At 39.6% G+C, this 144179-nt stretch overlaps 2 protein-coding genes across 2 annotated transcripts in view; both read left to right on the forward strand.

Moving 5' to 3' along the window:
* Positions 1–26276: 26276 nt before the first annotated feature.
* Positions 26277–91398, forward strand: LOC121925322 (protein eyes shut homolog). The gene is made up of 7 exons (XM_042457329.1): positions 26277–26282; positions 27151–27272; positions 76036–76295; positions 87747–87843; positions 88377–88484; positions 90680–90825; positions 91331–91398. The coding sequence occupies exons 1-7, from the start codon at positions 26277–26279 to the stop codon at positions 91396–91398; spliced, it is 807 nt and encodes a 268-aa protein (XP_042313263.1).
* A 32466-nt stretch (positions 91399–123864) lies between these two features.
* The window catches only part of LOC121925326 (protein eyes shut homolog), a 361923-nt gene continuing 341608 nt past the window's right edge, over positions 123865–144179 (forward strand). The window contains exons 1-4 of the mRNA XM_042457345.1: positions 123865–123988; positions 125667–125838; positions 126397–126475; positions 132803–133002. Coding sequence (XP_042313279.1) covers positions 123865–123988; positions 125667–125838; positions 126397–126475; positions 132803–133002 — 575 coding nt within the window. The remainder of the gene's footprint in view (positions 123989–125666; positions 125839–126396; positions 126476–132802; positions 133003–144179) is intronic.

Below are 144179 nucleotides of genomic sequence, written 5' to 3' on the forward strand. Positions count from 1 at the left end.
GCAAGCTTTTGAAGTCACACTGGCTTCTTGTTCAGGCAAACAGGAGGAAGAAATTGTGGGCCTATGGCTAACATCTTCAATTTCTTTCTCCTGTTTGCCTGATGAAGAAGCCACTGTGACTTTGAAAGCTTGCAACATATAATTGTGCATTTTGGTTGCCTAAATAAAGGTATTATTGTTTGAATGTTACTGGATTTAGTGTATGGCCAACATGGCTATCCCTAAATCTTTACTGAAAGAATAGAGATAACTTCCTACACCACAAAAAAGAAGAGCACTTCAACATGTTCCAAGCAGATTTTTAGTCAAAATTAACAATATGCACATGTGAAATAAACCAACAATCTAGATCAGGTAAGCCTAGTGTAAGTAAACAAAAACATTTTGAACCTTTTCGTAACAGTTGAAGAGTTCCTTCAAATGCATCAAGGGACCTTTTTCTTTCTTTCACTAGTTTCTAGTTTTCTTGTGATTTCCATTTCAGGGACTAACCTTATCGATGCCTTTTTAAAGTGTTGGTGGTAGCTGGCAAGGCAGGCTTCTTTTTTCTTTACCCTCTTCTCTCTGCTTTAATGCTCGCACAATCTAAGTAAGGGATTCTGGAGGCAGCTTCTGTGTATCTTGGCTGTTGTAGGAAAGTATATTCAGCTATAATAGAATTGGCTAGAGAAGATTCCCACTCCTCAGATTAAGCTTTATTGCACTGTCATTGCAGAATGCTGTGGCAACCTAACACCTGAAGTATGTGTTTCTGCAGCCTTCTATTCTGCAGTGTCATGACACTGCCTATTCTACAAACTAACCAGAAATTAGCTCTCTAATTTTAAATGTTTTAAGTCACATTGATATATGGATTTGATGTTTAAGTTTGATAGTCTGCTTTGTATTCTCCACTTTTATTGAAAACTGCTCTGATATGTTTCAGGATATGGCAATCAGTGTATACATTGATTAAATAAGCAGCTGCATAGGATTCAAGTCCTATGAAAAGGAAATAACAGTGGGGCTCTGTGTGCATATGTTTTGGTGAAAGAACAATTATCTTTGAATTCTTGAAATAAGAGGTATTTATTACACTCTGCAGAGGTGGGTTATTCTTAAATGAAGAATCCTTGTGAACATAAGACATCTGGCAGATCTAGGAGGGAGTTATTTTCAGCTTTTATGAGGCAGTAGTTTGTCAGTGCTCCTTTCATGCCAATCCTGCAGGTGTTCCAGTTAACACAATGTGGACTAATTTAGCTTGTATTTAAGCGCGGACATATGTTTTGCTGTTAAATGAATTTGTTACCCAGGAAGACTCTAACGCTTGACAAACATCTCACGTTATAGTGATTTCCTTTCACAGTCAGGAAACCTCTTTGTTTGGATTTTAAAGAAAAAGAATTTTAAAAAGCAGATCTATTTGTAAAGGAATCATTTTGTACTTATGTTTGCAAGATCCAAAAAACATGGAAGCAGTTTTGAGTCTTTTGAGTTTTTGAGTTTCCAGACTTTTACATGCAGAAGAATATTGTGAGGTTGGTTAAGCTAACAGATAGTAACAAGAACCAACTTTTAGCCACAAAGCTTTCTGTATATTCACAGCCAACCTCCTACGGAACCAGGGGGCTCACTTGTCTCCATTCCATGAGTGGTGATACTTATAGGCAGTCATATCCACCATCCTGGCCATTTTAGTATTCCAGAGATCATCCAGGGTGTTGACAGAATCACATGCCAAAGCAACAGAAAACTCCCAGAGAGCCATCCTGAATCCATATCCATAAACCTCCCGGCCCCTACAGAGGGTTCAGGTCCCAGTGAATCTAAACCCCTTCAGAAAGTGATCTGTCCATGACAATGAAGAATGGGACATTCCTCCACACCTGGATCACTATCATCCCACCCATCACAGAAAACTAAATCCTGAGCATGAGTGGCTTCAGATTTTACTTGGGATAGATCCATGGTTGTCATGGTGGACATGAAGTCCTGAGCTGCTTCAGACATGGTGGGCTCAGCATGGATATCAAAGTCCTCCAGCACAACAGATCAGGGATATTCCATCACCACCGCTGAGTCTAACTCATCCACCTCAGGAACGGAGACTGTTGAGAAGAGGGATGGGACAGAAAGTGACCTGTGTTTGTTCTGTCCCAAACACTCACCTTCACATACATAAAGTCAAGCCCTGTGGGATGGGGCAGCTAGTGAGGGAGATCCTAATATATCTCTGAAACTCTGCCTCCCCACACCCTAGGCTTCACTTGCTGCTCCACATAGAACCCAGGACGGAGAATGTAGGGAGAGTTTAACTCCTGCAGCTTATCCAACCATATCTCTGTAATGCAAGCAACGTTGGCATGTTTCTCCAGAATCAGGTCCTGGATCAAGATCTTGGTTTTCCTATTAACTGATCTGGCTTTAAGCAGCAGCCTTTTCAACCCAGGGGGCTTATTGCCAAGGCTATCCCTATTATTTAAAGTGTGGGATGGCCTGACTGACTTTCCTCTTTTTCACTGCTTCCCTACTCCATATCTTCATCTACCCATTATAGTTGGAATGGCTACCCCATCAGCTGCTTCCTCTCCCATGCTCTCCATATAACCCATCTTTTATCTTTATAGCAATAAAAGCCCTTTGGAGGTGGGGGAAAGGTTAGGGCCAACCTCCTTGTGTAGGAGGGGTGATAAAGTGGTTTTATTTATAATTTGTAATAAGCAACTAGTATTCTCTTTCAGAGTTGGGAATAGATGGTGGCTATGTTAAATTAGGGGCTAGTTGAGATCTGAGGATCTGAGGCTTGCTTCTGAAGGTTATAGGCATTGTTATAGGCATTCAGACAGACAGCCATTAGGCAAAGAGTGGCAGATGATACCAGTAACCAAATATAACCTCTCTTACCTTAGGTGGGATGGTCCTTCTTCCCTAGTGCTGCTTCCCCAAAATGTTGACTGTGCCTAAAATATTACCTCCTTCATTAAAATTTGCAACGTCAAAGAGAGAAAAAATGTCAGTTGTTGAGATGCAATAGTGTGTGACTAAAGGGAGGATGATTATTACTTGTGTATGTGTGTCTGTTTAGGACTACAAGATAAACGTGAATGTCTAGCCACAAAAAAACTTGCATACCTTGCCCTTAATGGTGTTCCTTGGGTTTTGTCATGGTTTTACCTTTGTCCCCATTCTTCTTTGAATGGTAAGTTGGTTGCTAGCTAAATATCACATTCTATAATGATATGCATTTGTTTTTAAGGGGGGTGGGAACCCTATCTTTTATAACTGCTTTAAAAGAAAGTGGGAAGAAAAAGCAAGAATGTGACAATGCAATCATATTTGTGCCCAGAGAAAATGGCAAGTTTAACGCTTGGATCATTAAGGAGTAGTTTATTGGTAGATGACCTGTCTTGTCAATTTTCAGCTGATGTTTCTGACATTTATTGGTGTCATTATGGTAGTTTAGAAGATGCATGGAACATCGGAACGATGTAGGGTATGTGCATGTGATTTTAAATGCCCTGATATGAGAAAAGAAACCTTAGCCATATCTCAGCAACCATGAGTATTATAGAAATAAATCAAAGTTGTTTGTGTATATGCCTGAAGCCAGCTTAAATATGGTGAAGTAGCTAGATATTTTCCATTTACCAGCCTCTTATAACCCCCCTCCAAAAAAAAAAAAAACATAACTGCAAGATTAAGCGGCTAGTACTTGAAAGGTTAAAAAGAGACCCTGTAAATTAGATAAATTGTTTGGAAGAGCACTATTCATTTTTCCACCTATTATTGAGAAAAACTTAAGTACTGTAATTTAAACATTTTGAATTACCAGCTTTTTTCCTTGGGGAACACTGAGGAAAGAATTTAAGCAATAATTTTGCATGAGTTACGGAAGAAAAAGTAAACAAATGTGCCTAACAAAAGTCCTGAAAGTATGAAGTACACCCCAATGAATAGAGGAAGGAGTGTAAAAATGTGTCTGTCTGTCTGTTCTCAAAGGCACAGGCCTACTGTAAAGAGAAAAGGCAGTAAAGGAAAGTGTCTAAGAAGTGCAAAAACTAATTTGGACTGTAGTTTGCAGGTGCTGCATTAGATGAACAGAAGTTATGAAAAGCCACTCCTCTGTTTCCAATCTATAAAGCTTTGTGGATTCTGTGTACATGTGTGCATTTGTGTGTGTGTGTGTGTGTGTGTGTGTGAGAGAGAGAGAGAGAGAGAGAGAGAGCTTTATCACATTGGCTCCTTCCGTTCCGTTCTGAGCACGGAACGGAAGGAGCAGGGACGATTGCAGAACGAGTGGGGGACGGATTTTACCGTCCCTCATTTGTTCCGTCCCCTCTCTCTTCTGTTCTTAATCCATTCCAGAGGGGGAAATTTTTGAGAACTGTTCTGAACAGTTCTCAAAAAGCGTTCCCTCTGGAACGGAATGGGCAGGGAAGAGAGGGGGAACGGAATGAGTGAGGGACGGGTGTGTGCAGTATAATCCATCCCCCACTCATTTCCATTTCCTGCCGGGCCGGGCCGAGAACCCGGTGTGATAAAGTTCAGAGTGTCTTATGAACCAAATGGTTTTCATAATGAAAAAGCAATCTGCAAATGTAGGTTTGGAGTGTGAAAACTCCAAAAGAGAGAGGGAAGATGGAAAGAGCAAATGGAAGGCACACACACAACAACAACAACAACTTTCACTAGATAATTATAAGAAGATAAGATTGGCATGCTTCTCACCAGTATCACCAAATATTGATATTTTTGAGATGTGGTTATCATTCTTAAGATGTAAGGCTGGCTGGCTGGCTGGCTGGCTATGGGCATTTAGGAAAGGAGTCCCACTTCCAGAAAGGAATCGTTAGTTCCAGTCTGCCTTTATGATAGATACTGAGCTAATTATGTATGGCCAGTAATACAGAATTTTCCATGATATATGCAATGAATTCAAACAATAAAAACACTGAATAGTAATAAAACCAGCAGGAACATTTTTTTAAAAAACCCACTTCAGTATCACATGAAACTAGGGTTGCCATAATTCTCTACTAAAAACCAGGACAAAATGTAGGGCAAAATTTAGACCAAAATAGAGGACAATTGTAGGTTAAATTTAGCCCAAAATGGACGACATTTAAGAAAAATGGAGGACCTTAAATGTCCTACATTTTGGGCTACATTTTATCTGAAAAATGTCCTACATTTTGTCCTACATTTTGTCCCAGTTTTTAGTAGAGAATTATGGCAACCCTACATGATGAAACTAGCAGCAAAGCTGAAGGCTTCTAAGATGTAAATGCACTTTAGGTTTTTAAAAATAAAACAGTCTGCACTTGATGTCCAAAAGATAACAGTGTAGGTGCTAGGTAAGGCTCTCTGGTGAAGGCATACCATCGATACTAAAATATCACCTGTGTATCTTTCCATTTTAAACTGTATTGTTATCATTATTAAAAACCTCAGTATAAATTTTGTTAATATAAAAATTATATACAATAGGCTGAAATTAGATCAAGATCCTGTAAATCTGCATTATTCTGTATCAAAAGCTGAAAAAAAGCTTATTTCCCTTATTTGGGGATAGGTATGTAAATCCAGAGTAACAAATGCATACACTTCATTTAAACATCTCTGTGGGGGAGGGGGGCATATCTTTGGGATCAAAATATTCTATACTTCAGAATGTTAATGGCATAACTATTTTCCTAAATTAGTAGAAGCTTAACATTCAATCATAGATCTCTGAAGATGCCAGCCACAGATGCTGGCGAAACGTCAGGAAGAAACTCTTATAGAACATGGCCACCTAACCCGAAAAACCCACAAATACTGCAAAAATGTTTGGAATTTATCACTGGTTTAAGCTTGTAATTGAAATAAGAACGTTAAGAAGGCAGACATCAGGGTTGGAGTGTAACTTGCCCACAATTTTGGTGTAATCTGCATTATTTGTGCAGTGCAGATTAAATTTTTATTACAGATAAAGGCAGCAGAAGATCAAGGTCATACTTCATATCACTCATTTTGCCTGAGAAGTTGGGCTGGCTGTCCATTCTGTATTTGATTTCTTTTATTTGATTTCTATATGTGAATGGTCAGATGATCAGCCCATACAAGATTCAGATACCTAAAATAATCTGAACCCTTCAATACCCAGCTTTTCTGAGAATATCCACTAGGGTTGCTAAAACTGACAGCCAAGTAATTGTGGATTGCCATACTGGTGAAGGGTTGGACTACATGCGCTTTGGCAATTTATTCCAACTCTGTGATTCTATGGCCTTGTCTGCACTGGTCAGGGTCAGCCTGGAATATCCTGACCCCACAGCTGCCTCTACCTGCCTCTGTTACCTTGCTTCTATTTACATCCAGTGGTGGCATGCAGAATCAGAAGGCTCCAGATCTTCGCAGCTGATCCAGCGCTACAGTTATTTTAATTTGTGTTAATCTTGTTATGCTCCAGTTCTGGTGCAGGACATACCCAACATCATCCGGACTGCCTGCACCAGAACTGGGGGCTGAGCAGAATGATGCCAGAATGGGGGGAACAGGACTTTTTTGCCTGTGAAGACAAGGCCTATATCTTGTAAATGATACATGTAAATGTGATATGCAGAATATCTTATTAATTTGTTCGCTGTTCTTTCTGGTGTCCTCTTCAATATCCAATGGTATCTCTTCCACATTTAAAAACACTAAAAAGAAAAAAAAAAAGAAAAAAATTAAACACAAATAGAATATGTCATTAAGTAAAATGCTCTTCTGCAACATCATGTTTTCTCATAAACACTGCCATTTCCCAGGTATTTGGTATCTGTCTGAAAATTCTGGATCTCCTTGTACAGAGAAATGAATTCTTCTTCTTCTGCTTATTTGTATTGCTTATGACCTTTCACTATTCACTGAGCAATCGAGGTAAATGTCATATCAGATACACTGATCAAAACCTCGATATTCTAAAGGTCTTTCAAAATCCAGATTGGTTATCTGGTTTATTTGAGCAAACAGCTTCAGGTTATTGTTTTTATTTGCTTTCTTTTGCTATGCAGGACCTGCCACCTTCAAGCCAACCTCTTTGACATTGTTCCTTTGCCCATCATTTCATGGGCAAAGGAGTAACAAATTCTGAAATTCAAAAACTTCAAGAGATCAATATGTCAGCTACAATCTGTAAGATTAGGCAAACTGACAAAAGAGCTATATTTATTTAATTATTTAAAAAAGAGAACTCTCCTGCTATCTTAAACATTTAATCTCAGAACTCTTGGGAGGAGGGACATATAGGGACAGAGATCACAAGTTCCCAGCCTACTTGTAGATCTCAAGAAGTTTCTTTCAAAAGAAACTGTGTTCCTAAACAGCAAGCTTTAACAGTTCCATCTCAATAGTTATTTTTTACGATTATCCCTAATTGTTTCCTGTGGTGTTTTTTTAATGCTTATATTTGTCATGAGCCTAAAATGTTTATTGCTGCAAACTTATTATCCGTTCAGAATGCCCTTACTACCAGCTACTTTTTTATTTTAATTACTGTTTTATTCATCTTACATACAGAATGAAACCTAGCATATTTTTCCTCAGTAGAAATGAAAACTATAAATCTCTCCTTAAAGTTTTCTGTAAACTGATGTGCTTAAGTTTTCTTTTAAATTAAAAATACATAATTCTTTTCTCCAAATGAACTGGAGTTTAACATGGCTCCTCCACCTGGAAAACAAGGAAAATACAACAGAAGAAAGGAATATAATTGTTTCAGATTTTCCCAGTCTGGGAATCAATGGGGCTTACAAACATTGCTTAAAAACACACCAAATAAAAATATTAAAACTACATGTTGAGTCTCCCTTATGTGAAAAGCTCAGGACCAGAAGTTTTTAAAAATTATTTGGGAATACCTGTCCCTACTAATGAGATATCTTGGACATGGGACCCAAACATAAACATGAAATTGATTTTTGTTTTGTATACACCTTGTACACATAGCCTGAACATAATTTTTATACATAATATTTTTACTAATTTTGTTCATGGAACAAAGGGCCAGAACAGATGGACAGGAAAAAACAGCTCAATCCTGCTATTTCCAAAAGTGGGTCAAAACCCCACTGGCTGCACAGCCCGCTTCCAAGAATAACTATGGCTCACCCACCGCACCACTGGGTAATTTTTTTGTTTCCTCCCCACCATACATGCACGCTGCCAACAAACACACCACCTGCAACCTCCAAGTACCTTCCACATCGCCCCTTTGATCGGCTGCACAATCGCATGTGTGATGCTCCATTAATACAGGGCATTGGAGCATTAGTGTGTGAATGATACACTGGCAAAGCACAAACATGGAGGCCCCCTTACCCTGCTTCACACCATGACTCCCTGTTGGACTGTATAGTTTGTGTATGTTGTAATTACATCCACTATAGCTGTTGCACTTTCATTTCTTTGCTTTGCCGCAGTCCCACACTCACATCAGAGTGTTTATGTGCAGGCGCAAAGATGCACATTTTCTGCCTTGAGTTGAAGCATCCTGGCTTCTTTCTGCTCTAGCTTTTAGCCCCATAGGGTGGCTTCAGTGCAGTTTCCAGCTACTTTTGAGGCTTGCATCATCTAAACACCCCATCTTCAAAGTGCCTGGAAACCATTTTATTTTGCCCATCTGTTTCATCCCAAAGTTTGTGTACACTGAACCATCAGAAAGCAAAAGTGTCACTATCTCAGCCACCCATGGAACATGCTTAGTTTTTGGAATATTTAAGATTTTGGAATTCCAGATTAGGGAGACTCAACCTGTATCATTAAATAAATTAAAACGAGTTAAAATATTAAAAGCAACAAATAAACAAAACACAAATAAACAAAATCAGTACTACACAGTTCTACAAGTCCCAGTACCTTTAAGCAGTCAGTCTTCCAAGGCCTGCTAAACTTTTTTTAAAAAATGACTTAAAAGACTTCTGTGAACCACCCCTACCTCCTCTATCAGGGTGGGCTGCACCCTGATGCCCACCTAACTGGGTGTCAGCAAAAAGTGTCCCCTCTATACAACTACCATGACAACATACAGGAATAGTGCTGTGTTCTCATAGATAAAAAGATGAATTTAGAAACTGTTGTTTGTTTCTCCAGTGTCAACATGCTTTATCAGTTCTATTTGTTACATAAAGGTCCTGTGAGTGGGCCACAGGTGTTTTCTCTGGGCAGAAGAGATTGCCATAGCAATGTTGACCAGATATGACAATAAATGAAAGGAATGGAAGAAATTCCATTTAATGGCACAATGGCAAAACAAAGATGCAGCAGTTGAATGGCAAGCCCATCAGCAGGCATTCTTACTTAAAATTTAACAATCTAGACAAGGTAAGAATTTGCATCCATCCATAATGATATTCAGGTTTTGATAACAACTTCCCAGAATTCATAAAAGTCTCCAAAAATGCAATGGAAAGACTTTGAGATTTTAAAAATATTAGCATGCAGGGAAAAACAAAACTATCCAGGCAATTGAAAGATTGAAAGAAATGGAGATTTCTTTTGGAAAATATGTGCAGAAATTTTTTTTTAAAATTACTAGCTTCTGTCAGAGACCAAAGTATGGAAATATTTCCCAAATATGGAAAAGTTACATTTTGGCATTATGACCATATTGGTGGGGGGATTCTGGGAATCGCAGTCAAAAAAAGTAAATTTTCCAGGCTCTATATTGACCCTAACAGTTCATTTCATCTACTCACTCAAAAAAAAAAAAGGGGGGGGGGAAGTTGCCACTAAACTTAATGAATTTGTCTCCTTAGTAAATCAGTGATTCACAGAGAAAATCTACAGTCACAAAGGAGCCATAATTATGAAATGCATACAACCCAGCAATTTAGTTGTTTTTCTGCTCTCTGACAAAATCCTAATGTTGCTATAACCTTGATAAAAGGAAATGTCAAGGTCACAATAACCCAAAACTATAGTCAGAAGGTTTCTTGTCAGCTCTTAAGGGAGAAGCTTGGAGTTTTTGCTAAGAAACTCATGGGTGTCAGTTATGTGCCTTTTGGTATTATTCATTCCAGCTCTCAACCAACAAGTATATATTCTATATCTATGGCATGTATACTTAATCTGATGTTGTGGTGGGATGAAATTCTTTGCTTATTACATTTTCACATAGCAGTTTTTGCAAATTTTCCAGTGATTTTACACATTTCAGAACGTTTAACAGAAAATGTCACAACTTTTTTTTTTTTTGCAAGAAGATTTGGGTTTTGCACACATTACTGTTTTTCTGCAACATTTGTGCACAAGAAACAAATATGTTTTGTGCTATTTCAAAACAAAAGATACTATGTTTATTGCTCTCATATGGTTGACAAACTTTTGTTTAGATTTCTGAAGGATAATATTCTTATAATATTGTTTACATCCCTAGCCTGATTTTGTCTGCTTGTAGTTTCTTACTCTACTCCAACACTGTTTCCATGGTATTATTTCTTATACTGTTTTGTCCAAGCTTTTTGTGTTTGCATTGCTGATCCTTATGCATTCATCTAAGTTGTACTTTGTGCCAGGATTTCCCTTTATAAAAATAAACTGCTATGGCAATATCTGTTGTTACAGAAAGTCCCACAAGAAATACATGCTGTCTTGCCACTGTGTTATTTTCACATCTAGACTGAAAATATGACTCCTGCAAAATAACTTTACATAATGTTTTTCCTCTATAAACTATAAACTCTGTAAACAATATGGTGACATGAACAGTGTAGATGATCTGATATACTATACTTATATACTCTGTATACAGCATAATCAGCCAACTATAGCAATGGTCCTCAAATTTTATATCTCCATGATCCCTTTTACATCTACATACAAATACAGTGTCCTCCCCACTCAATAAAGTATATGAATAAAGAATAAAACATGGAAACATCATTTCCAATTGTGTCTGTGTTACTAAAGAGTTATAAAATAATAATGTGGCTTTTCTCCGGGGACAAAAACAACCAACTTGTCCAGATTAGCTGTGGGAGGTAGGCCCCCACCATTCTTTCCCTCCCTGGTGACTCACCATTAGCACATGCCAGGCCCCAGGCTGGCAGGGTCACTAAGAGAAGGAACAGGGGAAGGGAGGCCTGGCCAAGGTAGAGCTGATGGCCGGAGGAGGAGGGCAGTAGCATCCCCTTTGTGGCCTCCTCTGGGGTTGGGTCCCACCACCTCCTCCTCTTCACCTTCATGGCCAAGGCATCAGTGGCCATTTCCTCTGCCAAGCAACAGGCCTTTCCTTCCTTCTAGCTAAGGGCAAGTATGGAATGTGTCCTGACTACGCAACAGTGGCATGGCAAGGATGTAACACAGTGATGTCAGGCTGCATGGAGTGAGACAGGATGCTCTCGCACATCCAGCACCACTCTGAATGCAAGTCCAAAATTTTTTGATGCCACTCTGAATGAGGATCTGAAAAATTGCTTGTGTCCCCCTCTTTGGGCAACTAATATTTTCTCCCATGGGACATACCCCATAGTTTGTTGACCACTGGGCAAGAGGATAGCCTTAGACCACTGCTTCTATCATATATTGCAGTAAGCATTTTTACAACATGATATCTTAGAAGCTAGAAGAGAATATTATACTATCCAGTCATGTGAATTATTCAGTTCTGTTAGTCAGTCCTGTATGAATCGCCGTGCCTCACTGACATTAGGCTTTCTGCAAAGAAACACTCATCAGTGTACAATTCTATAGTATTTGGCAGCAAACTGATTACACGTGAAATCCAATGTATTTGGATGTTTGGTGGTATAAATGTGTAATTTCAGCCAAATAAAAGCATTGATCTGTCCATGCTCTCATTTATATTTAAGTGAATAGATTTTACCCCTATAATTTCTGAATGCCCAGGAGACTGATATACCAAATAAGTATCTAGCATTTGGTGTGTCAGTGGCTGTTTCAGTGCCATTTCCCATAACATGACTTCATTCAGACATTATAGGGTTGCACACATAGGCGGGTTACAGACCGCCGAAAAGCAGCGGCCTGCACCCGCCCATTTCCCTGCCGGATCGGGGCCTCAGCAGGTAGACCGGCAGCCGCTGAGGCCCCGATCCGCCGGTGGGCGAGGCAGACATGGCCGGCTGCATCCTGGGTCTCTAGCTTAGGAAACTGACTCCTCGTGAATAACAAACTTGCTCAGGTGAGGGTGCTTGCAACAGAAACTTTAATAATGCCCAGTCAACACAACTAGCAACTTAGTCCCAACCTCTTCTCACAAACATAAACTTTCAACCACATCTGGTCTGGCCCCTGGGGAGTCTCCACTCACAGCCCCTCTTGCCCCTTCAGCTGGATCCTTGTGGCTTGCTGCCGACCTTTGGCGTTCCCTTCGGTACTTCTCCACCGGCTCCCTCTCGGCCTTCTCTGTTTCCTTCGGGTTTGGGACTTGTTCCCAACACTCACCCTTCGGGTCCCAACACTCGCCTTCCAAACTACCTCTTTCCTGGCGCCTCCAGTCTCCTTCCAGTCTGGGGTATTTTAGTTGGACCTCCTCATGCCGCCCCAGTTGTTGCACCCCGTGTCTCCCTTGAAGGGAAACAGGTATAGCCTCTCGCCGAGGGCTGTGGGCTACCTGGGCTGTCCCTTCCCCGACCGCCACTCCACAACCCCCTCTTCCGCATCTCCCTCCTCTCACATGCCTCTCCTCCTTATGACTTATAACCCCCTGGGGCCTCTTCTTCTGGCTCCTCCCCCGACTCCTCCTCCTTCTCCTGTGCCACCTGCTTTACTACACCGCCGCTTTCCAGGCCGCAGGGAAGCGGCAAAATGCCACTTCCCTGCCACCTGGAAAGGGGTGTCCTTGGGGCTCCAAGCCCCAAGGACACCCCACAACGGCAGGGAGGAGGAGAAAGGGGCCGCTCCTCTGCGTTGCTGGGCGCAGCCGTCTGAAGGCTGCGCCCAGCGACGCAAAACCAGGAAGGAGCTCTGAAATGGAGATCCTTCTGGGGCCTTGGAAAGGGCGCACTAGGCACCCTGGGGCAGCCCCAATACATCACAACCGCGTCACCTCGTTTGGAGGTGATGCAGTCGTGACTTAGTGATGGCAGTAGCTGTGTGGAATGGCCGCCACCATTTTGTACGCGCAGAGCGCGTACTAGGGTTAGGGGCATCCGGAAAGGATGCCCCTTTCTAACCCTAGTACGCGCTTGTCGCGTACTTTAAGGCCCGTTTGTAACGGGCCATATTCCTCAAATAAAGGCACTATAGAAGCTGGTTTGTTCTGGGCCACTTTTCTTCCCATTCCCTGCTGTTTTATGATTGTGGCACCCTTTTCCTCTAGATTGACCATTAGCTCTGCTCAGTTAGCTTGTATGTAAGCCAAAACCGAAATGAAAGAGCTTAGATTCATGGATCAGTCATCTCAGATAATGCATACCATTATGAGAAGAGGAAAGTGAATTGAATGGAACACTGGATGAGACTTCATATTTTCTTCTGGATCAGAAGTGGTGAACAACATTCATATTTCTCATAGGAGCATACAGTGAAAGAAATTTCTGGTTCAATTAAATGAAATGGAAGATTCAAGACACTCCGATTGCTTCTTGACTTTCTTTAATGCACAGGTTGCCCGAGTGGAATATTACTGTGGCAGTGAAAGCCAGCTGGACAAAATGATAAGAATTTTACTTTTTTCATTTGTTACAGTGTGTGGACCAGGGAAGAGAACTTCAAGAGTTTGAAGGGTCACATTCATCCCAGGAGCTGAGATGATCAAATCCCAACCACAGCCTCTGGGGAGTTAGATGGGGAATTTTGCCATAATTTGGGGGACTTTGCTCTTTTCTAGGCTTAAGGGGGCATTTTTCAAAGCTGGGAGTGACTAAACAGGTAGTAGTAAGGGGCCTGGCAGCCTATATCAAACCCTGTGCGGCATAGTTTGCAACCTGATTTAGATTCTGAATGTTAACATTCCTGGTTCCTTAGTCATTCCTGGTTCCTTCGTCAACTACCACCCCCACAAAACTAATCCAGGTAGGCCTCTCAACTAACTTGACAACTTCCTCTGTCAAAAGACACTTTTGAAATATGATAGCAATTTATGCCCTCATAGTTAGAATGTTTGTGACCATTCCGTGTTGTCACATCAGCTGAGCCAATAGATGTACAAGAATTCACTGTCCCAAGGAGACCAACAGCACTACAATATTCAGTGGTCCCTCCCCATTTGTTGGGATTAGGGGTGCAGAACCCCTCTGAAAGTGGAAAAACCACAAATAAAAAAAAACTTTAAATTTGAGAGAACACCTCTCTAGGAATGTCTAGGTCCTCCAGCACAACTGTGTGGTTGATATCCAGCAGAAGTTGACCACAGAATAATGCTGGATGACTTACAAATGCCTAGATACAATAAGTGTTTTCTCTAGGAATCTGTAGGTCCTCTAGTGTGACTCTGTAATCAACGTCTGGCAGATTTCCACAGAGGGTTCAGAGATTCCTAGAGAAAACATATTCATTACATTCGCAAATGATCATATCTACAAAAATCAGTTTCACAAATGTGGAGGGCCAACTGTAGATTAAGTTGTAAGATTGCACTTCTCCTTGGCAGATATCACCAACTTTGCACTGAGCTTTTCAAAATGTTGCAAAACAAACCTTTCAAGATACCTGGGAAACATTTTAAAGTGACTCCAAAACTGACCTCATAGATAGGAAGTTTTTAGCCTTCCAGATGGTATTGGAGTACAAATCTATCAGTCCTTCACAACATAGCAGATAGTGAGGAATGCTGGGAGCTGCAGCCAAAACACAATTGAAGAACCATTTATTTCTCATCCCTGACAGATTCCCATTTTGCACCATTTCTTCCTAGTTATGTGCGGGCTAGAAAAAGAATAATAGTTAAATACTTTACTACTAAAATATGGTGCCTTATACATTATTATACATAGCTCTTTTTAGAGCAAGTGAACATGAAGCTGAAAGCTGCTTCACGTGACAATTTTGAAGTGGGGATGATGAGGCCTCCTGATACTTTTAACAGTTTTTAAATGTATTGATCTCTGTGTCAGCTGTCTCAAGTGATGAAAATAATGGGGTCTGAATGTGACCTTTTCAATCATTTTATTGAGCTCCTTGTTTTGAATAGTGGGTAAAAGAAATAACCATTTTTGGCACATCCATCCAATGGTGTCACACAAAAAGCAGGCAATGTTGCAAACTATGAGACTGAGTAATTAATGTGATATATAACCAGGACCCAAAGAGACTCGTGTACATATAAAAGCATTTATTTGTACATATCCAATACTGATTGTCTTTCCTGCATATCACCATTGTGTTTCACTGAATATTATCAAAAGCAGAACTGGGAAAAGTGCAGTCTGTGGGTCCTTTATTGAAAGCCCCCTCCAAACCCATTAATGTAAAGGAGGTTGCAGAGAGGGAGAAGCTTTGCATTTGCCAGAGAATGGGCAGGAAACTCTTCCATGACTCTTCTTGTCTATTTATTCCCCCAATCCATGTTACATTCAAAATAATTATTTTCAAAAAGACCTTTAAAAATTAAAAAAAAAACAGAGAGTGAGGGTGCAGCATGGGAGGGATAGCCTTCTACATGAGCCTCCCGCAGCTCTTCACAGTTGTCCGTCCCTACTCTAAAGCATCTTCCCGTTGTTGAGAATGGCTTCTTATGTCTAACCTGAACTGCAGAAATAAAGCAGTTTGACATCACTTTATCTGCCATCGTTCAATGCTATTCTTTTCTGGGATTTGTAGTTGTTGTTGTTGGTTTGTTTGCATATAATATTTATTGATTTTACAAATATTAAAAAAAAGCATATAAACATATAAACCTTCATTTGTCATAACAAAATTCAAAATATTACGTCCTTTGTTTATCCCTCTTTGTAGTTTCGTGAGATATTTAGGCTTCTCTATCAGAGAGCTCTGGTGCCACAACAGACTACAGTTCCAGCATTCCATAGCATTGGGTCATGGCAGTTAAAGCAGTGTCAAACTGGATTATTTCTGCAGTGCTGATTAGACCCTACAGGTGTTAATGCACATGCTCAACCACATAGCCACATGCACATGTTCTCAGTCAATACATAGATTTGGGATACTGGGCAAAAATTTGTTGTGTGCAGTTTATACTTGCAGTAGGGAGGAGTGAATCAAATTTTAGACTTAAAGAACGATTTTTCTTACAACATAGAGAGAGGTTAATGACTATGTCAGTCCAAACAGGTATACGGATGGACTACAGCTTGGACCAGCAGGTTATTTGATTCTATCCATAATGAAGAAGAAATGGTGAGGAGAGAATAAGGTGGCAACAGGAGATCTATTGATGCCAAATAAGGATGTAAGAAGGTGCTGGAGAGCTGGCAATCCTCAAAGGAGACATAATCACAATGAGATAAAACTGAAGAGATTCGCAACATGAAAGCAAAACAGAGTTTTTATGATGTGATCAGGAGCATTAGCTATTCCAGAGAAGAGATTCTTTCTTAGACTATCTTTCTTTTCTCTTCACTCAGTACCTACTGAATATTATTTATAGTTATCTGATCCTATCTAGTTTGGGATTCATACTGTGCTTAAAAGCTAGAATATATATGTGTTGTTCATCATCTTGATAGTCCTGGTGGTCTGAGAGTTAAGTACTGTATAAATAGATAGACAGATAAATAAATAAATAAATAAATAACATTTCTTCAATCTTACAGTGATTTGAGAGTTCATTGGGCACAGATATCAGGACTGTAGGCTTATAATTTGTAGCATATAAGTGCTTTTGAATGGGGCATGCTGGACTTGTTTTGTCTTTATGTTTTAAACTTATTTTAATGTGTTTTAAAACTGATTATAATAGCATGGCCTATTTAATCTTTTTAAGAAAACCTTTTGTATTATATGTGGCATGCACTGCATTTTATTTTAACCTACATTTTAAACCACCTTGAGTCTCTTGTTAGGGAAAAGGGCAGGATATAAATAAATTTAAATTAAATTAACAAATAATAAAATACATAGGATTTTCTGCAGTTAAGAATGGGTAACTTTGAGTTTAGGCGTGTGCACCTAAACTGTTTCTTTTAAATATAATTTAAAAATCACACACATTTGAAACAGCTAGAACAGACACCCTAGGTTTTCTGAATCAAAGGCCTTGAGAAACAAGACAGAATCTTAGCTGCCCACTGGGAACTGAAATAGGATGGAGCCAGCTTGACTTCCCTTGAGAGGGAATTTCACAGTCGGGATGCTTCTGCAATATATTCCCTGTCAGGTGTCTCTTGCATAGGTGGGGCATACAATGGGACCTTTGCTAAAGATTTCACCTTTGGGGCAGGCTCATGAGGGAGGTGGTAGTCCTTCAGCTATCCTTGTTCCTGTTGTTGTGTGCCTTCAAGTCATTTCTGATTCATGGTCATCCTAAGGCTGTGTTGACAAACCTATGGCACATGTGCCCTCTCTCGTACATGAAGCCGTCATTGAGGGCACATGGTGGCCACAGGAAGGCTGGGGAGGCATGCTTGCCGTGGCCCAGTTCTTCCGTGGAAAACTGTGCCTCCAAGTCATTGCTGGCAAGCCTAAGGTGACCCTATCATGGGGTTTTCTTTGCAAGCTTCCTCAGAGGGGGATTTCCATTGCCTTCTCTGTGGCTGAGACAGTGTGACTTGCCCAAGGACTCCCAGTGGGTTTCATGGCCAAGTGAGTTTTTTCAGAGGAGGTTTGCCATTGCCTTCTCCTGCAGCTGAGAGAGTGGGACTTGCACAAGGCCTCCCAATGGGTTTCATGCCTGAGTTGGGATTCAAGCCCCGATCTCCAGTCACACACTCAAACTACTGGCTCTTTGTTCTTGTTCTTGTGTTGTGCTTTCTGTGCATTATTATGCCTGTTGTTGTTGTTGTTGTTGTATGCCTCCACATAACAGTTTCCAATTCATGTCAACTTTAAGGTAAGCTTACCATGGGGTTTTTATTGGCAAGATTTCTTCAGAGGAGGTTTGCCATTGTCTACCCCTAAGGCTGAGAGAGTGCAGCTTGCCCAAGGTCTCCCAGTGGGTTTCATGGCCAAGTGAGTTTCTTCAGAGGAGGTTGCCATTGCCTTCCTCTGAGGCTGAGAGAGTGCGACTTGCCCAAGGTCTCCCAGTGGGCTTTATGGCTGAGTTGTGATTCAAGCCCCAGTCTCCAGAGTCATACTCTCAAACCACTGTCTCCCTTTGTTCTTGTTCTTGTGTTGTGCTTTCTGTGCTTTATTATGTTTGTTGTTGTTGTTGTGTGCCTCCACACAACCATTTCTTATGGTGACCTTAAGGCAAGTTTATCATGGGTTTTTCTTGGCAAGATTTCTTCAGAGGAGGTTTGCCATTGCTCATTGCCTTGAGACTTGAGAGTATGTGACTTGCCCAAGCTCACCCAGTGAATTTATATGGCCAAGCTGGGAATTAAACTCCAGAGTTGCAGGCCAACACTCAAACCACTACTCCACTCTTTCTCTCCTTACTATCAGCTATACTTACACCAAGCCATTTAGGGTTGTGCAGGTCAAAACCAATGCCTTTTATTTGATCTAATGTACAGTAGGTATAGATGTTACACTATGGTTACCTAGGTTATTAAACTGGGCTCCAGAGGCTTGGTGGACTGGTAGGCCTCATGTAGGCCATGGACCATATTTTGCCCACTCCTATTATAAGCAATAAAACTGATCAAAGCTCAAAAAGCAGTGAGGCTCAGTAACAGGCTGGGATGGGACAGAGAAGCAAAAAGCAGCTGTAGGATTGGCAAGCCCAGGAAATATTTTTATGTGCCCATATCCCTTTAGATTTTAAATCACTGTATGCAGTTGATCCATCTGGAATTTTCTTTTGCCCTTCAGGTCTATTTAATGCAATATGCATAATAAAGAGCTATGATGTTGGTACTACAAATACATGCATGCCACTTCCAGGGAGTTGGAGATTTTAAAAAGTGAAACTTGTTTGCTTGTGATAAACCAACTGTCCATTATTTTGCTTGTTGGCTAGATGTTCCACTGTTCCCAACAACATAAGATTGTCTGATGCTACATATTTGATGACTCCATCCTTCAGTGTGTTCGAGAAAGATGCAATTGTTTAGAAGGAAGGAAATTGTCTTAAATGCTGGAGCACTTAATTAGATGAATGTACACAGGTGCGCCTATGCGATGCTCTTTGTGTGTTCATGTGCACTTCTTCAATTGCTCTCAGTTTGACCCTTTCAGCTGTAGATTAACACTTTTTTCCAGTACGATGTAAAAACTGCTGTGTCTATAATTGCAAAATTACTGTACTGAGCATATTGCTTGGTAAAGGCTATCTACTTGGCAAAATAACTTGGTTTTATTTTTTTTCCCCACCTGCTGCTAACAGCAATTATCTTGTTCCTTTAAGAATATTAAAAATGCTGATTTGTTGGACCACATATAGTTATAAGTGTATTGAAGTTTGCCATGGGTAGTAGGGTTATTATTATGGTTTTTTTTGTTGTTTTTGTTTTTTTGCTTATTTCCACAAAGTTACAAATAAGTAAGCAGTTTAATCATACTCTATGCCTGGCCTGGATCCGAAGAAATTTCCTTATGACTAACATGACTTCTGAGGGACTTCCTCTTCCATATTCTCTTGCACCAGTTCATTATCTGTAGATTTGAGCCTAAGGCTCGGTACATACCTCCTCGAAAGTCCAGGCTCTAGGCTTCCAGTTTTCCTCCGGAGGGACACTGCAGCAGCCAAAGTGTGCGGTGTCCCTCTGGACCAAAATGAACTCAGAAAAAATAAGTTCTTGGTGCGCGCGGATGCCGTCATGTGATGCATCCATGATGGAAGCGTGGTGCCTGGAGGTGCAGACGCGGAGCTGAGCTTGTGTCATGCACTCCCCCCCATATGGACGGCGCTGGATAAAAATGGTGCCGTCCATACGTGCTAGGGTTCCAGAGCGTGCGGATGCTGCATGCTCCGGAACCCTAGAATTGGCCCCAGGCCGCCGCAAACCATCAGTCTGTACTGGGCCTAAGCTTGTTCAAACAAACCCACACACATAGGAAACTGGATCCTATTGGATAGCCTCGACATCTGGAAAGCTGTTGAATTGCATTGATTCAGCATGTCTTCTCTTGCAACTACAATAGGATTCAGTGCAAAGGATCAGTTTGCCCTGTCCTGGAATTCTATAGGTCCAACAGTCTCTGACATGTCCATCATTGTTCTAGGGAGATCTAGGTGTGCTCCCACGGACATGATTTTCCACTTTGTGGAATATTGGGGAGGAAAGGTTGGAGGAGATTTGAGGAGCCAGACTGCAGGCCTTGGGGACTATTTGAGGTCCACGGGGTGCACTTACCCTCTCTACTCATATAGATAGGGGGGATTCTATTACTACCATCTTTGTCTAGCTGATGCTTCCTCCTGCTGACTAGGTTGCAGCTATCTTGGTTCAGATGCTCTAGATAGTCAGAACTTCTAGGCCTCCTCCTGCTGTTTAGTGCAATGCTCCCATTTGCTTTAGGCCCCTCTGTCAGCCTGGCAAGAGTGTGGCATACTTAGCTTCCAGCCAACTACATTTCTTTCCCTCTCTCTACCTTCAACATTGTCCAGCACCATCTGCTTCTTTGCCTCTCCAGTTGGAGATGGAGCCAGGACAATTGCTTCTCTGCACACCTTACTGAAAACTTGGTGCAGACACCCTGCTATCCTGAGTAGCTAGCTCAGCCTTTGCCTTCCACTTGCCATCAGGGAGAATGGGCCCACCTGGTGAGGTTGATAGCTGTGTAGTGCTGCACATTCCCCTGTTATTCTCATTTCTGCCCTGCTTTCATGTTTCCCTTGCCTGGCGTCTGGCTCAAATAAAATACAGTAACTTGGGCAGCTTGTGGCCTCTTACACCACCATTTTGTGGAAGTAATCGTTGCTCAGTTCATGAGCTTCCTTGACCAAGCAGATTATGCTATTGCCATCACCATTTTGCCAGAAATACCCTATTATTCCATAAGTGACCACTAGTAATAGCAACTTCTTGAAGTATACAAAATTCACAATAGTTTTTGTGTTTTTCCTGAATATTTTTTTTTAAAAGGCAGGGGAGTACTTGCTATTAATGCTCATTTTTCAATTGTGGAACTGCAGCTAGAGCTTGGACAATAGGCAAGATAGTGGATACAGATGGGGTAGGGGCAAGGATGGAATTGTGGAGTGGTCATTCATCAAAATGCTATCATGCTTTACTGTTTAATAGCCATAAATAATGTCTCTAGTGTTCAAGAATTATTACAACCTAGCCCCTATCTTTCTGAAATATTGTAACTTTCTTTTCTGGGAACATCCCTATAATATGTGTCATGTTGTTTTTGTTAGCTGCCTTTGAGTTGACTTTGGCTTATGGTGACACCCCCAAAGGAGACATATCCAAGACACCCTATCCTCAACCACTCTGCTCAGGCTCAAGGCGATGGCCTCCTTGATTTGTTCTAGGACCTATTTGTGGCTGTCCATGGTATCCCCAGCACACTTCTCCAGCACATCTTTAACGAGTTGATTTTCTATAAGCTTTCTTCACATTCCAGTTCTCACATCTGTACATGGTGATGGGGAATACTATGGTTTGAATGATCCTAACTTTAGTGTTCAGTTTTATATCTTTGCACTTAAAGATCTTGTCTAGTTCTTTCATAGCTGCCCTTCTCAGTCCTTCTCTTCTTCTGACTTCTTGACTGCAGTTGCCATTCTGATAAACGATTGTTCCAAAGTATGGGAAATTTTAACTATTTCAGTTTAACTATTTTGAATGAATTTGTGTAATTTTCCCCTGGTCATTATTTTTGTTTTCTCCATGTTCAACAGTAAGCCTTTGCGCTTTCTTCTTTGATTTTCCTTAGTAATTGTTTCAAGTTTTTGCTGTTTTCTGCTAGCATTATGGTGCGCACTGTCTGCATATCTTAGAAAACAGCAAAAACAATTACTTAGGAGGACTGAAGATCATCCCTCTGATCTTCAGTCCTCCTTCCCCAAATATATATGTGTCATATTCATACACATTGTCCAAAATAGCAGGAGGAAAGAACATGCAAATCATGTCAAGGAAAAAAAGCAACATGGGATATACAGTAAGTGAAATAAAACAATGTATGTGAGAGTCAGGGTGACTCAGCAGAAGCCAATTGGGAACCACACAGGTGTAATAGATAATGGAATTAACAAGTCCTGAATGCCAAGGACAGAAATGTAAAGTGGATAATTGGACACACCTGACAATTGTTAAGTGGTCAAGGCTGAGATAATGAAATCATTAATTGTAGCATGAACCAAGAGAACCAATGAGAATGATGTACACGCCTACTGGGTGGAAACAGACAACAGTGGGTGGTACCATGCATTGACTATAATAATGACTATAGATCCCAATGTATTTTGTGGGTAGTAGTAGTGGATAGAGTGGATTGTAGAGTGGATAGTGAGGAGTAGTGTATTGTTGTGTTGGATAGTTTGGAGCTGTATATAGTAGAATAAAGTAGATCTTTTTATATAAGACTACTGAGTTGTCTGGTGTCTTGGGTGAAGCTACAAGAACCAGCTGGATCCTGAAGAAGGGTGAAGACTTCTGTGGAAGCAAGAGTGAGAAGAGTTGGAGAGTTTGTCAGGGTCTTCAGCCTGTTTTCTGTAACTCTGCTAAGCTATAACCACTGGCCAAAACTGGTCAGCGCGGTGCACAACCAGGTGGTGAGTTCAAGCCAGAGGTGAAGAGCTACAACTCCCATCATCCCTGACAAATCATCCCCCTCTCCTCATCTCTCCCACAAAGAAACTAAATACACTAAATATATTCTTCTGAAATCTTTCTTTCCACCTGCTTAGGGCCACCTCTGTGTTACCACTTTCAGGACAATAGCCTATAAAGTAAACTAGAAGAAAAGCAAGTCCTTTCCCCCTCCTTTTCCTTTTAATTTTATGTGTTTGTTTGTTTTTGATAATCTCTCAAAGGGAAGACTGCTTGCTCATAAATCTCTGCATCTATTCAGCTGAAACATAGTACACTAATTCCCTCACAAGACACAGCTATGCTGGCACATTATATCCAGTTCTATCAAGGAATTAACAGATGAGGCAGTTCAAGTTTTAAAAGAGTGAACAATAAATGCATGTATAAAACAAACTCTTGCACCTATTTATCTGAAGTTTGGCAGGCATGCTTCCCTCTTAAGGGCCTACTATGTCTGTGCTTTATCTCATTCTGACAAAGAGAAGGGGAAAGATTCAGTCATTGTTGGATTTCCAATGATATCAATGAGAAGTATGATTATCAGTGGGAACCATGATATTTCAGAATCCTAGTTGATGTAAACTGACCTGAATTAAGCCATTTTCCAAATAATCAGGAAGGTCTAGATCAAATTTTGTGGTTAATGTACATCCTTAACTCACACCAATGACAACATTACTTATTTCCTGTGCTGTATTTTAGAGAGCTGAAATCTGTGAAAAATATATGCTACTGCTTTGCAAAGACCTTCACAGTTCTTAATAAAGGATAAGCACAACATCTCTAAAATCAATCTCTTTAGTCTGAATGTCCCATCTTTATTTCTGAGTTTTACAGCAGTTGCCTCTGTTTGATTAACTGGTCCATACCATTTAACAATCTCATACAGAGCTGGAGGTCTTTCCTCTGTAATCAGGACTTGAACATTTTGTTCTTTTCCATTTAAAAGGGCTGTTCAGCATGACATATACAAAGCATGATAGATTATTGCTACATAAAAGTAGTTTTTTTTTATTTTAAGAGGTTTAGAGAAAGTTCACATCTAGCACACAGCATCTATTTTGAAAATTATAATTTAGATCTTTTAAACCAAAATTCAAAATTAGCAAGGAGTTTAAAGCGTAATTATTCACTTATATTTTCTTTTCCCCACCTCCTCTCAGTTGCTGGTGGTCCTTCATGTGCATTAGAACTAACTGCTTTATCACACTAGGGGGCAAACAGGATTTAAACGAGAGTTAAACAGGAAATGCCTGAAAAGAAAGGCATGGTCAAATGGCCACTAGCTGAAGCACTGAAGCTCCATCTCTTTGGATGCATAGTAGACTTTCTCTCTTGCTCTAAATACTACCACTTTCCACAAATATGGTCTGTACAAAGGTTCATAGTTGGCTGGAGAGTCTTCATACAGCCATAGCTCTCTTGGGATTTTGATGTTAAATAAAATTTCCAGCAGGTAAGGTTGTATTTGCATTGCAAAAATAATGCAGTTTGACACCATTTTAAGTGCCATGGGTCAATGCTATGGAATCCTGGGATATGTAGTTTGTTGTAGCACCAGAATTCTCTCTCAGAGAAGTCTAGGTGGCTCATGAAAACAGAAATCCAAGAATTGTATATCATTGAGCCATGGCAGTTAAAGCGGTGTCAAATGGCATTATTTCTGAGTGCAGATGTAGCCCAAGTCATCAGAATCTTTTTTTATCCTGAATATCATTCAGAGAAAGGCTGTGAAAATGGTCATAGTGAGAATGAAATGACCCACCTTTATCACTGGAAGATACATAGTCACCCTACAAATCTGTAATGGTCATTTTCTTGATAACATGTTTCTTGAGAACCACTTTTGGGCAAGCTTCTCAGTGTGTAGAGGCAATGCATCCTGGGGCAGTGAAATGGCACCTGATCACCTGAAAGGTATACCTGTATCATCACCTCATCATGAAATATTTAATGTAACATTTGCATGGGACTTCATTGCCTAAAGCCAGTCCTCCACTGACACAAATCACATAGTGATTTACTAGTTTACATATGGGTTAATGTTTGCACCGTTTTAGCTTTTTAAACATGTGGATCCCTAGGTAGATGTCTTTACGATACAATTATAACCACCTTTCTCCCAAAATGGGATTCAAGATGGCTTATAATAACTATTTAAAAGGTCCAGCTAACACATTGATTTACAATGGGCAAAAATAAATTAAATACGAACATTAGTAAAAGCATGATTAAAAACAGCTAAAATGCTAAAAACACTTTAACATACTTAAAACACAGTTTCAATAAAAAAAAAAGATTGGCCCAGCATGGTGTAATGGTTTGAACATTAGATTGGACACTGGGAAATCAAGGTTCACATCCCAGCTCAGTCACGGAAACCCACTGGGTGACCTTGGGAAAGTCATACTGTCTCAGCCTCAGAGGAAGGCAAAGGCTACTCTTTAGTCAAGCTTATAAGATAGCTGTGCTCCCCTGCTAGAACCTCCCAAAATTCCAAAGAGTTGTATGTTGTGCAATATCATTGTTATTTTTTTTCCTGGTTGAATATATTTTTAATGGATTTTTTGTTCTAGACCAAATATTCAAAGGAATTATACAATCCACAAATGTGATGAACATATTTGGAAGGAAGAAGCTTTGGGTGTAAGAGAGTGAAATGTTTCTTATCAACATGATTATGGCAACTACGATGCAAGCTGTTCCAGGAGGCATGTGCCTTGGCAGTTCAACAAATACACTATTTTCTATATGCCAAGTATAAATTAAAATGGACTATTTTTTTAATCTCATAAAAGTAACTTCTACACAAATATTCTCAGATTTGCAGAGACACAGACCAACAACAAATTTGAATTGTAGTTGATGACAGTCCAGCCATGATAGAATCATTTGAACTGATTGTAAATGTGCCCTAGAAATTAGTTTAATATAGTAGCCCATTTAATCAATTGCTAGGCCTTAATCCTGTTTTAATGATGTCTTTTGGTATTATTGCCTATATTCTGGAAATGTTGAGTCCAGTAATTTCTGATCTGGGACAAATCAGACATTATTTCTTGGCAATAGTCAGTAAACTGATTTTGCTCATTATATTTACTATGCTTATATTATGCTCTCTTTTTTTTAAGTTTACACAAGGTTCACAGTTCTCTCATGCAAGCACTGAACAGATCCAACTTCTACCATTTTAGATAATAATAATCATAATAATAGTAGTAAATTTTATTTATATTTCCCGCCTCTCCCTGTGGATCGAGGCGGGATTACAGCAAAGAATAAAAACCACAATACAATACAAAATACAATATTATCTAAAAATACGGTCAGTAAAACAGCAACAATATTACTATCAATCACTAAAAAGGCCAAATCGTCGTCAATTTTCCATGCTATCAAGTCAGAGTGGGAATGTTCAGCTATAAAAGGTCATGTGGATAAGCCCGCCAGAAGAGATCCGGATCTCTTCCAGTAAATTATTCCATAATTTAGGGGCTTAGGTGGTCTCTGATCATCCATACTATTATATATTTTCAAAGCATGAGGGTAATTTCAATTGTGTCAATTTTGGGTTAAAAATTGGTCCCTAGACTTACAGCGCATGTTATGTACCATTGGGCTACCACCTACTGCCACCATGCTGATGAAAGTCAGCACTAACTGACACAGTTTGGCAAAGCACACTGCCAGATTTTGCTCCCGATCATGCTGATGTGCTATTAGTCCTTAGGTGCGATAAGTTCCTTCCACAACAGTTCTGAGACTGGGTGGTGTCAGTCTCCCTTGCCCTATTTCCAAACAGGGTAGTTTTGTTTTGTTTTGTTTTGTTTCACATTTGTGTCACTAAATCACTAGCTCACATTGCCGTAATTGCTAAGTTGCATTACAAATAAAAATTAAAAATGAAAGGCATGCTGGGTAGAGCATAGGGCACCAGGGCGTCAATAAGAGGGAGTGTGGAAGAAAATGTGAAAAACCCTTGATGACAGAAACAGCCTCCATCATACTATTGAAGGGATGTACAGTAAGGAAACAGTATCTGTTTCCTAGTATCCTAATATGATGGCAGTATCCTATTATGATGGCTCTGAGAAGAAGGCTTGTGTGATAAAGCTGGGTGATAAAAAAAATAGTTGACTCAGTAGAACTTACCTAATGTTTGAGTTTGGAAGTCCCATTAATTGAATAGCTGTTCTCCAACTGGGACTTGCAATTAAGTTTTAGCCCACAATCTTTTTCAGTATCATACTATGCCAAACTGATATTGAAGTTTAAAATAAGTATCTTGTTCTTTAAAATGCCTACTCAGCTGAAATAGAAAATAACCCCAGATGATTTTGCAATTGCATTAGAAATCCATCAGTGTTCAATATAACACTGAAAAAGTTCATTTTTTTCATTTCATTCATTTTAGGGTTACCATTGTATCTGCCTAGCAGGCTGGGAAGGGCCATTTTGTGAATCAGAATCTGATGAGTGTGATTCTATGCCTTGTGAGAACAATGGGACTTGCATTGATATCTTCAATGGCTTCCGGTAAGAATCATTCTTTCCATTTCCAAATGAACTGGGGTATTTGAATTATGATTTATAATTTCTGCCTCTTCTTTTTCTTTCTCCATTTGCTGAAATTCAGCACTGCTATATTACAATAAACAGGCAGTGACATTTTGAAGATGGTGTTTGGGCAGACCCATGGTTCTCCAAAGTAGTCTGCTCAGAGAAAGAGAGCAGCCACAGAAAGAGTGAAAATCAACATGCAAAGACAGGCAGCATACTACTGTCATTTTCTCTCTACTCTTCCCATGCAGACAGTGACAATGTGAAAAAGAAATCCTCCACTATACATGGAAGCTCTCCACACTGTTAGAAACTATGAAAAATCCAGAATGACAGTAGGAGACTTCCCATCAGTTGAGAAACTTGCATTGTGATTTTTCATGCTGTGTGGGTGGTAAAATGAGCAGTGAGAAGTGGAGTGGGAGACAGAGCTAGCATAATCCCTTTCTTATGTGTCAGTGTGATCAACTTTTGTGAATGTCTGAATTCTTGATTGTCAGGTGAGTGTGACCAGATGTTTATCCTCTTTAGTACTTATATAGACAGGATTTCTCCCTTTCAAATGTCTATATTTCATATCTCATTGTTCATGCTCACTTTGTGGTACAGTTTCTGCTTTCTTAACCAAGATGGTCGTTGACATGAAAGGTGCTTTCTGTTCTGCAGAGATGCCAAAGAGAGGAGTCAAAATCCCAGTGCTTGAATCAAAAGGAGGAAACATGGTCAGACCCTTTAGATCTTGTTGCCACCCATTTAGCTGCTCTTTTTAGAAATCGTTAGGGGGAAATAGATGATTTGATTATAACTGAAGGAAAGGGAGGGATGTATCTCTTTGGATCATCTGTTAAATTGGAGTGGCAAGTTTGCATTTCAAAAATAATAACCTGTAGATCACCCATTGTCATTACCAACCATTTTTTCTTTAGTTACTATTATCGTATGAGCCACCATATTGCAACAATTCAAGAAAGATTTAAGTGTACATTGTCCCATTAATTTAGTAGGCTGAAAGCACACGGAACTGTTTTTGTGATTTGTGATCACACTATCTAGCAGTTTTACCAACTGAATAGGAAACAGCAACATAATTGTGATATCTGTGCACATTGTGTTAGTGATGTAGAATTGCACTATAGTGGGACGCATCCCCCACTGTAGTTGCTGTATGTGATAGGAGGAAACATGAGGCATTTCTCTCTACACTTATATCTCATACATTGTTATTTTGTTCCTAAAATGTCTGTTGAGGAAGAACTATGAGGCCATTCTTTGTTGTATCTCTGAATAATTTATATTATTAATCAAGACCAGATGAGCCGTTATGGTATCCCTGCTCTTTCAATTGCCTTTCATTTGCTTTATTTTCTAAAATGAGTAAAAAACCTGAGTCTTCTATTCATCCAGGGGTCTAAAAGCATTGCCACAGTTCCATTTTGTGGTGTTGTTAAGGATTGCGTCAGCCCACAGCCCTGAAAGCGTCTATATTTGTTTACATCTCTTTGATAATCAGTTGTAGGTCTTATTGTGCCAAGCTTTTCATTGTCAGAATGAAAGGATTCAAAAGTATTCCAAGAGTGTATCTTTCATTCCTCTCCCTCTGTCAGTGCTGACAATAAATTATCCTGCTGGCAGGGAAAGGTCATTGTGAACTACTTGACTGCACATTCTGAGTAAGTCTGAAAGCAAAAGCTTTGTAAGATTTAATACGCCAACTTGAATTGTCTTATTTATTTAATTGCCCATCTATCACCAGTTTGGTTTGCTGGTGAAACGTTTTCCTCATTTCCTGTTTGTATATACAACTAGCTTTAAATTCACTGCATTTATTCTCATTCCCTTTGTGATATGGCAGTATTTGATATTAAGTCAGTCTTATCATGAATCCAAAGGTGAGGCCAGTGCCAGTCACTGACGTCTCCTTCTAAAAATGTCAAGGGATTTTATAACACTAACAGTATAATTCTGTACACATTTTCTCTGAAGTAAGTTCACTGAGTTCAACAGGACTTACTTGGAGGTACCTGTGTGAAGGTTTGCAGCTTTAATCATCATGAAGCTATATCATCACCTGTAGAAACATAAAGCATTTTCTTGTTCTCACCAAGTTTACAGAATCTCTTGCTGTGTGAGAGAGATGGGAAAGAATTGATTGCCTTCTCCTCCATGCAATATTTTAAATACTCCATGAGTATTTTATCAGGGTAAAGAGATATGAAGAGTCTTCTCAGTAGTTTAAATTGGTTAGGATTCCAACACTTTTAATACACATGTTGGAATTTTAATACACACTTCACAGGATGAAAAGGAGAACAAGACCACTTAACCCTGTAGAAATTGAAAGGAAAAAATTAATTCATGAACAGTAGACTAATTTGTTTTAAGTAATCTTGTTAACCCCCTAATGGAGCAACACTCCTGAAATGAGAGACCTCCTTAGCATTTATGAGTAGAAACTGGACACTGGTACAGTACTGAATGAGAGCAAGACGTACTTGAGCGAAGACTGCAACGTGGTAATACAACCAAATATAAGAGCTGGACAGAGCAAACTGCTGAGAGTGTCGAAGGGTATACCAGCAGTGGTGAAACCCCAATGTTTTCTTGAAAACTATTCCATTTTTTATGCGGAAGGGCACTCCACAGAGACCACCAGTATATTGTGGAAGAATGTAAAAATCTCTCAGTCTCAATTTTGCTGCATTTCACCAACATTTGCGCAAATTTCTTAATTTTCCTCTAGTGTGCATATTTAGGCATTCATTTTACCTCACTTATGCATTCCCTCATTGAGTTAAGTGTTAATGCATTTTTAAATTGTGCACATTTAACTGGTTAAAATTACAAATCTGCACATTTTATGTGCACACTTCCTCCAAAATGCTTTTTTTAATGTAGTGACTTTATTGCTTATGCACTTTATGTTGTATTTAGTGATAACAGACTTCACAACAAACATACTTAAAACAACTATGCATAAAATAGATTTCTATGCCAAAGAATCAGAACAATATTAGTCAAACACAAAAAGTATTTAAAGACCAATTTTGTGATAACTTGGGTGTGTGTGACAGGAGTACAAGGAGGAGAAACTACAATTTCCTAAGTTCTGTCAGGCTGTTACCAACCAGAGTGCAAGGCAAGCCTTTCCTCACCTTTCTTTACCCTTTCTCCCAGGTGGATGCTTCCCATCTTCCAGGTTTGTATAATTTCCCTCTAGTTCTGGAACACATCCAGGGAATGAGGGGTCAGTGAATAGTCTGGATCCAAAGCGACCCAAGAATGCTACCTTTTTGTCTGGCATTATTGGTGTAGCTATAGTGCTGGACTTTCTGCCAAAATGCTTTATAAGTCTTGGAAATGTGCAAATTCTTGAGGTGAAATGCATTTCTCCTTGCATTGATGCTGAACATGTATAAAGTGGGTGTTTTCATTAAGAGTATTAATGATAGGGGACACCTGGCTTAAGGAGACTACATGTGAAGGGGATCTAGGAGTCCAAGTAGATCACAAGTTGAACATGAGTCAACAGTGCGATGCGGCAGCTAAAAAGGCCAATGCAATTTTAGGCTGCATCAATAAAAGTATAGTGTCTAGATCAAGGGAAATAATAATGCCACTGTATTCTGCTTTGGTCATGCCCTACCTGGAATATTGTGTCCAGTTCTGGGTGCCACAATTCAAAAAGGACATTGAGAAATTGGAGCGTGTCCAAAGGAGGGCGACTAAAATGGTGAAGGGCCTATTTATGCCAGTTCTAACCACACACACACCAAAACAAAAAACAAAAACCCCACACTACCTTTCAGTTCTGAATAAATGATGTTTTTATTTAGAAAGGTGCAAGGGAGCACTCAAACCTGCAAGAACTCATTCAGCAATAAGATTCATACAAGTCTACAGAAAGAGAAGGCTGAGAATTTGGATAGTGGAAGATTTTAGGGTTAAGAGGGGGTATATTTGCCTGTCTTGAAGAGAGAGGACCACAGGAGACTCGGACAGCATCTGAGGGTACACCTGGAAAAAATGAACAAGAATGATTAGGGGCAAAGTGTTTTATACCTAAAAACTTGCCATCAGGGTATGTGTTGTGTACCCAAAAGCTTTGATGATTTTTTACCAAGGAGTGAATAAACTGGTCTGGAAAACCAAGAATTGGGTTGCAACCACTAGTCCTGGATGGGATCACACTCTCCTCCAGTGACTGTGTTCGCAGTCTGGGGGTGCTCCTTGACTCGTCGCTCCTGATGCCAAATCAGGTGAATGCGACGGTCAGGAGCGCCTGTTATCAGCTTTGGCTGATACGCCAGCTGCGCCCTTTTCCGGAAGTAAGGGATCTCGAGACTGTTGTGCACGCGCTGGTAACCTCACGCCTTGACTTCTGTAATGCGCTCTACATGGGACTACCCTTGTGCCTAGTTCGGAAACTACACTTGTTTCAAAACATGGCAGCCAGGCTTGTGTCAGGAACTTCTAGAAGGAACCATATCACTCTGGTTCTGAGGTCCCTCCACTGGCTGCCTATTGGTTTCCGGGCCCAGTACAAGGTGTTGGTTATTACCTTTAAAGCCCTAAATCCCATCAAAATTGCATGCAGAGGAAATAATGTATCCAAGAACTGAAAAGCATTTTACATGCTGGAAAGTGCTATTGAGATTGCTGAAGGAGTAAAATAATATAAATAAATCTAGATATAGTTGACAGAGAGTGAAATACACAGTTTAGAGAAAGAGAGAGAATGAAGATATCACATATGCATCTGCCATTCTCTTGCATTCTTCCTTTGGCTATATTCTATTTTTTCCCCTCTTTATGGTAATATTGCTTAGCTGATGGTGCTGGATACATTATTTGCACCTCTCCTTTTGTTCTTCAGAATACTGAGTTCTCAGCTACCTGCCCATACAGATAACACCTGGGAGGTAGTTATACAAATATTTAAGCAGGCCTTTACAATTTTAGCAGCAAGCATATTAAACCTATTTTCACCAAGAACCATTTCCTTCTTTTTCCACCCAAAGGAGAATAAAAATAGGCCATATTTTAAATATTATCCTTTCCTCATGCAAGATAGCTGGGGCATCCATTTTGCTTTATGTGCAGGTATAAACAGAAACATTGGCTTGAAAAATGTTTACCACATTTTGATAGCAGGTTGTTTTAAATTTTTACGTTTGAGGGTTTTTATGTAAAAACGGCACTGTTCTGAGAAACCACTGACAAATAAACAAAATATGTGCCCTTTGGGCAGGAAGCAATGCAGAAGTTGTTTAATAAGTCTTACTGAATCTGGATGGGGAAGTCACTGCTAAAGGCAGCCAGAACCAGAGAAGTGTGGAATGCTACAGTGAAGTACACAAAATTTTATATGCAGTTTTTGGAGTGGAGGTGCACTTGTAAGAGAATATAGTCATAGCAAATTAGAAATGAAAGGTATTGGATACATTGGACTTTTATTTCATCAAAAGGGAATGAAATATCTGAATTTATTCTATGATCTATAGAGGTAGGAACTAAAGAAGCTTTACCCAGTTACCCAACAAAGGCTATATGAAAGGAGGAAACAGTAGTTCACTCGTCGACCAAGTCAGACTAGTCCTTTGTTTTTGTTTTTGTTTCTTTTACAACAAAGTGGTAACTCATTTGCTCCTCTTCTAAAGAGGAAGGAAAAAGGGGGTAATCATACAGTGCAGTTTTTGAGCCAATCTCTGGAGAGATTCATTGTCAATTGCAGGTGGCCTCCATATCCTAATCTGAGGCAAAGAAACAATAGTGCAGCATAGTCATTGGACTGAACTGCGGGACAAGTATCAGCCTTGGTGCTTTGAAAGAAGACTCCTTCAGTTTGGAGCCTCACATAAAAACCACCCTAAGGTTCAGATCTGAAGTTCATTTTTTGGGAAGATTTAGATGTCTTCTCAATGACAAAGATGGAGCGGTCAACAAATAGCTCCATACCGTACTGTGCCAAGATTGTATGAAATTGGCAGAGATAAGCTGGAACCCATTTGGTGCTTTATGCTGGGGTAAGTAGAGCTAGCACCAATATAAGTACCTTTTTGGCATTGCAGAATATATTTTTCTTAGCTGCAGAATGGCAACAGATGGTGCCAGGGCACACTTCTGTGGCTAATCAGTGGTTAGAAGCAGAACTGTTCCCTGGCACCATCTTCCTACAGTTGCAATGCCAGAGAAAAAGAGTGACTAACAGATCTGGGAGAGTGAAGATTGCTTTTTCTCCTCTTCTTCTGCATGGGAGGGGGTTGGACTGGGCAGCTCTTCTGGTCTCTTCTAACTCTATGCTTCTATAATTCTATGCCTCTCCAACACCATTTAGATAGCATTGAAGTACATCTCCCCTCTTCTTGCTCACAGGATTGCTCTGGGTCAGAAGAAGAAAAGACTTTGCCTTCCCCTGAATTTACACTTTTTTGAACTTCAGATTCTTTTTAGTACTGAATATGAAGAAATTTGTGAATTAGTTAAAAGCCTTCACAAACAAACTGCAATGATATTGTCCATTGTTTGCATGAGCCAAACTCAACCAATGTATGTGTTCTCAACATGGAAATGACTGTATTGATCCTGCCTGCTATATAAGTATAAGAAATGAGAAGCTGCTGAAGAAAAGGTAGTAGCAACCATAATGCAGCACAACCATGGTTTAGTACTGAGGGATTCAAATCCAGTTTTTTAAAACTTAAGCTCTCAAAGCCCAGAGTCTAGACTGATCCGAGAGTAAACTATTACTGTTCATGATCATCCTCTAAAACGTTTATATATAGGTAGAGCTCTATGTCTAAATTTGGTAAGGCAATGATCCTCCAGTCATATCAAGTTAGTGCTGCAAAGAAGTCTCATTGTTTTTTGTGTCATGCTAAGAGATCTAATTGTGGGAGTATATCAACCAGACTCAAGATGGAAGTATCTGCAATTTTATTTTTCCCCACACTTATGTTTTTCCCCTCAACCCCCCCCCCCCAGTCCCTGGGCCCAGACTAAGCAATCTGTAAGTTTGGGTTTCTTTGTATGGTTCATTCATACAAAGCAAACAAATATGCCCTGCCCCCCCCCCCCCCAAAAAAAAACCCTTCAGGTTTCATTAACACAGGTATGAAGAAATATTAATTTGGGTAAATATCTATCAAAAGGGAACTTTTAAAAAAATTCTCATTACCACAAATTCTTGAAAGAGAAATGGAAGACACTGAAACATGTGCTGCCACATCTCTCCACAAAACACATTGTTTGGAAAGTCCTGATAGTCTCTTCCTCATTTCAAGCTGCAGGTCAGAAAGCTATCTTCTCTTCTTCTGCCTCTTGGCTTCTATGTATGTGAAGAAAAGCTGGTGGGGAAGTTTAAAAAGGGCTTACATAAATACTGCCTTCCAAACAGGTCTTGGATAAGCCTGCTTCAGATTGGACTAGTTCAGATCAGAATCACTTCAGTTAAAAGGGATTGTGAATCAGGCCCGTAGCTAGGCCTTTAGGGGCCGTGGGGCAGAAAGTACATTTGGGTGCCCTATATTTTTTTATATCCTGAGTCCTACCACGGGCCACAGGCGCCATCTTGGCACACCGCTATTTAAATGGGGTGCGTGTCGATGACATGGCTCATGCGCCATGTCTAAATGGTGCAGCGCACGAGGGACGTCACAGCGCCTCTCCAGAGTGCTTATGCTGCCTCTGTTGCAGTGGATAAAGGAGCCGCATGTCATGGCTCGGTTGTCATAATTTTCTACCACCAAACTGGGACAAAATGTAGAAAAAATGTAGTATAAAATTTACCCCAAAATGTAGGACAAGATTTACCCCAAAATATAGGACATTTAAGAAAAATGGAGGACATAACCAACTAAAATCCAAAAACATTATTAATTTTTTTAAAAAAGGTAATATAAGTGCTTATATTGTGGAAATCTTGTTGCACCTCTGAGACTAAATGCATCTGAAGAAGCAGACTTTAGGAAAGCTCATACTGCCAACTTCTTTCGTTCAGTTAATAATAATAATAATAATATAAGAATTCAAAGACATAGAGATTTTGGAGCACCTCTGAGACTAAATGCATCTGAGGAAGTGTAGCAGGAGGCAGCGGTGGAGGAGAACCAAGGTTCGATCCCTTCTTTGGGCATAAAAAATTCACTGGGCTTGTCACACTCTCTCAGCCTTAAGGGAAAGTGAAGAGAAATTCCCTCTGAACAAATCTTCCAAGAAAACCTTGGGGCAACTCACACTCTCTCAGCCTCAGAGGATGGGCAAAGTCAAACCCTCTCTGAACAAACCTCCCAAGAAAACCTCTTGAAGGTGCACACTCACACACACCCAAGTCACCAAAGGCAAACTCTCTGAACAAAGCAAGAAAACCCACTAGGCAGGTAAGTCACACACTCTCAGCCTCAAGGAAAGACTGGCAAAGGCAAACTCTGAACAAACCAGGATGTTTTGAAATTCCTCCTGGGCGGAAATGTAGGACGTGTCCTGGATAAAGGATGCCATCTGGTCATCCTGCTAAAATGGAGGACATTTTGACATTGCTCCTGGGCAGGGCTGAAATGTAGGCTGTGTCCTGGATAAAGGAGGACATGTGGTCATCCTACCAAAAATGGAAGACATTTTGACATTCCTCCTGGCCTGAAAGTTGAAACATAGGACACGTCCTGGAAAAGGAGGACATTTGGTCATCTTACAAAAAATAGGATGTTTTGAAATTCCTTCTGGGCAGAAGTGTGAAATATAGGACGTGTCCTATAAAAGGAGGTCAAAAAGAGTTAAGCTTTGAACTCTGGGTCCCACAACATATGTTAACTCTCAGAATTCCATAGCCTTGAGCCAGAAAAACACTTAAGCCTTGATATCTGGGCCCCACAGCATGCTCCAACTCCCAGAGTTCCATAGCTGTGAGCCAGAAAAAGAGTTAAAGCACTGCCAAAAACCCGGTTATTTCTCCAGTGTGTATGCAGCCTGATGCAGCCTCTCATCCGTCTGTCCCTCCCTCTTCTCCAGAGCTCCATTTTGCCAGCCTGGCACCTCCCCCTCAGGCCCCACTTGGCCACGACTCCAGTCTTCCTGACTTCCCTGTTGTTGGGAGGGAGAGGCTGGGCAGGCCATGCAGGGAAGACAGAGAGAGATTGGCGAGGCGGTGCGGGGCGGTGCGAGGCCCCCTTTGAGTGGGGGCCCCAGGGCCTTGCCCCGCCTGCCCTCCCCTAGCTACGGCCCTGTTGTGAATATCTTTGAAATGGGCCATTTTGTCTAGGAGTTTTGACTTCAGTTGTACTTGTGGCCTATAAAGCGATGGATTATAAAATTGCTATATTTTATTAAATCAAGGAAATTCCTCTCCTTCCCCCCACACCACAGTTTCTTATAGCAGTAATGATTTGTTTGCTCAATATATTCCTGTTTAACTAACATATTAACACTATCAGTGTCAAGATACTGAAGGTTTAGCAGCAGGCACAGATGAGATAACCAATAGGGTAACCACAGGTAGAAAACAATATGGGAAACTATGTCCATTCATGACTCACACCCTCTTGTGCATTTGGGTTGCAACAGTTGATCACACTTGCCTCTCTAGCCCTTGGTGTTCTCCTTAATTTGAGATTGTATAATGAAGTTGCAGGCATTGTATGGGAGTCTGCTCTTTCTTCTGACTTCCTTGCCTCCATCCCCTTGCCTACCTCCCCATTTCCACTGTGGGCATAACTAAAGGCCAGCCAGAAGTTTTTATTTTTACAGCCAAACTATAAAAGGATCTGAGACACAGCTCTGCACAAAACCAGAAGAAGAACTGTCCATGAAGCACAGATGGATGTGCCAGGAAAACAGCCAGATGCTGCTAGCAAGAAGTGTTCCAGAGCCTGGCATCTGGGACCAGTAAGCACTATACAGATTCTCCATCTGTGGCTGAAGCTGTTCATTGATGCTGGAGAAGGTGCAGTTGAAAGCACGAAGGCAATGGCAGTTTAAAGCAGTGCCAGTAGCAGCAGAAGGCAGGCTGAACTCAGCATCAAAATTAACATTTATTTTCCAGTTTACTTTCCAGCTATGTAATAATGCAGAAAATCCATTCATTTATGGGAAGGATGTTTTAGGCACATTGATTTGCAAGGGAGATGGCCAATATAAGTCATTCCTTACAAAAAGCTGCAGCAATGTTTCACTTGTACTTTCCAAATCAGCTCTACATAACTATAACATTTGTTTTGGTGTTTAGTACTGACAGCCGAAGTGACAAAGGAGAGGGGGGAACATTAAAATGTAAAAGGCTGTATTAAATCACCAAAAGAAAAGCAGTGTATAATTGTAGGACATAGTCCTCAAAGCATACAGAATGTGATCCAGTGTACTCAGGCCCTACATGAAAAGAGCTTCCATTTTTGGAAAGAGTGTTATGCTCATGGAAGAGAATCTTCTGTGAACGAGACTCTTTTATTTGATGGAACAGCTACTTTGGCTGACCAGTGACATTCATGCTCAGAAAAAGGGGATTAAAATTTATTAAGGAAACACTCATAGTATCATCAAATCTTAGAACTGGAATGGGCCACAGGGGCCTTCTAATCCACCCCTTGCTATGTAAGCTAGCTGGCTATGTAAGCTAGCTGGCATATGCTATTAGAAAAGTCTGAATAATATTAAATACTCTACCTGGCAATCAGGGTTAATCTGCCTGCTTAAACAATTTTTAAACCCATTGGTTGAAGCCAGCTTTTTTAGCATCTGCCTGAAATTTGTTTCAGCCTTCGTGCACCAAGATGGAACTTTTAAGTCACCAGAGTCACCTCTCACTACCAAATCCATACACAACTCAGTTTACAATAAAGGCATTCTGGAGCACTTCTACCTGAACAGTTTCACATGTCAGCCACTTACTGTGCAAATGCATTGGGAGGATGATGGTGATTTTTGCTTTAACAAGCAAGAATAGTCAGGACAAAACAAATCTCCCAATAAATTTATATTTTTCTGTCAGGGTACTCTTTTTTGTGACAGACAATATTATATTATATATTGAAATAAAGAAATGCTCTACTTAATTTTTTAAATTATTTTAGTAATCTTTGATGTGTAATGTATCTGGATGTCAATAGGCTCGTCTCCCATGGGTGGGAATTCTTATGAGTATCAGGAAACGAAAGAAGTGTACATTATATACATTATATAGAATTTGCACAGGGGTCAGAAAATATCTCCCAATTTGCTCAATACAAGTGCCTTTTAAAAAGAAAATGTTGTTGCATGAGGATTAAACAAGGATCCTTGGTCATAACACTAAACTTGGTGGTTTTAAAAAATTAAACTAAACACTGTCCAAGTCCTCCTCTAAGTTGTGTGTGGCAGGGGGATGTATGAGCCTGACACTTTGCTCAGTTTCCTTCAGGATAATATAAGTCATGCTAAACCATGGTTTACAGCATTGTACAAACCAATTCTCTTTGTAATAGAAAAACATGAAAAAGATTAGTAATCAGATTTGCTTTCTTGTGTAGTAGAAACAGCCAAAAGGGAAAAAGTCCTTAGTAATGAAATAAATTTCATGTCATATTTTATTATGATAACATGTTTTTCCATTGTGTCTCTCATTTGGTGGCAGAACATTATGGAACAGTGATAGATTTAGTAGATTGGTATATTGTTCTATAGACTAACATTAGCCTTTAATTTATTTCTAATTCTTTTTTCTCTTATGATTACTATGGGAACTCCCACACCCACATCTGATTTCAGGGTAGCCAAAACACTTTTCCTTTGTTATCTGCATCTACTACATGCATCTTTGTTGAAAAATTTGGTAAATATCTTCATCTTTAACCAGTATTAGTAGTACTGAGTTGTGCTAAGTGGAAATTGGTATTAGTAGTACTGAGTTGTGCTAAGTGGAAATTGGAAACTTGCGAACCAAAACTTTTGAAAGAGTCATCTTTTAATAGTGTTACATGTGAACTGAATTACTTGAAAGAGCTGCAGGTTCCTATAGCAATAGCATTAGATTTCCCAAATGTGTGTGGTCCCAGAATTTAGCTAAAATGATACAGATTGACACAGTTGTCCCCAAACAAATTCAGAAAATGACTTTCTAATTAGATCATGTTAGATGCTACTCAGTTGTTTTCAAAATATGTTATCTGAATATATGCAGAACTAAATCATTCATATAGCCTACAGTAGAGATTGACAAGCTGGTGTCAAGAACAGAATGGAGGTAACAGAAGAGTTATATAGACAACTCTAGTTCTGGATAAGAGACAACTGAAATGAGTAGCATTGTGAAAGTTACTATTTGGATATTGGTCTAAACTCACAAGAACAATTTTAGTAAGAAGGTGCATTGATTTTGCTTTATTGAAGTTGACACATGTACCACTTAAACATCCCCTGTGTTTTTTATCTTAATGTTATAATGGTGCTACTTTTTGACAGACATGTACCATTAAAATGTATATCTTTTGGTGCTGGTCCCAGGCACGTGAGATAAAATCTGGCTTCAAAATTAAATGTGAATGAGGTAAGTTCCTAAAGTGGACTTAAAATCTGATAGCTTTTGTGATTCATAATTATCTATATTTATGGTAATTAATTACCAAATGCAAACCTAAAAATGCATCTCTTAAGCCAAGCAGGTCCCCAACCAAAACGAGTCTGAGATGCTGCAGATTAAGTCACTGGGAAATGATAACTGCACCACTCTCCCATTTATGGGGTATGCTGACACATGCAGCTATGGCAAAAACCCAAGGTATATCTGCAGCTGCAATGTGCCCCAAGACAGGGAGAGCACTGCAATAATCATTTCCAGTGCTTCGATCTGCAGAATCTTAGAAACCTTTTGGTCAGAGCATTGCTTGGTTTAAGAGGTAGAGGGGGATTTTTTTGGAAGGGAGGAATCATAGCTGTCTGCTGGCACAGGATGTCAGCCACTGTGTCAAACTACATTGACAACTCGGGGGGGGGGGAATTTGTCAGTGAAAATTGAACGCCCATCACCACATTTGCCATTTGCCCCAATATAAAAGATGTCCATGTGCTTCATTCTGGTAATGTGTGGAAAACACATTAGAAGACTGTTGCTATGATCAGAAGCATACTACTTTCAACAGTGTGAGATATTCAGATTGGAGGGTCACTGGGGTGGGAAATATTTGTGTAGAGCATCCAAAAACATGTTTTCTTCTTTCAGACGTTATAGGAATGGCAAATAATCCACATACAAAGGACTGGTAATCACCCAAATCCAGTAATGCATGAATTGGGCCTAAGATTTGCTACATTGTGTCCAACAAATTGGTTGTGTGAATCCACAATTAATGCCAGCTGGAGACTTATTTTTGTGAAAAAAGGTTGAAATTGGAGAACGTATAAAGAGAGTAAAAACAGGCAAGGAAAAGTGCACAGAAAGAAACTTAGTGACCTCATTATTTCTAATCTAAACCCTTTGTTATGCATGTCTACTGCAGATGAGTCATAGCAAAATCAATTTTGTTTGTTCTTTTGCCCTTCATTCAGTGGTTTGCTGAAAGCACAGCAACATCTTTAAAGAAATCCTAGTAAAATATGAAGTTTAAACAAACAAATATAAAATGGTGCAGGCACTTTACAATGCCTCATTAGAAATGAAAGGAAAACCCATCCATCAGTGTTTGGTATAGATGAGATATTTCATGCATGGCCAATGCCTATGACATACACAAAGAAGGAAAATTTTGAGAGTATTACAGGAATTGCCACTGGCATTAAATCCCATTGAACCATGGAGAATGAGTTATAAGCAATTTCATGTAAATATAAAATATCACTGTAAATTCTTAGATATTAAAAAAAGATATTATTTTTGGGGGGGGGGGAGTAGAATGTTTTTCTGGAAACTTGTTATTGCTCAGGAAGATTTGGACACTATAATATTGCTATGGAACTGGTCCAATTAATTTTACAGTTGGCATGTATTGGAGCCACATTTATTATATTATTCACAAGAGATCTGCAAGATGGCTCTCAATGAGTATAGACTTATACTAAAGCCAGGGTTAGTCTGGATCACATCCTCACAGTGCTGTAAGTGATTCAATCATTCCCATTAGGTGCCATAGCTGATGGCTGGCCATTGTCCAACAAGCGATTGTTAAGGCAGGCCTACCCTGCCCACATACCCTTACAAAATTCAGTCAGTGGTGCCATAGGCCAAGTCCATCTCTTCCTCACCTGGACTCTGCAACTTGAAGTAGAGTTCCAGAGAACTCTCTTCCATCCCAAAGTTGTCTATAGGATGTTTACTGGAGATTGGTTATTTGTTCCTCCTGTACTAAACTGTCATCTTTTGAAATAGCACCAATGAATCTACATTCCCTTAATCCCTCCCAACTCGGTGCGAAAACACTCCTCAAGTAGATGACTGACCTGAAGGGCAAAATCTTCACAACGTTCAGTCACTGACAAGTGGCTACTTGGGTGGAGAAGCAAATGAAAGAGAAAAAATGGAGGATGATGATGACTTTTATAGCCAGTGCATCCTACACTCATGCTTCTGAAAGTCACAATGCCAGGCCTCTAGCCTGCTTGTTGGGAGTATAGGAAGTTCCTATTGGCAGTCTTCCATATCACACAATGTCAGCAATTATTCTGCATGAGACACTTTGCTTCATCTGAGTAGTGTGGTAATGCTTTCTTTTCTGAGAATGCATAGCAGTGGCCACAGATTCTGGAAATCACGGGGATTACATTTGCCATTGCTCCAGCCATCTCTAAGCATTGTTGCATCTGATCTAGGGATGGAAATAATATTTTAGAAATACTTGAAAAAAATATTATTTTTTTAAAATCAACATCAAAGTATTTTATGTGCAGGAATTAATATTTCTGTGCTGAAATTTTTTCTCATGCAGAAAATGCTATTTTCAGCACAAAACAACCAAGTGTGAATTTTGTGCAGCACAAGTCCTAAACTGTGAATAGTATTTGAAAAACTATTTCTCAAAGTGAAAAGACAATTGTTGAAATTGTAGAAAATTTCATTGCTACCTTTGAGAAGTAACGTAGTAAGAATTGCATGCCTTAGTCTGATCAGAGCAGCATTCATGGCCTAATTGGAAATCTAAGGATGCAATTCTTCACTAAGATTCTTCTTGAAGATAGCATTGAATAATTTCAGCAATTTTCTTCCTGTTGTAAGAACATCCTTTTAAAAAACCACACTGTTCCCAAAGGCTATGTACAATTCAAGATTTATTCTGTGCAAGATTCGCATGTAGAAAACATTTTCTGCCCCATAAACAGCATTTTCTATGTGAAAACTGATATTCCAATGCAAAACTTTTCTTCTTGTTGTTTTCTGCACGGAAAAAAAAGCTGTAAATGGTGATTTGTTCTGCATTCACACTTGGTTGATTCACATAGATAACAGCATTTTCTATGCAGAGAACAGTATTTTCTGTATCTGAATGAAATGTTTTGCGCAAAAAACACTGTTTTCTCCATAGAAAATGATGTTTTCTGTGCAAATAAATTGTGTGTGAATTTTATGGAGAATAAATCCCTAATTATATTTTTTTTCTTGTGCAGAAAACAACATTGCCCATGCAGGAATTAATATTTCTGCAATAAAATACTATTTTTTCACAGAGAAAATGTGGTTTCCTGCTCAGTATATGCCCTTTTCTGTGCAAAGCAACCACGTGCAGATTTTGCCCAGGATAAATCTCAAACTGTGAAGTTTCTCATCAAATCAGGATTCTTCTCATCAAGGTTTTTTGACACTCAAAAAGCATGTTTTTCGATCATTTTTTTTAATATTTTCCCCTTCCCTTTCCTTCCCTTCCCAATCTTACCATGACAAGTAAAGTAAGTCTGAACCCACTTTGACCAGTTAGGGCAAATTCTCCTGCAACAGTAGACACAATGGAAAGAGATTTCACTGATGATATGGTAAAGGCTGGTCAGTTCTGGGCAGAAACAAAAGATGGACATAGAATGAAATAACCTGAATTTTCTGAACTAATTCTAAAGATTGTTCACAGCACTGATCTATTCCAAGGAAAGGCAGGGAAATAAATAAATAAACCCATTAAGATGATCCACTGTGCACCTCATGTTGCTGGAATCCACCGTGCAACGCTCAAGCAAAAAGCTGGTAATAAATTCAGTTGAAATCAATGATGCTTCAGCAGTCTGTGCTATTCTTTTAACTTCCCTAACACCACACAGGCCAAGCCAGCTGTTGCAAAATTGTTTCTAATGACTCGGTTTGTTCAGCCTCCATAATCAGAATGTGAGATATATAGTTACAAAGCATTTGTATTTTGTGTCCAGGAGTTTAATGTAGTCTGCACTTTTACTTTCACTAGAAAATCATTTTGCAGAAAAGGAAAAAATGCATTTAGGAAAGATACACATAGGAATTGCACATATTACTTTGCTTTAGAAATTGCCTTTTTGGAGAATATATTACTAATGTGACATTCTTTCGATGTAAGTGAATTTTAGAAAAATCAACATCCTCCCCCCCCCCCACTTACCCTTAAAGTTTTAGAGATAATTGAATTTTATTTTATAGCCAACTTGTTTCTGGGTGCAATTTAAATTGTTCTATTATATTAGATCAATAGGTATTATAGAAAATGACTACTGAAAACAATGTACCACTGATCTGCTATGAAAAAATGGCTTTCCTTTTACTAGTACAAAGGCAGGCACATTCAGAATGTGTAATTATCACATTGGCCTCCATTAAATGCCTCTTTGGCTGTGTAAAGAAGGCAATAAAAGTTTTTAAAAGGAGGACTTTATCTCTGAAGTTCATGAAGCAAAGAAAAAAAAATCTATGCAAAAAAGAGCCATTTCCCCTCCTTGCACCCCCTCTTTTCTCTCATCTCTGAAAGGGGCAGCAATAAAATATTGAAAGGGTCACTCTTGAGAAACTGCTGATAAAGACAAGCTGAGTTAAAATTGTGGTATTTCTGTTGTGACAGGTATCAAAGACAGGTTAAACTAAAATGTCATATATATATATATATATATATATATATATATATATATATATATATGAATTAGTCTTTAAGGTAGCATGGGACTTTATTGTTTTACATAAAATGATAACAGCTCTTTTGTGGAGAATAAATTGAAATAGCTATAAATAGTTTTCTTCAGTCTTTTTTCCCTTCCAACAAGGACAATTGCCCCTAACTAGGGGGTGGAAAGAATGTTTGAAAATATCCTCCAAAGATGGTAGAAAAATATGCTTCTTGGGTGTTTTTCTACTTAGGTAGAAAAAAATGAAATGCATAGATATAGGATGGGGGACATCTGGCTTAAGGAGACTACATGTGAAAGGGATCTAGGAGTCCCAGTAGACCCTAAGTTGAACAATGTGATGCAGCAGCTAGAAAGGCCAATGCGATTTTGGGCTGCATCAATAGAGGTATAGTGTCTAGATCAAGGGAAGTAATAGTGCCACTCTATTCTGCCTTGGTCAATCCTCCCCTGGAATACTGTGTCCAGATCTGGGCACCGCAATTCAAAAAGGATGTTGAGAAACTGGAGTGTGTCCAAAGGAGGGCCACCAAAATGGTCAAGGGCCTGGAAATCATGTCTTAAGAGGAAAGACTTAGGGAGCTGGGTATGTTTAGCCTAGAAAAAAGATGGTTAAGAGGTGATATGATAGCCCTGTTTAAGTATTTGAAGAAGTGTCATGTTGAGGATGGAACAAGCTTGTTTTCTGCTGCTCCAGAAACTAGAACACAGAACAATGGATGCAAGCTCCAGGAAAAGAAATTCCACCTTAACATTAGGAGGAACTTCCTGACAGTAAGAGCTGTTCAGCAGTGAAACTTTTGTGTCTCCTTTTTTGAGAAAGGGAGTGTATATTGATCATTTCCAATCTGTTGGCCATCATCTGTTTTCCATATCTGTTGACATATGTTGGTTAGCACTAGGGTTGATTCTGTTATTGTGGACTGAAGCAGTTCAGTTGGAATATAATCTGTCCCTGGTGATTTATTTTTTTCCCATTTCTGTAATTGCAGCTTCTACCTCTCTTTTGAGAATTTGGGTTTCATCTTCTTATGGCTCTTCAGTCCATGTGTCCTTCATTTTGTTATCCCTTTAAAATAACTCTTCTGTGTATTGCATCCAAAATCATGCCCTGTAGTGGTCATTGTAAATGTCTTCCTGGACTCCTTTATAAAATTCCTTACTGTTTTGCCTCTGTGGTTGGTGCATATACTTGACTTATGGTAATATAGGTTTAACATGGAGCCTTATTGAGATGATTTAGTCTGATTTGGCATTGTATCCCTTGATTGCTTTTGCCACATCTCTCCTTAGTATAAGTATCACACTGTTTCTTCGTGTATTTTCATTCCTGAAGTAGAACACTGTGTAGTTGTCTGAGTCAAAGTGGCCCATTATTGTCCATTATAACTTGCTTACTCCCAGTGCTGCTATGTTCTCACATTCCACATTCCTGTTATATGTGTGGTGCTGCTCCAGATAGCATTTGCATCTACTACTTGTGTCACCAGTGGTAATTGTAGCATTAAGTAATTTTCAGCTGTCTGAGAAAGGTTTGGATTCAGGATTGTCTCATATAGTCCCTGACTATCCTGGTGAGCTAGGACTAAACTCTCTTGCCCTAATCTGAGCTTTCTCATAAGTAGTACCCAATTTAACAAAATATACTCATAAAAGGTGGGGTTATTGGAAAAATAAATATTCTCTCTATCTTTAATAATCTTTGGATTGCAACATTTCTTAATACTGCTAAACATATCCTTGCACATTGCAGAACACTAATGTGATTTTTTTCTTTTATAAGTGCTCATATTTATATCTTTTACCTTCTGTTTATATAGCAGTGTAGCTTCTCTTTTCAAACACTTCAGTTTGCTGCTTGAATGACAAACTTGCTATTAAAATTTTAAGTGTCTACTCAGGGACTAAAAGCTCAGTTAATTATGAAGTTTTGCAAATCTTGTTAACAGTTCGGCTTAATCTTTCCTGCACAGTGAGAAAAAACATGTATTTTAAATTAGGTTATGTTTTTTTTCTTACAGTTTGAATCTTTTAAGTGATATCTGCAAGAATGTTTCATCCAATCATGTGATAAATAATTATAGTTGCACGGTTATGATCCTTTTGGCAAATTTTATAATTTTATCTTACAATCCAAACTCTATTCAGCCATATAACTTCTTTTTGCATTTAAATTAATGTTTATGATAGAATTACCCATTTCCATGGTTGTGTGGCATTGCAAAATATGATCGTTTGCTAAACTTGTGGAAATACAGAAGTCTTTGAGGAGAGAGGGAAAAGTTGCTACTCTCTTAGAAACATAGGCGGGTTACAGACCGCCCATTTGGGGTGGTCTGTACCCGCCCCTTTCCCCGGTGTATTGGGGCCTCAGCTGCCTTAACGGCAGCCGCTGAGGCCCCGATCCGCCGCTTTTCAGGCTGCAGGGAAGCGGCAAAACACCGCTCCCCCGAAGCCTGAAAAGGGGTGTCCTTGGGGCTTCAAGACCCAAGGACACCCTGCGGCGGTGGGGAGAAGGAGAAAGGGCCTGCTTGGCCCCTTTCTCCCTTGCTTCGCTGGGCGCAGCCTGTTAAGGAAAAAGCAACATGGGATATACAGTGAAAGAAATAAAACTTGTATGTGAGAGTCAGGGTGACTCAGCAGAAGCAATTAGGAGCCACACAGGTGTAAAAGGTAATGCAGTTAACAAGTCCTAAATGCCAAGGACAGAAATGCAAAGTGGATAATTGAACACACCTGAGAATTGTTAAAGTGGACAAGGTGAGATGATGAAATCATTAATTATGGGATGAACCAAGAGAACCAATGAAAGTGGATGTACACGCTCACTGGGTGGAAACTGACAAGAGTGGGTGGTATTTTCCAATGACTATAATAATGGCTATGAATCCCAATGTATTTTGTGGGTAGTAGTAGTGGGTAGTTGTGGAGGAGTATTGGAGTAGTGTGGAGTTTTGTTGGATAGTTTTGGAGCTGTATATAGTAGAATAAAGTAGATCTTTTATATAAGACTACTGAGTTGTCTGGTGTCTTGGGTGAAGATACAAGAGCCAGCTGGATCCTGAAGAAGTGTGAAGACTTCTGTGGAAGCAATAGTGAGAAGGCTTGGAGAGTTTGTCAGGGTCTTCAGCCTATTCTCTGTAACTCTGCTGCTTTAGAGCAAAGCTTTAACCACTGACCAAAACTGGTCAGCGCCAGTGCGTAACAAGGTGGTGAGTTCGAGCCAGAGGTGAAGAGCTACAACTCCCATCATCCCTGACACAGCCGTCTGAAGGCTGCACCCAGCGACGCAAAGTGGTGCCACAAACCAGGAAGGAGCTCCGAAACAGAGCTCCTTCCTGGTCTGCGCAAAGGGCGCACTAGGTGCCCTGGCACGGAGCGAGGACGTCACGTCCATACCGCCCCGTATAGAGGCGCTGCAGCCGTGACGTCCTCATGGCGGCGGCCATCTGAAACGGCCGCCGTCATTTTTTACGTGCAGAGCGCGTATTAGGGTTAGGGAGGTGCGGAAGCACCGCACCTCCCTAACCCTAGTACGCGCTCCACGTGTACTTTAACGGCGGTGTGTAACCCGCCATAAAATTATTAGTGATCAACTACCCTGTGCAATCACTGAATGGATAGATGATGAAGTATAATAATAATAATAATAATTTATTTATTTATTTATATCATGCCTCTCCAGTTGGATCGAGGCAGCTTACAATAAGAATAAAATACATTACATAATATAATAAAATACCCAAATAAAACCCATTATCCTTCCCTACAACACAACACTTAAAATACCCAATTAGGAGGCTGAGACGGGGCAGATCTGGGGCTGCCTGTATCAGCAGTCCTAGAGCCGGCTCAGGAAGCTGCACAGGGTGAAACAGACTCTATGGACTCTAGGCTGCAGGTACTAGGACCTGTAGAGAGAAGCCAGGTCAAGGAGTCTTTGAGGCATTCTTCCAGGCTAGAAGACAAGAGGAAAGCTAATAGGTTTCAGCTGAGAGAAGCAGAGGCCTTTTAAAAGACCTCTATCTACAGAGCTTTCTTTGCAGCTGATAACCAGCCTTGCAGTTCCTGTGTTCTTGATTCATGACTCTGGTTATCTGACCCCTGGGCTTGCCTTGTGACTATGCTCTTGCCTCTGCCCTTTGCTGTGATTGACTGACTGGTATTGTGTGACCTTTGGACTGGACTCTGGACTGTTCCTTTGTATATTCCCCTTCTGTGCTGCCCTCAGTAGAGATAAGCAGGACATTATGGTCCATAATGGCAGGGGTGGACAACTGTTTGGTGAAAGGGCCCAACATTCATTCCCAGGGGGTTGTATGGGTGTGTCATTGGCAAACTGGCATGTCACCAGCAAACTGGACTTTGAGATCAATTTTGCCTGTTTTGGCTGTGTTTTAGGGCCTTGCAGGTGTTGATATGGAAAGAAACATCAATGTTTCAAGGCTCTTTTAGGGTTCTTTAAAATGACTCAAAAATTGGTGGGGGGCCTTGGGGTTCAAGAGTTCTAGACTGGGAACTTCATATGATCAATGGTGTATACAATCCCAATCCATGACTTATTAATCATAATACATTACTTGAATGACTGTTGATTAAATGAAGTGAAAAACTGTTAGCTGAAACCTTTCAGAGACACAAGCAGGGGCAGGTTAAGATGTGTTTAGTCATTTTAAACTAGGTCAGGTTGTTATCAAAAATAAAATAAAATGAACTTTATTCTAACAAAAAGGCAAGGAAAACAGAATTAATGTGAAAACCCAGCTGAAATGGGAAAAGAAGAAGATACATTACCTCCAGCTTCCACATTTAATGACTGTCCTGAGAGATAAAATGTGAATCAGCTGAAGTCTGAATCAGTAAATCCTAGGTCATGAAGTGAATCCAATAACAGAGCATGATCAAGTGTGACAAAGGCTCCAGAGAGAACAAGGAAGGATAAGGACTAAATAGAAGCCTTTTGACTTATCCCGAAAGGAGATCATCTCTGATCTTTTTAGGAGCTGCCTCCATAGAGTGCAAAGATGAAATCCAGCTTGAAAAGGATCCATTACTGAAATATGAGAAAGAAAGTGGAGGCAACATGCATAAACAGCATGTTCTAAAACTTGTGAGAGGAAAGGCAACCGTGAAACTGAGTGACAATTAAGAGAAGATGGATCAAGTGAAGGCTTCTTAAGAACTGGTGAAGAACTGATGCCATCTGCCGGCCTGAGAGGGAGTTGGCCAGGCAAGTCCAGCTCCATCGGGACTAAGCCTGAAGGAGGGAGACTCCGCCCTCCACAACTGCCATCCTGAGAGGGAGTTCGCCAGGCAAGTCCAGTTCCATCAGGGCTAGCCTGGAAGAAGGAAGAGCCCTCCCTCCAATCCATCTGCCTTGGTCCAGGCCTCAGAGGGAGAGAAGAACCACTGGACCTCATCCCCTTTCCCTCCATCATTCCCTTCTCCTTTTGTTTCGTGTCTTGTAGATTGTAAGCCTGAGGGCAGGGAACTGTCTGATTGAAAATAATATTGTAAGCAGCCCTGAGAGCCATTAGGGCTGAAGGGCGGGATATAAAATTAAATACCTAAATAAAATCAGATGGCAATGGAAAAAAATGGCAGATCAATAATATGGAGAAGAAAAGGGAGCTCAGCGTAGGCATAGGTCCTATGCCGAGCTCCTTTTAATAAAAGAGGGAAGATACAGAATGAAATCTATAGACGAAATGAAGGAGAAAGGCCTCAAATTTAATCGGTTCCTATACTGACAACTTAAAGAGAGATTCAAAATGCATCAGAAGATACATGCTATAATGAAGATCGAATCTGATTTTGAAAAGATAATTATGAAAGAAAATGAACATTTAATATCCACACTATATAAGATACTACTGAAATAAGAGTAATCAGGGCCCTATACAGATAGGCCAAAATAAAGCTGCTTCAGGTCACTTTGGAGGTTTGGTATTTCAATTATGCATGCGTCTTAAGAGTCTGGAAGCTGCACCAAAGCTGCACTCCAGTCTTTAGGCTTGGAGTGTGGCTTTGGTGCAGCTTCTGGACTCTTAGGATGCATGTATCATTTAAACAGCATATCTCCAAAATGACCTGAGGCAGCTCTATTTTGGCCTCTCTGTATCAGGCCATAATAATAATTTATTACGGCACATGGCCAGCACATAATAGTATACTGTTAAGTCCATTTAGATGCATGTCTCTGGATTTCACCCCTGACATTTATATGTATATATGTATTCATACAATGCTAGAATACGATGTTTTCAATGGATGCAATACAATGTAAATTCTGTAAACAATGAAATAGGGCATAGAGGAAGAACAAATCAAAGTCCATGATTTGATGGGCACAAGATTTAGATGAAACCATATAGTTGGAAGAATAAAAGAAAGTATGGCTAAAGATGTTGAAATACACCTTAAGCTATGATATGAGGGGAAACCTCTATAAGATTCAGTCTAGATGTTTTCTTACACCAGATAAATGCAAAAAAATCTATAAACATGTTGGAAGGGCAAAGAAGAGAAGGATACAATGTCTCATATATGATGGTGGTGTAAAAGAGTAAAACAGTTTTGGTTTCAAACACACAATGTTATAACCAAATTATTAAGTTTTAATTTCATAAAATTTATCTCTTAGGAATCATAGATGAAGAATTAGATAAGGCCTATATTGTATGATGATCTGTAGCTAGAATGATCTATGAAAAAAAAATTGAAGGAAGAGGGAATTCAAGATGTGTCAGAATGGTTTTGGAAAATAACCTGATGGACAGAACTGAGAAAGAATGGTTGAGATCTCCAGAATATTTTTTTTAAAATCTTGTGGACGTCAAGTTAAGTTAAGAATATAAAGTTGAGAGTTAATGAATGGAAAAATTGGATTTGTGTGAATATGGTTTTGGACTAATATATAAGAAAAATTACATGGACAACTAACATAATGAAGATAAGATAATGCAATTTATTGATATGTGATTAATTGTATTATACCAAAATATGATCTGAATAACAGATTAATTCAGTGACAATGTAAGAAATAGATTTGGACTGTTGGGTATAATTGACCAGGAAGCTGAAGAACTGTGGACAGAAGTCAAAGACATAATTAAGGACAAATGCAAAACAAAACAAACCCCACAGTGGCCAAAAAGAAAGATAACAATGGATGACTGATGAAACATTTCATGCAATAAAAGAAAGAGAAATGCAAAAGCATAGGGAGATAGGAACAAAACCAGAAGTATGAACAAAATTGTGCAACATCTGATGCACAGGGATAAGGAGAAATACTACAGCGACCAATGTAGAGAAATTGAAAACAACAGTAAAATGGGAAGAATGGGAGATCTCTATCAAAAAAAATCCAAGAAATTAAAGCCAAGTTTAAACCAAGGACAGGGGTGCTTTGTGAAGGGGAAAAAAAGAACATAATACAGGAACAAGAAGAAATAAAAAGACGTTAGAGGCAATACACAGAAGAGTTATACAAAAGAGATGAGGGAACGAATGATATTTGGCATGAGGAGCCATAGGAAGATGAACCCCTTATTCTAAGAAGTGAAGTGAAATCTGCAATAAAGGAAATGGGGGAAAAAATAACCAGAAACAGATGATATCCCAATTGAACTGCTACAATGCCCTTACACAGATGAAACTTTAGTGCTAACTGAAATATGGAAAACAAAGAGGTGGCTAGCAGACCAGAAATGCTTGACATACATACCAATCCACAAGAAACGATACAAAGGACTGGAACAACTATAGGACAATAGCATTAATCACACATGCAAGCAAAATAATTCTCAGAGTTCTGCAGCAAAGAATCCAACCATACATGGAGAGAGAAATTCCAGAGGTGCAAGCAGGGTTCAGACAAGGAGGGGGCACTAGGGACCACATAGCAAATATAGGATGGCTAATGCAGTGCACCATAGAATTCCAAAAAAGAATCAGCATGTGTTTCATAGACTACAGTAAAGAATTTGATTGTATAGATCACATAAAGCTGTGGAACACGTTCAAAAACATAGGGGTACCACTACATCTGATAGTCCTGAAGAGGCATCTGTACCAAGGACAAGAAGCCACCATCAGAACAGAGTTGAGAGAAAGAAAGCTGTTCCCAGCAGGCAAAGGGGTAAGCCAAGGCTGCATCCTATCACCCTTAATTTATATTCTAAAAACATCATAAGAAAAGTAGAATTAGAATCAGAAAAATGAAGAGTGAAGATAGGAGGAAGCAACATTAACAACTTAAGATATGCATATTATTATCATAATATTAGCAGAAGATGAAAGTGCAAAGACAGGTCTGATGCTGAACATAAAGAAAACAAAAATAATGACCACAGAAGAAGTACACAAATTCAATCTAGACAACGAGGAATTTGAAACTGTTAAAAAAAAATCCTATATCTAGGATCAAACGTTGACCAGAATGGAGATTGCAGTCAAGAAATAAAAAGAAGACTAGGATGCGTTACAGACAGCCCTAAAGTGGGCGGTCTGTCGCCGCCGTCATTAGCTGCACCGAGAAGCCCCAGCGGCCAGATCGCGAGGCTTCCCGGCGCAGCTAAAAAGAAGTGCCAAAATGGCCCTTCTTTTTGGCACCTGGAAGTGGAGCCACAAGGCGCGCACTCACAGCATCACTTCCGCCGTGTGACGTCCGGACGCTGTGCGTCCGAGACTTCAAGATGGTGGCCCCCATGTGGACGGGCACTGCCATTTACTACGCGCTCCACGTATACTAGGGATGAGGCCGGTTAGGAAAGTAAGACCCTTCCTAACCCTAGCACGCCCCTTTCTAATCCTAGTACGCACAGAGCGCGTACTTTGTGCGCGTTTGTAACGCACCTAGGAACAGGAAGCACAGCTATGAAAGAACTGGAAAAGATACTGAAGAGCGAAGCCATACAGCTGAGCACTAAAGTCAGAATTGTTCAGGCCATTGTATTCCCAATTACCATGTATGGATGCAACAGCTAGAGAGTGAAGGAAGCAGACAGAAATAAAATCAACTCATTCAAAATGTGGTGCTGGAGAAAAGTACTTAGAATACCACGGGCAGCCAAGAAGAGAAACAAATGAGTTCTTGAACAGATCAGATCAGAGCTCTCATTGGAAGCTAAGATGATCAAGTTGAGACTATCATATTTAGGCCACATAATGAAAAGGCATGGATCACTAGAAAAATAATAATGCCCAGAAAAGTAGAGGGTGGAAGAAAGAGAGGAAGACCATAGACCAGATGGATAGACTTGGTAAGGGGGGCTATGGGAAAGGGCTTGCAGGACCTGGGCAAGGCAGTGGAGGACAGAGAATCTTGGAGAGGTCTCATCCACAGGGTCTCCATGAGTCAGAGCCAACTCAAGGTCAGCTAACAACAAGTAAAAGTGATTAATAAGGACAGTAATTATCTAAAAGGTAGAGATTAGGGAGTCTTTTTTTTTGTGTACTGTTTATTATTCATTGTTTAGTATTGTTGATTTATTATATACTTATTTATTGTAATTACTACATTGTTTATGTCTTAATGATGTATATGTTGAAGAAGAGAAGGGAAATCGGTAGGGGCAACAGTAATTAAGAAGGGACAGGATGAAGAGAGCAGATAAAAAGATTTGAAGATATCAGCATTTTGGATAGTTCACCTAACAAGCTGGAGGGAAGTAAAAAATGTAGAAGAAATAGACATTTGATATGTCAGTAAGAAGGTGCAGGAGCAGCAAGTTCAGAATTATCAGTGGGGAATAATAAAGGGAGAAGCGCAAGAGGGCTTTAAAAGAGAATGAAAGGTAGTCAGATGCTGTGAGTACTGAACATTAGCTTGAATCAATGACATACAGTATTTCTGTTTGGCCAAACAAACAGCAAAATAAAAAGAAGAAAGAATGACTTCATACTGAATGCATTCTGCACACTTCCTAGTCTTCCTCCACAAAGGTTCAGCTTCATGGGAGCTGGAACAAAGATGCCAAATTAAAAAATTAAGCCAAGGCAGAGGGACCATACATGACAAACAGGGAAAGTTATCAAGAGTTGAAGATAAAGTTGAGTTAATAAACAGATGAGTCCAAGAAATCAGAATAATTAAAGGAAGACAGAAGAAACCAATGGTTGTGAAAAGGTCTCAGAATTAACAGAACAAAGCTGTAGATATACTAAGGAGGGGGATTATGAACAAGTACAAAGGAAACAAGATGATGATCAGACAAAGGAAATTTAGGAACTCAAAAGCAAGAGATAGAACAATTCTTAATAAGAACATGATCAAGACAATGGCCAAAGGAGTATGTAGGTGAGTCAGAACAAAGCTGGAGCCCAAAGGAGAACAATAAGGAAAGAAAATATTATGCAACAGGATCTTTGGAATCATCCACAGAAATATTAAAATCCATAGTGGGAATATCATCTGAGAGAAAGTCAACCAAGAATCAAAATCAGAAATAAAAGTTGAAGATGGCCCAGGTGGGCAGTAAATGTCTTCAGTCCACAGGTGCAGAGGCAAAAGGAATCTTGCAGTAGGGACTTCAAAAGAAGAGAAACAGGGTGTTGGGGGGGGGGGGGGGGGGAGCTGAAGCTGACATGAGTTAGATAATAGAAGACCACACAACCTCATAATGACTTGTTTAAATTGGAATTACAGTCTGAATTCCTTATTGCTTTTATTTTTAAAACAATTATGTAAACCTTGACATTCAGGGTTGTTGTTTTTTTTTAAAGAGACAGACAGAGAGAAAGAGCTTTGTATAATCCAAGGCCCTAAACTGTAGCTCACTTAGTTCACACAGAGGTTCAGCACAGATGGTCAGTGCCTGTCAAAAGTGATAACACTGAGCTAGATGGACATATAAAGTATCTTCCCATCATCTGCACAGATGTCTACACTCACAATCTACCACTTTGCTATAGGAGATGAATACACATTGGCCGGCATCTTGTTAGAGACTTAAATGAATATATGTCCTACATATACTTGTTATGTCTTTTGGGGCAGGGTCATTGCAGAGATTAGTATTTCCTTCCTGCCTTCAGAGTGACCAAAGCCCTCCCTAGGGCTGCATCCTCATCCCTAGCAATTCAGTGGTTAGTGGATTGCTGGTGTCCGGGAAAGCTGCCAGCAACACTGACCGTAGCTGATAACAGAGCCTTTAGTTCAGTGGAAGTAAAGCAGACCCAGCAAAGAAGCAGTCCGAGGGCAGGTCAAGAATACGAGCCGAAGTCAGGATTCCAGAGATTCCAACGTTCCGAAAGTCAAGCCGAAGTCAGGATACCGGGAAACAGCGTAGTCAAACAGTCCAGGGTCAAAACAGCCAAGAGATAACGTAGTCCGGTCCGAGGTCAAGGTAACAGAGAATCTAGATACTAGGAGCTAGCAGCAATCACACCGAGGGATCATGCAATAAACTCTAGCAACCAGCATTAGTCTCTCTCCCACTTAAGTAAGGGAAACTCTCCCTCGTGCCACCTGAGGCTGGTTGGCTGATTGCCTCTTGGCAATCCTCTGTGATCTGCGTCTGCAAGAACTCTCGGCTCTTCTCTCTTTGTCAGAAGGCACCTGCAGGCAAGCTTCGTCTCCAGACTCACCACTAGGCTGTGGTACCGAAGGAAGCCTCTCTGTGGCACTAGGACCTGGTTGAACCTCCTTCTCTGGTACTGGAGGATCACAGCTGGGACCTGGCAGGGCAGGAACAGCACCTGGCGTTGCCTCAATCAGCCCTTGCTCTGGAGGAGGCTCATCTTCCTCCTCATCCTCCGAGAGCTGATCTTGGCTGGCCATGACAGCTGGGGAGATCAGAGAAGCATCTGGCTATGTTTCAGTAGCTAGATAAAAAAATGATTACATTGTCTACTGAGATCCCTGGAGGATCGTTGTAGACATCAGTGAATAATGTCATTAGTGTATGTCTGGCTGTGGGGACAAAATTGGGTGCTTCTTTGATTTCCTCTTGCTTTCCTCCAGCCACTGAATAGTTGTAGGTTGTACTGCAGAAGCTAAACAGTATCTTTTTACTGACCAAGAACACCTCTGCCTTGACTAGATTAAGCTTTAAGTTTGCCCTCATTGAGTCCATTACAATATGCTACCAGGCATATCACAACAGTTTCCTTGAAATTAGGTGGAAAGAAGAAATGGCGAGGAGTGTCAACAGCATACTGGTGACACCTGACCAGAAACTCCAGATAATCTCTCCCAGCAGTTTCATACAGTTGTTAAATAGCATAGGGAACAAGACTGAACCAGGAAGGACTCTACAGGCCAATGGCCAGGGAATCAAGCAGAAATCCTCCAGCAACACCCTCTCAGAGTAGTCCTCCAGGAAAGAATGGAGACAAAAGTAGCTCCAAGCACTATCCCAGAAAGGTGACTCACAACAATGTCTGATTTGTTGCTGTTAACTCCACTCAAGTTTGCTTCAACTTATGGCAACACTATGAATGAGATACCTTCAAGTTACCCCCCTCAACAGCCCTGTGGTGGTCTTGCAGACTCATAGCCATGGCTTCCTTGACTTATCCATCTGGAATACTGTTTTCCTCTTTTCCTACTGCCTTCCACCTTTCCTAGCATTATTGTCTTCCCTTGTGAGTTATGTCTTCTCATGATATGGCCGAAGTATGACAGTCTCAGTTTAGTCATCTTGGTGATGAAAAACTAACCAGTACAATAACACAGTCTATAGTACTGTATAATATCTGCACATCAGCTGTTTTCTGTTTGTAAAGCACATTCAATCTAGACTCATATGCAAATTTAGATTATTTGCCCCCAGTGTCATTGTAACTGGGAGTTGAATTCTTTCAGTATTAATATTCCATATGTGTTATGGTTTCAGAGATAATGTTAGGGTGAAGAAGATATTAGACAAAAAAAATAAAAATAAAACGAGTGATATGCCCCTGTAGGTTTCTGTGAATTACTGTTCCTCCCTCCCATTTTCTCTCCAAGAGTACAGGAAACAAATGAAAATTTTTGATGGCTGTAAAAACCTCAGAGGAATCACAATATATTTTCATGTTGGGTGTCTGAGCCTATTTCATTCATCCAAGATGGTATCGCCTTCATTTTTAATGTAATTTCTAATGCTTAGCCTTTTCTGAGAACTATAAAACAGATATAATATGTACTGAATCATATACTTGCCTTTAAAGCACTGTTAAAGCCATCATTTTCAGGGGGAAAAGTGACATTTCATTACTGGAATTTGCTGTGTGATAAAATGAAAGGACAGTTGTTTCATGTCTAATTAAGATGTGCTTGTATAAGCTAGGAGGTGGCTATTTCGGATGACATTGCTTTATATGAATCCCTTCAAAACATGACTTAAGAGAGAAAACAATGCTAGATCTTGGAATATTGCATGTGAGGAAGGAGTTACTAATCACAGCAGAAAGGGGGATATCTGCCTAGGTATGTATGCTTGGCAGGGTTGCCAGGTCCCAGGGCAATAGTGGGAGTCAAGGAATTATTATGCTTCCCAAGGTCTCCAGCCAGGCAGTGGTGTACCAGAGGTTAGTGTCACCCGTGGTGGTGGTGGAGGCAGACAGCCTCAGCCCCCAGAGTCTGGTCGGGCTCTGGTTTGATTGCAACCATGCCAAAATCCAAATGGAAGGGACTGCTCCCTAGCAACCACTACTACTGGAGGGGGCAATGCAATGTTCCTAGAGGTCCATTTGTCTCCAGCATGGCTGCAACCATACCGAAGCTTAAATGGAAGGGAACACTGTGGCTGCTGGGCAAGCAAGCAAGAGACACAATGCCCTTTCTCACTTTCACAGCTGATATGCCAGGTGTACTACCCCACTGGGTGACACACAAACACATGGGGTATCATCCAGTCCAGTTACACTCCCCTGATGACACCACTGCAGCAGGAGACTTATCACTCCAGGTATCAGTGAAGGAGAAAATTTGGGTTGAGGGAGAGACAAAGAGAAAGAGCGGGAAAGAGGCTTTAAAGAATGGAAACCCATTTCTTCCCTACTTCCAATTGGAGCCAGGGTTCACTGCTTCAGTGCAAAGTGTTCGTATGTGCATTATACATGTTCAGGCCATCGATTCTAGATAATATTTATTTAGGACAGTGGTCCCCAAACTGTGCTCTTTAAGGGATTTTGGACATCAGCTCCCATTATCCCAGACTGTTGGCCAACTTGGCTGAGGCTTCTGGGTGCTGAAGTTCAAAATCTCTTAAAGGCCACAGATTGGGGACCATGGGTTTAAGAGATGTTGCAGAAAATCCACATTGTCTGTCACACACACCAACACCCAGTGTTTTACAGCCATCACACAAGAGGCCAATCCCCATGATATCCAAGGCCCAATCTGGCATTATCACAGAAGTGTTCTTGTGATCTTTTCATCTCGGGTTTTAGCCCTGAAATCTCTGGAGACACTGCTGATCTCACAGCCTGAAACTGTTGGTGTTGGACTGTACTCATTGCACAGCTTTCCAGAAGCCCAATTATGCCTTCACTGTAATGACTGCACTCTTTTTTGGTGTACATGTGTGTTTACTGAGATGCAACCACCCAGCAATAAAATCACTGGAACTCAAGGACATATATTTTTTTTTAATTTCAGATGCCCTATATCTTTCTACATCTTACCTGTTCCTCCCACTGACAGTTCCCCTATGATGTATGCCACCCTCCTGAGGAGTGGGGGAATATTTATTTCTTTGTTTCATTTATATTCCACTCCTCCACCCCTGGAACTCAAGCTAGCAGTCACAACCATTCTCCTATCCTTACAAAAATCCTGTGGTGCAGGTTAGGCTTAAACATTGTAACTGGCCCATAGTCACTCACTGAGCATCATGGCAGAATATGGATTTGAAACAGATGATCTTAGCCCTAGTACAGTGTGATAATTAGTGCACCGTAATGGTTAAGTAGCTGAAGGACGATTTTCTCCTCTTCCTCCTCACATTATTAAACTTCACCTTCAATAATCACTTGATCTCTAATATGACTTTCTCAAATCATTGTTAGCATCACAACACTTTTATTTACTGGCACTGGATAAAATGTAACTCTACATATCCGTAGCCAAAGATCTATCATTTTGATTGCCATGAATTAAAGGAATGGCCTAATTCAGCAGTCAGCTTCATAAAATATAGAGGGAAAAATTACAATTTCAGGTAATCATATGCAAATACATGCATCTGGGTTTACCTTGAAAAACATTCCAGCTTTTCAAGTATTCTTTTGGGGTACCAAAAAACCCTTTTCTCTATGTGTATACATATATACACATTTGTGTAGCTCCTTGTCCACACACCAAAACTCAACAAAATAAAATAAAAAAAAATCCAACAACAAAAATACCTTTCATAAAATGAAAAAGGCAGCCCATAATCAGGACATCCAGAGCTTGCTAAAAATTACTTTTTGGACAACAGTTCTCAGAATTCCCTTGCCAAAATGGCCAGCAGCCATGCTGGCTTGTGGATGCTGGGAGCTGCCCAAATATAACTTTTCCATGCTCCAGGAAGCCCTCATATACGGTAGATAGATATTTGCCTGCCAGCATTAATGCTGTAAATGACACTTGTGAACATGATTGGGAGTATTCCATGTAGGACTGAGCTTCGCATCTGGTGGGAAAGTCAAAAGTGTCATTTCAGGGAGCAGAAATATCTTGGGTTTTGGAGTGTTTGTTATTCTTGGTACCTGCTAAAATATTCACCCCACCCTTTCAGTATCTTTGCCAACCAGTTTTCCAGGAATCTCACTTCCCTCCACTATCAAAAAATGGGCTTTGGAGGAAAGACTTTATTTCATCATTAATTCCTGCAGGAGTTATGGGGCTTGTAGTTTTATCACAGGGGACAACTGGAAGTGGTTTGAATAGAATACAGTCATTTGAATAGCTTATACTAAAACTGAACTTGGTTTGGGGGCTTGTGGAGGAAATTCCTTCTGGAATTTGTATTCAATTCAGTGGAACTTCATAATTATTCAGAGAATCCAAACATTGGCTGGGACCCAGAAGCCAGATACACTACGATACTTAAATCTTTTCCACACAGCAGTTTGTTTAGATATGGATTTTTCTTTTTTTTAGTCCTGATCTTGAAAGTATGATCCCTTTCATTCACTCATTTAAATTGTAGGTGAAAGATGTAATTACCATATATATGAAATTGATAAAACAGAAATGGACAATAATCTATCTGTCTCTGTTTCAGATTTTTTTTTCATTGTGTGCCATGTCACTTATTGCACAATATATTAAATATATGCCCTTTTACAGATGTTATATGTCCTTTAACAGCTACTTATAGGAGAGATTATGAGGTTATGATAAGAAATACATAGAACAGGGGAAATGAATCCTGAAAAATTAGAAAAGGTATTTGGCAAAAGGGGCTGAACCAGTTAAAGTGGAAGAAACCAATTAAACTGGAAAACACACACACACACACACACACACACACATATATAAGCCCTCTAAGATTTCTCTGTATAAGATAGCCCATGTAAAAGCATATACTTGCACTGTTATGATAATAACAGGCTCTTTCCTTTATCTCTCTCTCCAGCTTTCTTTTATCAAATACTATTCCACTCATATAGGGTCAATATCCCTTTTATCTTCAGCCTTGCAAAGAAACTGAAATGGTAGAAATACCTGTGTTTGGATGAATCTTTATTTTAAAAAGCATTTTTTCATAGACTTCAACACACAAAAAAAGGATTAATCCTGGTGGATTTCAGAACTTGAAAATGTATAGTAGTTCGGTTTGAAAGGCAAACTACAAAGGAAATATAAATTTGCCACCATGCCTTCAGCATATGGCAGAGATATTTAACTATAAAGAAATTGGTGTTTGTTTGTTTGTTTGTTTTTAAAAAAAGCTAAGAATGAATACCAATCCTATGTCAAGAGATTCTTCTGCAACAACAAACAACATTTTAAAATTTAAGTGGCATTGAAATAATTTTGAAATACAATTATGAAGTACTGTATCATTGCTTAGCAGTCCCCATTATATACTTATATGGGAGGGATACAAATGCGTTATACAAATAATTTTTAGAATGTAGATTTTTTTCACAACAGAATATGGAGGCTTGTCTTGAATAATGTAATTTTAAATGTTACATGTTTCAGTAATCTTTGCTAGGAATAGCTCTGATACTGGGAAGCTTTATCTGGGCTAAAATAGTGACATACAAGGGCACTTGCTGTATGCCAAACCAATCCAATATACAGTAAAAGGTTGTTGAATGACAAACACAGAAAAACAGCATGTAAAGAGCACTCAATGTAGGTGAGTGATTTTCTTTAATTGACTTGTCAACAAACCTAAGTAGACTATACTATAAACTTGGAATTATCAAATCCTTCAAAACAGTATCTTTGAAGTGAAAACTGTTTAATGAATTGGTGGCAATGAATGGAGAACAATCTAATGCATCCAGCAGTAAGAGGCTTGGATTTAATGTGTGTGCTATAGGAATATAACCCAGAAATCCAATTTCTGCCCTTTGAATGCTTAAAGCAAAGCAGATTTGAGATGACTTCCTTATGCTTCAGTCTTAGACATTCTGTACTGTAGAAGGGCCTGTAGCCTTGGCAAAGACAAGTGTTTTGATTGATCCGTCAGTGAGATTGGCAGAAATATCAAGCCTGAAAAAGCCCATTTGCTTTTGTTTATCTCCCATCAGACAATGGAACACAACAATGCTCTTCCAGAAGAACGTGGTATGGTCACCTCTGTTGGCTTCAGGCAGGCATTTTGTCAGAATCTGCCAAGGTTTTCTAATGTAAAACATCTTTTGCCTCTATTTGGCAATTCCTTACTGCATTTGCTTTTCAATTTGGTTTTAAAAGAAACTGAAAATTTCCAAGAGAAAAAACATCCAGTAGCTCATTGTCTTGTTACAGAAATATGACATTATTGCAGAAGGCAAGCTAATGATTCATTAAGTAGTTTCCACAGCTCTGTGTAACAATAAATTGCAGCCGTGATGATCTCAAGGATAAAGCCTGCATTATTATGCTGGCATGATTTGGGAATCAAAAGGCTTGTAAAATGAAGCCACTTGGGGTTTCTGTTAGGAAAGTAAACAGTTGCTGGTGGCATGGAACTAGTGTAGTTGGACCGTCCATTTCAACCACAAATAATGCTTGTGTATTTAGGAGATTATTCCAGAAAAATTGGATATTATATTTCTGTATCCAGATTCAGAACAAACTTAAAGATGGGATTAATGTGGCTGCCCAGTTGGTACCATGAATGATAGCAATTCACTGGACAGGTTGACATAACAAATATAAATGGCCATCTTGCACAGTTACATTTCTCCAGAGAAAGGTAGCACTCAGTCATTTCACATGATAACAGGTGAGCACCATTGTAAACAAAGAGTTTTCAGATAATTTTTTAGGGCAGTATCCGATAGTGTGAGAGACAGCATGGTATAGTAGTTTAAGTGTTAGAGTAGGTTTCCTGTTTGGCCATGGAGAAGCATAGTGAGACATTAGACAAATCATACTCAGCCTCAGAGGAAGGCAATGGTAAATCATGCTGAACAAATTCTGCTAAGAAAAACCTGTGATAGGTTTATCATAAAGTTGCCATAAGTCAGAAATGACATGAAGGCACACAGCAACAGCAATCCAATAGTGACATTCCACTAGAAGAATGTAAGGATCCAATGCATCTTCTTCTCTCATGCACCACTGAACATTTTCAGACATGTGAAGGGCTGAAAGGGGAGAAAGGGGAAACGAACATAAGAAAATTCAACTGGCAATTTCCATGACACCAGATCTACCTATTAATATAGCCACCATCAAAATTGGTTTTGATGGTTACAGGGGACAGAGCTTTTTTCCAGAGGATTAGGTGAGCTGTGAAGACATGTCTGTTCCATTTGTTCTTTAATTTTTTACAAAATATATAAATGGTTCTGCTCTTTGAGATTTAAATGATAGTTTTGATATTAATCAGTCAAAGCTGTAAATAATGTTGGACAGATGTGGTACCTACTCTTTAATGTGTTTGTCCTCCTTAGGTCCTGAAATGAGAACCCTGCTCACATTTAAGAGGTTGTTGAATCTTAAAATAGATGGACGTACTCTAAGACCACAATTAGACCATGAAGGACTAACATGTCAAGCTCAATATCAGTATCAAATTCATTTCTTTTTTAAACAGGGCCCTCACATTCTGACAAAAAACTTTCTCAAGCACCCCAAAGTGCAAATCTTTAAAGGAATAATTATGTTCCAGAAAAAAAGTCAACCAAAGGGGCTTCTATTCCTGATATTCCTAAGATGTTACTGTACATGGATATTTAAGACTACATTTATATATTTTTCTTATATATAATAGTTTGCAGGAATACCTGATGGCATAAATCACATGTGGAGTACTACAAGCTGAGTATTGTCTTAGGGTGTATGTTTTTTTCATGATGATTCACAAACTCTTTTATCTTGAACGTATAATAAGTATAACATCCGCATGGGTGATGGCCTTTTGGGGCTTGTGCTGGTGGTTGATGTGGCATGCTGATGTGTTTTGAAATCACTTCTAACTAGTAATAGTAATAAAAATTTATTCGTCATTGACCAGTATAAAAACAAAATCACACAAGCAACATATCAATATAACAATAACAAATTAAAATATAAACTGATGGTAGACTATACACTTCTAACTAATATGTCAGAAATGCTAGGAGTTTTCTCAAAAGAAGTAAGAAGCTTTTCCTGCCACCCTTGTATATCCTGCAAGATGTACCAACATTTTTTGATAGTACTCTAAAATTTTTGGTTTACACAATCGTAAGTCAAACTGAAGTTTATTTTGGAATTGATTTTTCTGTCCTGTTTTTTTTGGGGAAAATAATAAATGTGTGTTGTCTGTGCAGCCCTGTTAAAACTGTTGTTAATGACGGACTCTGGAAGACCTCTGTCCTGTAGCTGGCAGCTTTAATGACCTTTTCATCAAAAAAGTCTTCCTCACTTATATTCCCTAATTTTAAGAATGAAACCATCCTTTTCCAACACCCAGAGACTTTGTCTCTTCAATACATCCCTTCTATCGGGTGTTACTAGTTCTCTTTGTTCTTTTCCCCCCCAGCATACAAGTTAAACAGATAGTGACAAGTGCAGCCTTGCTTGACCTCCTTGTCAGTTGGAAACCATTTCATTTCTCCCCATTCTGCCTTGATGACAGCTACTTGTCCTGAGTATGGGTTAAGTATCAGGACACTAAAATTTTGCAGCACACCCATTTCTTTGAGAGCAATCCATTGCTTTTCATAATCCACACAATCAAAGACTTGTAGGCTTAATGAATATGTCATCTCTTTATCTGTTTTATACAGTTCTTCAGCATATTGTTTCCAGCATCTTTTTATTTGTTCATGTAATATGTTTCCCTGCTGGTCATATAACATTCGCACTCTTGATTTTAATTTCCATCTGTGGTCTCTTTTTCTTCCTTTTTTGCTGTCATTTTCTATTTCACTGCATTGATTATTGTAGCAGTTCTCTTTTTCTTTGCACACAAGTCTCTGAATAGTTGCATTCAGGGTTCTGACCGTATTTCTGGCACCTTTCACTTTTGCTTCTCAAATGTCCATAACTGCCTGAAGAGTTTCATCTGCCATTAGTCTCTTTCTTTTTAGTTGCACATAGTGTCTTATTGTATTCCTCCCTGGCAATTAGAATAAAGCTAAAGAAGAACACTAAATCACCCATTGTCCTGCCCTGGCTTCAGTCCAGAATTCTTCCGTCTCCTGGTCATTAGGCTTAATAATGCTAATGTGCTTGTTACATTATTCTTAAATTCTATGGGGGTGTTCTTCAGATTGTATTTTGGCACAATGGTTGGTTTAGTGTTCTTCTTTCACTTTACTCTGATTTTTGATATTAGTACTTCATGGTCTGTGTCTAACATTCTGGTCTTTTTTGCCAAGAGAATTGAGTTTCTGTGAACATCTAGAAGGCAATGCCATAATTACAAAAAGTCAACATGGGTTTAAGAGAAACAAGTCATGCCAGACAAATCTAATCTCTTTCTTTGATAAAATTACCAGCTTGGTTGATAAAGGGAATGCTATGGATATAGTATATTTTGATTTGACAAGGTTCCCCATGACATTCTTGGATACAAGCTTGTAAAATGTGGGCTAGACAAGGCAACTGTTACATGGATTTGTAGTTGGTTGACTGGCCAAACCCAAAGGGTGCTCAACAATGGCTCCTTTTCATCCTGGAGAGAAGTGACCAGTGGGGTCCCACAGGGTTCTGTCCTGGGCCCAGTGCTATTCAACATCTTTATCAGTGACTTGGATGACAGAATTGGGGGCATACTTATCAAATTTGCAGATGACACCAAATTTAGGAGGAATGGCTAATACCCCAGAGGACAGGATCAAAATTCAAAATGACCTGAATAAACTGGAAAGCTGGGTCAAAGCTAACAAAATGATATTCAACACAGAAAAAATGTAAGGTACTGCACTTAGGGCAGAAAAATGAAATGCATAGATACAGGATGGGGGACACCTAGCTTAAGCAGACTACATGTGAAAGGAATCTAGGAGTCCAAATAGACAACAAGTTGCTCATGAGTCAACAGTGTGATGAGGCTGCTAAAAAGGCCAATGCAATGTTAGGCAGTTTAGATCAGGGGAAGTAATAGTGCCACTCTATTCTGCTTTGGTCAGGCCCCACTTGGAATACTGTATCCAGTTCTGGGCACCACAATTCAAAAAGGATGTTGAAAAACTGGAGCGTGTCCAAAGGAGGGTGACTAAAATGGTGAAGGGCCTGAAAACCATGCCCTATGCGAACGACTTAGAGAGCTGGGGATGTTTAGCCTGGAGAAGAGAAGGTTAAGAGGGGATAATGATAGCCCTGTTTAAGTATTTGAAGGGATGTCATATTGAGGAGGGAGCAAGCTTGTTTTCTGCTGCTCCAGAAACTAGGACCCGGAACAATGGATGCAAGCTGCAGGAAAAGAGATTCCACTTCAACATTAAGAGGAACTTCCTGACAGTAAGGGCTGTTCGACAGTGGAACACACTTCCTCGGAGTGTAGTGGAGTCTCCCTCCTTGGAAGTCTTTATGCAGAGACTGGATGGCCATCTGTCGGAGATGCTTTGATCGAGAGTTCCTGCATGGCAGGGGGTTGGACTGGATGGCCCTTATGGTTTCTTCCAACTCTATGATTCTCCTGCTTCCAATTAATATTTGGTGATGTCCATGTATGCAGTTGCTTCTTTAGTTGCTTAAAAAATCATTGCAATGAACAAACGACTTGCAGAATTCAATCAATTGCTCTCCTATTCCATTTCTTGATCTAAGGCCAAACTTTCTTACACTCTTTGATTCCGCTGTTTCCAGTTGCCAATGATAACCAACCAACCAATCAATAATTTATTATGGTCATAGACCAACATAAAGGGAGAGAAGACAATTTTAACCATAAAATACATAAAACAGAATAACATGAAACATAATACATAAAATTCATATTTAATAATAAAAGAAAGTAAATCACACCACCCTACCTAAGACAAAGGTTTGTACAGTGCACCCACACCATACGCGGGCACACTATATGAGGCTTCAAGCTTATGCGGATGCCGCACAATGTTAAAAACAATGGCTTGCGTGCTGCCCCAAGCCCTGAGCGCAGCACATGCCCTATTGTTTCCAATGCGGCATGAGCACACACAGATTTCCTGTTACACAGAGGGTCCAGAATGGATCTCCTGCATAAGGGGAGGGCCCAATGTACATAATCAAATCAGTCCCACATGGATTACATGGCTACCTAAGAACCTCTAAGAGAGCTCTTTATTGTTATTATCTGTTACTGATTTATCATCTTTCTACAGGTCACAATGGCAGTCTCACAAAATCTAGTGATTTTCTCCGTAATCTGTGTATCCTGCCTGGAGAGCAGAAAGGAAAATAGGATTCTTCATCCTGTCCGGAATATTCTGTAGAATAAATGTGATTAAAGCAATATGTCTCCTTTGGTTTAAAAAAGGAGGAGAGGGCAACATAAAATGACATGGCTGAGAGTTTCTACTGCCTCATTTAATATGACTCCTCAGCAAAAAGCCTGTCTGACATGAGAAACCGTGTAAGCAGATACTAACATATTAAATTATGTTTTAAGTAACTGCTCAACACTACTTTAAGTTCTAGTCCTGTTGCTCTGCATTCAGTAGGTGGTGTCACTTAATAATCTCATAAATTTTTCCATTGTGGGTTTACAAAGGCAAGGCATAGAGATGCCTAGTGAAAATTATTTTTCTTTGTGAGCCCTAAGTATTCTTTGGACACAGAGGTGGTAAACACTATCTAAGGAAAGGCTCTTGAGTATGTCACAATTACAAAGGTTCTTCAAAAATTGCTTTATTATGAAGATCTCAAAGCCTTCACTGGGGCAGTTGATGGTCTCAGATCTTAAGTTGGCAGTGGTCGATCTTCATCCTAAGTGCTTATTTGGGTTCATCTGAGGTTTTTTGTTGTGCACTTTCAGGTATTGAGCAACTTGTGGCGATCCTAAGGTAACCTATTATGGGGTTTTCTTTTTTCAGAGAGGGTTTGCCTTTGCCTTCCTCAGGATGAGAGAGTGTGAACTTGCCCAAGGTCTCCAGTGGGTTTCCTTGACTGAGTGGAGAGTCAGATCATGGTCTAACACTCAAACCACTACACCACACTGGCTCTCTGCCTAAAAGACATACCCAGACCTAGATCTAGTTACAGGTTTACATCTAGCTTTAGATCTAGGTAGATATAAAAGACATTATAAAATAAAAGCTTCAGCCCTGCCACATTCTTTTTGTTGTAAATATGGATTTGAAAAGAGACAATGGCCTGTTACAGACTGCCAAAATAAAGCTGCTTCAGGTCTCTTTGGAGATATGCTATTTAAATGATGCATGGGTCCTAAGAATCCGGAAGCTGCACCAAAGCTGCACTCCAGTGCTTAGGAATGGAGTGTGGCTTTGGTGCCACCTCCGGACTCTTAGGACCCATGCATCATTTAAATAGCATATCTCCAAAGAGACAAGAAGCAGCTTTATTTTGGCAGTCTGTAACAGGCCTAACTGAGACAAGGTACTATAAATGAGGCTTTATCTATAAATACTTAAAAGGGGTAACAAACAATATATGCAACAGAATCATACAAAACCCATATATACAAAAGATACAAAATAAACCACAGTAGTAATGGCAAACATAATAATAACAAATAGCAAATAATACAAACAATATAATATAAGCAAATAACACAAGCAGAATGCAACAGAAAAGAAGGCTGAGAATAGTGTGAGCAAAAGAAGGGGGGAAGAGAGAACTCACTACAAACCTAGCCTTATTAAGACTCTAAAGTTGATTAGAGCTATGCATATAGAGCTGGAAGTCATCTGTGTTCTCAATAGCTCTCCATTAACCCTGTAATGGTTATTAATCCTATAAGTGTAGAGCTTGTTACTATTCCAACACTTTTCAGTGGGACATAATCTGTGATGTTTCACATTGTCAACATGAAAATGCAGGAGCAGGAGGTAGCTCCCATAGCTCTGAGGGTAAGACAAAGACATGCACACCTTATTTCTTCCAGACTGGGCATTTTGCTATAGTGATGCACAGAACAGAAAAAGAATCTTTTCCCTCTGGTGCTTTCTGCACCGCCATTTGGGACGTCCGGAGGACGTCCCATTTTAAAAAAGGGGTGTCTCTTTTAGACGCCCCTGGGCCTAGTACGGACTCTGTCCGTACAAGATGGCGCCAGCACTTCTACATGGCCAGCGCCATCTTTGCGTATCGGACGCTGAGCGTCCGTACGTGTCGCGTCGCTTGTGACGTAGCGAGTGCGCCCCTGGCGCCTCGCTACGTCGCAAACACGACGGAAAAAGAAGCTCCATTTTGGAGCTTCTTTTTCAGTCTGCAGGGGAGCCGCGCCGCGTGGAGGCTCCGGCTCCCCCACGGACTAGCCGGCGGTGGCGGCAGACCGCCGCAAAGCGGCGGTCTGTACCCCGCCTCTGAAAAGTATTGCTGTTCTGATACCAATATACTGATTGGATTTTGGCACACTACCTTCAAATGCCCCAGACTGCTACTGCTGATTCAAATTTAGAGAAGTAAATTCTGAATTTGTCATGTAAACAGGACCAGGAGGGTTATTTAATGAGAAAACACAGGTGCATGTTATTATCCTCTTCTGCATCATTACTGTAAGTCATCTTGCTGCAGAGAAGGGCAGCCTTTGAGAAGCAGTTTCCTTCATTTTATGTTTAAAATTCAGGCATGCTGGAAATACTACTTCCCTTTCTCTCTCCCCAGTATTTGAATATAGAAAACCTGCAGCTTTCTATAACTGGGAGAGGGCCCCTTGAACGGTTGAGATTTCATTCAAACCATGTTAGAAATGCCAGTTGATATGGTTCTCCCCCTGCCCAATGTGTCAAGACTGTCATCAGAACACCTTTGAGAGCATAATAATAAAGGTTATCAGTACACTGCATATTTGTGTCCTATAATTAAAAAGTGCCCAGACAATCTCATCAATACCACATTTCAAATGCCTTGCAAATGTTTCATAGATTGGGGCCCAGGTTCTGTATATTCTGCTTCGGTCTCCTCTGCCTTTTAATGCCAAGCTAGCAGTGCAAGTACAAGGAAATGAGAGGAAGAACTATTTGGTAGGGAAGGGAAGGAAAATACTCAGTGAAAATCCAAGAGAGGAAAGCCTTTGTCAGGCTTGATCAACATTTAGGAGGAAAGGTGCACAAGGCTATACCTACCAAACCCTCCCTGCTGCCATATCTCCCAGTGGTCTTGTCCCTCTCCCACTATATGAATCTAGGAGAGAGAAGCTGTAAAGCTATGGTTACTATAAGTGCAGAGGCTCTTCTCAAGATTAAGGATGATGGTGGTGGTTGTTTGTTGTTATGGGTTCTCAAATTGACTCTGACATATGGAAACCATTATTTAAGCAAGTGTAAAACATAAGCATGACATGGTGGTTTTTATATTGAGCATGTGTATTTGTCATGCCTTTTAACTTCTGCTATATTTTAACATAATTTTATGTTGTTTTTAAATTATTGTAACTGTTTTAAATTTTATTGCATTTTTTTTAAAAAAATCTGTGAGCCACTTTGAGTCCCTTTGGGGAAAAGGCGGCATATAAAATGAAATAATAATAAATAAAAAACTCTATCATAGGGCTTTCTTGGCAAGATTTATCCAAAGGAGGTCTGCTACTATCTTGCTGTAAGGCTGAGACAGTGTATGATTTGCCCAAGGTCACCCAGTGAGTTTCCATGGCCAAGCAGGGATTTGAATCCTGGTCTTCCAGAGTCCTAGGTCAGTTTCCAAACTACTGAACTGTAGGAATATTTGGTATCTGCATCAGGTAGAATGTAGTGCAACATGAGTTAATGGTAGAAAACAGGAGAAAATACTGTACTGAAGAGGCTCTTGTACAGTAAAAATAAAATAAAAACTTAAATTATCGTTTCAGGAAATCTATCTTGGGATTTGGAAGGTGATAAACAGATTAACTAAACTTCAATAGAAGAGCCTCTAAAAGTTGGCTCTCATGTGGGGAGCGAACATCCATCCTGATAATGGAGCCTCATGGACCCTTCCTTCCCAAAGGAAGATAAAGGACTAACTTTTGGAAGGAAGGAAGGAAAGAGGGAAGGAAAAAGGCTTAAGTACTTAGATCAAAGAAAAAAACAGAGAGGTAAAAAAAAGAGTCAGACTGCTCTCTGGAATCTCCTTGCTAATACCATATATACTTGACTATAAGTCGAACTCATGTATAGGTTGAGGACAGGTTTGTGGGCCAAAATTATGGTTTTTGATATAAACCATGGATAAGTCGAGGGTAAAACTTAGGGGCATATAAAGGAGGAAGGAAATTAAAGTGATGCCAGAGCATGCCATTTGTTTTGCACCCAGACATTCAAGAGGGTCAGAAGCATTGCTACAGCAGATAGAGTAGAGATGGCAGATGCTTCTTTTAACTTCTCACAGGATAGACTAAGCTTTTGTCCTTTGCCACTCTAATCAGAGAAGGGGATGGGTCCTATTTTGATAAAAGTACAGTACTTGCATTGACCAGTGGATAAGTTGGCCAAGGTTTTTTGGGTCAATTTATGGACTAAAATTTCTAGACTTATACATGAATATATATATAATACTCCATATAAGTACTCGATATAAGTTTGATGCATCTTTGCTTTCAACACACATCATGTTACCTTAAAGGAAGTCTGTCCATTTTCTCATTCTCAGCTTCTATGCATCTACTAAAGGAACTGTACGTAGAGAGATCTTGTAGCATCTTTGAGACTAACTTAAAGTAATAAATTGGCAGCATGAGCTTTTGTAAACTTTCATAGTCTACTTCCTCAGATGCATTTGGAACTGTGTACAAGGAACTGTGTACATTTGGAAGTCAGATGTATATAGGAACTGTGTACAAGGTTACTGTTTCATTATTGTACCCCAATTCATATTTGGCAGAAGACCACCTTTAAAATCTTGTCCAAATGGTTTCAAAAACATAAATTGACTTTCTAGGTGTCTTTTGTTGGAATGGAATGGAATAGAGCCCAGGGGATATTTCCTATTTCAATAAAAGTGGGCTACAAATTATTCCAAGAGCTGGTTAGTTTCCATATGCAATATGCAATGTGCATGTGAGAAATATCCTGATCACTCCCATTCTCTCTTCACTCTGAACAGTACATTTCTCCCTATATGTGCCCACTCTGTCTTCTTTCCCTTTCCTTTCCTTTCAGTCTATTTTATTTAATTGCAATGGACAAGTATCCCCTTTCAAAAAGAGATAAATTCACAGCAGGTTATGTTAGAAACATCTGTGTATTACATGCCTTTGAAATGTCTTTGAGCATGCTTGATTGTTAAGCAGTGTTGCCAACAAGCCTCGAAGATAATTCCCGGAAATGTTTGTCCAAAACCCGCTGAATCCCCTCAGATCACATGGAATATTCAGTCACAATTCCCAGAAAATTCCCATAATGTTAAAATGGTGGATGTTTTGCAAATAAACGTAAACATAATTGAATAAAAATAATTGTAACTTATTTCAACCCTCAAAATTACCATTGAACCAAACAAAGAATGTTTCAGTCCTTTTAAGATATTTATTTTGACATGAAGGGGGTTCAGGAAGCTTTGTGCCAAATAGAAATGTGTTCGGCTGCAACCGCACTGCAGAAATAAATCCAGTTTGACACCCTTTTAATTGCCCTGGCTCAGTGCTAGAGAATCCTGGGAATTCTAGTTTTCGGAGACATTTAACCTTCTCTCTCAGCAAACTCTGGTGTGACAACAAACTACAATTCTCAGGATTTCATAGCACTGGGCCATGGCAGTTAAAACGGTATGAAACTGGATTGTCTCTGAAGTGAAGATGCAGCCTGAGTTAGGTCCAAGACACACTGCAGAAATAAACCAGTTCAAGATCACTTTAGGTGCCCTGGCTCAGTGCTATGGAATCCTGGGAATTGTCTCTGGAGTCTGGAGTGAAGATGCAGCCTGAGTTGAGTCCAAGACACACTGCAGAAATAATCCAGTTTGAGACTGCTTTAACTGCCCTGGCTCAGTGCTAGGGAACCCTGGGAAGTGTAGTTTTGTGAGACATTGAGCCTTCTTTATCAAAAAGAGCTCTGGTGCCACAACAAACTACAATTCCCAGGATTCCCTAGCACTGAGCCAGGAGAGTTAAAGCGGTCACAAACTGGATTATTTCTGCAGTGTTTTGGACCTTCGTTATTAAAAATGCTCAAGGTCCAATCTATATTGCAGAAATAATCTAGTTTGAGACCACTTTAACTGCCCTGGCTCAGTGCTAGGGAACCCTGGGAATTGTAGTTTTGTGAGAAAGAGCTCTGGTGCCACAATGAACTACAATTCCCATGCATCTGAGGAAATACGCTTAAGTCTAGGAAAGCTCATGCTGCCAACTTTTTTTTCAGTGAGACTCAAAGGTGCTACAAGATCTCTCTATCATCATCACCATTATTATTATTATTATTATTATCATTATTAAATCCAAATGCAGCTGAAGAAGTGGATTTAAATTGGCAACACTGATATGCTGTAGACTCATTCTCTGGGGCTGTGATCTGGAAGCGTGGAGGCAATTCCCTTGTCAAACCAGGGGATCCTGGGAATTGTAGTTTGTTGTGACATGTTGAGACACTGCTTTTACCGGCAGCCAGGGCTCCATGCATGAAATTCTGGGCTTGGTGGTTTGTTGTGCCCAGAATCCCATCATCGCAGGGAGCCTTGCAGTTAGAAGCAGTGCCAAACTAGATTATTTCTGCAGTATGGATGGCAATGGAAAAGGGAACGAAAAGAGAGCCACAAAACAAAATTCTTGGAAGACAGGGCAGCAGGGGTGCCAACTGACCAGGTGCTCTGCCCATGCTCAGAAGCAGATTTAATCATTAACACACACACACACACACACACACACACAGGGACATCGCATTCACATCACACAACCCAAATGGTCCTCCTCACAGTACAACAACGACCCTGAGAGGTAGGATTGGGGCACTCTGCCCAAGCTCAGGAATTGAGAAATTCAAATGTCACTCTCAGGCACACACAGAAGTCCACAGCATCAAGCCATGATACCATGATCAAGTATTGCCTTTGTGTGCCTGAAAACTTATGTCTTACTTGGAAATCCAAGGCAATTGGGACTAAGCCAGCCAAGATCCCTCACTCCCTGCCTCTCTCCAGCACTTTTGCCCCTGGAGCCTGAGAATGCCTGGGGGGGGGGGGGGACTCACTGTCCTCTCTCTGATTGGCTGAACTATTCCTCCAAACAGTTGGGGTTGGTTGGGCTTGCTCCCTCCTGGCTCTCAGAGGGAGTCAGAGAGAGAGAGAGAGAGAGAGAGAGAGAGTTTTCTCCAGCCCTCTTGGCTGAAAACTGTTACACTCCAAAGGGTTTTGGTTGCTCTGCAGCAGGCTGCAGCTGAAATGGGCCAAAGGCACGGAAAAGGCACTGAAATAGAGCAAGGCGCGAAAATCACACGGAAAGCTCTGAAAAGTCCCCGTTTTCACGTGAAAGTCGCGAAATTGGCAACACTGTTGTTAAGATCTAATCAAGAGGATCTTCTACATGTCACTCAGGCCTGGTACATACGGGCCCTCTGCGACACCCTCATCACATGCTAGGGTTGCTTGGGGGTGGAGCGCCCACATGCCCTGCAACTCTAGCACATGACGAGGGCATAACAATGGGAGCACCCTGTATATATGGGCATCACCATTATTGCACCCTCGTCACTTGCTAGGGTTGCTGGGCTTCCCTCCAGCGGAAAAACAGGCATCGGGAGTCCTCCCTTTTTGGGTGTTCTGTCCTGTGCCTCAGAAACATGTCCATGGATATTGGCACATGGCAAAAAAGAGCAGGGCATACTCAGTAGCTGCTCCCAGGATTTGAAACTCCATGTCAGAGAAGGAGAGGCTAGTTTAACTTATGTTACAGTGCTGGTAGGCAGTGGGTGACATTTTTCATATTGATTTGTTTCTCATTTATATTTTTATATAATATAGTTTATATTTTTATTTGAAATATAAATAAAATAATATATAAAAAATAAAATATATAAGTATTTGAGATGTTTTTAAGAGATGTGTTTTATGTTGTCATGATAACTTTGTTAATTTTATTTACATATTATTCTCTCTATACTACACATGTTCTTAAAAGGCCAGGAATCCATATATTATTTTATCTACCTTGACTACTGTTGCTGTTTTTAAAAAATGAAATAAGTGAAATACAGACAAGGAAACAAACAAAAAATTTTTTAGAAATTTCAGATGATCCAGATTATGGCAGAAGTTCACTGTAATTCAAAAGTTTTTGAGTGACTCCCATTTAATTTTCAAGATCAATCCAAAGTGCTGGTTGTAGCCTTTAAAGGCCCTTATCAGTGTGGAATAACAGCATATAGAGGCTTACCTTGTGATGTATGAACCTGCCCATCAGTTGAGATCTTCATCTGTGGCTTAAGAGGCTATACAGGTGGCTAGTGAAGATAAGACTTTCTCTGCAGTGCTGCCCTAATTATGAACTTCTATGCAAACCACGTTTGCCTGGCACCATTTTTATTATCTTTTAGCCACCCTGCTCAGTCAGCTCTGCTCACTCAAGCCTTTAATAACAATTAATATTCCTCTCTCCTTAGCCATTGCCTATTTGTTTTTAGGCTGCATTACTTCATTTGTTCAGTTGTTGCTCAATTTCTATTAGTGTTAGCATTTTATAAGGTTTTAAATTGCATTCATAAGCTGCCTTGGGTTCCTAATTGATGGAAAGGCAGGATATACATAATTTAACCACATACATACTTATTTGTTTCAGTAATTATGCATGTAGTTGCCAATAATGAACATTTATTTTAATCCATGTCACATGTTCCTTAACTTTTAAAAATATTTTCCTTCCTTTTTCCTCTCAGATACAGATTCCAATGTTCCACTTAGCAGGTTTTTATTTTCACCTATTGCATCTCTCTTTCTCTCTCTCTCTCCTGGGAAGCTTTATGTCACTGTTTGTAGAAATAGAATCAAAATAATGGGGCAGATAGAGGTGGCCATTACAAGTAAAAGTGTTTTCACCTAATTTCATTGTCCTCTGCTTTTCTTTTTCTTTAGTTGTGTATGTGCAGAAGGCTGGACTGGACAACACTGCACTGAAGATATAAATGAATGTGATTCAGAACCCTGCTTGAATGGAGCCACCTGCTATGAGTCCACTGTCCATGGGCAATTTCTTTGTGTTTGTCCTCCATTTTATATTGGAAAAAGTTGTCAGTATCGCTACAACCCATGTGATGATCCCTACAATCCATGTATAAACAATTCTACCTGTCTGGCACAAGTTGATGGAAAGCCATTATGTATTTGTCAAAAAGGTAAATTTTGTTATTCAACAAACTGTTACATACTACACACACTGTGGAATATCTCTTTTGTTGCAAGGATGGATTATCATTTTAAAAAAGTAAACATGAAGTTTAACATTTGTTCCTAGTACAAATGGCACTCTTATTTCTTGATTAGACATAATTCCAAGAAAGTCAACATGGTTTAGTGGTCTGAGCATAGAACTAGGACTCTGGAGATCAGGGTTCAGTTCCCCACTCAGCCATGAAAACTCAATGGGTGACCTTGGATGAGTTGTACAACCTCAGCCTCCCAAAAAACCATGATAGGGTCTCCATAAGTCAGAAACAACTTGAAATTGCACAACATCAACAACTATTGCAGCATGTTGGGGATATCTGTTTATTCTAGCACCAGTTTCCATGGCCATACCTCTTCCCAGCACCATGTTCTGGTTCACTTCTCCAGAAAAGAAAACAACTAGGGTTATACAATGCCTCTTAAGTCCCATCCTGGAGAGGCAGCCCAGAAGCATACCATGGGCAATTTTTGTCCCAACTTTCCATCAAATAAGCATTCAAAGCATAAGCCATTTTATCTTACCCTTCTGAAAAAAGGGCTCTACTCATGTTGTATGTGTGTATGCATGTATATATGGCATGAACCATCTTCAATTATTCCTTGAAACTGTATTGCTGATCAGAGGTACGAATACTTTCAAAATTATTTCTTCATAGCATATCTTTGATATTACTTACCAAGCAGGTCTTCTTATTTAATGTATTTATTTATTAATTTATTTACTAAATATTCAGCTCATATTGTTTTTAAAGTAAATAAGCATATGAATAAACTAGGCATCATTAAATGCTATCTTTGCACAAAAGGTTATAAACCAACAATTGACAAGAGGAGATGAAGAGTTACAGGAGTAACTTTAATGGCATTTGGTGATGGCAATTTAAAGAATAATCAGACTTTTTCTCATCATTTTCAAAAAGGAGGGAGCTGTCTATGAGGTTTTTTTGCCCTTGCAAAAGAATATAAAAGCCACTACATTTTCTCATTTTTATTTGTACTAAACAAAAATATTGTACTTTGAATATGTATTTTGTGCAAAGCATCCTACCCACCCACCTTTTTCATAAGCAAGTCTCGGAATTTAAACAATTGTCCAAAATGCATTTAAAAATTCTCAGGATCTTCCAGACTGGAGTGAAAAGACCTGACAATTTGTTGTAGTTGCATGCAATATTTACATTTTTATTTGGTACAACAATAGACCAGAGCCAAGATTTGTTGAACAACATGCAGATCCTTGCAAGCTTTTCTAATGTCCCTGTAACTATATCACAAATATTCTCTCTCTCTCTCTGTGTGTGTGTTCAGTTTTATACTGGCAAACAGACAAAGATCCATGCATGCTCCACTTCTGTTTATATTAGAACAATTGCATGCCCTCTTTGTACTCTGCTAGCAAACCTTAGCTTTTGCTACTGTACATTCTGTCACAAACCACTGTGCTGAATATTTCATTAATCAGCATTTTCAACTCAACAAAGATTCCTGAACAAATTTCATAGAGACCAATTTCAGATTACCTCCAGGACCCTGGCTCTGATGATGAAACAGCCAAGGCAATCAAGAGTGTGTAAGATGAATCACTAGATGAAATGACCTAAATCTCCTGTGAACCTTGGAGATTTCTATGTGCATATGGAATCCATCACCATGTTGAATACCTCATCCAGCCTTCAACAATCCTGGGGAAAGGCTACTCTGTGTGTTTTTAAAAATGCATTAATAGTACATTTCCATCAAAGTAAGGAACTCAGATTAGTTTGCAATGTTCATATGGGAATATCTTCTCCAAACTTCATGAGCAAAGTTCTAGGTACTTTGAAAGATATCAGGAAGCTTCTTGGAGAAATGCATTGTGATTTTTACTCAGGCCAAGAATAGTGTTTGTCTTCTATCACTGCCTGCAAGCAGTCAAGTGCTATTTATTATTTGCTATTGATTAGGTAAATGTTTGCATCTGGAAGTTCACAAGGTTGATGTCAACCCAGCTGGCAGTTCCTGTTTACTCACAAAAAAGGCTGTAAGGTCAAACCTTTGAAAACATAGTACAGAAAATATCTCCAGGTCTCTCCGAAACAAGACCCTGCTTTGCTTGGAAATGTGCAAATATGAAAAAGCCAGTCTCTCTCTGTCTTACTCTCTCTCTCTCTGTGTTTTAAAATGTTGTTCTCCAAGGCTGTAGCAGATCATTTCCATGCACTATTGATTTATAATTTGTATCCTGAGCCAGACTGATTTGCATGACCACCAACAGCAAGTAGTTGCATTTAAATGTGCCTATTACTCTAGTACACATGCTACTAAATATCGTTACCATAACAATACATTAGCCCTAAATGTATATTTGTAGGTACTTACAAAACAGTAGAAAAATAAAAAATCATTCTGTTTAATAACTTAAATGAATAAACTATATTCTCAGCACGAGATATGAATTAGGATTTGCATTATGATGTTTTCTGAAGATTGTTTTGGGCCAGTGTTTTAGACAGGGCAAAGTGATTGCAGGTAAAGATATTAAGGTGATGTTAATGATTTTAAAAACAATACTTAGACAACTGTATGCATCACTGACATATTTAAAAAGCCGACACCAGTGTTTTGAGTGGGGGGGGGGAGGGTGGGTCGTTTATAATAGTAATGTAAAATGTGGCCTTAGCTGTCCTCTTTTTAATTTCTGTCATGTCACTATCACTGGAATGTCACTTTTGGAATCAATGTGTCTGTTTTGGTGTTGCATCAAAGCTGTACAGGTGACAAAGTACTTAGAAATGGATTCCTTGACCTCCAGTACCACGAGTAATCTGTATTGTGTATCGAATGGTAAGAAATGGATAGAATGTGAGATAAATTGTTGTCTGCATGGACTATTTAGCTCTACTGAGAAAATGAAATTGGCAGCACAATTAGTTCATGTGGGGATCACAAGGAAAGGCCTGTTAGCTTTGACCCTTCCCTTATCCTCTGTGGGTTTTTGGCTGGATGTCTGCACTAGGGATATTTCAGTAGACTAATGTACTTCTCATGCAGTTTAGAGCTTTGATTGTCTAGGGTTCTGAATTGTGCAGACAGCCTACACAACTGAGCAGGTTACCTATACCAGGCATTTGCCTTCAGAGAGAGTAACAAGGGATGGTGAGGAGGGTGACAACGGAGGAGGCAGAGCTGGGACATTCATTTCCACTCTGCCTCATGTATTTCTAATCTCCAAAGAGAGGAGAATGACCAGATATGTCTTTTGTGAACCCAGTTTACAAGGAGGGGAAGAATCTCAAGCCCTATTCAGGAGCTACTTACCATATGTTCTTGCCAAGGGAGCAGAGGTAACCTGCAATTACTCAGCTGTTCATAACAACATTTTTACCACCATACATTACTGGCTCTTTAGAAAGCCTAATATATAAAGTATCCTAAAAAGGCATAAATCAAAGAAAATGCTGCATCTCAGTAACTGGTATGAAACGCAGTTTTTGTGTTTTCTTCCACAAAAGATTCCAATATTTCCCACATTTCAATTTCCCTCATTTCAGTTTTCCCATTCTTACTGGTTTTCCATTACTACTGTATCTCCACCCAAAACTCAAACTCCTGGTTAGTGGAATGCTATACCAGTTTTCCAGGCCCTTTATGTCCTTTCTTTTCATCAAAAGCTGAAATATGACACTGTAATCTGGTGTCTGTGAATCAAAAGAAACATTTTCAAAAGATTCATTCATTCATTTCATTCCAATTTGTTTTCCGGATTTACACTTGCAGTACACATACTTTTTTAAAAAAAATATAATGTGAATTTTATTTTTCATTTCCTTATGAAGGTGCTCAAAGTGACTAATGGAATAGAAAAATCAGTGTTAACCTATTAATAATCTAACTCATAAAAGATAAAAAGGAGGAATATTACTAAAATACAAAGATAGGAATTAACTAATATCAACTAAATATTAAATCAAAAATAAGAGACAATCAATTTGAACAATTGATTGAAGTTGAAATCTCATCGTAAACATTATTGAGTTATTAATTCAGGACTAGATCCTGCATTGCAAGACATAGCTACCATGCTGAATCTCTGTTGTCTTCACTACATCTCCCAGTTTAACCCCAGCAAACACATCTTAGAGATGAAGCAGACATCTCACCAGGAGTGGCTGGAGGCTGTTCTGGCCACAATCGCACTGGGAACATGGCAACTGCATGGCCCGCTTCCAAAGCAGGCTGCCACCAGGAGCTGGCTTTAATCAGTTCCTTTTGGTAGAAGCTTCAGGCCATCTTTGGCAGCCTCTGAGCAGCTTCCAGCCATTTTTTTGGGGGGGGGGATGCATTATGTAAACACCATGTCTGAAGAAGCCACTTCTTTGGCCCATGCATTTTGGGCCATAGGTGCACAAACAGCCCAACCATCTGGAGGAGTTCCAAGGTGATGGAGAGTGAGATGCTAAAAGATGACATTCCATCCACCTCTCACCAGGGGAGGCTCAGTTTGGAGTCCTGTTTTAACTTTTTGGAACACACCTTATTGGTGATAGGAAGTTGAATGCATTGTTACTCAGCAACCTGTTCCCCAGCACTTCAGAACTCCATCAGTTGGTATGGCTGCCTGGCTCCCAAGGTCAGTTTGGGAGGACATTTGCAGTTAATTGCAGTGGTGCTACAAACACAATTGTGAATTACAGTATTTATAATGTAATAAGAATAGTGTAAGTCATTGTAAATACTGAACAGGATGCCAGCCTAAAATAATAATGAATTAAATGATAAGCCATGCTGAAGAGCTAGCACAATTTATATTTCCCAGCTGGTTCTTTATCCAAAGCCTCTTAAATGATTTCAGAACTGCTTCTTGCATTTTGTTAGTCTTTCAGGGCTGGATAATTACATGTTAGTTAAGATTATGTCCCCCAGTGCTATTACACTAACCACCACCACCACCACCCCAAAAACCTCTCACCTCATAAGGAATGCAGGCCTCTTAACATGACTCTTTTCATGTTATTAGAAAGTGGGAGAGATCAATGGGGATGCATCCAGCTGTTCTCCTGTAGCTGGATACACTGTGACAGGCATCTGCAGAATCCTCCAGGGGTCCTCAGGAGTTCCCTGCTGATGACATCCTTGCAGCATGCTAAACTACAGGAAAATACATAGATGTATCCCAGCTGAACCCCAAATGTTCTTACAACACATAAATGATTGTTTTGGTTGGGATGTATTGGTAAGTGAGTGGGTTTGGGGGAGGCATTTTGGTATTTGGCTAGTTGAAACAAATTCTATCCCTGCACATGGGCAAAAAAAAAAGAGTTGCAATGATATCGAATCATCTCAGGTTGTGAGGATAAAGTAGAGAAGAAGTGAACCATGTATGCCACCTTGAGTTCACTGGAGGAAACATGGAGTATAAATATAAATAATAAAGAAGAAAATGAGGTGTTTTGTTGTTGTTAAGGCAAAGAAGGTTCCACAAACACATAAAGCAATATTAATTGCAACTACAATTTGTTCCTAGATATCAAAAATACTATAGGCCTGTTTTTCATATAAGATGCCTAATGATGGAAATGTATCTTTAGCTTTGTTCATGATTAAACTGTGATAGTTTAGCTAATTCTAAGATCCTGAGATTTCAAACCAACAAGTAGTAAGGCCAGTTTGGAAGAGGGAGAGATGGTCCTCCTCTGTTCTATACTGGAAAACATGTAGGGGTTCCTTATTTGTCCCCAGGGATTAGATTTTGAAGTTCTCAGTTTTGGAACTTCTGCTGAGATCCAAGTAGGAATCAGTAAACTAAAGAAACTTGACAGATTAAAGAAACTGAATTATAAGACAAGGGGAAAAGAGGAAAAACAAGGGAAGAGTTTTGGGTGATGTGGGTTACGAAGTGGGATTGTCAATAATTCATGTACCTTTTTTCCCTTTTATCTACCATTTCATAATAGGGACAAGGACATGGGTGGTAACATCACACCACATTTTTCTGCTTCTCTTCTGTTAAAACTTTTTTAGTATAGCCATTTAGTATCATAAATGCAAGTGGCAATTTAACATAAATTTAATAGTTACTTTCTTCCTTCTAATGTAAATGCAATTAAAATAGTAGTGTGGAGGGTTCTTTCTTCTTCTTTAAAGCTTATTAATAACTAACGAAATACATTAACCCTTGCCTCCTACTTTCCTATCTCTGCTACAGTAACTACAAAAAGCATGGGAGGAAATGTAGAAAAGCTCTCAATAAATAATGCATAACAATATATACAGAACAGAATTATAAGCTTGTTGAAAGACAAAGATTGTCAAGCCACAACAGAACACTGGTTTAGAAGAAGATGGTCTAGGTTCTTGGGGCAGGGAGCTTCCCAAGAAAGGTCTGTATATGCCAACTATACTTCAGAAAGTCTTGGTACACAAAGACTTAGAAGATTTCTTTTAGAACCAAAGACTTGCCAGGGCACCTGTTACTGAGTTCAAAGTAAGGGCTAAACTTGTTTAATTGTAGTGGAAGGTACTGTAATTGTTATGCTGGATGTTGTGCAAATAATAATAATAATAATAATAATAATAATTTTTATTTATATTTCCCGCCTCTCACTGCGGATCAAGGTGGGATTACAACAATAGAAACAATATTACAAGATAAAAAAACTACAATTTCATATAAAATACACTCAATAAAACAGTAAAACCAATATCAATACAATACTTAGATTAAATCATCATTTAAAATACATATCTTTACAAACAGAAGTGGGGTATTTCTTTCTAACTCTCTTATAGCAGATTGGATGGATAGGCCTGACGGAAGAGATCCGTCTTAAGTGCCTTCTTAAAGGCATCTAAGGTGGTAATGTGACAGATCTCCTCCGGCAAGTTATTCCATAATTTAGGAGCTATGGCAGTAAATGTCCTGTGGGAAGTTGTTCTTAACCTGGTGTTTACATGATTTAATAAGTTCTTCCCAGTTGTTCTGAGAGTGCGGGGCGGATTGTGTAGGGAGAGGTGTTCCCTCAAGTAACTTGGGCCCAAGCCATGTAGGGCTTTAAAGGTAATAACCAACACTTTGTACTGCACCCGGAAGCTAATCAGTAGCCAGTGAAGAGATTTTAATACTGGTGTTCTGTGGTCTGATCTAGATGTTCCAGTGACCAATCAGGCTGCCGCATTTTGCACCATTTTAAACTTCCGAACTTGGTATATAGGTAGACCCATGTAGCGTGCATTACAGAAATTTAAATGAGAGATTACTAGTGTATGTACCACTGCTTCAAGGTCCTTTTGGTTCAGGTAGGGACGAAATTGGCGTATCAACCAAAGTTGGTATCATGCACTCCTGGCCATCATATCCACATGGGATGATAACTGTAAAGATGGGTCCTGGAATACTCCCAAACTGCAAACTTTGTTTTTTAAGGGAAGTGTGACCCCATTCAGGACTAGTTGACAAAATTCCATCCCTGGACTTGGGGTACCTATTGCAAGTACCTCCATTTTCTCTGGATTCAACTTGAGTTTGTTTTCCCTCATCCAGTCCATTACTGACCCAAGGCAGGCATCCAGAGGAGAGATGCTATCCTTAGTCACTGCAACAGTTGGAGACATAGAGAAATAGATTTGGGTGTCATCAGCGTACTGATAACACCGTGCCCCATGTCTCCGAATGATCTCTCCCAGCGACTTCATGTAAATGTTAAACAGCATGGGGGATAGAATGGCACCTTGAGAGACACCTGATGTCAGCTCTCTCCTAGAAGACCAACTGACCCCCAGCCTCACCATCTGAAATCTGTCCAAGAGGTAGGAGTGGAGCCACTGGAGCGCAGTGCCCCCAATACCTAACTCCCTCAGGTGTTCCAGAAGGATACCATGGTCTATGGTATCGAAGTTCACTGAGATGTCCAAGAGCACCAACAGGATCACACTTCTCTCTCCATTGTGCACACATAAAAGCATGAAAACTGCTTCCACTATGACATATTGAATGCTGTCACTAGATAGGTTCCAAAAATGCTGAATACGTTTCCTCACAGGGTGATGTGGGGGCTTGGGGTTTTTTTAACAGAGGTTGCATGACAGTGGATTTTGACTAGATGACTCTTGTGATCCGTTCCAGCTCTGTGAGTCTATGAAACCACTTGCATAGCTGAAATTGTGCAAGCATAGTTTAACTACTTAAATACTCATTGCAGCATCTTAATTAAAAGCAAACTTGGGAACAAAAAAAAAGGGGGGGAGAGATTTTAAACTTGTTTTAAATTTTAAAAAAATGTTTTAAGTGACCTCATGGCCATTCTCTTTATGAGAGGGGAATAACAAACTGTGAGTCTCTGCTTTTCAGCCAATTCAGTTTCTTTTTTTTAAAAAAGAACTAGGTTTAAATCAATGGGAAAATAAAATGGAAGCACACATCCGTACATTGGCCTGAAATATGCTTCCTGATGTGAGATGCTTACATCAAGTGTTCATTCATTGGGACACTGAAAATGAGATAGAATAGTCAATGCAAATGCACCTTTGTCTAAAAGGGATTGTGTATCATGTATTGCTGATAAAATAGAAAGAAGTAAACCTAACCTATTTTCTAAAGTTGTGGGGAATGAAATCTATTAGATAATATATATTGCTTTTCTCTCCTTCCCTTCATCCATCTCTCTCTCTCTCTCGCTCTCTCTCTCTCTTCCCTTTTGTTTGACCCAGAGATTGCACACCTCCACGATAAGAATGGCATTACTTATTTTTATATTGTTCAGAAATAGATTTTGGTCCTTTCATAAGGCCCACTTTAGATGAAAAGAACCTGGAGGAATGTCATTTCATGCTGAAGTACTGACTTAGTACTGGAGATTATCTCCCTGTGTTTGCTGCTCTATAGCAATAAAGCACACTGCCCTGAACTCTGAATGCTCATTTGTCAGTAGGTTTTACTTTCATTCTACCTAGATAGACAGCTTCAGCTTTTTTTAAAAAAAAATTTGGAGCACCATCTTCTAAGATAAGTTATTAGATCTTCAGCACCTGTATGTGTTGTTGTAACAGATGCGCACAGCTCTCAAAAGTACAGAACAACAGCTGGGGTGTAATGGTAGAAATGTTTATCACAGTTCCTCAGAAGCAGTTGGAGATTTCGAATTACATGAATGTAGTGTCCACTGCATGAGACAAACTTAACAGGAGTTTCTGGAGGGCAACCACAGTAAAAGGGAAGGGAGACACTGGCACATTACAGACAGGCCCATGAGGCGCCGTCATCACGCCATCATTACGCATGAGGGCAGCGCTTCCTGACGCGCCTTGCCCCTTGCGCGTAATGACTATGTCAAAATGGCAGTGGCCATTCCACACAGCTGCCACCATTTTGACATAGTGGACGCTCTGCGTCTGCATGTCATGCGGCGGAAGTGACGCCATGAGTGCGCGACTAGTGCCTCGCGGCGTCTCTTCCAGGGCCGAGGAAGGAGCGCAATTTTCGCGCTCCTTCTTTGCTGCGTCCGGGAACCGTGCAGTTTGGATGCTGCGGTTCCCGGACGCAGCAACCAGCAGCGGCACGAGACTTCCCCTTCTGGGCCTTCTGTAACACGCCACTGATATCTTTCCTTATTAATCAGAGAGGATAGGGGCATTTCCCTTGCCAGTTGGGCAGGGCAGAGTGTTGGACATGGATAGGCAAGGATCCTCAAAAGAGTGGACCTGAACCTTTGATAGGCACACATAAGGTTTGTGGACCAGTGGTCCATCAGGGGCATCACTAGGGGTATATAGAGGGAGTGCAGACTGTACCAGATGACACACTTAAGGTGGGATGACACCACTGCTCCCAAATATCTGCCATTTAGCAAAAACAAGCTGTGGCATTCACCTTCATCCCTTTGAAATGGTGGAGCACATTCGAAGAGCAGGTGTGAGTAAGACAAGGCTTAGGAGGAGGATGTTTTTAAATTATTATTATTATTATTATTATTATTATTATTATTAAAAAAATTAAAAACATCACTTCTTACCAAATTTTCACTTTAAGCACATGAAACTATGCTGTGTAAATACATTTACACTGTGTATATGATATTGTAATTTAAAGGTATAATTTTAATTTTGTTAGTTGTTTAGGTCACAATTGATACCATTGCATTCAGTGATAATTCGAAATTACAATTTATGAATACCATTAGTACAAAAAACATTACCAAGGTTTCTGTATGATGTGGTGTGGGAGGAGGTCAATGGAGGTGTGTGGCACCATGAGCTACTGCACAGAGTGACACCAACCCTAGGGACACCACTGGCTCCATCCCAGTACTCTTTGCAAAAGAATAAATGGGCACAAATCTGGCATTAAAAACAACGGTTGTGAATTGATTTAACTTAATCCCAAATAATGGATAGAAACAGGCTGATTCAGACTCATTTGTACAAGCACCAGTTTGCATTATATTGGCCCAGTTTGGTTCCAGAGCAGAACACTACAGTCTTGATCCATTTATTAATGCAAGAAACTTTGTGCTACCAGCTAAATAATGTTTGCTAGTGCCCACTGTTAAGGTAACAATTTATGTTTGTTCTGATCTGTGTCAGAGTGCCTTCTAATCTCTGATCACAATTGCGCACCAATTCACCCACCCACCCCATGTGTGTACATTGAACTATTAACTCAACCCTCAGCTCTAGATGTATGTGATGAAACGAGCTTCAGGCCACAACAGCTAAATTAAATTTGCTGGTCTTCCAAGATGTTTCATGTTGTTATTTATTAACACAACAAACTAAAATGTTTAGTTTCTTCCAACGAGAAATTCACAAATGTGTTCATCATATAAAAATCATGAATAAAGTAAAGTAATTAAAAGCCGATAAACTAAAGTCACAAGATGTTTGAAGATGTGATATTTTGGTTCACCAGTGAAGATCCTTTTCACTTTCATTTTTCATAAAGTTCCTTCACTGTTCTAGAAGAAAATACTCTATTTAAAGGCTGGTCTCTTTATAAGCATTGTCTCCTGTTATGCCTAAGAGAAATGGGGAAAAACTTTATGGTGAGGTAGGGGAAGAAATCCTTTCTGACTCCTTTAAATCGCTGCTGAGATGTCAGATTAAAGTTTATTGTATGGCAGATTTCCCCCTCTTTTTATAAAGTATTTCCAGTTCTTTAAAAACAAGCATCAGTTCTCAGGTAGATTTCACTAGATGCTCATTTCTTGCAGTGTGTGTGTGTGTCCGTGTCAGCGTCAAAGTATTACAAGATATATGATATTCTCTAAAGGGAAGCATTTCCCGTTAAGTCCAAGGGATAAAAATACTTCAAGTGTTTTAAAGTTCCATTTAGAAGGCATTCACCTGAACCATTGTTATCACTGATCCTGACATTCAAACTGAGCAGCAGAGATAGCTGATCCATACCTGTTTCATCTATCTTTCAGGATTTGGAGGTACTTACTGTGAAATTGATAATGATGAATGCTCCTCCGCCCCCTGCAAGAATCAAGGCCGTTGTGTGGATGGGGTTAACAGTTACAGGTAAGGGAAATCACCCCAGAAAATCATAGATTGGATTTGGGAACTATTTCTAACAAAGACAATGGATTAGAGCCAACATGGTTTGAGGGGATTTGTGTGGATGATGTTGCTACTTAAGAGCTCCTTGATTTCCCAGTGTTTGGCTTTGATCAGTATGAATAGGGGTTAATCTACACTGCAGAAATAATGCAGGTTGGCATTGCTTTAATTGCCATAGAATTCTGGAATTTGTAGTTTTGTGAGCTATTTAGCCGTCTGTATTGGAGAGCTCTGGTTTCACAACAAACTACAAATCCCAGGATTCCATAGCCTAAAGCCATGAGAGTTAAAGCGGTGTCAAACTGCATTTTTTCTGCAGTGAAGATTAAACCTGCATATTCTTTCACAAGTTCTTGTCAAGTTGTCTAAATTATATTTATAATTTTTTAATGATGCTGTGAACAACAACAAAAAAATGAACAAAAATGACACTTTGGTTTCATTTTGTTTTTCTTGGTATTATTCTGTTCACTCAATGTCATCTTTCTCTCCAGGTGTGTCTGCAGAGAGGGCTTTTCTGGAACATTGTGTGAAGTGGAGATTAATGAATGTGCATCAAATCCCTGTGCAAACAGCGGAACCTGCATAGATCTTATAAACAGGTTTGTAAGCAAAATCAAGGGTTTTTCTTCTTTAGTGAAAAAAAAAGTCACTTATACAGCACATGTAGATTGGATGAGAGAGATAAAGGCACACTAGGCTGAGATCTTTTACTTCAGACGGTGCAACAAAAGGGATTGAAAGTATGACTTAGGAACTTTGGGTCTCCAGATGATTTGGCCTACAACTTTCAATAACAGTCCTGACTCTGGCCCAAGATATGTGGAGGGCCAAAGGATTATAGCTTTTAAATGGGGTGATAGTGGAATGGACCATGTACAGAGGCAGTATACTCAATGCAAGATATTGGAAACAGTAGCCAAATAGAGGGCCTTTTCTTTAATGACACTCTGGTAATGGAATTCTTTTCCCCTGGGGGCTTGATTGGCACCAGTGTTGGAATTATTTTGACACCAAATTAAAACTTGGCTTTTTATTATAGCCTTCAGATCAAACTGGTTTTATCCAGGTTGCACATAGCAATAGTATTTACCTTTTTATACCGCTTCATAGTGAACCCAGCACTCTTTAAGTTGTTTACAGTATGTAAGGCAATTGTCCCCAATAAGCTGGGTACTCATTTTACCAACCTATGAAAGTATGGAAGGCTGAGTCAACCTTGGAGCCCTGGGATCAAACTCACAACCTTGTCACTGCAGTACTGGCATTTAACCACTGTGCCACCAGGGCTCCCTTTTGTTGTTGTGTGCCTTCAGGTCATTTCTGACTTATGATGACCCTAAGTTGAACCTATCATGGGATTTTCTTGGCACATTTCTTCAGAGGGGGGTTGCCACTGCCATCCTCTGTGACAGAGAGAGTGTGAGTTGCCCAAGGTCACCAAAGAGTTTACATGTCTGGGCCAGGATTTGAACCCTGGTCTCCAGAGTCATAGTTCAGTGCTCTTTGAATGAAAGTTATTGTAAGCTGCCTTGAGATCTTTGGATAAATGGCATAATATAAATACTTTAATCAATAAGTAATAAATAAATGGCTCTGTTTGACTTATTATGCCTGAACAGGCATAGAACTATGCATATTATCCCCATCTCAGAAACCTGACTCTGTTCCTAATGTTGCTGATCTGAATAGCAACATATGAAGGAGGGTTTTATTCATGCTACCAAGCACTGGTAGAACTGTTCACATGACTGGAGACCTAGCTTTTTATTTCCTTCGTTATCTTTGACAAATCCTGTCATAAATATTTTTGTGGATAACAGATAAATTGTATAGTGTGCAGACTGGCTGAACTTTCTGTCACCTTTACCCCAGCCAAATGCAATCCATCAGCCATAAATACTGATCTTCCTGGCTCTTGACAACCCTCATGATTTTCTAGTCTGAAACAAAGATTTCAAGAAGAATGAGTGTAACAACATGCTGAAGCCATCCATAACTGAGTTTTGAGGATGAAGCTCAGGGCCCAAACATATCCTACCACTTCTCAGTTATGGATGGCCTCCTCATGTCATTTGATAAATTTTTGTTAGAATTAATTTTCAAAGCTTCTTGGAATTTTTCAAGCTACTTAGTGAGTCACCATGTAATGGCTGTCTTCTGGGCACTTGTGTGTGACATGGTGGGAAACATGTTGTGGAAGGCATTCAGTGCAATCCTATTTTGAAATCCCATTGACTCTATAAGTAAATGTCTTTATTACTGCCTTGTTTGGCAGTGAACTGGTTCAGAAAAGGTTTAAATTTCTGTGTCGGAACGTAATGCAAAAGATTATACCCAGTTGATTCTCCTCTACTGATAGAAACATCTCTGATCCAACAAGAGCTTCCCTATGTGAAAAGGGAGGAAGAAGATCCCCCTGCTCCAATATTGATTTCCCTTTGCAGCCAACTGTACCTTGTCACCCTAAAAACTAATCCAGAAGGTTGGAGAACCTTTTGGTCCCCCCCCCGCCTCCGCCCAATGGATGGTACTCATTCCATCTAGATTCACTGAACAATTATAATTCCTATGAATGTTATTGGGATTTGCTGGGCAAGAGAGAGGCTTGTCTACTCAAAAATATGTTTTTTTTTAAAAAAAATGCAGAAGGGAAAGAAATTCATTCCAATTATTTTGACAGGGATGTTTTCAGCCTGACACCTGGGTGCAATGGATAGCTTCATGATCTAGCAGGGAAAAAAAATGTATTACTCATTGCTATCCTCTGAAATGTTCCTATATCTTCTCATAATAGGTTCCTTTGCAACTGCTCACCTGGATACTATGGTTCTCTTTGTGAGCTGGATGTAAATGAGTGTGAAACTGTTCCTTGCTTGCATGGTGGAAGCTGCTTCAATCACCCTGGGGGCTACCAGTGTGTCTGCGCTCCTGGCTTTACAGGTATAGTACATTTGCAAAATGTTGTAGAAGCCAACCAAACCAAGTTAGAAAATCTTGAGATTTGGGGCATATACCAGGGTTGCTCCCACATCAAGGATGAGCAGAAGAGGTCACTGGCTTATTGAAATACAAATCAATGTTTACCTCAGTGATTCTTGGATCTGCATCTTGTTAAGCACCTCTGGACCTTATTTACGTCATTTCTGATTTATTGGTTCTTTCCCAATCCAGATACTTAGCTGAATTACATTAAAAGAAAGGTTACACAGTGCAGAGCAAAAATCAATATTTTGTGAATTGAGCCAAGAAAAATAATTATTAGTATAGCTCCTGAATATGTTTTGCAAATACATATATCACACCCCTTTTTCAATTGTGTCAATTTTTACCACAGTTTGGATTTTAGTGCATCATCATAAATCTGGGGAGATGAAAAATAAATTAACCAAAATATGGTATAAAAAAACCTCTTTTACATTTGAATTTCTAATTTTTGAATGTTCAGCTTCTTTAATTCCCACTGCTGAAAAATTTGCAGAGATAAAGATCCTTAAAGTTGAACAGAAGCTGTAGTGCTTTATTTACTTGAGGAGAGTTGCATTGAAATAAGTAAATCCTCCTGGTAATAAAGCTGGTGTCCATGTAATAGAGTTGATATATAATAGATCATTTATACATAAGTACTAGAAATGATTATATAAATAGTGAAGCTCATTGGTAGATAATATTAGAAGGATAATGTAATTCAGTGCTGGAATGCTTTTGATCTTCTAGGATCTTCTAGCTCCAACCCAAATAGCCAGTGGTAAAAGGTGGTAGAGGGAGCCAGTGTGGCACAGTGGTTTGAGCACTGGAGTATGATTTTGCAGAACAGGGTTCAAATCGCTGCTCAGCTATGGGAACCCAGTAGGTGACCTTGAGTAAGCCACACTCTCTGAGCCTCAGAAGAAGCCAAAGGCAAAGCCCCTGCAAACACATCTTGCCAAGAAAACCCTGTTATATAGTCACCATAAGCCGGAAGTGACTTGAAAGTACACAACAAAACAAGGGATTGAGCGGAACCAAAGTTACCCCAATCCTAGTGTAATGGCTAAGACTGAGCTGTGAATCCGAAAGTTTTCAAGTTGAATCTCATCACTGACATCAACTCTCTGTGGATCCTCAGCCAAACCACTAAAGCAGCAGTTCTCAGCCTGTGGGTTGTGACCCCTTTGGGGGTCAAACTACTCTTTCACAAGGGTCACCTAAGACCATCAGAAAACACATATTTCTGATGGTCTTAGGAACCGAGACACTGGGTTGGAAGTCACCACAACATGAGGAACTGTATTAAAGGGTCACGGCATTGGGAACATTGAGAACAACTGCACTAAAGGAGCTTCTATGCATTGCCTGGATCTGTGTACCAATGTGGTTGTGCCCATGTTCAGGACATGAGGATCACTTTTTATACCTCTTAAGTGAAGAAAAAAATAATGCTTAGAAAAATTAGGTTTTTGTGCCATAGCTCTCAGAATCCCACAACCTGAAATAGCCAATGGTTATGTTCGGATCCGATGGTTATAGATATTAGTGAACACTCTTGGGGAAAAAGCTGACCAAGTAACGATCATTCCCAGTAGCAAAAAAGAAGCCTTCCCAGCATTCTTTCTCCATGGGGAGGGGGCTGCCATTTTAGCATCAGTGGAGCACAGGGCAGTGCTGTTTATTGCTCAGTGCTGTGGGGAGGGTGGATTGTGAGGGAAATGGTGATGGCCTGTGGAGAAGAGTGACAGCAGACAGAAGGAGGATGTAAAACTAGATCGCATAGAGATTCTAATCACTTGGTTTCAGGTCATGACCAAGACCATGGTTTACATGGCTATACCTAGATGCGGAGTGAGAAGGCATTCTAATTCTATTAGATTTAGGAGCCCTGGTGGTGCAGTGGTTAAATGTCTGTATTACAGCCACTCACTCACAAGCCACAAGATTGTGAATTCAATCCCAGCCAGGGGCTCAGGATCGACTCAGCCTGGCACCTTTCTAATGTCGCTAAAATGAGTACCTGGATTGTTGGGGGCAATTAGCTTACACATTATAAACTGCTTAGGTAGTGCTTAAGTGCACTGATAAGCGGTATAAAAATGTACTTGCTATTGCTATTAAATTAGCCCAAATTACTATGACAGGCGACTTACATGATCATTTATAGCCCATCAGCCTTGTATTGCCTACCCAGTGCCTGAGGGGGGAAAACATCATTGATTTTGCAGTTGTACAAAAGGCTAAAATCAATTGCTAGTTCAAACTAGTAGATCAATTGAATCAATTTTTGACTGGTAGGTCGACACTGAAGTAAATTTCATTGACTGAGTGAGTTTAATCTAATTGGAACTAGCAACTGGATTTTTCTGAAAGAGTCTATCTGCATTTTAGAGTGTCTCTTGTATAGGGAGGAGCTTCATTTAGATCAGTAGACTCATCTGTGCATCTTCTGTGAGCAATGTGTCCCCAAGATTAGTCATCTGGCAGTTGCATAGCTTTCTGTGAGTTTGCTTTGTATTCATATTGAATCAGCTAAACATATCCCTTTGATAAGATTTCTACTGGTCTCCTTTTTGATTGCCAATGTGAGCATTAATTTCTAACAGAAATTGGTGTTGTTATTGAGTTTTAGTTTATATTGCTTGTGACATATTATGTAAATGAACTTTATAACCCTAATACAAAATGTTTTCATTTGCCATTTTGAAGGAAAATGGTATTTCACAAAGCATGTAAACTATGAGCATAGGGAAACACAATTCCCATCATACAGTACGCTGACACTCAGCATTGGAAACAATTTATTGACAGCTTGAAAATGTGAGAAACATGTATTTTTAGAAATGCACTATAGAGCTATGATGATGCATGACTACTTTCTATGTTTTATTGGTTTTATGTCACCTAATTCATAAGAAACTAAAACATATTGTTTGTGAGAGTGCCAACTTTCTCCATTTCAGATAATGAAAAAGACAGTTTAAAAAGTCAATATGTCAGCAGTTTAAAGGCACTGGATTTATGAGGATATAAGCAATCAATATATTTAGCTGATTAAAAGGCAAATACATTTTCAACTGCCTCTTCCCACTTTAATATACATGTATATATCTAGTATATGTATCTATGCATATTTTTCACTGTGGAGATCTGAGATACATACATTTCCTCAGCAGCATTATGTTCAGCCAATTTGTGACAACCTGTAGACAATCCAGGATACTGCCTTTTATCCATATGTGTATGTTTAAATTATCACATGTTTTGTTTCTTTCCTTATTTGTTTGTTTCCAGGATACAATCTTTATACTATAGCTCACAAAACTAAAGCAGCATAAAACACTTTCACACATTATAAGAATTATAAAAATGTGAACATATTTGCAGTTAAAATCCTAGTATACCACACTTTAACAGAATACAGACAGAGCTACACATACTAGGTTATCTTTAAAATCAAATACAGGTGGGGCCATATGTACCACCCCAGAGGGAGAAAAGCATAATAGGCATGGGGCTACTGTCTCCACCAGCCTGGTAGATTTTATGAGCAGGACAGAGAACTGAGGATCAAAGCTGTTTGGGGAAGTGGAGGCATTTCACTAAATCTCTTCAGAAGGACTTTAAATCCCTACTAGTTTACTGGAGATTGGTTCCACTATTCACACCAGTAGAAACACAGATTTATTCCATGTTTTCCTATTCCTGTCCCCTGCTGATGCAGTAGCACCAGGAACAACTCTGTGACCAGCCAGGCCAGCATTTGGCATCTTCTGAAATGCCTTCAAGCTAGTGTGACAGATGTCCATCAGTGGAATAAATTAAAATGATCAAAATATTTAGGGGGGGGGGAAACAACAAAATGGTCTTGGGAGCATAGAATGTAAAAAAAAATATTAAATCACATTTTTTCTCTCTCTCTCTCTCTCTCACACACACACACACACACACACACATATATATATATCAAAATTTTACCCTGATCTAGGGTATATTTATGCTGTAGAAATAGTGCAGTTTGATACCACCAATTAGATTCTTGTTCAATTAGAATGAAATTAGCTACTGATTTCAGTTGTCTTCAATAAGAAAAGCAAATATCCGTTAAGAGTATTTAAATATACAAAGGAAAGGGCCTTATTGTTTACTATCCACACCCATAGCTAGGACAGACAGCCATGATTGTTAAGTCAAGTGTGCTTTCATTACTTACCAAGATAAATCAAATATACTGAAAGTAATTAAGCCTCTAACTTAAATCTACAAACACTAAGAAAGTTTGGAGAATGGAGATTAATCCTACAGTGCATAGTCACTGTGGGGAGTCATTCCTGTTGTGAAGAAGTTTCTTCCTGGTTCACTTAGGTACTAAAAGTATAATCCTTATCTACATATTTCCATATTTTTGGAGCTCAACAGAGACCTAGTGTCTTTAAGTGTGTATTGCTGAGCTTATTTTTCCTTATCAGTGTCATTGTAATAATTTCACAGTGGTTATATGCTAATGCTTTTTCTTCAGCTTATTATAGGCCATTTTACTCCAGGAGGGGAAAGTGTTCAGTAAGAGACAAAACCAACAACAAATATTAGAAGTAGTTTGGGGCAAAATTTATATATAGTGAATGGTTTATCAAGGAATATGATAAATTGTGCAATTAATATTCAGTGGGTCCTTCTCTTATGCAGAGGATCCATTCTGGACACACACAGACACACACACACACCTGCCTAAGGGTAGTTAACAACAACATTAATACAAGCATAATAGAATTCAGTATATTACTATCATTATAAAAAATAAAGGTAAAGGTTTCCCCTTTGAAGTGATTGTCTAGTTGTGTCTGACTGTAGGGGGCAGTGCTCATCTTGATTACTAAACCAAGGGAGCCAACATTGTCAAGACAACACCATGGTCATATGGCTAACATGACTAAATGCCAAGGTGCATGAAATGCTATTACCTTCCCACCAAACTGAGTATCTTGGTATTATTGGATTTCAACATGTTCCATTTGCTATTTTTCCTATCCTTCTATTATATAGGTTCCCCACATTTTTTTCTTTCTGCACTGAACAAACTTAATATTTCTGTCCTAGTTTTCCAATTTCTTTGCACAATCTAACTAATGAGCAAAATGTTTCCCTTTCCTCATAGACTAAAATAGGTCTTTGAGTATTTCCCCCCAATATTGAATATATTAGCTGCCCATGTGCTAAAATATGGCATTGTCTGGTCCATAGTTTATTTCTTGGAAATCACTTGTAAGCCTCAGAAATGTGCAAATATCTGAGACAGGATGTACATTTCCTCATGACAAGTGTTGGGAGGTGCAAAAATACTACTCTCATCTTTCATTGAGACTAAGGATGCCAATGGAATTTCTTTCCATCAATACTAACCTGCCAAGTAATAAAATACAATATATGAAATGTATAGAGTTCTCCTTGAATGCAGCAATGTTTCATTTAGCCTAGGATTCTGCCTCTCATCCTGGACAACCAGATGACTCTGAGAAGCCCTTAAACTTGATATGAAAGCTGTAGTTGTGCCCAAATTTCAACCTTCTTTGTCATCAGAATTTAGTATTCAGTGTTCAGTATTCATAGGTATGAATTTACAGGACCTAAGGACAACAGTGGAGAACAGAGAGTCTTGAAGATGTCTTATTCGCAGGGTCACCATGAGTCAGGATTGTTACAAAGGCAATTAACAACAACAAATTGTAGATTCCCATTAAGGTTCTGTAGGGTGGAATAAGTTATCAGGGAACTACAGAGGCATAAATGTCTAGTTAATAATATGCCAGTTTATTATATTCTATATTCAAGTGGAAGGAAATTTGTGCAGAAGCAGAAACACACAATTTTTCAAAGCATTGGAACAGCATTGTTCATTTAATGGGAATGGCATAGAATTTCATTGGATATACAGTACAACACATTTTGAAAAAATAAATTACACACAAATAATATGCTCACTCTAAAAGACAAATGGCAAAAATGGGTGTGTTGGCACAGTACTGTATAACTCCCATAACCACGGGGGATACATTCCCAGACTTACCATGGAAATGTGAAACCATGAACAACAATAATAAATAATATTGAAATGAATGTCTTCCAGAGGAAGTTGACAATAGAGTCACACTGGAGGACCTAGAGATTCCTAGAAATAATACCAATGCAACTCAGTGTTCAATATCTGCAGGACGTGTAGTGTAGAATCATGCTGGAGGACCTACAAAATGCCTGGAGAGAACATATTTTTTTGAAGTGATTATGAATGTATCTTGGGAAATAGGATTATAGTGGCTAAACAAGAAAACTATAACAAAATCAGATGAGTGCTGCTATTTCACAGGAATCAGATGATTTCTGACAACCTAGAAATAATGAAAATTTCACAGGTTTTAAGTATGTATGCATATGTGTGTGTTCAAAATGAATGCTGTTTTCTTCAGAAGAGCATTTTGTGCTCTGGTTACGTCTCTATAGGCCACTTTGCAAAAGGGATTGTATGATGTTCCACTATTGAGAAAATAGACTGTTAGGTCTGTTTCTGCAAGGTGTTATTCTAGAATGATAATATTCTCTTAAATATTAATCATATCTACAAATTTTAGAAATGCATAGCTTAGAGTGGAAATGGTATGGAGTACAGTGCCTAGAGCATTAGCTTTGAAAATTAATTTGAAAATGTTAACCATTAGAAAATGGAACATTAATTCACTACCATAAACACTAATAATTAAAATCATTTGTTTGGTTGATTTATGTTAATGAGTTCACTAACAAAAACATTGGCTTTGGGGCCAGACCATGGGATCAACACAGAATGACATGGAGGTTGTCACTGTAGACCTTGGGGGAACACATTTTGTTATTGGTACCTTCAGAAGGGCTCTTTTCTCCTCTTAAAGTTATCTGCCCCCAACCTAGATTTCCTCCAACATGAACAACAAAGATTATAATGTGATTCATGTCCAACACTTCTGATAACTGTCAGGTTGAGAAAGGCTGCCCTAAAGCATAGGATATCATCTTACAACCTTTTCAGTTCAGTTTATTACTCATCTATATCTCTTTTTTCTGGCAATGGTGCTGTACACAAAGGCAAAAAGGCCCAATCCCCCTCCCCCAGCCTGGTATCATCATTTTCAAATGATACAGGCTAATTGCCCCACACCAGAAACAGGTAGACCAGACACCAAAATTACCAGCTATTTGTGGTGGAATTTCCCAAAAACTGCTGCTACAGTTGATAGTACAGATGGTTGTGCACTCCCTTACCTGCCGCTGCTGCCACCATTCTCCTTGCAGCCACCAGTCATGGCCTGTGACATTGGAAGGGGACTCCTGGCCATGCGGGGTGAAGCCAGGCACCCCATTTCCACCCTTATGGGCCACAGCAGGAGACTGCATGGAGACCGGTGACAGTGATTGGGGAAGCAGAGGCAGCAGTAGCAGCAGCTCAAAGGCATGGTGGTGTTGGCATACCAGACCAGGTAGGTTCCAGGAGCAAGAATGGGCCAGATCAATGGGTCGAATATGACAGGGTTGGCCACTGTATCCTGCCCATGCATTTGAGTCCTAAACCACCCACCTCCACCAATAAGTATAGTTCATTCATTCTTCAAATGTCTTGTTTGTTAAAGATTAATAAGGAGTGTCTTATTTCAGTTACAAGATGCCAGTCCACCACAGGTACAGCAATAAGTGTATATGCATAAAGATTAGTCAGTGAATCAAGTGTGGAGAATTTTTTTCCATGAAATTTTGAGAGTCTTTGTGCAAGTATAGAACATTTTCCTACACAAATGAATCAGTGCATTCTTTCTGCCTCCCCACTCCCAAGAAGCAGAAGAGCACATGTTTTGCACATAGGAGCCAGGGATCCCAAATTCAATCCACGGCATCAGTAGTTTAAAAGATAATCTAGTGAACATAATTATTCTCTGTATACATTTTACCTTAACACTTAATTGTTTAAATCTCTTTTGTTTAAATTTCATCCCATCCTGTTGTTTCTTCTCTTGAAACAGCAGACAATCCTATTTTTCTGACTATGATGGAAGGACTGGCACACATTCTAATGAATTCTAATAACCTAGTTCACTAAAGCATATTTTTAACTTCAGTAGTAATTGTGGGATCCAGAAAATTTGATGAACTCACTTGATAAGTTTAGCAAATTCATAACTCAATGAGTTTGATCAATGAGTTAATTCTAGGCTGTGGTTGGGTCTGTTAAAAGGGTCATATCATGTTCTACTACTAAAAAAACTATACCCTTAAGTTTGTTTTCACAAGATGTTATTATAGAATTATGACATTCTCTTAGATTGTAATCATACCTGCAGAGTAATATCTTCTCTTCTATAGATCACAGTAATTTCTATTCCCTGTTGTGGATCACATTTGATTCCATTTTGTCTTTGTCACTAAACAAGAGACTAAATTGCAGCTTCTTTTCCCAGTTTCATCTGTCCATATGTTGTGGATGATAGCTTCAGCCAGGAATTCCCTCATGAAATCCCTAGCTTGACAGAGTGAAGTGGGCAAGAGGACCCAGAATATCGCTGAGAATTCAGAGTTTATTAAGCCGGCAGACCCCAGTGGAATTCCTAAAGTCAAACTGGGCCCCAAAACAGAAGAAAATGGTTACCTTTATAGGAGTTCAAACAAAGAGACCCTCTAGTACATCTCATTGGTCACAGGAAATGTAAACATATAGAACGTTCTTACAATCAGAGCAAAATTGCATGAATACATTAAAATATACTTAAGGCACATTTGGTTGCATTCCTTTCTCTTAGCACCGATGTGTTACTTCCCCCCCCCCCACCAGAGATGGTACCCTCTGATTTATTATGGCTTTTTAGAAGAGTACCAGGTGCCATATGAAGCCTTGAAGAACAAGGGGTCATTCCGTTCTGTAGACGTTCCTGCATCCTTGCTGGGGCCCTAGTCTACATTCCTTTCTCTGTATGCAGTTATAAGAAATGCCTTTGTCAATAGCTTCTAATATGGCTTTGCTTTTTTTATTTCACTATAGATTTCTAAGCTACACATTGATTATTGAAATTACCCATGTTACATAAACTACTCTCTTTGGCTTATTACACAACATGATCTCTGGATTTTTAGAAAACTTGGATGACTCCCTTCAGCATATGTCTAATGGGTTTCAGGTTCTCTCTAAATAAAGTTTCTGTAGAATAACAAAGATATCACAGATAATGTCATAAGGTACTTTGATGTGCTCTTGATCCATGTATTTAGATTTATGTTTGTTTACCTTTATTATAAAGTTTAATGTGTTCATTAAACACTGTATAGATTAGACAGAGAAAAACATCTAGGGCAATAATGTCCCCTTTTGTTTCTGTGATTTAGTTCATTACACTGTCATACCACTATATAGTAAAACTTATATGGCCATATCTACTTAAATACACCAGACATATGTGTACTGAAAGAGAACAATTTTAGGACTGTAGATGGAAATTTCTGCATTTTTCAGTCAATATTTTACTATTTACTTAAAAATATTTACTATTTGTCAAAGATAAATTTATCTCTGAGGCTATGTATTCTGTATGTATTCAGTCAAGGAAACCACAGCTCTGAGTTTGCAGGATCTAAGTAGGGCTGTTGATGACAGGATGCCTTGCAGGTGTCTAATTCATAGGGCAATCATAAATTGAAGCTGACTTGATGGCAGTTGACAACAAACAAATTCTGTGATAGCAGTGAGTGAAATTTACTGAATAGCAGTAAGAATGTGTGCACAGATTGTTCGATACTAAAGGTATGATTGTTTAGGAAATGACAAATGGTACTTATATATAATAATATATGTTGTCAGTAATTAGGGATTTCCTTGAACATTTTCTACTTTCATGATTAGAGGAAGAATTACAGCAGTTTGCTCCCCACTGCAGGAGAAAATATTCTTTCACACTATTCTTCCTGTATCAGACTGTCCCAATGTGATGTGGAAGACTTATTCTATGGAGAAAATCACAGGAAACAGTATTATCTGCAGAGGAAGCCCACTTTCTATACAAAAAATGTAGGATGGGGTTTATACACACAGATATGCATACACACAAACACCACACACACAAACACACACTTTATTTCTCTGCAAAATAATTCCAGATATTAGGAGGAAAGTGTGTCAAATTCTCATTGGTCTGTTATTTTTCACAGCAGAGTTACTCTGCAATTGGGATTTGTTTCCTGGCTTGAGATTGAAGGATTAGAAATATTATTTCCATCCCCAATACATATGGCATGCTTGGCATAGGAACCTGAGAGCTTCAAAAAGGATGTGTATAGGTGTGAATTTAGTGTGGACACTAGTGTCTTCATATGAGCGGATCAAACTTTATTGCTTTTCTTGCTATCAGCAACTCTTGGGACTACTCAGGGTGAAATTTAATAATATCTCATTACTGGATTATTCTGATATAAGACTCTGTAGAGCCTTACCATAAGACAATAAGTAGGTTATTTTAAATAATGTACTTTTACCTGATGAAGAGCTCTGAAGATCTCAAAAGCTTGCAAACAGTTTTGTGCCAGTCAGGTTGGTTCAATAAAGATATCACCACAATATGTACTATATATTGTTGTGATCATTCACCACTGTATGACCATATTACCTTTCTGTGGTGATGGGATGCTGATGGTAGCGATGCTGCTGGTAAAGTCTCCCTGTCAGACAGACTTTTTGTTGAGGAGCCAAACTAAATGTGCAAAACAATTACTAGGCAATAGTGATGTGACAATTATTCACCATGTTTCTCTATACACACAAATTGTTGATTTCTCGTCCTCTTTAATTTATTTATGTATGAGCCGAGAAATTTGTCACATGATCGCATAGTTGTGAGAATTTTCACATGGTTCAATTGTAAATGAAGTAAAGGGATGGGAAATTTCTTTTGAAGTTTGTTGTTCCAAACTGTTTTATTGTTTTATGGCATCATTACAATAAAACTGCAAGAGTGCAAGAGTGTGTTAATTTTCACACTCAAGTCATAAACAACACTGTCTTACCAATGGGATTGTGTGTTGCTGTTGTTTTTACAATGACTGCATTTATCAAAGCTCCAACAGAAAATGTCACACAAAGGAGGATGCCAGTGAGGGGAGATAGCTTGGTCTGGTTTCTGAAGGAGACAAAATAAAGTTGGGATCAGTTTTGACAACGTTCTATAGCTGAAAGGGAGATTATAGAAGCTGTAGTCCAAAACCTTTTGAAGCGCTAATACTCTTTCTTTGTCTACCTTGCTCTAGCTCTAGCTAGCGCATATTATAATGCACTGGAGTCTGGCTATCATTGCACTGCAAGTTCCAGCAGCCCCTAGCTGGAGTAGCCAATGCTGAGGAATGCTGAAAGTTGCAGTCCAACAACATCCGGATCTTGGAAGCTATGCAGAGTCAGTCTGCCCTGGTTAGTACTTGGAAGGGAGAATATCCAGGAATAATACTAGGTGCTGTAGGCTAGCTTTCAGAGGAAGGAACCGGCAAAATCACCTTGGAGGATTCCTCACTTAAGAAAACCCTAGGAAATTCATAGGCTCCCCATATGTTCATGGGGTTTTTGGAAGGTGCATGTCTGTGCATGAACTCTCTCTCTCTCTCTCTCTCTCTCACACACACACACACACACACACACACACACTTATTTTATTATCTCTGCAGCCCCTGTAGCCAGATATCTGGCCTTTTAGCACCAGAGGGGCAAAGGGATGAGTCCTAGAAAACTAGCCCACCATTCTTCAGGCATGAGAAGAATTATTGTGCCATTTTACAACACTACTAGGCAACAGCAGTGGTAGGGTGTGTGACACTGGCAGAAGATCTCTGAGAGATGGTGATTAGTACCATGCAGAATGAGGCACAGGAAACCCTTTTTGAACCTGAAGAATATTGCTGTAGAATTTAAAGCTAATGGAAAAAACAAATAGATTTGCATTAAGTCTGAATGACCAGGATCTAGAACTCCTGGACTGAAGCCAGGGACATTGTGAGGGAGGAAGGCAAAATGACACTATTTGTACCCAACCTCAAAGAGAAGCTTCAATGAATGGCAAATTAAACTCTTCAAGCAGTTAAGGACAGTCAAGAAGACCCCCCCCCTAAAAAAGGTGACGTAAATATGATCAAAGCCTTGAAAGTAACTATTTAGCAACTTGTGCACGGGGGGGGGGGGAGAACTACTGTAATAATCAGTCCAGAGAAATAGAAATAGAAGATGATGACAACAAAGGAAGAATAAGAGATCTTTTCTACAAGATCTGGGAAATCAAAGAGAAGATGACGTTTACAACCAGCAGAAGAACACATGACATGATCAAGTAGAAATAAAAAGCTGATTAAAAAAATATCTAAAAGAGAATAAAGGAGAGCTGATTCATTCAAGGAAGAACTATCTGAAGATGAACCTACAACCTTAGAAAGTGAAGTGGAAGCTGCCCTCAGGATACTTGGCAGAAATAAATCACCAAGAACAGATTACATACCAATAGAGCTGCTTTAAATTACAGAGATGGGATCTACTCTAGTTCTAACTAAAATCTGTCATCAAATGGGGAAAACAAAAGAATGGCTACAGATAGGAAAACTTCAATATATACTCCAGTCCTCAGGAAAAGGGCCATCAGGAGATTCAGTAACTACCAGACCATTACATTAACCTCCCATGCAAGCAAAGTGATGCTTAGGCTTAGTCATTAATCAGAATGGAGACTGCAGTCAAGAAATCAGAACAGGCTGATAACTTGGAAGGACAGCTATGATGGAACTAGACAAGATACTAAAGAAATGGTATATCATTGAATTCTAAATAATAATAATAATAATAATAATTGTTTTATTTATATACCGCTATTCCAAAGATCATAGCGGTGAACAGCAAGTAAGCTAATTAGCAAGTAAGCTAATTAGCAAGTAAAGTTAGGATCATCCATACCATCTTATTTCCAGTTTCTATGTATGGTTGTGAAAGCTGGTCGGTGAGGAAAACTGGTGCTGGAAAAGGGTTCTACAGAGGCTGTGGGCTGCTAAAATGATAAATAAATGTCAGGTCCTAGAGCAAATCAAGACTGGACTCTCCCTAGACACCAATATTACAATAATGCTTGGTAAACTAGAAGGTATTAGGGAGGAAAGGAACACCCAATATGCAGATGGATAAACTTAGTAAAGGAAGCCACAACCCTTAGTCTGCAAGCTGGGTTGTTGATGATAAGATTGCTGTAAGTCAAAGTTGATTTGATGTCAGTTAACAACAACAAACCTATAGGGCCAAATTAAAGCAAACTCCAAACTTCATAGCCCTATTTGAAGTTAGTGAAATGGAGACACTCTGTTCAGCAACAACAGTATGCTTACTCCTCTAAAATACATCCCGGGCCTGTTCAGTATACACATAGTAAAGCAATGGCTCCTAGGGTGAGCATTCTTGAAAGCCCAATACTGTGACAAGTGTGTGTGTGTGTGTTTAAAAAAAAGGAAGGAAAGAAGGAAGGAAGGAACAAACTGTTGGTTTGGGATAGCTAACCAGATCTGGCTGCCTGTTGATGTAATTGAATTATGGCTAGCTGAATCAATATTGCCCTAAATTTTTCATTGGCTTTATTTTCCCTCACTGTTACTTTAACATCTCTGAACCAGCTAAAAAGGAATGGTTCATTGGAAGACTTTTCAGTTGAAAATGTTTGGCAAACCCCTAACATATAACAAGCAATAGGTGATGGCTTCCATTTCAGTGTAGAACTGAAAGTATTCTAAGTTGCATTTAAACTTTGAAGGAACTATCCACATTGCTGAATGTATTTTGGGGTTGGGATACTGTACCTTAGATAGCTCTTTTAGGGTTTATACTATACCCTGAACAAAATTAATTAGCCCACTGACATGGAAGCCATCCCACACCATCACATGTCTTCAGACATAAACAAAAAGAAGAATCTGGGCTTGTTGAAATTCACCTTAGAATATCAGTGCTCACTACATTTTGGACAAGCACTATATATGTTAGGAGTGCATAATGCCTGGTTGTTATGCACAGTAGCCATTCAACCAAAATTAGCCAAGATTTGCATGCATCAACATCAAATCTCTTAAACTAGGGAAATGAATTGCATTAATATAATTGTATAAAAATGAAGTGCTCTTAAACTGATTTTTTGCAATTCAGCCTTGAAAAGAGCTCGTCATTCTCAAGTAGGCTTTCCGTGTCATCTTTATTGCTGTTAGATGTAGTGCTCATGATTTCCCCACTCGTACTATTTTGTTCTTTCTTTATGGCATCCTGAGTCTTAGACCTGCTTATTTTCTTTTTATTTATCTGGGCTTAAATTTCTTTCCAAAGGGCTAGACCACAGCATTATGCCACCTGAAGAAGAACAGGAAATGGTGTCCCCTCCACTCAGCCCAGCAGAAAATATCAATAAGCACATGCCATCATCTGTGAAGTAAAAAAACACACAAAATAGCTTCTCTTTCAAGACTTCCAACATCTTCTTCCTGAGGTGCCTGCTTCACTCTGCCATCCCAAGTTAGGATGCAGGATTAGAATACTTTTAAATTATTATTATTATTATTATTATTATTATTATTATTATTATTATTATTATTTGTATTCTGGCTAACCTGTAGAAAGGTTAACACCTGTGAGAAGGTTAACACAGTTAAATCTCTTTGTCTGTTTCTCTAAGCAGCCATGTTCTGCTCTTCCGAATTTCTTATTGTGAAACATGTTCCTTGGGGCTTGACAAGCTTATTTTTGACACTCTGGTGCTTCACCATTTCCACAAGACTGAGTAACCACTACCAGACTAGTAGGCTAGATTATCTATTATGACTAACAGGGAAAGCATGAAGCCTTGTAGCAAAAATTAGACACGAAATACTGTAATAATGACAACCTGTAACCTTTACAGAGTGCCAGCTGTCATGGCTTGTTCAAAAGTAACATCTTGTCCCTCTTGCTTAATTTTACCCTCCCCCCCTTTTTTTTCCATTTTAAAACAGGGAGGGAGACCTCGCTCACTTATTACAAGTGACATTTTAAATGAGGGAAGGAATGCAAGTACAGTAGCTAATCTGTAGTTGGTGTTTGCTTCAGATTTTGATGAATCCTGAATCAAGAACCAAATGAGGCATATTTAGGTGATTCAGGAGATGTCTGTATCAAAGTGGAACGTTTCTAGGGACACAATTCTTCATTACTTCTTTTCTCAAAGGAAGCAACAAATAATTTTAACAGGGTGTTTTTTCTGCTTACATGAAAGCAATAAAAAAACCACACAGTTATAAATGCTGTTTCGTTCACATAAAATGCTATTTTCTGTGCAAAATAGCCACATGCAAATTTTGTGCATAATAAGTCCTGAACTATGAATATTCTCATCAATCCAGGATTTATGGACAAAAACGATTTTTGATCAAGAATCTGACTTGGATGGACACCCCAAATAAAAGAGAAAAGCAAGCAGGATTGGATACAGGGACACAAGTAAACAATGTCCTCACTCCTGTGTGACTCTGCAGTGTAACAGGTCTGCATGCAGACTATGCTGGGCTAAGACATATACCACCACCCAAATGACTAAAGATCCTCTGAAGTGACCACATGGCCATTCTATGCTTTGTAGGAAGTGGGCAGGATCAGCAAAGTGGCTTGCTCTGAGACATGTGAAAAGGTTATGTAAATGCTGAGCTGCCTGGAAGACCCCAGCAGTCTCAGCACTGATGTCATCATTTCACATCTGGTTACAGGGACACAAACAGGTGAATATTATCTCCCACAGTATCCAAAAAAGACATGTGTGCACATAAGGGAAACTTGCACATGTGTATGCCCATAACAGGATACTAGCCAATGATGCATTTCTCTCCAAGTATTCCACAGAAGGAAAATATCTGCTTTAAGAAAGTGGGAGGAGAGAGGAGATGGTAGTAATTTCTAGATTCTAATCACTATGCAAGACTCTTCAGTTCCATTGCTCTGGGCTGTTGAAACTACATGATCTAGTTTTAGTGTTCTTTCTTAGTACTCTCTCCCAAGGCCAAGAGAGTTAAAATTGTTTTGTTGGACTCTGTGGAATCTCCAAGTACTACCAGGAGTACATGATGGGAAATGCCAATTATCCTGTGTGGTAGAGAACTTCAACTCTCTTACAAGGGAGGAAGAGGGGTTCCAATCTAACTCCTGAAGAATGTGAAGACACAAGGATGTTTACTTATGACAGTGAGGACCTTTACGTATGGAGTTGCTTCTTTACAAAATACATATTCTACTTAGGACTTTATGGCACCAGGCTGCTAAGACACCACAGTTTGGGGCGAGTCAGCTCTTCAAAACTGTCATGTGACTATAGTCTGAGGTTCTGCCTTCATTACCTCACCTTCCTATGCCCTTTCTAGCATACCTGTCAGTCTGTATGTTTTTCTATTGCACAATCCCAGCAATTGATTAAGCAAAAAGAAAAGAAAAGAGAAAAGAAAAGAGAAATTGGGGAGAGCGAGAAAAAAACAGCCTGCTTGGGAATAGTGGTGAAGATGGAGAGAGGAAGCCTGTTCATGCCCACTCACACCACGTGAATGCATGCATATTGGAACTACAGTGAGAAAAAGCTATCACACATGAATCATTAGTGGAAAAGCATCATGATTGGGAGGCATTGATGGGTTTTGCCTGCCAATGAAAGGAATGATCCAGGAAGATGCTGCTATCCTGCTGCAATGCCACTTTAGCAGCCTCATGTGATGAAGTTCTTAGTCTATGTAACAGGCAAGCCATTGTGCCCATAATTTCCATTGTGTGCTATCTTTTGTAATGGCAGCCCAAGGTAAATAAGGCCTTGCCTTCTCTGTATCTATTTGGTCTCATTCTATGACCATAGTTCAGTATACTGCAGAAAATGTTTTCATGGCCAGGACACCGTCTCTTCATAGCCACTATGCTATGATTTTAGACTGTGTCATCCATGGATTTAAGCATCTGCAGACTGCAAGCCCAGATTGTCCCCAGTGGTGGTGCGTGCACATAACCACACCATTAGGAACAGCCCCTATTGTCCTCTGATGGTGCATGCATGCTGCTGCACTGCCATTAAGTTCTGTTGTCCCCAATGGTGGCACAGTCGCATGCATGTGCCACCACAGGACAACAGGGACTGTCCCTAATGGCAGTGTGGCTATGTGCCATTGGGGACAATGCAGGCTTGGACATCTGTTGATTTTGGTATCTCGGGGGAGGGGGGAGCGGTCTGAAACAGATCCCCTGTGGATACCAAGAGCCAACTAAACATTAATTTTGCAGTGTGGCAGCAGCCTAAAATTTTAAAGAGGTATTTTGTTTGCCTTTGATCATTTCTCCCTGGTTCATTTAGTAAAAGGTCTCTAATTTCTAATAAGAAGTGGATCTATGTCTTTTGAAACAACAATGCACACTTACTTAATGAATGAGCATTCCAAATTAAAATCAGGTATTTTGCATAATTCTTGTTGAATTGTAAAGGAGTATTGGTGAATAACAGATCAGATTTAAACTTAGGGCCCGAACAGGCAGGCCAAAATAAAGCTGCTTCGGATCACTTTGGAGATATGCTGTTTAAATGACACATGGATCTTAAGAGGCTGGAAGCTGTACTAAAGCTTTGCTTCAATCCTTAGGACTGGAGCATGGCTTTGGCATGGCTTCCGGCCTCTTAAGATGCATGCATCATTTAAATAGCATACCTTCAAAGTGATCCGAAGCAGCTTTATTTTGGCCTGCCTGTTCGGGCCCTAAGTTTAAATGCTGAGCTGTCTGCTAATCATTCCAATACAGTTGCTTTTTCCCCCTCTGTAGGTGGAAAGGTCAATTCTATTAATATCTTATACAGCTTTGCAAACTGAATATAAGATAGTGAAGGTCACGTCCAGCTGAGGATAATTTACTGCTTCACAAAGAGTAGCAAACAACAAACCCCAAGTCAAGTACCCCAGAATAAAGCTGGTTTTTTTTTAATGATATCATGACATGCTGAAGCCATCCGTAATTGAGCAATGGTAGGATGATGTGTTGTGTCCCAGAGCATTATTTGGTCAATGGTTAGTTATAAGTGGTAATTATATTTATTCTTAAACAAAATGTTTCAAGTTCTGTCCCCAACCCCAGCCATGTTATTTTAGTATCTGAGGCAGAAAATTCAGCAAACGCCTCTTCCAATGCTTGGCAATAATAAAAAAAGTGATAATCTGTTGCCTTTCATGACATCCCAAATCTTCTTCCAGGGGCACACACCTCACTGTGCCTATGATAGGGCCAGCCTCAGTAAAGATTGGGGCAGAGAAAAGACCAAAGATGAGGAGACGCCGGTCTCAAGCTGATGCTTACAGTTTCTTATGTGAATGCTGTCTAGTTCTTTCAAAGGCCCCCCTTTGGTAGATAGGTCTTTGAATGTCTTGTTCTGATACTGCAGATAGAAAAAAAGACAAGGTGTATATTATAGGAAAAGCTATTTCTTCTGTGAAAATATTTTATTGAAAATGCCTCAGAATTCAGATTCCATGCATCTGAAGAAGTAGGCAAAGTCTACGAAAGCTTATTCTACAATAACTGTATTTTTTATTTATTTATAATAATAATAATATAATAGTTTTTTTATTACCGCCGAATCACTGGGATCCGAGCGGTTTACAATAGAGGGATAACAGATAGTCCCCTGCCCCAGGCTTACAATCTAAAGACACGACACGAAAAGGAGAGGGATGGGTGGGGGGGAGGGGGGGGGAATCAGGTCCAGCATTTTTCTCTCCCTCTGAGGCTGGACCAAGGCATATGGACGGAAGGAGGGCTCTTTCTTCAGGCTAGCCCCTGATGGTACTGGGCCAGCCTTCTCTCTCCCTCAGAGGCCGAAAGATGACAGTTAGGGAGGGAGGAGCCTCCTTCTTCAGGCTAGCCCCTGATGGTATTGGGCTAGCCTTCTCTCTTCCCTCAGAAGCCGAAACGATGACAGTTAGGAGGGAGGAGGACTCCTTCTTCAGGCTAGCCCCTGATGGTACTGGGCCAGCCTATTCTCTCCCTCAGAGGCGCGAAGATGACAGTTAGGGGGGAGGGCCTCTTTCTTCAGGCCAGCCCCTGATGGTACTGGGCCAGCCTTCTCTCCCCTCAGAGGCCGAAAGATGACAGTTAGGGGGAGGAGACTCCTTCTTCACGGCAGCCCCTGATGGTACTGGGCCAGCCTTTCTCTCCCTCAGAGGCCGAAAGATGACAGTTAGGGAGGGAGGAGCTCTTTCTTCAGGCCAGCCCCTGATGGTACTGGGCCAGCCTTCTCTCTCCCTCAGAGGCCGAAGATGACCAGTTAGGGAGGGAGCGAGCCTCCTCTTCAGGCCAGCCCCTGATGGTACTGGCCAGCCTTCTCTCTCCCTCAGAGGCCGAAAGATGACAGTTAGGGAGGGAGAGCCTCCTTCTTCAGGCCAGCCCTGATGGTACTGGGGCAGCCTTCTCTCTCCCTCGAGGCCGAAAGATGACAGTTAGGGAGGGGGACCTCTTCTTCACGGCTAGCCCCTGATGGTACTGGCCAGCCTTCTCTTCTCCCTCAGAGGCCGAAAGATGACAGGGAGGAAGAGCCTCCTTTTCAGGCCAGCCCCTGATGGTACTTGGCCAGCCTTCTCTCTCCCTCAGAGGACCGAAAGATGCAGTTAGGGAGGGAGGAGCCTCCTTCTTCAGGCCAGCCCCATGGATACTGGGCCAGCCTTCTCTCTCCCTACGAAAGATGACAGTTAGGGAGGGAGGAGCCTCCTTCTTCAGGCTAGCCCCTGATGGTATTGGGCTAGCCTTCTCTCTCTCTCAGAGGCCGAAAGATGACAGTTATAAATAAATTATGGTATTTATACCCCACCCTTCAGCCCTAATGGCTATCAGAGCGGCTTACAATTATTATTATTTTTAATTGGACGGTTCCCAGCCCTCAGGCTTACAATCTAAAAGACACGACACAAAAGGAGAAGGGAATGGTGGTGGGGAAGGGGATCAGGTGCAGTGGTTGTCCTCTGAGGCCTGGACCAAGGCAGATGGATTGGAGGGAGGGCTCTCTATCTTCAGGCTAGCCCTGATGGAACTGGGCCTGCCTGTTCACTCCCTCACAGGCCGAAGGATGACAGTTACCATGGAAGGAGGGCTCTCTATCTTTAGGCTAGCCCTAATGGAGCTGGGTCTGCCTGTTCAGTTCCTCGCAGGCTGAAGGATGACAGTTATCATGGAGGGAGGGCTCGCTTTCTTCAGGCTAGCCCTGATGGAGCTGGGCCTGCCTGTTCACTCCCTCACAGGCCAGAGGTTGACAGTTATCATGCAGGGAGGGCTGTCTATCTTCAGGCTAGCCCTGATGGAGCTGTGCCTACTTGTTCACTCCCTCACAGGCCGGAAGATGACAGTTATAGAGGGAGGAGTCTCTTCCTTCAGGCTAGCCCTTTCACGTTCTCTCTGTTAGTCTCAAAGTTCCCTCTACATATTGAAAATGCTTCAGTTATATATACAGTGTGCCCGCATATTCTTTTACACGGCTTTCAGCTTACGCTGAAAGCCGCGCAGATAGAGTTGTAATGGCGCACGTGCCGTGCCACACATTATGCACAAGCCCCATTATTTTCAATGGGGCTCGAGCATACATGTTATTTGCCTTACGCAGAGGGGTCCAGAACTGATCCCCTGTGTAAGGCAAGGGCACACTGTATTGGTTTAGCAGAAAAATATGCAGTGGTAATATTTTAACTACATACTTAAATTCAAATATCTCTGGAATCACTTGTGTACTTACTTAAATGTAAGCCTGATTAAAGCATTCTTAGGGGTGAAATAGATGGCCAGAATGGGCAGCTTGAAGTCATCCCTTCTAAAGCCGGATTGGGGCCACAGCACATGCATGCTGTGGCCTCAACCTGCCTTGCAGCCTCCCCAAAAAGGAGTGTCAAAAATCTGCTCCTTTTCCAGTGGCAAAAAGCTGTGTTTGTGTCTGTTCCACAGCAGAATGGCGGCTTCATGATGCTTCAGTGGCATGCAGTGTGTAAATGCCGCACCACCGGAGCATCATGATGCTGCCCCCATGTAAACAGCCAGGCAGCTTCCAAGTGGCTTGGGAGCATGTGGTATGTAAGTGTCATACTACCAAGCCACCCAGGAGGCTTAAAATGGCCATCTGTTTCTTCCCTTACTTAAGAACGAGTCTCATTTGTCACAATACAATTTACTTCCAGGTAATGATGTCTAGGCTATGCTGTACATTTTAATTCTACAGATTTTATCCCAATCTGGTTAAGGCACATGATGTTTGTTAAAATAGATATGTAGATGAAAAAAGGTGAAACATTATGTAAATAATTTCCATAGAGTGTATCTACAATGTAGAAATAACACAGTTTGACACCACTTTAATCCTGGAACACTACAAACCCTGGAATTTGTAATTTTACAAGGTTTTTAGCCTTCTCTGAAAAGTATGGGTGCCTCACAAAACTACAAATCTCAGAATTATATAAGATGGAGCTATGGCAGTTAAAGTGGTGTCAAACTGTATCATTTCTACAATGCAGATGACACAGAATTAAAATTATAAGGTGACACACTCTGTCACTTGGATTCCTTAATGGCAATATAATCTCAAAGACAATCTATTCTCAAACACTGTTACAGCAAGGAATTGATCAGTGTATTAGCCAAGCAGAGCACTGGCCCAAAACATTTTACTGCTTGATGTAAATAAAATGGCTCCATTCCTATTCCATGCTGAAATGTCTTCTGGAATGTTAATGTAATCATTCTTCTTACTTCAGTATGAACTTCAGACCCCATATTATTCTGAGTATAGTTTTATTCCACATCTTAATACTATGTAGTAACTTTGGTATTGTTGATTTTCTGTCCTGCTTCAAATATTTGGTATCCTTCTCTGCAAGTGCATGGGATGTTCAGCTTTTTGCTCCAACACATTGTTGCTCCCAGCATTAGCTGCCCAAGGTGACCACCTAACTGAGGATCATAGTAGGCCCAGCCCTGATTGAGTAATAAGGATCAGGGAAGAGACAAAAACTTGTACATGGGATATGTATATTTTGATCCATAGGCAAGCGGTAGACATTTTAAAGAATAAATCAAGTGTGTACCTTTCAGCTGTCCCTGATGAAGTAAAGGGACTACATTTTCTGCCAAATTAAGCCTCTGATGTGTCTTCAGATGACACTAACTCTGCTTATGAACTTGTATGCGGAAATAGTAACCACTGCATAGGGAACTAAAATCTGTTATTCACTCCATTGCTTCTGTTCTGGATATTAAAGCAAAGGCTACCGTTAAAGCAATTTTAATGTTATAGATGGCTGCAACAGTTGAGCATGAAGTTATATCCGTAAATTTTCATGCCAATATAATGCAGACTGTCTCAGTTCTTCAGACGTTATAGAGACAAGAAACAAAATGAACATCAATTGGACTCTGCAGTCAAAGTTCTCTGTTTATCACCCATACATTTCCCACTGCTTTGGGAATGAATTTGAAAATGTCAAGGTCACCTCCTGAGGGCTGAAGCATAATGTTATGCATATGCAGAAGATAAAGGAGCATAATGGTTTCCAAGTGCCTCGAAGAACAACAGAGCATTTAGGGTAGGGAGACCTAATATCCCACTGGGAGACTGAAGGCATTCTGCAGTTAAGTGGTTATGTGCTAATGGTCAAAGAAGTGAAAGATGAAAGAAGGTCAAAGAACAAAGGAGCAAGCCAGCACACTCACCACTGCATCTTTAGCTTCAGGATTAGGAATTATATAAGAAATCTGTGTTTTTTTCTGGTGTTGGTTTCAAGATAAGCAGATTTGTAGTTGCATACTATTGCAGTAGAGAGCCAACACAGCGGAGAGATGTGAGCATAGGACTAGAACTCTGGAGATCAGGGTTTTATTCCCTGCTCAGCCATGGAAAGCAACTGGGTGACCTTGGGTGAGTCACACCCTCTCAGGCTCAGAAAATCCCATGATAGGTTTTCCTTCAGGACTTCCCAGGGATGGTCTAATTATTGTAGAGGATGACACTGTTGTCGTGCACCTGCCTATAGGATGTAGCCAGAAGCTTCTCTGATGTCCATTGCTCTGCACCAGCCAGTAAATGGCCATGGGGATGAAAGGGGAAGGTGAGTCCTGCAGGAGGAGAGGGGAGATGTAATGCTTTTGTGCCTGGGTAGAACTTTATGAGACATCCCCAGATTATGCATGGAATGAATATTCAGAAATTGCCAGCAAATATGTTTCTCAAGCGTCATAAAACACTGAGTGGAAGAGTCCTGAACTGATGACAATCTTCACAGTTCAGGACTTAATTTTTGCAAAAAATTCACATGGTTTATTTGTGCAGGAAACAGAATTTTCTATGCAGGAAGCAATGTGGTATGTACAGAAAATAATTGTTCTTCTCAGAAACAGTGATTTCTGATCACAAAATGCTGTTTTCTGTGTAACACAAGTTGTTTCCTATGCAGAACATATGTTTTTCTCTGCAAAAATTCCATGTGTGAATTTTGTGCATCATAAGTCTTGAACTGGTCAGTTTTCAAAGACTTTTTCAAAAGAAAATGGCTAAAAATCATCTACTTCATCCAAAAATTAAGTCAGGAAATAAGTATATCCCTTCTTCTGAGGCATGATATTGGCCTACAGCTTTAGGATGCTGCACTGCTATAACTGTATAGAACATGCCTAGGAGTCACATCATTCCTTCTTCCAGGAATTTATTGTCACTGTGCACAGTGAAGTATTTTCATTCTTCATATGAAGTCAGTGTACAATTGTCACATTAAATATGTTGGTTTAATGAAAATTCCAGCAAGGAGTACTTTTAATGAACTATATCATAGAAGGAAATCACATTTGCAGGCAAAGCACACAACCCTTCCATTTAAAATGGTGTGTAAACATATGTGCACATGGATTTTCCCCCCATGTGTTTACAGAGGAAGAAACTCACAGTTTGCAGCATATCATGTCCTGGTGTATTGCAACCTGGCTAAATTGTAGCAATGGTGTTCCCACACCAGGTGGCATGCCGTTCGGGGCTGGAACTTCTGGTGGGATGGGACTTCTGGGGTGGGATGTTTGGTGGGGTTTCCAAGGGCACATGCATGACAGAGCAGTGCACGTATGCAAACTGAAGCTACCCACAGCTGGAGTGGTACGCATGGATAGTGTGTGGGGGATGGTGTAGGGGGGGCTGACCGGGTGTCACCCACCCTTCTGGGGTGTAGCTTCCTCTAGGGTGTCACCTGGTGTGTCCTGCATCCCCACAGCCCCTGAAGTGGCACTATTGATTTGTAGAGCTCTATGGGTCCTTCAGTGGAAAAATAAAGTAAAGCCAAGGGGACTTAAGAATGGTGATTTTTTTCTGAGTTGTGCCCATTAATAGTGTTCATTTAGCCTTGTGTGAAAACCAGAGAACCTGCCTAATAGCATGTTAAACACCAAATACATGGAAATGAGTAATTTTCACATGACAAATGTGTTTTTCTTTTTAATTCCTTACATCTTGGTGCTAGAAATAAAAATTCACAAGAATATATCAAAAGTTGCTTGCATTGATAAAAATCACTCTCATGCAGCCACTTTTCAGAGTGAAGGACAAACCTAGCCTTGGGATGCTCCATTGGCAAGATTTGACATTTAATGTAAAGTGATGTTTTAAAAATGATCACCCTACAAGAACCAAACACTGTTGGATGCTAGTATTTTCAGACTTCCCTCCATATGTCATGTAGTTAGTCATTTTTTTTAGTTGCTAGCAGTTATGAACGATATTATGTTGTGCAAAAATATTTACCTCCAAACTGACTCAGCAATTCAGATTTCACCGCTCAGCACAGCAGCCATTTAATCTGATTTACTATAACAATGCTAAAATAATTCCTCACAATAAATCTCTGAACGACCTCAAAATACTAAGCCTTTAGAGTTCATTTTAACCTATAGTAAATCTTTCAAAGATGAAATCAATAGTATATTAAGTTCAAAAACCTTATCAGCTGGTTTTTATGCAGCATGTAGGGGGGGGGGGGGGATAGTGTTGTGCTTAATGTGTTCATGGAGTCAGGGAAGAGGCAATGATATCCTAAAATGGTGGCTGGAGTAGTAGAGATGCTAGTTTTAATATTCCCTTTTCCCCATGGGAAAAAAAGGTAGAGGATGCCTAGCAGTCCCAAAAAAGGCTTCAGGAACAATTCCTGCAAACTGTTCTTGTTGTTCTGGAGATGTTGCATCCATAAACATGCTAGACGCTAAGCTTCAGAGAAACAAATTGACATATGTGCACTGGAAGCTAAGGGTCAAAGCAGTGTTTGTGTGTGTGTGCGCGTGTGCGTGCGCGTGCGTGCGTACTTTTTCTTACCATTTCAGCGACTATCACCATTCTGCTCAGATGGCAGGGTGCCCCTTTCAGTACAAGTGAATTTCACCTAGCATCTTGATGGCTCCCTGCTCCATTCATAGAAAGCTGCTCTCAGTGGCATTCATGAGGAGAAAAGATGGCTTTCGTTAGTGGAGACAGACATTTTTCCTTGGGAAAGAAAATGACATGGCATAGCTTTGTTGTCATATTTCCTTGTCCTAACTGTTGCACAATTCCAATACTTCTCTCTATGCATTTTAAACACTCTTGAAAATGTTCTCCACCTGATGCAGCATCATGTTTCCATCTAATGATACAGTAGTAATAAGCTGCTTGTAATGCACTATATTACTAGCTATTGATTTACAAGGATATCTCATCTCTCTGTAGCCTTCCTCCGCTACCCTTAGTGCATTTAGACTTAAATAGTTCGTGGATGCTCTTTCTAGCTTTGATGCCAAATATGTGGAGAAGCTTCCATAAAATGGTGTGTGTGTGTTCCAATTAAATGTCTCTAGAAGTATTTTCATTCTAATCCAATCCGCAACACTAATGCTTGTGTTATCCTTCTAACTTTAACTTTAATGAGGATAGCAGTGCCAATGGCATAATCAGTCCACACTACTACTTTCCTCAGTACAACATAAAGAAATGTTTGGGTGATGCATGTGGCCTGGGAGGCCGGAGGCCATGCCAAAGCCATGCTCCAATCCTAAAGACTGGAGTGCAGCTTTGGCATGGTTTCTGGCCTCTTGGGATGCATGTGTCATTTGGGCAGCATATCTCCAAGGTGACCCTGAGCAGCTTTGTTTTGGCCTGTCTGTTTAGGCTCAATGTTATGCTTTTTGTAACAAATGAGAAGATAGCTCACCAAAGATTTGAAATTTTATGTGCTTTAATTATACTTTGCTAATGCCTGCTGTTTAGTTTTGTCACCAAATGTCTCTAGTGTTTATCTCTAGTTGGTAAATAAAGGTTTTTAGACATTTTTTTAAGTACAACATAAAGAAATCACTTTTTTATTTAGGTTTACAATAAGAATAGTTTCCAGCCATATGCATTACTGTATCATAATTTAATTTGGTAAGCTTATGGGTGAAATCCAGTGTGGTGTAGTGGTCTGAGCATTAGAGTATGACTCTAGAGGCCAGAGTTATCCCTGCTCGGCCATGAAAACCCACTGGGTGAGTCATATTCTCTTAGCCCTAGTGGAGGCTCAGCCTGCTCTAAATAAATATTTTCAAGAAAAGCTGTGATTGGTTTGGTTTGCCTTAGGATCACCATAAATTGGAAATGACTTGAAGGCACGCAGCAACAAATCTTATGGGGAATTATACCCAAACCCACCATATTTCTCCTGTTCTTTTTGCTTTTGAAGTGCCTTTTCCTAAGTTGTGCAGCTATTATTCACATCAGTCTTTAGTATTGCTAGAATATGTGGGACAGTGCTGGGAATCATGTGCCCCATGGAGTAAATAAACCGAAAGGTTGCTTCTGTGACCCCACAAGCTCTCCATCACACTTCATTTTGCAAAGGCCTGAACCTTCAAAAGCCTCTGGGAAGAGAGTCACACTCTCTCATCCTTAGAGAAGGCAATGGAAACCCCTTTCAGAATAACTCCTGCCAAGAAAACCCTAGGATATGGTAAGTATAAGTTGAACTGATTTGAAGTTACATAACACCAGTACTGTAATATCTGATGACTGGAACTGAGCAGGGGCCTTTCTGGGTAAGAGCATTCCAGCGCTCCAAAACTTGCACTGAAATGTCCCAGCTTCTAATGCTGCCAGATCCAACAATATGGTTGGGGTGATCTCGCAACAGAATTAGCCTATAAGAATGTGAAAGCTTTCATCCATTATCATTAAATAAGGAATGCAAAGCACAGACATGTTGATGTTATTCCTGGAAAAACACCTTGCTCCATCTTAAATTGCTTGAAAGATTTTTGTAGTTCTTCCATTTACTTTTGTAAGAATTCCAATAAAGAGCTGAGCTGATATCAATATAGGCTGGAATTCAGTATCACATTTTCAGATCCATAATCTGGAGTTACACACCCATAACAGAGTCACTTTTACAATCCAGGCATAGTCATAATTGTGTCACTATTCCTGTCATCGTAACTCCCTCCGGGGTGAAACAGATGGGCCAACTGAAACAGCTTCAGGCCACTTTTGAGGCATGCTGATTAAATAGCGCACACCTCCAAAGTGGCTGGAAGTTGTGTTGAAGCTGCACTCTGGTCCTTGGGACTGGAGCAAAAAGAACCAGGATAATCCAAATCCTAGCAGTACCAATCAGCTCCTACGTGCACAACCCACCTTGAAAGTGTACCATTCAGACAGCGAGGTTGAGACCCATTTTTGGCTGGAGCGGACTTGGGCTGTTCTTTTTTGCTTGTCTCGTCCAGGCCTCAGTCTACCTTATGAAGCATTAGTCACATCAGTTCTGTTCTGCTGGTAATCAGGGGTGAGTGGATGAGGTTCCTAAACCCCTACCATCAGCAGGTGAGGTTGTGACAATCAGAATCAGGGCTCTTGTCACATTTTTGTATTTCAGCTTCGCTTGCTGACAGGAGGGTGGTGGTGGAAATAGCATTTTCCATGCCCTAACCACGTGCAGAATGCAACTCTTCTCTCAGTGTGGCAGATGTCCATTAAAGTAGAAAATATTACATATCCCCAAGAAAAGCAGAAGTCATCTTTGTTGGACTATGTAGTAGGGTAGTCTTGTTGTTGATTGAAAAATTGAAATCACTCCTGTGAGTTAACATTCCAGAATTCACAAAATGATTGCCCAGAATTCTTGCCAATTGTTTCATGAAGTTGGAATGTTAGCTCACAGGAATAGTTTCGATTTTTTGTGTGTGCTGGATTTAACAAGAGGCTTTTCTTTTCTTTTTCTTTTTTGGTTAGTCTAGGTATTTCAGAGTTCAGGATTAATAGCAACCCTGTAAATTCAGAGTTTCTCAAATGACCAGAGGCCAGATGTGTTAGATCTGTATCTTAAATATATTGTCAAAGTGGTTTTCCCTTCCTATCAACACCGCTTCAGCTTTCCTCTGTGCTTCTTAAAGCAGGCTTCTCTCTCCCAAATACAAATTTACTTCAGGCATTGTGACAACTTAGTGACAGTATTGATTGTGGCTTCCAGAGGTTCCCCAAGGAGGCTTCTTCTAGACATTTAAGTATAAGGGCCTTATAAGTGAGGGAATTTAAAGACCAAAGGCATCACTGAAGTAAAATAGTTGCAGTACCGGGCAGTGCCTTAACGTGGATATATTCTGAAAGCATGTGAGCACCAGTGCTTTCATCAAACATGGTGTGTTATATACCAGAGTGTGCACATTAATCATTCACAACGTATTTCACTGGTTTCTATCAAGCAGCTAGCAATTTGCATGTTCTAGATGAGTCTTTGACCCCTTATTTGGCAAAAGAATCTGGCCACTGCGTATGCATGCTTATAGTAATCAGTGACACTGCTACACAGGGAATCTGCTGTTTAATTGGATGGATTAAAGTGCTGTTGTTGTTGTTTTTAGAAAAAACACTCTATCCTTATGAACTGGATTGCCCTGCCATGCACAGCATGTGCAAAATATGTCTGATGCTTCCAAATTGAATTGGATGGTAGTTTGTCTGGTAATACAAGCAAAACTCGCCATCTTCTTCCTAATTGGCTAATTTTACTCTGATGCCATGTGTTTTTAGTAAAAGAAAGAGAGGAATAGAATTGGCATTCTCATGACAGATTTGGCAACAGAATTCAAAGTTATTAGCATCATTTTGAGTTCAAAATTTTGATTTTTCTGGCAGCAGTATGGTGGGAAAACAGAACTTTCCCTCTTATATGTGGCTGTTTGAAGTTTTTTACACTCCCATTTCTTAAGTTGTATATAGAAAATGCTTCTGATCCAAAATGGAAGAATATTGTGCTAACATTTTTTTTCTTTCTTTCTAAGAGATATACACACTCTCTTTTCATTGATCTCTCAGCCTCTGGTTGATGATACTGTTGTCAGTCTGTTTAGATGGCAAATTGCTAGCTCACAAAGCTTGACTGAATTTATATCCTGAATCTTTTTTGTCAGTGGGGAAAAAAGGCTGTTGAATGTGTAACAATTAATATCAACTCTCTCTCTCTGTGTGCTCTCTAACAGAGATAGTGATTTGTTTATTAATGCCCTAGTCTTATCTTGACTTGCCTGGGAATAAACCCCATTTACCTCAATGACTCCTACTTCATAGTAGACGTCCATGGGCTGATGATGCTTTGCCAGATTTTTCCCCCTCTCCCATCTTAGTTGGCACTTCAAATGAAAAAAGAAATTCTCCGTAAGTTTTTAAAAGATGGGTGATTTGTTTTATACTTTCTCTCTTGGCAGTTTCTCTGGAAATAGTAGCTAATAGCATCTACTCCTTTAATAATACTTTTATCCTGTGCAATGGGAATGTACATACTTTCCTCTTATTTCAGTGTTTGGCTGCATTTAAGGATTAAAATCTATATAGGTTGCAATCCTGCACAGAGTTAAGCTGCTTAAAATCTATTGAGGATGATGAGAATTAAGCAGCCTAACTCAGTATTTCTGTCATAGTCTTCTCTGCCCCTGCCGGATATCAAATGTTTGTCATTTCCAATCAAGCAATTTGCATAAGCAGTTAGAAACATAAGAGTTTGGAATTGTTGCCTTCATGAAGACGGAGATCTCAAAAAGTTGTATTATGATGAGCAGCTTAACTTACCAAGTGAAGATTCAATTGTGATCAGTGATACAATGGGCCCTTGGCATCCACTGAGGTTTGGTTCCACAACCACCACTACTCTGTGGATACCAACATCCATGGTTGTCCAGTTCCCATTATATACCATGGAGTAGTAAAATGGTGCTCCTTTTATAAAATGACCAAATCCAGATTTGCTTTTAAGTATCTTTTTTAAAAATATATTTTCAATCTGTGGTTGAATCTGTGGATGCAGAATCCATGGATATGGAGGAGAGCCAACTGTGGGCTTGTCTACATGATTAAAATACTCATTCTATGTGAGTAGAATGTGATCCCTCCACATTTGATTTGAAGAAATTCAGGATTTTTGACGGATGGCTGAAAAACTCCACAAATTATGCAGAAAAAGGAATGGTTTTCACCCGAGTATCTGTGAGTATCCACAAAGATGTACATCACTGAAGATGTGATGCATGGGTTTGCATGGCTGTGCATTATCAGCAGACGGAGGGTGAATAGATGCAAATTTGCACATGAAAGTGAAGACAATTGAGTGTTTTTGCAAATGTATGGAGATCCACAATAATTTACGTAATACACTCATGTGTAAACTAGCCCTGTACCATCTAACTATATATTTCTAGTTCCAAATTCAGATTTGGATGTACAATCATAATTTCTCCTTGATTTTTTCAGCTTGAAACATAAAGAGATTCTGAACATGTGTGTTTAGTCAAAAGACAGATACTGAAAGCTAACTGATCTATAGACGCATATCTAGGAATTAAACCCTTGCTCTCAATGAAATGTTCATTGATTACTGTAAATCAAGTGACCAGACCAAAATGAAGAAATCTGTCATTTTACTTTCTCCTACATGCCATCTTTTTAAACTTGCTATCCCAAATATGAAGGAATATGTGGATATTGGTGATTGTTTTTCGTTCTGAAAAGAAATTCTGCCTGAGTTGAATTGGCCAAATGCCGTAGGCATTACCATTTCCATTATGGAAAAGACTATATTCTCATTGCCTGCCACATCAATGTTAAAGGTAAAGACCCTCTCAGAAAAAGAGAAGTAGTGCTCCTAATTTAGCACTAACATGGATGACTCTGCAATAGAGTTAAGCACTTCTTAGAGTTAAGCCCAGGACTTGAATGGACTAATCTATTTTATGGATCTGGACTGATTATGATGATGAGAACTGTTTACATGCTAATTTTCTTGAACAACCTGCTTTAGGCAGCAATCCTAAGAAAACCTACCAAAGGACTATGGTTGAAATAAGTGAGACCTGCCTCTGAGGAGACAGACATGCATCAGAAAGCACTGCCAGAGTGCACTTGCGCTGATGCTTCTTTATAGTGGCAGCTGGTTGCTTTCATGTCACTAGGGTGTTGAATCCATTTCAGGATTTACTTTGAACTTTTAAAAAGCTACCCCAAGGTATTGAACCTATTTTAGTTTGAATTATTAAATATGCAAACAAAAATCTGGATGAGATTCACTACTGCATGGAAACCATCAGCCACCACTGCCTCTTGTACTTAACAGGCTTGGTGTTTGGTAGTTAAATCATTTTCTTCTGCAACAGTATTGTATAGCAGTAAAAGACAAGGCAGTTTTTCCTGAAGAACATTCAGAATTACATAGTAGGAGAATGCAAAGTAGAATCGAGTGATAGTGATTAATGATTCTACACATATTATTATTCGCAAAAATAAATGACTGGATTTGAACTCAGCACCTCCAGCTCTCAAAACCAAAGACCTCCACCTTCTACACTAAATGCTTCATTAACTCAGCTAATGAAAGCGAAAGGAATAGTGTCTCTAATGTAAGCACATATAAGTAAGGGAACTTGAAATGTGTTCATGATGGAGCTAATCAGGTAAATGTGTTCTTTCCTTCATTATGAGAGTTTATTAAAAATCAGTGAGAGTTCAGGCTACTCACCTCCCCCTATTGACTTATGGAGGGAACTTTAATGCAAACATAGAGAGTTGCGCTCAGCCCATGTACCAAATTCATACTTCAGAGAAGGGCTGGAGGGCTGCCTTCTAAAAAGTACAGACAGGGAAGGAAAGGATATTCAAAAATATTTGAAAAATTGGTTTCTCAGGTGTTAGGAAAACCTGATGAGGAGAATCCAAATGGGTGAGAATCTTCACAGAAAATAACACCTTCTGTACAATAAACCATTCCTTGCACAGAATAAAAATTATAAGCAGTCACTGGTGGAATGGTAGAAGGAGTTATGATCATGGCAATAGTGTCAAAACTGGAATGTACCAATTGTGAATATGAAACATTTACCTAGATCTTATTCACAATTGCTACTTAGTCACAATTTTGGCACTATTGCCATGATTATAACTCTGCTCCCCACCAGCTTTACCAGGCATCAGCTACATGGGCAGAAGGACGTCTTTTTGGCTGGTGACTGGAGTTGAATGACATTTCTATTAGGTTTTGGGCAGGGGGGTTGGGCCAGGAGAAGTTAGCTAGTTAGGTATATTTAAGTCACTGATACAGGAGTCTGGCCTTTGTGTGTGTGCGTGTGTGTAGGAAATCTGTTTTTTGGCACAGAAAATGCTGTGGTCTGCACAAGTAACCACATTCATTCTTTATTGCACAGAAGAGACTTCAAAAATTGCAGTTTTCAGTGGTTTTCTCACAGTGAGGATAAAAATTGTAAAATTGTTTGGTATTGCCTACCAAAATGAAATCATGAAGATTTACATCCCAAGTCAAAGGCAAATTGATGGGACCAAAATAGCCATCATGTTTTAGCTTGAAATGCATCCCGATAGTGCCTAAACCTTCAGAGAGGTATTCCAGGCTTTTAGAATGGAGAGAAAGCCTGTAGAGAAGCTGGAGCATCTCCAGTCCATGATATCATGTCAAAAATGGCCTCATAACAAAGAGTGTACGATCCTCAGGGAAAGCTCAGAGGGTCAAAGTGGGGTCACAGGTGGGCTAGTTAAAGCCCAAGGACCTGAGGCTCCTTATCTCTATTTTAGCAATTGAGATCTTAACAATTTCGTATTAATTATTAGCACTGGTGTTGTTTGAAAGCTATATGGGATGTATAGGCAAGTGTAATAAGTGAAAGACCAACTAAAAGCCGTAAGTATATGGTAGGAGAGTTTTCTCTATCCTCGCCAAGCCATAAGCCTTAGAACTAAGATGAAAAAGGTTCCCCCAGGTTTGGTGTTTATATGCAGTGGGATAGCCAGAGACCAGAGGTGTGGAGTGGCTCTTCTTTTGAAGTCCCATTCCCTGCAAGCTTGACACTATAGAAGGATTTTCAGTCCTCTGATGTAAGGAAGTGAATGACTTCAAAAGGACATCTTTGGAGTTTATGCAGGTGAAGTGCCAGCTCAAAGACAGAGCACTGTAACACTCTACTGCTTTGTCTGTATACTAACAGAATTTTAACACCTCTTCTTTACAACAGCAGATCAAGAAAGCCTCCTGCTGGAATTCCATTTATGCATGTATATCTTCCTATTGCTGGCTTGCTGGGGGGAAAATACTTTGTGTTGTAGGCAACAGAGTATACAGATGTGGCTGCTGTCTATACATCACATATGAGAACATACACAGATTATAAATCTAATTAGCAAGTGTGGATTTATATGTTGTCTGAGAGGATTTACCGATATGTGAATGAAATACCTTTGAGATTTTTTCTACTGTTAGCAATAATTGTAGACAGGGGCAGGAGGAGTCCATGTTCTGTCTGTTCAGTTCCATAGGTGAGGGAGGGAGCAAACTAGCTGTAGGATTTGTTGCAGCATTTGGACTTGTTGTGGCTGTACACATCATTATACCCAAATAATAAACATAGAAGGATAGGATGCAACAACTCACAAATGTATTCCTCCAGCAGGAAAAATTCCTGCCACAAATCCCAGAAAGTGACTTTCAGTTAGTGTCAACTACATAAGGATAGATGGACCCATGGTTTTACTCACTATAAGGTAGCTTCTTCTGTTCTAAGTCTTCCCTATTCAGGACTGGTTAACAGTCAATCCATATACATATCCATACAAGATAAGTATTCTGAGGCATTGTCACCCACATGGGTGTAAACGGTTACCTCTAAATCTCAGCTGCTTGCCATGTGTAGGATTTTTTTGTTATTATTGTTCAGCTTTTAAAAAAGCTCAAGATGACAAATAAAAGTAACTCAGGAAATTATCACATTTCGTTATTAAGGTTACATGTTTGTCGCAGCCAATATGGCATACTAGCATGTGCACACACACACACACACAGAGCCAACAAAATGAACTCCATGCTGGATGGAGGGATGATAGTGGCATTACTGGGGGTGCAGCCTGCACTTGGTGACACCACAGAAGAGGGGTAGAATTCAGAGGATTTTTATCCATCTCTTAACTTCTTTAGGTAAATAATAAAAAAAACATCCTGTAGTTTTAAGACTAAATTTAGATTTTAAAGTTATGCAGTTTGTTTGTTTTTTTAAATATATGTGCCTAGAAAGGTCTTTAACGTTATTAGACAGGGAGCGGTCTCTCAAACAATAATAACTTTTTTTAAAAAAAAGCATCCAGGAGTTGTTTTGAAAATATTTAGTGTTTTGTCCAAAGTGTTGTCTATGCTTTTGTGTTTTTGTCTTTCAGGCAACCAGTGTGAAGTGGATATAGATGAATGTACTTCAGCACCTTGTCTCAACAATGGAAGCTGTGTTGATGACATCAACTTCTATAAGTGCTATTGCCGAAGAGGCTTTCTTGGAATAAACTGTGAAATAAATGCTGACGAATGCTTGTCAACGCCTTGTCATCATGGAAGGTGGCTATTATTATTTTTTAACTGTTATTACTTCTAAGAAATAAGAAGAAAGGTTAGCAACATTTAAGATTTAATGCCAGGGATGCTTGCTGAAGATATTTCTAATTATGCTGTTCATAAAAGGAAAAAAAGTACAGGCACGGTTAAAGGATGACAGATGTTGCCAGTTTAAGCTAATGCAATATAGTGGGACATTATCTCATTTCTTCTTTCATTTGAGTGCAATAACATAAAGTGATTTTCAATAACTGTGCATTAATTAAGCTTTAATATACTTATGAGTAGTTGTTCAGCCTTTGCATTCCAGCAGGTTTTAACAAGGTTCTTTCTTTTTGAAAGTACAGAGGTGTGTGTGTGTGTGTGTGTATTAAATGCTTCACAAAAGAACTGCAACCACAACACAGTAAAGCCATAGTAAAGAACACAACATTTTCTGCTATGTTCAGTGGGCTACAGTTAGGATTAGTCTGAAACAGATGAATGGGTATAACTAGTGCTGTATTGGAAGAAAGTATAATTGCGTCAGACAGTGTGTAAGACAACACTTCCTTTTTTCAGATGCATTGATCTCATAGATGGCTATCGATGCCACTGTGAAGCCGGGTGGACCAGCTCAAGATGTGAAATTGACATTAATGTAAGTCTTCTCAGTAAAGCACAGGATATATGTCAATGTGAAACTTAGTGTATTTATTATTTATTTAAATGTTTATATTCCACCTTCTACCCAGAGAGACTTGGTTGGGGCAGAATAAAATCATTCTAATCCATTTAAAACAGTGCAAATAATAAAAGTAATTTTAAAAGACTACAAGCATATTAAACAATTCAGCTAGTAAAAAAGATAGATTAAAGTAATTAAAAGTAGTTTCAATTGTTCAAACTTAATGGAACTCATATATTTTTGGTAATTAAAAAAACCTTACTCCAGTGTGAGGGAAGATGCCAAACTACATATTACTTTAAAGATTCTAGCATATGGGATGTGTTCGAACCTTTTGTCAAACTCTTTCCCCCATGTTCTGATACATGATATAACTTGGAATCTCAGTACTTACAATTTCCATTCCCCAAGAAAGTATCTATTTATTCAGTGGATCAAATTTTGGTAACACATTGTGCAGTGGACCCTTGTTATACGCTGGGGTTTGGTTCCAAGATCTCCCCTGGATAACAAAATCCATGGATGCTGAAGACCCATTAAATATAATGACATAGAAAATGTTATGCCTTATAAAAATGGAAAATCAAGGTTTGATATTTGAAATTTATACTTTTTTTTGAACATTTTCAAACCATGGATGCTTGAATCCATGTATAAAAGATCCGTGTATAAGAAGGGCCGGCTGTACTGCAATTCCTTCAACCATTAAGTTTATCAGTGATTCCCAAACTTTTGGATTTCAACTCCTAGAATTCCTGTCTATTGCCCAAGCTAGCTAAAGCTCCTGGAAGTTAAACACCTAGAGGACCAAAGTTTGGCAACCACTGGATTAAGCCATCTTCATTCCATGCTTGAGTCTTCTTCCTGATCAAGTAACAAATGTGTAGAGAAGTCATAGTTTCTAGCTATGTCTTTAAAATACCATCTGGAGCAGTTGTGGAAGGATATTCAGTTATCTTCAGAAAATCACCTCTTTGTCCTTCTCCGTGCATGACAACCTTCATTGCTACAAACTGTTTTAAAGGGGGGAAATGCTGAGTGTAATGAATCCTTTTGTTCTCTTGATTCATTTTAGCTGCTAATAGAAGAGGGGGAGTAGAGGACACCAGTATCTGCCACCCACAGTTTTTCTTGAATTATTTCAGATTTCTTATTAAAATATTAATTGAATATGTATACAACGTGCTAGTATTCTGAAGTGTTTTATCATAATTGTTAGCAGGGATGCTATAGCTCTTACCATAATAAATATTTCAGTAACTAGGGATTGCATTCAAATTCTATTTACTACCTGCAGTCAGCACTCCGTGAAAATACTTATCTGTACTCATTTGAACACCCATTTTTCTTTGGTTGTTTAGTAGGCTTAATATGGTAGGCTTAATATGAACCAATTAACAGCTTTAGTTTGTCCTGTACGTGATGTTGTGCAGCTGTAACTTGCTGCAATCTCAGCAGCTATAGGGGTCATGAAAATCAATGGTTGCTAAAGACTGCTTTTGTGATGCTGGTAGCAATTTATGAGATGGTTACACTGTATTGGCCATATATGTGTAGGAAATCTGAAGTCTTTCATGACATTGGCGCGTTACAGTCCAACCAAAATGGGCAGTCTCGCGCCACTGCCGGTTGCTGTGTCCGGGAACCGCAGCAGCCAAACTGCGCGGTTCCCGGGCGCAGCAACAAAGAAGCGCCAAAATGGCACTTCTTCCTGCACCCCAGAAGAGGCGCCGCAAGGCACGCACTCACGGCGCCACTTCCGGTGTTCAACGTCCGGACGGTGTGTGACGTCCGGACACTGTGCGTCCGCAACGTCAAAATGGCAGCGGCCATCTGTATGCGGCACCGCCATTTTGACATAGTCGTTACATGTGAGGAGCAAGGCGCGTCAGGAAGTGCTGCCCCTCGCGCATAACAACGGCGCCCCATAGGGCCTGTCTGAAACGCGCCAGTGATTCCCAACCTTTGGTATTCCATTTGTTTTGGATTTTAGCTCCCCAAAGCCCCAGATACTTTAGCCAACAGTCAGGAATTCTGGGACCTGAAGTCCAAATCATCTGGAAGACTGAAACTAGTGAATCACTGCATTGTGGCATTGCAGTGGCATTGTAATTAGCCAGCATTTAGTGATGGACATGGGTTCAGATTTCTTGTGTTCACAAGCTCAGGAGCAGCTTTGAGCAAATTGTTCAGTCCCTCAGCCTAATGTCACATTTGGTTAGACTTGCAATAAACAAATACGAAAAGAAATTTAAAGAATTCCTACACTGGAAAATATGATGGAAATTTGTCAGTAACTAGAGTATTGTGGACTTCTGGCATTGTAGAAAATACAAAATGGGGGCCAGGCTGCCAACATAGTAGTTACTACTGCTATTTACAAATCCACCCCTACCCAAAAAAATGATGTTAGAAAGAAAAGTGTTACTGTTACTTGCACTACTTTTGAAATTTAACTTTATTATGCCTTTATCAAAGATGGGGGTGGGGGCAGAACACCTTACACGGTACAGGTATCTATGTTATTTGTAACATGTTAGTTCCAAGCTGTTTCAAAAAGTGATACTAAATAAAATAACAATTTTCTGACCCCGATAATAAGTAAAATAACTAACATATTGCTACACTTTTGGGATATCCAAATCTGCTGCCTGAGGCAGCTGTTTCACCTGCCTGATTACTTGGGCAGCCCCAGTGTGCTAGAGGGTCTGTGCTATTTTTATTTTATTTGTGGGGAGTGGAGTAGATAGGCTGCTGATTTTTTTATTGTTATTTTATTTATCTTTATGCTGTTTTATCCCATTACAATCTATCCAGGGAATGTAAGAGAAGGACAGTATAGAAATGCATAAAACATAAATAAAAAGACATTTGTCATAGCTCAATTGGTCTCATCCTTCTCTGTGCATGGAAAGGTTTGGGTGTGAGGCGGAATCAGGGATTCTGAAGCGGAACAATTATTCACTGAAATGAGAGTCATCCACACAAGCCCTTCCACTCTAACATTTTTGTTACTCTTGGAAAAATGTGTCCCTGCGTAATTATCTTCAGTTAATGGTTGTGACTTTTCTTTAGGGAGCCTGACTTATTTGATTTTCCATTCTCATTTGTTCCAAAAGAGGCATTAAATTTTCTGCAGACCTTGTAACTTAATTCATTAAGGAACAGATGCTGATTCCTTCTGTACTACTAGCAGAACTGTTTTATGTTTGCATTGTTTCCTGAATTAATGACAGTCCATGGTGGGAACAACAGAGTTTGAAAACTCGTGTTTTCACTTTTGAGACTTCTTTGTAGACTTATTTCCCCCTCAGAACACAGTAGGCTGCCTGAATTATTTGAAATCTTGATGTCTTTACTGTTTAAAATATTCAGGGAATGCTCCAGCCAAAGTTAAACATTTTTACATTCCATTGAGTTAATGGGAGACAAAAACATGTGGTTAAATATATCCCACTGAAAGTGAAAGGACTTAAAAGTATTACATGTGTCTGGATTGTAATGACTGCACTTTCTTCTCTGAAATGCTGTTTAAAAGTTTGAGGTTACCAATATTTAGATAAGAATTTAAATACTAATGCAATTTGGTATCTATTTACAAAGAGTCCATCTACACCTTATTAAAGTGGTTTCCATTTGGTTCCTTCTCCAGTTCACCAACAAATTTAGCTACTACATAGCTGATCATTTGTTGCAGTGTATCACTCATGTTCTTCTATCAAGAGTAGCTTAAGTGGTAGATGCTACAAGGGGAATTCAAGTGTGGCTATCCACCAAATAGTATCCATTAGCGGAATGGATTCCTTTCCTCCACTTCAACCCTGGGCCTCCCCTGATCTTCCCTAGAGGGTTGGAAAACTCCTGGAGAATATATATATATATATATATATATATATATATATATATAATATAAGGGTTTGAAGAGTGGGAGAGAAAGGAAAGTCATGTCCCACAACTTGGTGTCTTCTGGCACAACCCTAGATTCCAATGTTGCAGATGTAATAAATGTCAGAATCTTTAATCATATCATCTAGACAAACATATAACACCTTAAAATTCCATTGATTTAATGGAAGTGTGTTAAGTACATGCTTTGTTTTTTGAACCAATAGGACCTAAAAGTGCTTCCATTGGACTCTATCCCACTCAATAAATCAAATAACATATTTGGAACAGAGTTGATCAGAAATATGTTATTGACATTTTTAGCTTCTGGGAAGTAACCTGCATTTTCCCAAAATTATATGAAATTTATCAGGAAAACTTTAAAATATCGTTGGCTTTTTTCTAGTACTGGCACACAGAATCAGCCATTTCAAATTTAATATACATGCAAACAGAATTCTGCACTGAATGCTAGTTTTTATTCCCAGCTTCATATATAACTTTGATAATTTCCAGTGATTTTAATGCTTTCTTCTGTGAACTATTATTTTAGATTGATTTGATCCACATACATTTTATATAGTGTGTAAAAAGAGAACAAAGCTACAAGAATATTTTGAAGTGCTAACAAGCTACATGAGAAACTGGAAGGGAAAAAAACTGTGTTTTTTGTGTGATTTAGCACACAAAAACAGAACACCACTAATTTGAAACAGGACTCACCTTCCCTTTTGAAAAAAATGTTTTTGTGTATACCATTAAGTATTTTAATGAATTTAGTAAAAGACTGGTTTGCAACCCATAGGTTCAGGATTTTGTTATATTTAGTTATATATAAAGTATTTTTCCCATGGGATTCATTGTTCAATTACTTTAAATAATACCTTCAAATAAATCATTCTATATATATGCCATCTGGAATGCCCATGGAGAGAATTTGTTGTTTTCCCATCATTCCCCTTGGTTTCAGCTATTTGTCTTTATGTAAAAGTAACTGCTTTCCCGTAAGGAAATCCACTTATCATCATTCTTGATTAATTTTAAACTGTTCACTAGTTGGAGACATTACAAAGACTGGGCAGAATCCTGTTTGCATGCTATGTTGGCATAACTAAACCAGTGTAGGCAGTGAAAGCAAGAAGAAAATAACCACAGGAACAGCAGCCATGAAAGGAGCCAGACACTGGAGTAACAGCCTTCTCAAAGCCTGTACTTTTCATCTGCTTTTCCCCACCATCACAGTGTGATGCTGGAAAAGGTGCAACTATTAACATAGTAATCAAAAGCTTCATCTCTTCATAAAAAGCTATTTGGTACTTGAAGAACCTAGTTGATGACAATGTACAGTGGACCCTTGGTATCCCCTGAGGATTTGATCTCCGTACTGCAGATTTTTGCCTGTACATTGGATTTCTTTTTGTTTCTCCTCCTATTCAGATCAGACAGAGATCTGATCTTATCTATGGGACTACAGAAACCCCACTGTACAGAAACCCCACAGCCAAATAGATCTCTTTGGATTGTGTCCATTGAATTAATAAATGAGTAAATATCAGCTTGGTGAAAGAAAATGCATGCAGTTTTTCAAATTAGGCATCCTACCTAGACCATTTGAATGGCATTTCTCTGAAGATGCCAGCCACAAATGCTGGTGAAACGTCAGGAAGAAACTCTTCCAGAACATGACCACATAGCCCAAAAAAGCCATAAAAAACTATGGATGCCGGCCATGAAAGCCTTCAACTTCATATTTGAATGGCTGATTATCGTTTTCTCTGTGTGCCCATATTAACTGTTGCCACAACACAGCAGAAGCAATCTGAGCTTGGTTCTTGGTTTTAGTCATCTACAGATAGAAACTGTCCCAGAAACAGAATTAGGACAATATATTCAGTTTTCAATGATGGGTGGTAAGCTCCATATAGCACTGGAATGGTAGGCAGCACAAATAGACTTTTGAATGCTCATGTGGAGTTGCAGTTCTCATGAGCACTGCATATTCTTCCCACAGTGCAGACAGAAACAACTTTATCCTACCTGGAGATACTGCTCAGACATATTACCTGTAAATAACTGGTTGCACAGTGTTTGGTTGCTGTATGTAAATGATAGCTGATTTTCCTTTCAGTTGGCTACAAACTACAAACAAACCAAACATGCCATAAATGCTTGATGGGATTTTGTCCTCCAATTTTGCCAAGTGCCATATAGTAGCAATTTTAAATTACTGATATACTTAATTTAAGATCAGTGGCTCTGTTCAGGTACATAAAGTTAAGAACAGTCAAATAATACTCTATTCATGGAAGATCGGGATTCTCAGTATTATGAAGTACAGATATCTGTTCATAGGAAATAATATTGTGCTGCTAAGGCCCTGAGATCAATTTACTGTATTGTCATTTATCTCTTCAGGAATGTGAATCAGCTCCATGTCTTAATGGTGGCTCTTGTCAAGATTTGGTCAATGCATTTGAGTGCATTTGCTTGAGTGGATATACTGGTGAATTTTGTGAAGTGGATATTGATGTTTGCGCTGAACCTCTTCTGAACTCATCGCTCTGTTTCAATGGAGGTAAATGTGTTGATGGCCCTGGAAGAACTTTTTATTGCAGGTCAGTAGCTTGCTTACCAGTAACAAGAACAATCAATGTACATCACGTTGTTGGGTTTAAAAAAGATGAGGGGATTTTGTTACATGACCTTTTAAAATCAAACTGAATTTCATGGCTTTTAAAAGTTGTTTTTAAAAGAAGTTTAGCATTATGTGAATTAACTATTCAGGGCAATTTCTTTGACTTCCATGAACAATGCTTACATGGCTAGAGTACTATTTAAGTGAACCACCCATATGTAGATGGGGCTGAATGCTGCTCTTTCCTGTGAAATCAGAAATCTGGTAATTCTATGGTCCCAGTAGTCTGGTAAGTCACCCTCCATGTACTGAGTCCACACCAATTCCACTGGTACAGAGGACAGTGAAGGAAAAGATCTGATAGAGCTTAAGCAACATTTAAAGACTCCACTGTGTATTTGTTTGAGTTTGCATGCATGCACACTATGCATGAACTGTAGTAAAATATGGAGCTTAGGAGCTCCTCTGTCTACTATTTTCCTCTGGTTCCCCTTGAGGCAGTTAAAACATCCAGTCACAGTCCCAATTATATACAATTGGAAGCACCTACAACTGCCCACTATGTATGATTTTTGTGGAAGTGCAATTTGTCTCCAGTTCCTGCATGGCCAAAGAGGAGGAATGGTCTCTACCTACATAGATATTCCCCTATACCATATTAACTGAGAACAACTGCAATGGCATCTTGACAAAATATAGACCTGTGAGTCCAACATTGTAATTTTTTCCCTTTCTCCTATTTGATTTTTAACACCTTTGCCTGATGAAGAAGCCAGTGGAGCTTCAACAACTTGCAACATGTATTTTGTACATATTGGTTGACCAAAAAATGGAGATTTTGGATGTTATTGTACTTTGATAAGCTATAGTTTGTTTGTAAATTTTTGGTGGTTTTTTTGGGCTATGTGGCAATGTTCTGGAAGAGTTTGTTCCTGACGTTTCACCAGCATCTGTGGCTGGCATCTCCAGAGAACTCTGGCATGGAAGTGAGTGCACCTATATCTATACCTGTAAACTCTGTGACCCTTGGTTGAAAGGAAGTGTTTTTCATGTTAATCAATGTGTTGGTCTGTTGGTGAATGGCAAGGCCTCCGGGTGCCTTTTTAATTAGTGACCCATTGTCTGCTGGGAAACCGCCCTGACCCTGAGTGGTTTTCATTTGCACTTGCTGGGTCTTCATTTTGGTGTTTTTCAGGACTGGTAGCCAAACTTTGTTTACTTTAAAGGTTACTTCATTCTTGTTGAATGTGTCTAGGTGTTTGTGGATTTCAATGGCAATGGTCACATCGTATATATACTCCACTCACTTCCATGCCAGCATTCTATGAAGATGCCAGCCACAGATGCTGGTGAAACATCAGGAATAAACTCTTCCAGAACACGCCCACATAGCCGGAAAAACCCACAAAAATCTATGAATGCTGGCAGTGAAAGCCTTCGACTTCATATAGTTTGTTTGTCTGTTTGTTTTTTTGTTTTGTGACCCTGATTTGTTCCCTAAACATTGTTTCTTGCAACCAAGTTTTACCAAGTTTGGACACAAAAGAGAGATATGGTGAAGTTTAAGGCAAAAGTGGATGCTTCCAATTTGTATATACATAGAGAAGAAAAGGGGAAGGTGATCATGAGAGACTGAGAGACATCCAGTATTTGAATGTAATCTTAAATTGAGGCTTAATGTTGTGTCTGAACTGGGCCAATAAGGGACTATAAAGGCTCCATTGTATGCTTGAAATCCTTTTCACAGGAAAGTTTCAAGGTATATCACACCCAAGAGAGAATGCTTAAAATTATCTCTAGTGTAGTAAGTTCTGTGCTTTTATCCTATTCATACAAATGACTGGTGAGAAGACAGGAAAAGAAAAAGAGGAGGAAATCCAAATCTATGGTTAATGTTACATAAAAACTGGGATATATTCAAATATATTAGACCATGTTCATGTTAGACATGATGATGACTATGAGGATGTATGCATTAGTCATAAAAACATGACATTTTTTCAATAGAAATTATAATAAAAATGATTGAACTGGATAGTGACTCACACTTGCTGTGGTACAGCATGATGTAAATGGTGGTGATGATTTAATTAATTCTTTGTGGGGATAAAAAAAGACCGTAGACACAAAGCTTTCAACATTCTCTAGGCTGTTTCAAGGTGCATTTATCGAATTCCTTTTGTATAAAAATAATACTCAGCATTCCACTTTGACTTCACCGCCTATTGAAATACTATATAAAAAGAGCTCTAATCCTTTGTGACAATTTTCTTTGTGAAACACCAATATCTTCCAAAAGCATAAATTTCAATATTCAATTAACTATTTTGCAGCTGATAGTCTGAAGCAAAGCTGAAAGAAGCCACTAATTTTATTAAATATAATTATTTAGTAAAACATCAACCACATCTAAGTGGATTATAATGCTTAACTATGTGTGGTAACTATTCTAATATATGCAGTTACCTTTCTGTTTTGTCCTTTTAACCTAGTATCAAATCTGAATATAGATTTAAACTACAGGTTTTTTGTTTGTTTTTTTAAAAATATATCCTGATTTTCAATAATGATGATGATGATGATAATTATAATTATAATAAGCCACTCGGCAGCTAATAACAGCAACATTAAAAAAGAATAGATGAGTATCACACAAAAAGAAAAAACAGCCCTCAGTTGGGAACAAAAAGACAGAACCCTGAGGGACATCATTGTCCAATGCCCATGGGTTTGAAGTAATATCCACCAGCACTATCTGCTGCATTTGCTCTCCAGTAAGGGCTGGAGCCACTATAAAACAGTCATGCCACATCATATCAGGTAAGCAATCCAGAAGGATTTCATTATGGACAAGAAGCCTCTGAGTAGCCCAGCAGAAACAAGAGGGACATATTCACCTTGTTCAGGTCCAAGTGTAGATCACCCACCAAAGCAACCAAAGCAGTTTTTGTACCACAACCAGGCCTGAATTCTGATTGAAACGATTCTAATCTGTCTTTGCTCTGAAATACTTTGTTTTAAATTTGTTTTCATGGATATTGAAAATTCAGTGTTTTCCTTCAAAAACACACCTTCACTCTTTAGCACTGGATTAATTTTATTCTTCTTTGTGCCATTTTTCGTCTTTGCTTTCCAGTCTCTGTTTTCTTTTACCCACACTTGCCTATAGTGATTCATAAAACTGTATGAATGGCATTGTGATAAGCTTCTGTTCTGACAGCATAAATAACTGCAGAACAAACCGTATTATTGTTAGTCCCAATTAGAGTAGGCCATTGAATTAATGGGATTTACCTATGTGTTGATTCATTTGGGATCGACCACTAGGATCCAGACCCACCAGGACTGCTTCTACTGGTGAATCTCTTGTCAATAGTGCAGTGACTTCTTTCTGGATTTTAGTCCAGTTTTGCAAAGTTATCAAAGCACTTCTGCTGTTCCAAAGACTAGAACGTAAACCAATGGATTCACATTACAATAAATGAAACCATTCTGCCTAAGTTTTTTGTGGTTTTTTTGGGCTATGTGGCCATGTTCTAAAAGAGTTTGTTCCTGACGTTTCGCCAGCATCTGTGGCTGGCATCTTCAGAAAATGCAAAGAAGCCTTCGACTTCGCATTCTGCCTAACTTTAAGGAAAATCTCCTTGGTGCATGAGCTGCTTGGCAATGCGTTAGTGGGTGCTAGACTCTTATCTGGAGGTTTTGGATGGTAATACCTGATGCTTTTGAATAAAAACTTTAGCATATTTTGTATGTGGCTGTGTGCTGTTTCTGTGCAGAAAATATTATCTTCTATGCAGAAAAACCTCTTTGTATATGTGGATTTTGGTCATAATAGGTCAGGATTTTTTACAAAGAATGGTTTTTGATCATTTTCCAAATATATATGAGTATTCTTTCCCTCCTTAATTACATTGTACCCCAACTGTGTCCCTTCAGACTGGAGAGGGGGGATTTTCTTATCCCTTTATTCTCTGTGGAACTAACATGACTGTGATGATGAATATAAAATACATATTTTTCTTATAAGGGAGGCAAATTAGTATGAGGCATTTTCAGCTAAGACACAACAAAATTTCTGCAAGAACCAACCAAAGCCTACAGGCACAATTGTATCATAAATATGAAACAAGGCAATGAGCATGTGGTGAGCTATAGATCTTCTTGGATGCTAGGAGATCATTGTTTCAGCTCTTAACATCTTATACCATATAAATTTGCTTTTATTGCTATGTTTCATTGTAGTACTTTGTGCAAGGTCACTAACAGCTGGCACTAACATCACAGGCTATTAAGCAAGTCTTTTCCTTCAAAATGTGAAGAGAACTATATTTTATACATTTGTTTTCCTTCATGCATATGAACTGAATGTAGGAAAACAAAGGCATATACTCTTCATTGTCAAGTACATGACATTTCTGCAAACCACAAGCTAAATTAGTAAAAAAATATGTTCTGTGCATAACATTGTAAATGGATAAAGAATTCATTTGCCATGGGCATCTCATCCCAGTGAAAAAGCAAGTCTTAGGGCAGAATTTTTAATGGTGCAAATATATGCAAAAGAAATATCTGGCTTCCAAGCAAGAATAGGCAGCTCTGACTTTGTACATGGATGCAGAACATCTCATGGGTCTGTTGCAGCTGTGCAATTTGTACTGAAATTTACAAAAGGCAAACACTTAAAGGCTCCTTCATCCTGTGCTATAACTTTTTATCATTCCTTCTTAACTGAGTTTGTTCATGATTTTTAGGGATTTTTTTTAATTGCACTAAATATCAGCTCCTCTGCACTGCGCATAAGGAGCACAGTGTAAAGGAGGCCTGTGGAGAACACAATCAACCCTGAGTTGGATACAGTAATGCTAACTTCATAAATATTAAGTGGTTAGTAAATTGGATTTTCTTAATTATGCCTTTGAGAAGGGATACATTCTTAAACGAGCTATTCTTATGAAGAGGGCAATAAATAGAGGAATAGGTCTAAGTAGCATCACTTGTACCATCACCATGTATGGATGTGAGAGCTGGGCAGTGAGGAAATCCAACAGAAAACAAAGTCAACTTATTTGAGATGTGCTATAAAAAAAAATGGTGAGAATACCAAGGACGGCCAAAAAGGCAAGTAAACAGGTTCTTGAAAAAAGATTAAAGCTGAATTCTCCCTGGAAGCCAAGCTCACAAAACTAAAGCTAAACTAAAGTACTTTGTCCACATCATGAAAATATTCAACTCACTAGAAAGGGCAACAATGCTACGGAAGGTAGAGGGCAGTAAAAAGAGGAAGCGCACACTCCAGATAGATGGACTCAAGCAGGGAAGCCATGGGCCAGAGTCTTCAGAACTTGAGCAGAAAAGTGGCGGTTAAGGGGGCTTGGAGAGGTCTCATCCACAGGGTTGCCATGAGTTGGGGCTGACTCGAGGGTAAAGTCTTAGGCAAAAAAATTAAATGCATAAATATGGGCTGGGGGACACCTGTCTTAACAAGACTACACGTGAAAGGGATCTTGGAGTCCTAGCAGACCACAAGTTGAACATGAGTCAACAGTGTAATGCGGCAGCTAAAAAAGCTAATGTAATTCTAGGCTGCATCAATATAAGTATGGTGTCTAGATTGAGTGAAGCAATAGTATCACTCTATTTTGCTTTGGTCAGGCCTCACCTGGAATACTGTGTCCAGTTCTGGACACCATAATTCAAAAAAGGATATTGAGAAGCTGTAGCGTGTCCAGAGGAGGGCAACCAAAACGATTAAGAGTCTGGAAACTAAGAGACTTAGGAAGCTAGTTATGCTTAGCCTGGGAAAGAGCGGGTCAAGAGGTGATATGATAGCCCTGTTTAAATATTTGAAGGGGTGTTATATGGAGGATGAAGCAAGCTTGTTTTCTGCTGCTCCAGAGAATAGAACCTGGAGCAATGGATTCAAACTACAGGAAAAGTGATTCCACCACAACATTAGGAAGAGCTTTCTGACAGTATGAACTGTTTGACAGTGGAAGACATTCCCTTGGAGTGTGGTGGAATCTCCTTCTTTGGAGGTCTTTAAACAGAGACTGAATGGCCATCTGTTGGGGTGCTTTGTTCCTGCATGGCAGGAGGTTGGACTGGATGGCCCTTCCAACTCTGTGATTCTATGATTCTACAATAAACAAAAGCATCTCTTGTGAGCCTCTTTCCTCCTGATTGGAGATGGAACTGCTGTAATGCCAGAGAATGCTTCAGAACCTCCCATCTGGTGGCTGTGAAGTACTATCAGGAAGATCAAAGAGTGCGCAGCATCTGGAGAGAAGCAGGGTCTAGAGCAAAGATAGGGAGCCTTTAAGTCAAGAACTGCATTCCTTCTATAGACTGATGTGTAGAGGCAGAGAGAGTAGTGGATAGGCCACCTTTCTTTCTCTCACCGCAATGCACACACACACACACACACCTGCCCATTCTTTGTCTCTGGTACAATACTTTCCTTTCTACTGCACCCTCTTCTTTCTCATACACACCTATTCACAAACTTTATTTTCCTGTTCACATAAGCATGGGAGGTAGGTGTTTCTGATGTCATTGGGGTGACTAATTCACATTCCTTTCATAGCTCCTTTGAAGTTTTTGCCAAATCCTGGAGCAGATTCAGTCGTCATGACTTCAGAATCACCCACCTTCTCTGCATGGAGGTCCCTTCTATCTCAGTCATTCACAAAAATTTACCACCTTTGCCTTCTATTCACCTACCCCCCTGTGACAGAGATTAAAACAGAAATTCAACAGGCTGCTGGGGCAGAAATAGAGCTATTAAACTCTGGTTAAAACTGTCCACACCTATTCAAAATAGTGTTAAATTTAGCACTCTTCAGCATGTTAGGAAAATAAGATCACCACTGCTAGGAGAACAGATGGGTTTGTTAAGTTACTAACTTTGGCATTTGGGACAGGGAGCAAAGTCTGGTTGGTAAAGACTTCACAGCTTGGTTTTCTCTGTGGTAGAACCACTTAGTTTACAAGGCTTAACACTACAGATATGGGTTTAAAGGAAATATAGGGGAAAGGAGGGGAAAGTGTTTTTATTTTGTACTCACTTTAGCAGTTTATTGTGTCTCAGAGTCTAGTATGGATTTCAGCTTACATGAGTACTGAGACATGTCTAGGGAGATGTAATTCAGTGCCATCCTGGGCAGATTGCCATAAGAAGGAAGCTTTAGGAAACAGACTCCCAGCTGAAGCCCACCTACCTTGTTTTGTGTTTTAATCTCTTTAATTAAGGCAAGTTGCTGCCTTAATTAGAAGCACTACAGAAATTAGCAAATTAATTGTAAATGCATCTTCAGAGCCAAGGGGCTCCCCAGAATGCAGGCCAGTATGAACTCTGTATATGTACAGATATCGTAAAAGTAACCTGTCTCAGGACCACAAAGAGCTGACACTATTTTTGTACTCACTAATTAAGAAACACCAAGCAAAGGATACTGTATTTGGTAAAAAGAAACGTAAATTGGGAGTTGATAGAATTTAGCTTCTCTCCCATATTTTCACCTGGTAATAAATAAACAAGAAAAAAAATGTGTGTGTATATGTGCTTTCCATCTCCAAAGGCTGATATGAAATTTTCCCTTTCCAAAGGCTGAAGTAAATTAACGAGCAAATATCCCTGGCTCTACATGCTCTTGAAGCTTATGAATAATAATAGGTGTAAAAGTATGTTTGTGAGGTTTTGCTTTATGAAAGACCATAAGGCAAAACACAATGGCCTAAATCTAATGGGTTGCTCCAACTAGGGAGACCCATTAAATAAATGAAGCCCACAGAAGTGCTGACTTAACCAGGTTTCCATAGATTCAGCATAGATCAATATGGCTACTCAGGGTGGTGGGTGCATCTGCTGCTGTAGAAGTGGGAAATCCACTCTTGTTTTTACTACCATTCCTCCCTCAGCTGCTTTTGAGTTGATTGAGAGTCCTGCCAGGGCTGACCCCTGACCCTTCAGAGGCCTAAAACAGGAATGTCTCTCATACATCTCCATCCTCACATTGGTGGTAACCTGATGTTTCCCTTTTCTTTAGCAAACCATTTTGCTCTTTTATTTCACAGATGTTTCTTTGGGACTGGATCTGTAGCCATGTCTTTGAGCATATGGATATAATGCCTTATTTCAGTGCATGATGTGTTTCTTTTTCCTTCCCCCAAACTGAACAATTGACAAAAGTAGGGCAACTGGCCATCTTCACCTTTTTGTCTTACCTGTCATTCACTTGAGGGCGAAAAAACCAGCAAGAAACATGGGCTCACCACAAGTGGCAACATCTACCAGTCTTATATATTATCTAAAGTATAAGACATAATGAAGATTATCACACAACAAATCCACACCAGGATAGACGAGGGTTGTAACCGTCACTGACAGATCTTATTGCACTCCCTGTGCCCGGGCAGTAGACAACTGGTATCCAATCTGGGCTTCTCCTGAAACTTTTCAAGAATGGTATTTTCATGAGATTTATGAGGGCTGAGATTTTGTGACTTGCTGAAGGTCGCCCTGTGGGTTTTCATGGCCAAGGGAAGCTTCAAATCTTGGTCTCCAAGTCCTAGTCCAGAACTCAAACTGTTGCGCCATGCTGGCTCTTGTGATTACTTAGCATGGGAATAAGACTCTCCCTGTGTTTGAGGAAGGTGAAAATGGAGGGCTGGACATTACTTAAATAATGATTAAACTGATTAAATAATGCATGAACATGGATTCTGTATCTATTTCTGTATTGCTCTATCTACCTATACGGTTCAGTTCACACAAACATTTCACAGTGCAATCTCCTCACAATCCCTGAAGGTACTGAGGGAGGGTGACTTGTAGGTAAGTGTGAAGTGGATCCAGTTGTCATTATTCCCATAAGTAGTATGTCTGCATTTTTTTCATTAGAGCTACTAGGTATCACTCTCTCTCCCACACTCTGTCTTAAGGCTATTGCCTATTTGTCCTGTCTTTGAGTGGCATGTTGGGCGCAATTCTTCTTCAGTATCATCCAGTTCTATTATTACATAGAATCAAATCATGGCATGCTGGATATACAGTGAGGAAAGTTATTTATTTTTTGTCAATAAAGGGGGAAAAAACCTAACTGAAAAGGCTAGATGGTGTGGGAGTCATAGCTGCAATGTGGATATGAAAGCAAACAATGGTGTGATCAGAATTTATAAACCAAATGGTGTCTTTCAATTTTCTAGGATTGTAGCAAATGGTTTTGATAAATTCAGTGTGAGAAAAGGGACTGTGGAGAGTGCTTTGGCTGCAAATGTGCAATGGTTCATTGGAAATGGGGAATATAGCTGGGCAGCACTACTAGAACCAAATGCCTTGACATCAAGGGTGGCCAGTCAATTGTCAGAAGGAGAAATAGAAAGATCCAGCAGGGCATTCTACTGACAGGCAGCAATAGTAGGATAATTTTCACGTTTTTGCAATCATCCCAGTAGGCTGAGGATGCTGAGGACAATTATCTTCTTTAATATGAAATGAGAAATCCAGCAACAGGCACCCTGTAAGATGTTCAATGCATAAATGATCTAGTAGACATGTTGCTCATGGAATAGAAAGATGTATGTTGAAATTGAAATTTTCACCATGGGTGACTTCTCTGTTTCCTTCTCCCCATAGTATCCCCCTTTCCCGTAAAATGACTCAAAATGAAAATTTGCTGAACTGAATACACTATGGTACAAAACCTGAGGGCTAAGGAGAGATTCCCCCTTCAGATTGGGCAAAGATACCTTATGTAACCAGAACACTACTGGGTGCCATCTCTGCTCTTCCTTCTCAGATTCACCCATCGCCATATCCCATCCTCTTTAGGCCCTCAGTGAAACACTGTCAGAAGCCAGAAGGCCATGCAAAAGACTGGAAGGCAGTCAATGTCTGTCAACCCTGTTATTTATATTTAACTCTGAATGCAACCCACTCACTTTCTTCCTCGGTGTCACAATATTAACCTAGCCCTAATCATTTTACTATTTTATTTTATTCATTTCTTTTATTTGGATGAATGAATTTAAGATTGTATGGTTTTCTGCTGACTGCAAATGTGGAAAGATGTGTACATCTCATAATGTGTATTGAATTTCCACCTGTTTTATGCAAGAGACATAGTAAAATGTGGCAACATTTCCGTTTGCTGTCTTTCATACACCTAGATTTTTTGTCAGCTGTTTTGATTGAAGAGAAGTGGGATTGGAGGAAAGAGAGAGGGAAAAAGAGAGAGAGAGAGAGAGAGAGAGAGACAGAGAGAGAGAAATGCTATAAAATGCAAGCCAAATTGCCTTTAATAAATTAAGGAAACAGCATAGCACAACAATTATGTATAGAAAAGAGGGAAACTTTGGAATTCTGGTGCTCTATTTTAAATAGCATATGCAAGTTTATCTTGTCTGAAATCACTATTTTTCTACAACAGTCACGGTTAATATAGCATTATGTTTAGATTGCTCCTTTGTGTATAGTTTTTCAAATGGTCTAATGGTGATTCAGAATGGTGTTTATTTCAAACTGTTTCCAAAGATTCACTTTTTCTATCCAAATCTTTGTAGTACAGCTCTTTTAAAAAAAATCATTCTCATTTAGGAAACAAAGTTCCTTGGAACCACAACTGTGCACTGAAATGCAACAAATCTATTAATATGTGCTTGTTGCACTGATGACCATTTTGTGCATCAGAATCACACATCTACCCTTGGTTAATAATGTATGAAGAATGTGGAAAAATTGCATTGCTTTTGTTGTAGAGATTGATGGAACTTGCTCTTAATCACATGGTCTGGAATTATGTCTAATATTTATGCATAAACATGGTAGTTACAGTGCTACAATGTGAATCCTGACCTAACCCCCCCCCCCTCCACACTTACCAGGAAGAAGCCACCCCAATGGGACCGACTGCCATTTCAACTGCTTCCCATGATCTCCAATGTGACAGGCACTGGGTCTCTGTTGCAATTCCTCCTAGTGCTAGAGATCTTGTGCTTGGGAATGCCAACCAGCTGCTTCCCAAATGACAGGAGAACAGTCCCTCATAGATCATAGTAGCTGCTCTCCAGTAAGTGTGGACTGGAGAACTTTTCATGGTAGCCCTTAAACTAGGGCTATGTAAAGATCATGAATACATAACTGTTCCAAGTGCATAA

This window comes from Sceloporus undulatus, chromosome 1, assembly GCF_019175285.1.
Source record: "Sceloporus undulatus isolate JIND9_A2432 ecotype Alabama chromosome 1, SceUnd_v1.1, whole genome shotgun sequence".
NCBI lineage: Eukaryota > Metazoa > Chordata > Lepidosauria > Squamata > Phrynosomatidae > Sceloporus > Sceloporus undulatus.

Bases quoted from the DNA above. Each gene is read 5' to 3' on its own strand.
- LOC121925322 (XM_042457329.1), top strand. The intron at 87,844-88,376 runs GTAAGGGAAATC...CTTTCTCTCCAG, and splicing joins GATGGGGTTAACAGTTACAG to GTGTGTCTGCAGAGAGGGCT. The intron at 90,826-91,330 runs GTATAGTACATT...TTGAATGTTCAG, and splicing joins CTGCGCTCCTGGCTTTACAG to CTTCTTTAATTCCCACTGCT.